At 46.3% G+C, this 144,179-nt stretch overlaps 1 protein-coding gene and 2 long non-coding RNA genes across 9 annotated transcripts; all 3 read right to left on the bottom strand.

Annotated features, from left to right (window-relative positions):
* Positions 1 to 6,014: 6,014 nt before the first annotated feature.
* LOC144119213 (uncharacterized) lies at positions 6,015 to 13,855 on the bottom strand. The gene is made up of 3 exons (XR_013312296.1): positions 13,668 to 13,855; positions 12,966 to 13,014; positions 6,015 to 6,230 (listed from the first exon to the last, which is right to left on the bottom strand). It is a non-coding gene; the product is annotated as an uncharacterized LOC144119213 (long non-coding RNA).
* Positions 13,856 to 37,432: 23,577 nt separating this feature from the next.
* Positions 37,433 to 111,679, bottom strand: LOC144121929 (arylsulfatase B-like). Of its 7 annotated transcripts, XM_077655369.1 has the most exons (11): positions 111,263 to 111,679; positions 73,216 to 73,324; positions 69,563 to 69,722; positions 61,257 to 61,369; positions 56,787 to 56,897; positions 48,213 to 48,338; positions 47,156 to 47,282; positions 45,486 to 45,779; positions 43,601 to 44,034; positions 39,248 to 39,431; positions 37,433 to 37,562 (listed from the first exon to the last, which is right to left on the bottom strand). In XM_077655369.1, the coding sequence occupies exons 2-11, from the start codon at positions 73,312 to 73,314 to the stop codon at positions 37,477 to 37,479; spliced, it is 1,734 nt and encodes a 577-aa protein (XP_077511495.1). In that variant the 5' UTR covers positions 73,315 to 73,324; positions 111,263 to 111,679; the 3' UTR covers positions 37,433 to 37,476. The 7 variants fall into 7 exon arrangements, with proteins under 7 accessions (XP_077511495.1, XP_077511502.1, XP_077511497.1 ...); XM_077655376.1 differs by lacking the exon at positions 45,486 to 45,779; XM_077655371.1 differs by lacking the exon at positions 48,213 to 48,338.
* A 14,817-nt stretch (positions 111,680 to 126,496) lies between these two features.
* LOC144121928 (uncharacterized) lies at positions 126,497 to 128,975 on the bottom strand. Its single transcript, XR_013312741.1, has 3 exons — positions 128,817 to 128,975; positions 128,050 to 128,098; positions 126,497 to 126,714 (listed from the first exon to the last, which is right to left on the bottom strand). It is a non-coding gene; the product is annotated as an uncharacterized LOC144121928 (long non-coding RNA).
* Positions 128,976 to 144,179: the final 15,204 nt, after the last annotated feature.

The following is a 144,179-nucleotide window of genomic DNA, read 5'->3' as shown; positions in this document are numbered from 1 at the left end:
AATGGCTGCAGTTTGCGGACCACGTCGTAAGCGCTGAGGGTGTAAGACGGCCGCCGTAGACTCGTTCCCGAGCACCGCAGGTAAGTGAGCTGTGAGACGTTTTTGTGCCTCTGCGCGTGCTACCGCTATTTTGCGCAATCCTTTTCCCGACCAGCCGAGACTAACTCGTTCGACAAAAAAACTAACCACGTTTTATCTGCCCCCAAGAGCAACAAGAAGCCTTCGAGCAGCTCAGAAATCACATCGAAACTACGCCCATATTTGGCCCCTTTGACGCAGCGGGAGACGCAGCAGCATCGGGCTCAATGCAGTCCTTCAGTGGCAAGATAGTGCTGAGCGCGTGATTGCTTACTCAAGGCGCACCCTGTAGTCTTCGTTTCGCTCATAGAAATGGCGCATAGACACAAGGAAGTTGGCCGCGAACAGGCGGTGACTACCAATTGTAAGGATTGGATGCGGCAGAATTGAGATATCAGAAAATTCGACAAATTAAAATGGGTAACAGAGATGGTTGATACTGGTAAAGGGACCGAATAAGCTTGAATTTGTGAGAGCTAAGAACAAAAGAAAGAAAACAAAATAGGAACAGCAAAGAGAGAAAACCGAGACCATGATAAAAGGGGAATAACCAAAAAAATATGATGAGAGACGCTTCGATTGTAGAAGAAATTTTGAATGACTGAGCAAACAGTTCTACGGATATGCCAAAGCATAGAAGCGCCAAGGGATACAACAACCGCAGAAGACAGACGCAAACTGAGTGTTTGGAATAAAGCTTCGAACAGACGCCTCCTTCGGGAAGTAGAACGACGACAAAAGAGGGGAAAATGATCGATTGTTTCTTGCTGAGCAGAATAAGGACCCAAAGCAGAGATCGCGTGACCAGTCTGTCGAGGTAAAAATTTAGCTACCGCACACCACAACCTAGTCGTGTGGAGAAAACTTCTAGTTTGCGAGGTTGTCAAGCTTTACTGGTCCAAGGGAACATATGGTGCTGAAAATCATCCTAGGAAGTAAGCGCTGATGTGGCAAATTCTCGCATTGCAGTCTACGTAAAAAACTGTGCCGCCGTAAGGAACGCACAGGTTGGAAGGCGATCAACGATTGCACCAGTCAGTGCTGCCGTCGCTAAAGCATTGGCTGATTTATTCAAATGGACCCCCTGTGTCCAGAACCTAAAGAAATCGAATGTGCAAGAAACCAAAGAAACCCTGTCCTATTCCGAGGTGAATTATTCTACCACGAAAAGGGAGTGCCTTGCTGTCGTTTTGGTGGTGCCGAAATTTCGGCCAAACCTCTACGGTCGCCCGTTTTGGGTCGTGAATGATCACCTCTCAGTCTCTCTGCTAGCGAACCGTAAAGATCCCTCTGTACGGCTGGTTCATTGAAACCTTCGATTACAACAATTCGATGACGCCCTCGCTTACATCTCAGGCAAGAAACACACCGATGCTCAGTCCCTGTCCCGTGCTCCTCTGCGCACGTGTGAAGATGATCCCGCTTTTTTAGGCGCTCTCACCTCGACCATCCTCGCTCAGCAACACGGAGACGACACAGTGCTACGGCCATCATATATAGTAGTTCGAAGGTCCTGCCTCATCGCCGCCACATCCCTGAGCGCGCGGAATGTCTTCGTTTTCTTTGCACAATGGCATTCTCTACAAGCGCAACTACGTTCCCGCTGGCACCCTGTATTTGCTTTTGGTCCCGACTGTGCAACCGCCACGGTGGCTCAGTGGTTAGGGCACTCGACTACTGATCCGGAGTTCCCGGGTTCGAACCCGACCGCGGCGGCTGCGTTTTTATGGAGGAAAAGCGCTAAGGCGCCCGTGTGCTGGGCGATGTCAGTGCACGTTAAAGACCGCCAAGTAGTCGAAATTTTTCCGGAGCCCTCCACTACGGCACCTCTTCCTTTCTTCTTTCACTTCTCCCTTTATCCCTTCCCTTACGGCGCGGTTCAGGTGTCGAACGATATTTGAGACAGATAGTGCGCCATTTCCTTTCTCCCAAAACGAATTATTATTAATATTATCCCTACTGTGCTTCTCGACGAAGTTCTGCACGCGTGCCACGGCGATCTTTCTTCAGGATACCACGGCTTTTCTCGAACGCTGGCTCGGGTGCGTCTGAAGTACTACTGACCCAGGCTTGATGCAGTTGTCCAGCGCTATGTTAAGACTTGCCGCGAGTGTCAACGCTTTAAAACACCGCCTGTAAAGCCGACCAAACTGCTGAAGCCCTCCGACCCGCCTCGAGTCCCATAACATCAGATCGGCATGGACTTTCTCGGCCCATTTCTGACCTCACCAATAGGTGGAACGTACACTGTAGTCGCCGCCGGCTACCTCCTCTAATATTCTGAGACGAAAGCCCTTTCGCGTGGCACCGCTGCTGAAATTGTTCACTTCCACAGCTTTAGTTACGCCACTGTGGTGGCTGAGAGGTTATGACGATCGGTTGAGGACACGAAAGAAGGAAGTTCGATCCCTGCAGCGGCAATCGAATTTCAATGAAGACGAAATTCTAGAGGTCCGTGTACTGTGCGATGTAATTGCATGTTAAAGAACCCCACGTGGTCGAAACTGCCGGAGCCCTTCACTTCGGAGTCGCTCATATTGTGAGCCGCTTTGGGACGTTAAACCCCTATAAACCATAAACAATACATCTTTAGCATAGTATTCAGTCACGGTGCCACTGCAGTCGTTTTACCGGACAGATGAACGGCATTTAAGTCTGTACTTACCCGGGGTGTCGAGCGGCTCAGTGGCACCACAGCGTATCATCCTCATACAAATGGATTTAATGAGAGGCTCAACAAGATCATCGCCGGTATGAATTCTGAATTCTATATACGTCGACGTCGATCATAAGGTCTGGCACCAGGTGCTGCCTTATGTAGCGTTTGCTTACAACACTGCACTCCAAGAGACAACCCGCTTCACGCCATTCCGTTTGGTTCAAGCTGCCAAGCCGTGGCAACGTTGGACGCACATTACTGCCAGATACTGCCCACCCTTCCTTCGCTCCCTTGTTCCAAATCTACTCCACCTTGGGGATTTCCGCTAAAACGTTTGGCCAACACTGTTCCCACTTCGAGCTATTGGTGAATTCACTCTCGCCCTGCCATATGCTTACCGCCCCGGCCAGCTCAGCTGGTTACTGTCGTGGCGATAAAATGTGGTTATCAACTCCGATGCACCGGCTTGGTGGCTCCGAGACCCTTCTGCTTCGCTATTGAGGCCCATATCAGGCACTGCGCAAATTCAGTGACGTGAACAACGAGGCGCTCCCGCAAGCGACGGTGCCCTCCTCCAGGCGGCATTCGAAATCGTCCACGTCGCTGCAATTAAGCGCCACTACGCCGGCCAGCACTTCTTCGGCCAATCCGCTGCCAAGGACTCTGTTAAAGCCCACCGTGAATACGCCTCTCCTTGTCTCGCTCTGCGGCATAGGTCGATGCTTTTTCAAGCGGGAGTGGTAATGCCATAGTGCTGGCCACTTACTGGCGTCGCCATGCGGTTTGACTATGTTCACTGGGGCCGGCCTGTCTTCCTCGTTTTCCCCGCCCGCACGCGCTTGGGTTGCCTGGTCTGTGGCCGTCCTGCTAGTGCTGGTCTGTCCACTAAAGCTCTTCCTGCAACGCTCTACCGGTTCTCGGTGACAATATGGTAGGGCACTGTCTTAGTGGGAATAGTTTTGGTCCACTGTTTAGGGAATTTCCCAAGGTGGAGTAGATTTATAAAAATGGAGTATTTACTCATTGGCATTGCTTCAAGCGCAACCATACCTCGTTTCGAGTTCATGAGTTCACTTTCGCCCTACCATGTGCTAATTCGCGGTTAGCTCAGTTAGTAGAGCGACTGTGGCATTGAAGCGGTGACCACAGTTCGCGCCCTGGAACTGAACAAATGACAGTTTCACAATCCACACAAACTTTCATTTTTGTGACTAATTGCTAACTGACTATGGTTTAAACTATATTAGGTCTACGGATAAGCCCAATTGTCGTATAGTCCTGGTTTTAAAATAAGTATCGAGCTTAGTTAGTCAGCGAGCTTTACCTCAATGGTGACAAGTATCATTGTTTTAGAGTTAGAGCACACCCACAAGAATCTCTTTACGGTTTATAACTTTATTATTCTGAACAAAAGCCAGGCCGCCGCTCTCTAGTTTGCGCCGCTTTGAATGCCATAATGAAAACCGGGAACATCACTCACGCGACTTTTAAAAGAAGATAACCAAGGCATTTGATATTACATGAGCCCTTCTGTGAAATATGCTCTTTCCATTAGAGCTGAAGACTTAGTGCAAACAAAATTCCCTTCAGATTTACTTGGTAAGCGAAATGTGACTTAGAAACGCTTGCACTTATGCCCTTCTCTGTTTTTTTATTTTTCTCTAGCCACTTCCGCTCTCACTTCGCTTTGGTTGTACCTACATGCCCAAGTATTCGAAATTGGTCATTGTCTACATTACGTTTACATGTCGTTCGGAGTCCTCATACTACTACTGGCGCAGTGGTACAGCGGTTAAGGAATACGCCAATGCCCCGGCAGGTGGCTGTTTAAAAAACGGCAACCGGTGGGGCTTGTGAGACACAGGTTTTTTCCCGAGCAAAGTCTCGCGATCAATCATTATTTTAGCTGCCACTTGCCACAGCGGCACTTTTCTCAAAATCCGGTGGGCAGGCGGCCACCTCTCATGGTGGCCAGGTTGTGATAACCTCACAAGTTCGCGTGACCTAGGTGCCAGGTGAGCCACCTGATTCCTCCTCAAGCTTCATCCCATAGAGGTAGGCTTTATCGACAGCACTAAAAGTACGGTAGAGTCTGTAATCAGTCTATGTCAGCCACTGCGAGCGTAAGTCATAGCAATGACATCCCAAATCCTTCTGACCGCCATGCTGGCCGCATCGCCTATAAAAGTGGAGTGACAGTTTCATCACTGGTTAGGATGATCACCGCTGCACTAAATTACGCAGAGCTTTATCCTTCCTAGAAGCACACAGAGCTGCGCAGCGGTGATAACTCAGATTCCGGCTGTGTGCCACAGGGGGGTGCCTTGCGAACCGGGAGGCAACTTAAATACTTTAAACTTCAAGATTTTTTCCTGCAGTTTTCTAATAATCAGCACTGTGCTGCGTGTATTCAAGCTTAACGAAGGCTTTGCTACCAGATTATGGGCAGAATAATATATTTAGCGTCACTAAATATACGAAGCACACTCTCAAAACTTATGGATCAAAATACTTACGCATTCCTCATTTCTTCATTGTATAAACGTCGCAAATTTTAAATTTTATTTCCGCGTGCCTATCGTACAAACCTTTCAGGACAACGGGCGAGAAAGCATTAATCAACGTGAAAATCTGTCGTCCTCTGCAACCTTGCTGACCATCGAACCCCTCGGTGGTCAACAAATACGAGCTAACAATAATATAAATGGAATTGTTATCGGTCAAATACGGTTTGAAATTCGCGACAGGAGCTCGGCAGTGTTGAATGCAAAGATTTAAAATGTCCTAACGGCGCAGCGTGAATATGAAAATTCATAACTCCTGTTATTTGCGGCAACAAGCGAAGAACTAAAGTTAAAAAAACTTTCAGAAGCTCCCATAGTTGCTGCTGCTGAATACAACGCGTGTATATGGGACTTCCGAGTGCAATATTTCCCATCTGTCGATGTCATGAATACTTAAATAGAGAACAGAATTGGCAGCATGACAGCCCTTGAAAACTGCACGGAATAGTGCAAAACGGTACAAAACAAGTTTTCAAGGAACTTAAGGTAACACTGAACGCTACAACTGCCTCCGCTGAGGTCTGCTTATAAGAAGATGAAATCATTGGTTCGTGCGTCACTTATTTTAGGAAAGGAGCGCAGACAGATCTACGCTCGGAAAAAGGCCGTTTTAAACTATAAAACCGAATCAATTTTATTAGCTACCAGATGCTAAATAAGCCGGCGAGATATCAAATCATGCGAGCACTGAAGCAATGAAGGTTGCGGAAATGAATTTGCACTGCCCGAGAAGCACTTTTATTGGTAATGAATGACTAAAAGTACATCAGCAGCACTGAAGCCGATTAGTTGTTAGCTCCCAAGCGCCGGAAGTGCTCAGGTATTGGTTTGGATGGATCCAGGCAATACCCGTGGTTGTTAGGGTGGTCGAATCTGCGATAGCAGAGGCAGTCGGTTTTGCAGCCACTTGGGCATTCATCGGGCCGGCACTGCAAAAGAATTTACACTTCGTTATGAGCTGCGCAAATACATGAGTGTGTACAGCTTCAGAGTTATAACCTATCGGGGTGCCGAAATCAGTAATTCCTGACAAAAAACAGATATGAGTGCTTTTCTACTTCTACTAATCAATGTTGTAGCAGGATCGCAATTAGGCCTAGTTGGGTTATGTTCATTTTAAAAGAAAAGTACAGCGCGAACAGAGACGACAGACGAAGAAGAGGTGCACAACACAAGAGCTGTGGAAGAAGAAGAGGAAGAAGAAGAGAGGAACTCTGTGCTGACGCGTTCTTGCTGGTGCTTGGCTTCGAGCTCAACTGTGGTGTCGTGGTGGTGCCTACGTGGTCATCTCTGGTGAGGCCGTTCTGCGTGGGGGATTTGGCCAGGTCTCAGGTTAGGTCTGTAGGCCAGGTTAATTTGCATTTGAGGGTGCGTTTGGCTCAGGTATGTCACTGACCTCCCCGGGTGGAGGGTCGGCAACCTGGTTTGCCAGCTTGCCCACCCAAACCTTGCCGCTAGAAAATTTTCGTAAAAATGGAATTGACATCATCCCTGTGGCTCTCGTGCCGATCGGTGAGGGAACGATCAAGATGAAAAGCTCCAAGGTCCTTCAGCAGGAGCTAAGATCTCTCACTACCCACTACCTCCAGATCTCTGAGGTGCGACCGTTCGGCCGCAGAGGCATTGTTTGCAGGTCCGCTGACATTGATTGTGTCACAGACCTGCTCCTGTGCAAAATGTTTCAGTCATTAGCGGTTAAAGCCTTCATCCCGGAACAGCTCGCATGTTCCAAAGGTATTGTTCGTGGCGTGGACCCAGCATCTTCCCCGCAGGATATACTGGAGGAGTTTCAGGATGCAGATGTGGGGGTGCTTTCTGTCTACCGGTGCAGTAGAGAATTCAATGGTGTGCGTGTTGCGACAGAGTCAGTTATCACTACGTTTGCTGGTTCCTCCTGTTCTTCTGAACTCAAGGTTTGGCCGATAAGGTATCGTGTGGACCCTCTGCAGCCCCGCCCTCTTCAGTGCAACAACTGTTGGCGTTTAGGTCACAGTGGTAAAGCGTGTAAGTCGGCGACCCGCTGCCGTGTTTGTGGAGAAGGGCATTCAGATGACAGCTGCGCCTCTGATCAGCCCCAATGTTGCCTATGCAAGGGCAACCACTCAGCTGATGATGTCAACTGCTCGAAACGAGCCGACGAACAAAGTCTGCTCGATATCATTCAAGCGAAACGATGTTCGAGAGCAGATGCTTATGCACTTCTGGATCGGAGGGATACTACATATGCCAGCCGTGCGCGAAGCTCTGTTGCTGATAGACCGTCAAGTTTGACTACTTCAATAGTGTCCTGAGTAGAACAGGCTCTTTCTGTGGTGGTCGAGCGAATGCTGGGCAGTTTCACCGAGGCTCTATCTCAACTTGTTGCTGGCCAATCTCTGCCTACTGAATCACATGTTTCGGCGGCTACGCCGGCATCACTCCCAAGTGCTGCTAGTAAGAGTCATTCCATGTCGCCTCCTACCGTGCCCCAAGTACCGCCTGCCAACAGCGCTCCTGACAGTGTCGCTCACGTAGATACTTGTAGCGTGGACGTTGAAATGCTCACCACTTCCCAGAAGCGTCGAGCTTCTTCCTCACCCTCGAAGTCAGCTGTTCCACAAGTAAAAGCAAAGAAAGGACGCCCCAAATTAATTCCCCAGACTGATGTGCTGAAGGAGGTTGTTGATGCCTCTTTAACCAGTCGATAATCATGGCGGGTCTAAAAGTTATGCAGTGCAATTGTCGCTCCGTACTTTCTTCTTTACCGGATCTTGAATTACTTCTTCATAAACATAATCCAGATATTGTGATTTTACAAGAAACGTGGCTCTCTCCACTTAAATCATTCACATTAAAAAAATTTCGTGTTTTCAGGGTAGATCGCGTTAATGGCAGGGGTGGTGGGTTAATAACTATGATCTCTACGAAAATATGTCACCGGGCATCAATCTCGCAGACAGTTATGCGCCCTGACTGTGAGTTGTTGGCGGTTGAAATCTCCCTTCCACAGTGCGCCAATGTCACTATTGCTAACGTCTACTTCCCAATCGGTGTTCACAGGACAGACTGTTTGGATACCTTACTGAGCGGCGCAAACAGCACAGTCATCGCAGGAGATTTTAATTCGCACCACAATGTCTGGGATAGTCGCTCTGACTCCTGCGGCCAGCTTCTGTGGTCCTGGATGTCAATGAATGCAGTGCGCTGCTGTAATTCCGGAGCAGTAACCTTTATGCGAGTAGGATCCCGTTCAATCATAGATTTAACATTAGCATCTCGTGGAGTTGGCGTATCTGCATGGTCAACTGAAGACTCAGGTACATCTAGTGACCACTTTCCAATAACCTTTTCTATTACATCCTCGCCTATCAGAAAAGGTGGTGCAACCATGAAATTTGTAAACCACATTATGTATAAAAAATTGATATCTGCCTCACTCCCCTCCATAGTTAGCTCAGGTCGAGCACAAAGAGCTCAGCGGACAATTACCTTTCTGCAAGATGCTGCTGAGAGCTCTGTATTCTCGGTGTGCACTACTGCTCCTGCCAGACAGCCGTCTCCTTGGTGGACGGAGGAGTGTGAGAAAGCTTATCGTCGTAGAAAAGCAGCCTGGAAAAGCCTTTCCTATAATGTGAGCCCAGCTAATTGGATAAATTATAAGTTCTCCTCTGCATGTTTCAAAAGAACTGTTAAAAAGGCAAAGGAGGATTATAATCAAAATTTAAACACGTATATCTCAAAACCCCAGAATAAGAAGGCTCTCTATAGATTCATGGCGCAGAATAACAGCTCTCCGGCCTCCAATCGCATAAGGTCAATGGTAATGTCTCCGCAGGAGGCTAAGCAAAACCTTGAACGCATCGCGCAGGGGCTGGCCTTACGTTTCCAGGTACAGAAAGCAGAACCTTTGCACACTCTCACCCCCAGCTCTGACTATCCTGAGGTCGACGTGTAGGAGCTCCTGCAAATTGTTTCCTCGATGCATTCTGCTGCTCCGGGATGTGACGGGATTACTGTGGGCATGTTAAAGATTTTAGCGCACGACTTTACAACTCACCTTCTAGATATTGTAAATGCGTCATTGTAAACCTCTTGGATTCGTCACAGTTGGAAAATTGAGAAAATAATTTTACTTTTAAAAAATGCAGACAGTGGATTTCAATTAGACAATATTCGCCCGATTGCTTTAACCTCAAATTTAGTAAAGCTAATAGAAAAAGTAGTACACAGTCGCCTCACAAAGCATGTTCATCATAATAACGGCCTCAGCCCCGCACAGATTGGCTTTCGTCGCGGTTGTTCCATATGGTCCGCGCAAGTGGATCTCGAGAGCCGAATACGACTCTCAATGCGCCAGAGAGAAGTTTCGGCCTTGGTGACGCTTGACGTTGCGAAGGCCTATGACATCGTGGAGCTCACAGTCCTCATTAACAATCTTGCTCAACTACAACCACCGCATTACCTCTACGCCTGGATTTGTGAATTTCTAAAAGATAGATTTTTCTTCTGTACAGACGGATCTTTTTGTTCTAATACCTATGGTCAATCAAGAGGTGTGCCGCAAGGCTCTGTTCTTTCGCCGCTGCTTTTCAACATATTAGTTCGGGACATCCCCATTCATCCTAACGTTACAGTTTATGTATAGGCAGATGATATAGCTTTTTTTCGCATCAGCAAAGGATATTCATGTGCTCTACGGGTATTTGCAGGCATATCTGAATGCTCTTGAAGTCTGGTTGGACCAAATCAATTTATCACTTAATGTCAGCAAATGTGGCGTGCTGGTATTTCCACCCGACACTCCTATGTACAACTCGCTAGCCTACCGCTCCACTCCAATTCCGCAGGTGGAGTCGGTTAAATACCTAGGCGTTACTTATGACCAAAATTTGGACTGGCGACACCATATTAAGAATAATGTTAATAAAGGGGAACGTGCACTGGTCCGTTTGACCCGAGTTGGCAATAAAAAGTTTGGCATGCGTCGTGACACGCCACTGTTGCTCTATAAGGCTTATATGAGACCAATTCTGGAATTTGGTTGCCCCTTGTTCTCTGGTAGCGCGAACTACAAGCTGCAGCCATTAGCCTTACTGGAAAAGCGTGCCCTACGGCTATGCCTCGGGCTCCCAAAATCAGCTTCCAACGCTGTCCTTTATCTGGAAGCCCGTATCCCCAACCTCTATCCCGCTTCCAACTTCTAACAGTGCGTACTTTCCTCGAGTCTTTTGACCCGGCCCCAGGCGTTAGTATTCCAATTTTTGTATCCCAACCACACCTTTTTTTGACTAATCGCTGGCCACGTTATCAGCTTCCGCAAGTTAGGTTCACGCAGAATCTGTTAGCTCCGCTTCAGGTTTATCTGATCTCCTTGCAACGAGTTGCTGACACACAGGCTGATCCCGTCTTCTATTACGACTTTATTTTCCCGTCCCATGCGAAGCATATGCCCGCACATACCCTAAATGGTCTTCTTTCTGAACACCTACAGAATTTTCCACATCATACTGTTCTCTCCACTGATGCCTTCGGCAGCTGTGAGAAGGCGGCGATTGGCATATATTCGCAGGATCTAGCTTGGAGCTACTCCGTTCGTATCCCTGATTATACTCCTATATTCTTCGCAGAGTTTTTGGCCATTGGTTTGGCTCTTCTCAAAATTCCCAGACATGTCGCACGGGTTCTTATTCTTACAGACTGTCTTTCAGTTATTGTCTCTCTCCAAAATTCGGAAAAATCTTTCTTGACTCGTTCACTTAGGTTTTTTGTTCCGAGCACAGTGCACGAGATCCGTTTGATCTGGGTGCCTGGGCATTCAGGCGTCTAATTTAACGAGGTGGCTGATTTATTGGCAAGGTCAGCTCTCAGCGCACCTGTAATATATCCCGTCCCTCACCTCATTCTGTTAGCAGCTTCACGTTTCCAGCGGTTCCAACATACTTCAGCCACTTTGAGTGATCCGTTGCTCAATACCGTGGACTTTCAACACCTAAAGTACCCATGGAATATCCGGTGGTGTAAGTCAAGGCTTTGTGAAGTGTCCATGACGCTCCTGCGATGTAGAATCCCTCACTTAAACTTGTACTTATGCAGGTGCGGGTTCGCTGCGACAAACCTTTGTGTATCATGTGGGCAAGTTGAATCAATCGATCATTTTCTCCTCTCTTGCCGGCGGTTCGCGGTTCAGAGGAAGCAATATCTGGAGGTTCCTCTTTCGAGACTAGGACTGCCTCTGTCTCTTACAGTTCTTCTATCGTTCGGTGCGAGAGCCAAGGGATTCCCGTTAAGCAGTGTATGCGGCTACCTTCACGATTACGTAAGTGCAACTAATCGATTATCTTGTTAGCTATATACAAAATTCTTTCGCATATCCAAAAAGGCTAGATTGATTCTATTCCGGATGACTCATACCTCTTGAATTCATTTTATTTTTCCAATTTTTTTATCTTGATTCAGTCTTCTGACGTTTCCTTCCCCGCTCAAATGCTTCATTGGCATTCTACTCTATACCTTGGCCAATCCCCCCCAGGTGGGTATGTGCCATATTACTTGAGGAGAAGAAGAAGAAGAGCTGTGTGTATTTCTTTTAAAATAATTAATGCTATCGGTCGCAAGAAAACCACAATTATAAAAAATAGAGCTATTAAAGCGTTGCTAATAGAAGTCTTCATATACTCCAAAGAAATAAATAAAATGTCATGAAGTCATTCTTATTTTCTCACTGAAATGTTTCTTACATATATCAGTATATATCAGTAATGTATTTATTACTTTCTTGCGAGCGCTTTTCTTGGCCGACTTCTACGGAGGATTATACTACATATGAATCGAACATATTGCTGCCCCCATGACGTTCCTTGAAACATGGCTTGCGGTCACTCATAATAAGCGATGCAGAATTTTCAGGGGTGTGATATTACCAGGGCACTTTCCCATGTTTTGCTCCCGCTTGCTTTATGAATGAAGGAATTTCACTTCGGTGTTGATACTTTGGCACAAATTCTATTCGCTATTATTGAGCGGTGGCATTTTTTATTGCTTTACTATACAGAAAGATGTCTCTTGCATGCCACTGTTATAGGAATTTCGATTATTTTCACCCCTTCCTGAAATACAAGGCCTTGAGAGTTACAGTTATATGCTGAGACATGGGGAAGGGGATAGGTATGTTGTTCTTTTTGTGTAGAATACAAACTGCGCGCCTTCCGTATATAATACGTATAAGTGTTCATCTTTACTCTAGAAGAAGAGATACTGTTGGACCGCCAGTATTAAGCCAGAACTGTAGCATGAGAATAGCGGTGATGAATATTAGAGGTAATATAGAAACATTCTTCTAGTTCATTATCCCTTGTTTAATATTTGAACAGACGTTTGGAGACTGGACGGAAAGTTCCTCTAAGTCGTGGGCTAGTGATTATTGAGCCTATATTTAGGTCATGCTGACACCTACCAGATTTACACTGTAGAACGTTGCCGTGTTCAAAGCATGGGGCAGTCGTTAAACCGGGTAATTCAGACAAAAGTGGCTTGCCGCTCCAGCACGTGATTTCACAAGTGTGGCACCAAATTAGCAATGAACCTCGGTACCAAGCTATAAGTTCATTGCAAATAAGTTTTTAATGGTAATTTCATCATTCAAAGGCCTATATTGAAGTCATCTCGTGCTATGAAAACATACTCACTGTAGCAACACATTGGGAGTGTTCGCTGTATTCCGGGCTCCAGATTTCGCTGAAAGTAAACAGATGTTCGTGTAAGACACCACTGGATATGCTGTACTGCAGCTGGTCGTCGACACGGTATCCCGTTCGGTTTAAAAGACCTTCGTGACCATCGCGCTAGTTTGTTATAAAGGTGAGTTTTTTTTTTTAGAAAACTGTACATCATTCACTCATTAGTGTTGGGAAGAAGCCGTCGGTTAAGTGCATCTTTATTCTTTGCACAAACCCGAACTGCATTCTCTGCCTTGTGCTGACGACGTTCAATTCATTTATCAGTTTCTTTTTGCTTTTATTCCTAGTGTTTCCCCTAAAATAATTACTCTTTAACTTAAATGTGTCTGAGTTACACCTGTTCTGGAATATTGCGATGAGGAACTTATGGGAGTCCCATATAATAAACCCGTGTTTCGGCAAAACATGGCACGAGAAATTTGTATTTTCATATTTTCTTACCCAATATTGGTTATGAGCACTTCAGTATACAATAAAGAACTCCTTTTGGTAGCTGTGAAGTTCTCCGCTCCTCTTTCGCAACGTACGTGAGAGAAAATATATTTTTAGAATTGCCCTACCCTCAGTGCCGCACAACATACAGTAAAATTCCTCAGAAAATGCGAAACGCAAATTCACCGTATGTTGCGATGTATATAAATGAATACGCACTTGGCAAAAGTCACCGCCACGCCAACAAGCAAAAGGAGCACCATAGTCCTCATGTTTGCCTTCCAAGTGAAGGAGTGCTTTCAATAATGGCTGCTATGAAAGAGGCTCAGTGCCTAGGCTGCCAAGCGGGCGCTTTTATATACGAAACCGCAGCGCAGGAGACGCGAAACTTGTCACGTGACGACCAATTGGCTGCCAGCCCTAAAACTTTTTAACAATATCCGGCGAGTGTCGACCGCCGGCCGTGGATGCTTCAGATGGAAACTAAGTCGGAAGAGGGTGAGGTTATACTGCACGCGAGGAAATCCTGCTTCCTCAATTAGGCTCGCCTGACAGGCTTTTCTCCTCAGCCCTTTACAACCGACGCCGCTAATTGGCTTCAGCGCGGAAAAAAACATCGGGCAGTTCGTGGCACTTGATTTTGCCCGCAGCGTATGGCGTGGGTCTTCATGCTACTCGCCTTTCCAAATGAGATCGGAGTGATATTTGGGGTGTGCATATTAGAGCGGTAATAACATACTTTAAGAAGTAAATGGACTTATGTGTGACGTTAACTGGTCCCCTTGAAACACACATGAGTAGAAAAACAAAAGAAGTTGTGCATAAGACTGAAAATGCGCACTCTATGTGAGCAACATAAAAATATCAAAAAAATGCGCCCAAAGCACGTGAGCAAGAGCTCCACTCTTGCTGCTATGCGCAAACGGAACACAAGAACAACGTTGAAAAATCGTTACGCGTGTGTTATCTGCAATACTTGTCTATACAGAAAACTTCCCTTTGACTTTTCTGCGAACACTGTGCTGAAAGCCCAAGAAAACTAAAAAGTTCGCGCATGTAGCAAGATGTACGTAAAGAAAAAACCAGACATCTAGAGAGTATTTTAAGCGCCCGCTAGCGCTATGCATGGCATGAGAAAAAAACGTTGAAAGTAGCCTGGAAAAATGCGCCTTGTGAATACTGAAGAACTGTATAACTTTAGCTCAGCTAGCGTCGACATCGTGCCTTGTGCGTCGTTTCTCTCGTGTTAGGTTTATTTTAAATTACGTCGAGTTTTTCGGCTAACAACATCTCCAGACATAAAAACTGCGTCCATACAGAAGTGAAAATTGGACAGCCTCTGGCATAAATATGCAAAAATTGGAACTGACATCATACCCGTGTTGACATTCTGGCTCGGACCTTCTTTTTATAATTACGGACCAAAATACTAGCCCAGCTACGACCAAAAGTAAGCTAACCTAAAATAGCAACAATCTTCTAAGTACATTTCAGGTTAGGCAGTCGTTCTGCGAGTGTCATAACAAATCATTGGCCATGTTTCAGTCAATATACCAACGGGTTTCCCTTAATCTACGTCATTTGTTGCATCATCGGGAGATATCACATTAGGATGGGCTCGTCACCTCGCCGTAAAAAAAAAGTAAGTGTTCTGCAGACCTTTAGATAATGTGAAAAAAATTCGAACATATCTAACAGTGAACGCTAAGTTACATTTAATTTTATTAATGGCGCAATGTGCCAGATAAAAAATAATCCTCATACCGCTCCTGGAACTTGTATGCCCCACAATCTCTGAATTTAGACGACTGTTTAGCCGCTCATCTGAACTAAACTAAAATCATCACCATAATCACCTAGGTGAGGTGCCACATAAAGGCGGACCTGAACTCATTAAAGTGCAATGCAGTACTTCGGGAGAATAACAATAAAGACATAGGTGAACGATATTTCATATAAGCTATTGAAATGCGCCACGACAAAGAGGACAACTATTAATAAATAGGGACGAGGCTGGAGAGTGAAGATGCATCGCCGGACTATTGGCATTCGGGCGTTATTCTTCTTTTCATTAAGCCTTCCCCTGATGATATTTCATGAGGCTCATCGAGTAGGGCAGTATCATCAAACAGAGCGTAGTGAACTTTTGTGAACTTAGCTCCAGCTTTGTTCTACCACAAGCAGGGCGCTTCGTTCATATTAAATGATGATGATGATAATTTTAGTCAATCCAAATGAGCGCTAAATACTTGTTGAATGTCAGAGATGGCGGGACATAAGAATTCCAGGAACGATATGAGGTACAGCATTGTGTAAACTCTTAATACCGCAGCGTTCAGCTGATGCGAAATGAATGATTTTATGCTGAAGGGCATATTTGCGCAATTTAAAAAAGGGATATTCCTAGAATGCTCTGTGTAGCAGATAATTGAAAACACAAGTCAAGCAGGAAGTTTTTCTTCCGCCAGAAGAAACCTTCTGCTAGAATTTGAAGGTCATTCAGTCTTTGATAGGTGCTCTGTTATAATCCTGAAGTGAAAAGCTTTTGTACTTAACACTTATGCCAAAAACTGTACATGCAATATCTCAGGTAAAGAAGCACCCGGACCTTGTTAATAAGGCAGACTGCTATGGGGTGGAATGGTTGGAGCCGCAATTGGCTCTACAGAACTTCCACTTGTAATGAGGTGGTCTCCATAAACGCAAAAGGTACGCTAATGAACAGTCTTAAAAACGCCAATTAAACAGTGAGCTAAACGGCTTACACAACACAAAGCCTAATCAGTGGCGAGTGTGGTTTAGACAGCAACAAGAAAAGCAAGATACAATGAAAACGAAAAACACTGGAACACAGACACAAAATTAGCTAACATAACGGCACGAAAAAAGGCAATGCAAAGGCGAAGCACAACAACGCAAACAACCGGCAACGATCACAGGAATAGCTAACGTCAAGCAAGGGTGAGAGTAAAACACAACCACAAGGTAAGTGCCAACTGGAAGCTACGAAATGTGGAACTGAGTGCTTTACATTTCGTTTAGCTGTAAAAGGCGCAAGACGCACACAAGGATAGGTGCCATTTGTGACGCAGTAGAAGTAAATATTAGAATCCAGAAAAGTTGGAATACTGGGATTTTGTATGTAGAGAAGCACTAGCGGAAACGCGCAGTAAATAGGCGAATAAAAATCTCGGACAACCTATAAGGCATTATTCAACCTGAAAATAATTGCACGTACATAGAAATACACTACCCGAAAGAAACAACAAGGAAAAAATAACGAAACCATTGCTAAAGTTTCTAACACGCTTGGAATATTATACCGTGAAGCGCTAGTGAGATAGTACTCAAGAACTTGCAATACCTGTAGACGGGAGATGTGAATAACGCAAGTTGATAAAATTGAATAAAGTACTACAAATAATACTCGGTACCTTTTGCCGTAGTTCGTGTAGAGTACAAAAGAAAGCGCTTAGAGTGGTACTCTCCAGAGGACCCTATGTTTGGTATCAGCTACTTTTGAATACAAGGTAAAAAAGGTTCTCACTGAAATCCCGAATTACCCCGCCGCGGTGGCTCAGTGGTTAGGGCGCTCGACTACTGATCCGAATTTCCCGGGCTCGAACCCGACCGCGGCGGCTGCGTTTTTATGGAGGAAAAACGCTAAGGCGCGCGTCTGCTGTGCGATGTCAGTGCACGTTAAAGATCCCCAGGTGGTCGAAATTATGCCGGAGCCCTCCACTGCGGCACCTATTCTTCCTTTCTTCTTTCACTCCCTCCTTTATCCCTTCCCTTACGGCGCGGTTCAGGGGTCCAAAAATATATGAGACAGATACTGCGCCATTTCCTTTCCCCAAAAAACCAAATTATTATTATTATTATTATTATTATTATTATTATTATTATTATTATTGAAATCCCGAAGACAACTATACTATGAGCAGAGCGGAATGTGGTGGTTCAGAACTTTGTCTTATTTCTCAATGTTGGCGTTCTCTTATACGTGATCGAACGATCTGACAGCTGGAAAGATATCTGTTTGCCTTTTGACGACATCGTGTATGTGTTCTTATCAGGTTATGTGCTCACTGAAGAAGCCCAGATAATAAACAATGGGATAGAGCATAGAGCACAACGTCTCACGCCGCGCACGGCCACACCTCACGCAGTCATGTCCCAGTCGATCAAAACAGTTCGACGCTGCACATTCCATCGAAGCAGTTGGTCACTGAAACATATACGTATACGCACATCTTGCGTTGTTTAGCATTCCAAACACTGGGAAACATTCCACAAAATCTGGACAAAAAAAAAATGATCGACGTCGTAGGGCAAAAGGGCGTTCGTAACTTGTGATCGTCAAGGTACCGGCAAAGATAATAAGTACCGGCCCCGTGTCTTCCTTCACTACGTCATCGAGGCGGATTTTACCATACCTCTTGCTGCGGAATCTTCGGCACAAAACTTCCTCCCTCCTACCTCCATACTAAGGCCGTAGGCGCGAGAATCTGTTCCAGCTTCGGACCAACGTGTGAACTCAGCTCGAAAGCCGGCCTTGGCGTCTGGCCTTTTCACTAGTTAAGTAGGACTCACGCTAATCGGCTGATGGCTACTGAGAAGCTCCGCGGTTGTTTCTCACTCTCCTCGACGCGCAGCGACGCAAGACGTGTAGTCCCTGACAGGGCTTGGCTGCTCGGTTGCTTTTGTCGAGCTGCACACAGGCTCCCTGCTGTTACCTGGCTGCTCGTGGAAATAATCCACTTGGCAGGTACCTTACAACTGTGCGCCATTACCTGTTGTGCTGTTGGCTGTGCGGAAACGGCAGCCTCGCAGCAACCGCCTCGCTCTTCCACCACGCATGCTGTCACCCCCACCGGTACTGCTCGCTCCTCGCAAAACAGTTCCTCCGTAAAAGCGACCGACTCTGCCTCAGCTGCTCGCAGTGGTCCTAGCCGCACGGGAACTGCAGCATCACCATGATCTGCCAGTTCCCCTAGGGGGCACATCCGTGCTCCGTTCGCCCGGTCAGGCTCTACAGCAGACGCGTCTGAGCAACGCTTCACAACCCTACTGACATAGCTGTTCAGCCTCTTTACCCGAGCCGTCCCCGGGCTGTCGTCTTCTACCGCACCGTCGAGCTCGGCCCATCTTGGACATCCTGAGGATCGGGACATCCCACAGCTCGTTGCTCGGTCAGGCACTCGAGACCCGCGATATCGCCGAGATCTTTTCGTTTCCCGAATCTCTGCCGCAGTGTCCCATCTTCCAGGTCGGGCAGCCCTGTAGCCGCCATTGTGACGTCTGAGAGTGGCACCTGCACTCGGCTGAACCGGTAAACACTCTCAAGGTTCGCGTACACCAAATAAACATAAATACCCACGAGAGCAGCAGATTGGACAGCCGTCGCCGTAGCTCAGTTGGTAAGAGCACCGGACGCGATATTCGGAGTTCGTGGGTTCGGATCCCACCGGCGGCATGGTTGTTTTTTCTGCTGCTTTATAAGTAATTTTCTTTAAGCAATTTATTAATCTAAGTATTATTATCCCACTCATAAGCATAACACATTTAAAAAAAATAAAAAAAATAACGTTCCCCTATACACCTTGGTTTCGGTGACTGTTGGCCCCCTTAATAAATTTGTCAAACGGGCCCCTCATTTCCTTTAACTTGTCTGCTAATAGCTTAACGAGGGTCTCGGTTCTGGCAGACTTGATGCCATAGGTAGCATAAGAGGGCTCTCGCACAGTTTCCGCCCGCACCGTTAGATGACGTTCTACGTCACGCTCGCGGTATTACAGGACGTGCTACGTCCGCCGCTATGGTCGAGGGTGGCGCTGGTGAACACTCTCAAGGCTCGCTTACACCCAGTAAACATAAATACCCACGAGAGCAGCAGATTGGACAGCCGTCGCCGTAGCTCAGTTGGTAAGAACACCGGACGCGATATTCGGAGGTCGTGGGTTCGGATCCCACCGGCGGCATGGTTGTTTTTCTGCTGCTTTATAAGAAAATTTTCTTTAAGAGATTTATTAATGTAAGTAATATTATCCGACTGATAAGCACAACACATTAAAATAATAATAATAATAACGTTTCCCTACGCACCTTGGTTTCGGTGACTGTTGGCTCCCTTCATAAGTTTCTCAAACGGGCCCCTCATTTAATTTACCTTGTTTGCTAATAACTTAACGAGGGTCTCGGTTCTGGCAGTCTCAGTCTTGATGCCACAGGTTGCTTAAGAGGGCTCTCGCACAGTTTCCGCCCTCGCCGTTAGATGACGTTCCACGTCACGCTCGCGGTATTACAGGACGTGCTACGTCCGCCGCTATGGTCGAGGGTGGCGCTGGTGAACACTATCCACTCTGGATTCGTCACCTGACACGATTGGCTTCATAAATCTGTGCACTGACCAATTTTTCTCAGCTCATTACCCAGCCAACCCGTATCACCACTACTAGCGCTAACATTCTTGGTCTTGTTCTAACTACGCTTCCTGAGCTAGTCCATTCATTGGCATTTCTACCAGACCTCAGTGACCACTCCTTCATCCAGTTTGACCTTAAAGATACTAGCACACGTGTGCGACCCAATCCCAAATATATCAGAGTTTATTCAAAGGCAAATTTTCCGTCGATTAACGCTGAACTCGAAATCTTCTTAGGAGAGTGCATGCGAAACTTTTATAACCGTACTGTGGAAACGAACTGGCGCCTTTTAAATAAAGTTCATTTTCTCGTCCAAAAACACATACCTTTACGCGTCATATCAGGCAAGCAACGTTCCCCGTGGTTCACTGCGGCATTAAGACGCCTTTTAAGTAAAAAAAACGAGTTTATCGTAGAGCGAAAACCACCGGTTGCCCTGATCACTGGGATGTGTATCGTGCCATAACATCTGAGTATCGAAAAGCCTTAAGAAACGCCAAGCAGGTTTTCTTCCAGAGTACGCTTCCGTTTTTGTTGATTGATAATGCCAAAAAATTTTGGAACATCATTTCTGGTCCCAAGCATAAAGCAATAGCTCTGAACGATAGAAGCGGCGCAGCCATTCCTTCATCACAATGCCCTCAAGTGCTAAACGACGCCTTCTCAAATACTTTCTTACAGCAATCATCTGTTTCTCTTGTGTGTTTGACAGTCTTGGTACAGAAATTCTAATTAATAATCTCAAAATTTCTTCGTCTTCGGGAATCGACGACATAAATTCTAAATTTTTAAAGAATACAAGTGTTTATTATTCCATTTACTTGTGTGCACTGTTTTCGCAATATTCGAATTCAGGAAAGCTACCCGGGGACTGGAAGGTGGGTAAGGTGGTACCAATATTCAACTCTGGTGATGCTCATTGTGCTCTTAATTACAGACCCATATCATTAACGAGTGTCCCGTGTAAACTGTTTCAACATGTCATTTATTCTAATCTGGTTAAATTTCTAGAAAATCATTCGTTTTTTTTTCCTCATCAGCATGGCTTTCGTCAATCATTTTCTTGTGAAACGCGACTCATTTCCTTCACCCATGATTTATTTGATGCATTAGACAGGAATTTTTCATTGACTGTGTAATTTTAGATTTTCAGAAAGCATTCGATCTTGTTAATCACCCGCTACTTTGTTTTAAGCTCGGAAAACTAAACATCGACCCCATCATTCTTTCATGGATCGAGAGTTTTTTACGTAACAGAACTCAATTCGTCACTGCAAATAACGCTGATTCCTCACCATGCTCTGTTACCTCCGGCGTGCCTCAAGGTTCCGTGCTTGGGCCGCTATTGTTTCTAATATACATTAACGATATACCAATTTCTATTAACTCCACAATTAGGCTTTTCGCAGATGATTGCGTTATTTATCGAGTAATCAAATCCGCTTCAGACTCATCCTTACTTCAAAGTGACCTAAATAAGGTATCTAGTTGGTGTAATATTTGGCTCATGAGACTGAATACTAACAAGTGTAAGGTCATGCGTGTTTCACACCGGTCTGCTAACGAAAATCTTATTCCCTACAATATTTCAGGTTCTCTCCATGAGCAAGTTACCTCATATAAATATTTAGGGGTTCATATAACTGCTAACCTTTCATGGCAGGCACATGTTGATTATATTGTTAACAATGCTTACCGCATGCTTGGCTACTTGCGTCGTAATTTTTCCATGGCTCCATCTTCTTTAAAACTGCTACTCTATAAAACCTTAGTTAGATCGAAATTAGAATATGCGTGCTCTGTGTGGGACCCGGGACTTGAAACTCTTACTAATCAGTTAGAGTCGGTACAGAATCGTAGCGCCCGATTTATTTTGTCTAATTTTTCCCGCACTGCTAGTGTAACTACAATGAAAAATACTTTGAACCTTCCTATCCTACCCCTTCGTAGAAAACTCGCGCGAATACTAACTTTTCACAAGATTTACTACCACAATCATCAGCTAAAACGGGATCCTCTATTTGAACCATCGTTCATATCACCTCGCACGGATCATCGCCACAAGGTACGCATTCCATACTGCCGAAGCAATGCCTACTTTAACTCGTTTATACCCAAGACGGCGAGCGATTGAAACCACCTGCCCACCTTGGTTGCCGACATTTCTGACACCTGTTTATTCAAAAATGCCGCGGAAAACTATGTGTTTGACTAGGCTGTTTTCTTACGTAATCTGATTTGTATTTTGTTCAAGCTTACGTTTTTTCATTCCTTGCTGTATTACATTACATTTTCCATTTACTTTTTGTTTTCATTTTACTGCATTGTTTTTACTTTTTTATCCACTCCCTTCTGTAACGCCCCACTGGGGCCCTGAAGGTATTGTAATAAATAAACAAATAAAAGGTTCGTGTACACGAAATAAACATAAATACCCACGACAGCAGCAGATTGGACAGCCGTCGCCGTAGCTCAGTTGGTAAGAGCACCCGACGCGATATTTGGAGGTCGTGGGTTCGGATCCCACCGGCGGCATGGTTGGTTTTTCTGGTGCTTTATAAGAAAATTTTCTTTAAGAGATTTAATAATGTAAATAATATTATCCGGCTGATAAGCAAAACACATTAAAATAATAATAATAATAACGTTTCCCTATGCAACTTGGTTTCGGTGACTTTAGGCTCCCTTCATAAGTTTCTCAAACGGGCCCCTCATTTAATTTACTTTGTCTGCTAATAGCTTAACGAGGGTCTCGGTTCTGGCAGTCTTGATGCCACAGGTTGCTTAAGAGGGCTCTCGCACAGTTTCCGCCCTCGCCGTTAGATGACGTTCCACGTCACGCTCGCGGTATTACAGGACGTGCTACGTCCGCCGCTATGGTCGAGGGTGGCGCTGGTGAACACTCTCAAGGTTCGCGTACACCAAATAAACATAAATACTTACGAGAGCAGCAGATTGGACAGCCGTCGCCGTAGCTCAGTTGGTAAGAGCACCGGACGCGATATTCGGAGGTCGTGGGTTCAGATCCCACAAGCGGCATGGTTGTTTTTTCTGCTGCTTTATAAGAAAATTTTCTTTAAGAGATTTATTAATTTAAGTAATATTCTCCGACTGATAAGCACAACACATTAAAATAATAATAATAATAATAATAATAATAATAATAATAATAATAATAATAATAATAATAATAATAATAATAATAATAATAATAATAATAATAATAATAATATTAATAATAATAACGTTTCCCTGTGCACCTTGGTTTCGGTGACTGTTGGCTCCCTTCATAAGTTTCTCAAACGGGCCCCTCATTTAATTTACCTTGTCTGCTATATATATATATACTTAAGAAAGGAGCCAACAGTCACCGACACCAAGGTGCATAAGGGAATGTTTAATTTTTTTAATGTGTAGTGCTGATCAGTGGGATAATAATACTTCAATTATATCAATCGCTTAAAGATAATTACTTCTAAAGCAGCAGAAAAAACAACCCTGCCGCTGGTGGGATCTGAGCCCACGACCTCCGAATATCGCGTCCGGTGCTCTACCAACTGAGGTACGGCGCTGTGGTGGCGCTGGTGAATATCTCAGCTATTTCAGGCTGGAGCCTGAGATAATACTCGTGGTAGAGCATCCGCCTCGGCTACGGGAGGTGGTGGGTTCGACTTCCGCTGCCGGCCGGTTACCCACCAGTTTCCTCAAAATGATTACAAGCCATTCCCCGGCCTAGTGCTCGGCTTCTCAGGGTGCATGGCTTGGAAAAGGAGCCCGCGCCTTCAAATCCCAACACTGTGTGAGGCCGAGTTCAAGGCACTCCTGCGTAAAGGGCAACAAATGGGCTTCTACCGCACGAGGCGGATTTAAAGTTGTTGACGGCGGAACTTATCGCTGATCCATCAGAGCAACTGTGGTCAAGACCCTTTCCCAAGCATCTCACCCAGAAGAGCCGAGCACCAGGCCGAGGGAAATATTGTACCCATTAAAAACCGGTGGGTACCCGGCGGCACTGGGGATCGAACCCAGCACCACCCGAATACGAGGCGGATGCTCTACCACAAGGTCACCGCTTCGGTATAAAGAAGTTTTCGGTCTGCCACAAGAGCTTCCCCAGAGCCATACACGGAGTAGGCCGGGGCCAGACCACTTCCCAAGAAGCAAGTCTCATAAGTTGGAGCAAGCTCGACAACTGGTGGACCCCCACACCAGAGACTGCTCTTGTACCAATTTAGGTTTGATCATCCTCGGGCCCGTAAGCCCTCCCATCGAGCGTGGCCGGCTGGTCCACTACTGCCACATCGTTGGTCGTGTCTGGGTCCAACGCAGGAGCGTCGGATAGGCGGGGTTGCTAATCCCCGTGGTGCGCTTCCGTGCTGCGCACCGGGTAATCTCTACGTGCCGCACTCCAAGCGAGAGCCCGATTCTACCAAATTTTATTAAGCGCCTTGGCTTTCACGCCGGCCCTTGTGTACTAAGTCAGGACCTACCGCCTACGTACCGGGAAGTGCGAGTGTGGGCGTCATCCCACAAACCTATGGTCTCACAGCAGTACTACTCACAGGCTCTCAAGGGACGCAAGCGCCAGTCCTGCTTTCGCTTCGCCCTCGGTCTCTTCGCCTACTGAGACGGCCGCAGGCCTCAGCGTTTCCCAGAGATGGCTCGGGTTGCCCGGAGGGGGACCGAGGACAGACCCAAGCAGCACTCCCATGTGATGGTAGGGCTCTGGTTACACAGGGACGCCCATACCCCTGATGACTTTATTCAGCGGGGTTTTTTTTTAATTGGTTTTTTTGGGGAAAGGAAATGGCGCAGTATCTGTCTCATATATCGTTGGACACCTGAACCGCGCCGTTAGGGAAGGGATAAGGGAGAGAGTGAAAGAAGAAAGGAAGAAGGAGGTGCCGTAGTGGAGGGCTCCGGAATAATTTCGACCACCTGGGGATCTTTAACGTGCACTGACATCGCACAGCACACGGGCGCCTTAGCGTTTTTCCTCCATAAAAACGGGGATTTCCCTGCAGCGTATTCGCTTGGGACTTAGCCACAGCAGCCTGTCGCTAAGCTGCCGTGGCGTATGAACTCACTCGCTTTCGGTTAGAGGGAGAGGAACACCACAGCCCTTCCCAGGTTCACCAATGACAGTCTAACCTAATAGACTGGGTTACAGGAGCACGCAACTGCTCCCGGCGTTACGCCAAGGGCCTTCGTCTCCGAGGCCCGCCGCCCGCTGCGTTACAGGAGGACGCTACCCCTCCCACGGTTATTCTGCCTGGGAGCATCTCATGTACTCCACAGCCCCGGTCGCGGACTTAGACTACGTCCAGGGAGCCAAACCCTCTGGTTCGGCCACCGAAAACAGACGGCGCAGTCAATCCAGCCCAATCATCAGCGAAACTGCCAATGATCTGGTTGGGGCCGCGGATCACCACCTTCCAACAACCGTCGGCCCCGTGGCGCCGTACCCCCTTTAGGGAGCACGAATTAGCCCTATTTTCAGTAGGGCCGCATCGGGTGTGAGCTCACCCATGTTACTGAGAACCCAACCTCAGCCAGCCTTCGGCTTGCTTTACAGGCTCACGCTAACCAAGCCCGGATAATGAGACGGAGAACTTATGCAACACAATCTCCATCTCTCTTGGACTACTCTTAGAGTTACCCAGGGCTCACCACGAGGAGGTGGTAGTCCGTCGAGCCCCCTAGGAAAAAAAGGGAAAAAAAGGGCCACAAATGGGCTTCTACCGCACGAGGCGGATTTAACGTTGTTGACGGCGGAACTTATCGCTGATCCGTCAGTGCAACTGTGGTCAAGACCCCTTTCCCAAGCATTTCACCCAGAAGAGCAGAGCACCAGGCCGGGGGAAATCTTGTACCCTTTAAAGACCGGCGGGTACCCGGCGGCACTAGGGATCGAACCCATATATATATATATATATATATATATATATATATATATATATATATATATATATATATATATATATATATATATATAAGTCACCAGAAATTGAAGAAACATAACAGGATTTATTTAATTCACGACATTTCGGCTGGAGGACCAGCCTTTTTCGAGGCTGGTCCTCCAGCCGAAACGTCGTGAATTAAATCCTGTTATGTTTCTTCAATTTTTGGTGATTTTATATTACATTGACCAAATCAGCTGCCAGAAATCACTTTTGGTATTATATATATATATATATATATATATATATATATATATATATATATATATATATATATATATATATATATATATATATATATAAACTAGTACGAAGGTAGAGAACATATAGTTTGGTATAAGACAGCGCGAACCAGACTGCAACACTGGCAAAGGAGTGGGTTAGTTGGAGAGACATGAGAGAGGCCTTTGCCCTTCAGTGAGTTCAGTTAAGCTGATGATGATCATGACCGGTTTTCTATCAGCGATCTGGAATTTCGGATTTGCTATTGATTTATCCTACTGAGCCCATCACCTTGAACTATTTGCTTCGCTCAAAACCAAATACAATTCTTCTACAGTGCCTGTCGGATGAATGCCCAAGTGGGTGCAAAGCCAACTGCACCCGCTTTCGCAGAGTGGTCTACCTGGCACACGGTTATTGTCTGGATCGAACTAAAGGGATAGAGGATTTCCTCCTTAACTCACCCCCAAGAAAGGATTGTGAAACAAAGTATTGAGCTTCACTCTTGCTCATGCTCTTCGAGTCATTGTTGATGAATAAGAAACCCTTGCAGGTATTCGAGATTCCCGAAGCTCTTGAAGCCTCTGAAGACTGTCAGAGCTCCAATGTTCCCATGATATGATAAAGCGCACGTATATGTTGTGCTGTTTCTCGTCTGCTGACGTGGCCGGTGGTATAGCCGAGCAAGTACGGTAGTCTCCGAACTGATAAGAGCTTTTGCGACATATTACACCAACTGCTTCAGGTTGTCCTCTTTAATAGCACCAGCCCACGACACAATACTGTCATCAGGGTATGGAGAGACCTCAAAGGAAGGGGGATTGTATTTGCACTAACCCCTCAATCTTATATTGAAGGAATTTGGACTTGAAACTACTCCCTAAGGAACTTTACCTGGCATGCGGCGCGTTCTTATGGCGCAGCGGTTTTCATACGCGCCGATCGAGTTTTCGTGCATTTAAATATGCAGTTGTGGATACAATCCCCAATAACAATGTACTTTAAGACCGAACGAATCGCGTTCTGTGCACCGTCATCAGACACTCTCTGGACATTTAAGAGAAAGGAATAGCAATGCGCCGCTTCACTTTGCGTACTTTTTCCTACTGTGCGCATTTCGCAAAGACAATTACGTTGCTAATGCCGTAGTGGCAATTTTAGAATCATAAAAAGTGGCAGGGGTCCAATATTCCTGATCTCCAAGGCCCACTATACATTTATTTCACTGGGTATCAGCAACTCAGTAAGCTTAGGAAGTTTCTGACGCTCTTCCTTGCAGTTGTTGCGTGAAAAAAATGAGATATCAATTTTTTTATAGTTTCTACGAGCTGAGCGCAAGTTTTCAACTGGTGTATGCACCGTTTCCCACTTCCTGTACCGAGCTACAAATTCATTGGGCAGTGAGAAATGCCACCGTTCTGAATTTAAGCTCGTAAGTGTTCACTATACCATGAAAATGATGATCTTACGAGGCTGTACGATAAATTTGAAAACATCATAGCGACGTTGGGGAGAGTGGAGGTTCTGCTTTATATCATGGTTCAAGGCCAGTTTCGGGATAGGTAAGTAAATTTGACATAAAAAAGATAAAATTTCAAATTAGCGCAATTTTTCATTAAATAAATGAAGAATGCTATCACAGTCACATCTTTTATTTTTGACGGTTGCTTTCAGACAATATCACACGGTAAATACACAAATTGGAGCAATGATAATCTAATACCGACATTATTATGCAAGAAAACGACCAGAACAAAGCTTTTGAAGGAGAAAGCTCCAGGTAAAAAATATGAACTTGAAAGCAGTTTAGGTCGCACACTGTTTTCAAGACATACCACTTCGGTTTGCAACCGTAAGTGAGTGCGGCGCATCGTGCTGCTCGGCAACCGCGGCAGCGCAGCTATGCATGCCTTTAGAAGGGACGTCATTCTACAAATATTAGTGGTACAGGTTGCGCGTGCATACCGATGGCTTCGCAGCAGATCGGTGGCGCGCAGAAAGCAGGAACCGAGCCAGGAGACACCATCTCTAGATGAACGGCATGCGGTCACCGATTTAAAAAAATCTGCTTGAGAATAAGGTTTGAAGAAGGGATCAGACGGGTCTAAGAGAGACTCCTGGCCAATTTCACTTGGTACCACGAAGGGCATGAGAGTGGAACAGCGAACTTGAGCTTTTGTCTCGTGGACATGACCGCAGGATTATATTTGCAAGCATTTAGCGAGTGCTCAGAAGAGACTAGCATTTTTCAGTATGGCACCTCAAACAGTTAATTTAGCCAATCCTTTACGAGTTCTTTGGCGTTCTTATCCGTTACAAACTTGTCAAGAGTACGACGTATCGTTTGAGGTTGATGTTGATCATATTTTCGCAGTCCTTCAGTTAGAACTGAACGTAAAAACAAGGAAATAACTGAATAAAATTGTTCGGGATTCGCAGCATAGACGATTCACGGCTCAGCAGACTTACACATCTGAAATGAGTAGTCCTGGAGTAACGGAGATTAAACCACACATTTTAAAAGTGTTGAAGTTGAGTTTGTTAGCTTAAAGCTCGGTCTGATGTTTTCCCAAATTGGGGCATTAGTCTGCCCATTACATCCAGAACGATCTGCGCAATTTTTTTGCGCGAGTTTGAAACTCATGGGTTCGCTATTTTTTTTCTCTTTGCGAGTGATCGTGTGCTAAGCACGAGAACAAATTCGATCAATGACAAAGATAAGAAAACTACTTTAAGATGTTCTCTCGGTCATAGAAGAGTGTATCTGCGATTTTCTTTCGACACTTATCATCGAGGCCAGCGATTCAGGGGGCATTCATTTTTTTTTTGTGAAATGCATTCAACAAGGCTGGCGGGATTTACGATGCCAAAAACCAGGAATAATTCTTCGCTCCGACTTTGAGGCTGCTATGACTTATTTTTAAAGAGGCTCACTTAAAATATAATACAGGTCATAGCCCTAAATTATTTGCCTCAATTTTTATGCTCTAACGAATGGAATACATTTTACTAAAGGGCATGTACTATATCAGAGACCACGATTATTGTCCAGGTTAGGCTTGTAGGCAACATTTCACATTTTAGTTAGGGCATTCAAAGCGGTAGAAATACCGACAGCGACCTACCGCAAGAGTGCGTGTGGTGTCCAGCCAATCGCGGGCGGTAAAAAGTAAGTGGTCTTAACACAAACGCACCATTCAGCCTCTCTTACGCGAAGCCACTGTTACCAACGGCTGTACGAAGGCATCCGTCCCGCTTTAATCCTAGGGGAAAGTACCTTTTTATTTTAGGACAGTCCAAGTGGAGATTAGCGATGATTACGTTTATGACACCATCGAACAGAGCCTTGCTTGTTTTCTTGTCGGCCTCTGCAGTACAGCAAGAACGGTTTTCCAGCATATTGATCCTTTAAGCAAGTCAACAAACATAGCAGTGAACTTAATTTACTTGCATTTTGTCAATAATTCAGTCCTTTTCTGACCTTACTGATTTCGTCTAAACAGCAAGCACTCGGGATTCAAGTGCACGCTTCAAAAGGTATGTTCACTGTCTACCCAAACCGTCTATATTTGCGATATCCTCAGCTATATATTTCGGATGCACAAGCATTTCAGCATATAGTTATTACCAGCCTCATTAGGGGCGGTACAAGTGCCGTGAGTGCTTACCGCGGGAAAGGTAGCCGAAGCAGATACCCATTGAGATTGAGGTTTTGTGCAGGAATTGCTTTCAAATGGGCCCGGAAAGGTTTCTAGTTTTTCCACTTCATATAGCCTTCAGGACGCTATAAACCGGCAGTGAATTCAAAACAGCAACAAGAAACAGCAACATAAACCTAAACATAAACCTTTATTGCACACTTAGGACTCTTGACATGTCTTTTACACTTGATTCTCTTGCAGACTTGGTCTCCCTGTGATATCTGCAGATGCGCGTAGGCCAAGTCACGCTGGCGAATAACTGTCCGTTCTCTTCCGTATGAAATATAGAGCAGTCTAAGCTCAAACAAGGCAGGTCATTCACGTGTAGGACAGGTGATGACTACGAAAGTGCCGTTGGCACCAGTAGGCAACAATTGGTCGCAGGAGTGTAGGTGAAGGCACCATCGAGGGAGGCATATAACTGCAGCAAGAATAATGAAACTTTTATGAATTGCAGCTTTATGCAGCCCTTGCGCACACTCGGTTCGCGGTGGTGCTACCCTGCTACAGTTGGCGCTACTGTGCAGCGTTATGATGGACGACGTACTCGCGCATCCCGCACAGCGTCCGCTAGCGTAGCGTCAGAGCGGAGAATTCTCAGAATTGCAATCCACTTTAAAGCATTTCACAAGGCCGCACATGATATCCTGGAGAGGAGAAAAAATTCCTCTGCTAAAAACATATGCGTTGTGTTTTGCGGTAGTGCTTTTTTACATAATATAGTCGTATTTTTTTGGATAAAAGAGATGTACCAAAAACAATACAGTTGTTATCAACGCTATTCTTTGATGTTTGTACTGAACGAAAGCACCTAAAGGTTCCATGGCGCATTCCGTGAGAAGATCGTTACAGGCCTTGGGACACTGTGACACCTTTTTTAAGGCGAAACTCTTTTGCGCTACTTTAGGTCACGGAAGGTCAAGGGAGTTCCGAATCGGCCGTATAACAAAGGTATTACTCTCTGCAGCGCAGCCGGTGTGGACAAATATCAGATAAGAAGAAATAAGTTAAGAGAATTGACGTCATATATCCAGTAACAATTCTCAAACATTTGCGAATGCAATTTTCTTGGGGGCTCTCATATAAATATATTTAGAAACTCTGGCTTGTCATGAGAAATTAATCGCAGTTTTAACGTGTTCATCCACCATGAGATTATTTCACGTAAATCTTGATTGCACGCTTGTATGCGCTGTATTGTTCTGAGAAGTTGCTTGAGACCTTAGCTTAGAATGTGACAGGCGTTAAGGGACTCCGCAACCAACTGGGATACAATGATTGCGCTTATTTGACCCAAAGCTTAACAAATTTACTAAGAGTATTTTTTTAACCTTCCGCAAACAAAAAAGTTTTATTACTTGAAGCAGTTCGATCTTTATTAGTGTCCTTAGGTGCAACATGTTATTTAGGTGGTGTTTCTTTGTTTTTCCTCAGAAGGAAATTGTATTTATTTTCTTAAACAAAATTTAAATAATTTCTTTTGAAAGAGGCGCACAGAAAGCTGCGCCTTCTGAAGTGAGCGCCGAGCACGCAAGGAGTTTCTTAATGCTGCTCATTGAAAACTCCTCTGTACTCTTTGGCCCACACCAGAGGAAAACGGCGAATTCGTGGTCATCTTCCCAGCGACGGAGCTATGCGACCGGTGCCGTGCCTTGTTTCCGGGAGCTCGAATGCCACCTCTTAACAGCCGCTGCTTGCGTGGCTGTCGTAAAGAAGCCGGCGCGAAGCAGCCCTTCGATGCTGGGTGGTCTTCACCCTCTCTTTCGCGGTTGCGTCGTGTCACATTCTAATGTAAGGACAGTGCGAGGGGAGCTGCTCCTCAGGTCTTCCAACAGCGACGAAGCACACCAGTCACTCTGTGGAAGAGCATTGGATTCGATTGAGCCGTCAAAGAACACCCGGCTGTCAATGCTACACGTATGAGGGTCGAGCACAGAACGTGAACTCTTTTAATGATGTTAGCGAATGAGCTGCAAGCGGTGCATTCAGTTGCACTCCAATAGTATTCAACCGATCGCAACAATTGGAAAAGAACACTGCAGACTTGCTAGCGCTGATCACTGCAATGATAGCGGATGCAAACAGTCTTCGAAAATTTAGTCTGGCACAAGAGGGAGGGAGAGAAAGATGAACGAAACTTTCGCCCAGATCTCGGCGCCACTGTACCGCCTTACGAAGGATGGCGTCGCCTTTGAGTGGACCGAGTAGCAGCAGTCAGCATTCCGCCAATCAAAACAAGCCCTTGCAGCACCTTCTATATAAAGCCATTTTGATCAAGATGAAAAACTGACCTCCACACGGAATCCAGCAACAAACGACTAACAGCAATGCTTGTGCAATTCCAGAACGGCGCTGAGCCTGTTATTGAGTACGCTAACCGAACTCTTTCGAAGGCGGAGGGCAATAACTCGACAACTGAAAATAAGTGTCTCGCTCTCACCTGGGCCATCTCCAAATTCCGGTCCTATCTGTACGGTTACCCTTTTCGTGTGGTAACCGGCCACCACTCGCTATGCTGGCTCGCCAATCTCAAGTGTTCAGCAGGCCGCATTGCTCGCCGCCTTGCCCTTCGGCTACAGGACTACGAGGTCTCCGTCATAAACAAATCCCGGCGTAAACATCATAATGGTGACTGCTTGTATCGAGCCCCATGGAACTGTCGCCAGGAGGCGAATATGAGGACGAGGACGGCTGTCTTGGGGCATTGGACACGGCAGATATGGCTGCTCGGCAACTCAATCATCCTCAGATTGGTCATCTGATGGCACACCTGCAAGGCCACAAAGCGACGGCGCGCCGCGTTTTCCTGCGTATTCTTACGACGTTCAGGATTATGCACGGTGTAGTGTACAAGCAGAAATTCGACAGCAGCAAGAAGTCGTGGTTCCTTGTTTGACCGGAAGACCTGCGCACCAAGGTCGCCGAAGCTTCTCACGATCATCCTACAGCTGGTTACCTTGGCTACAATTGAACAGTCACATATTCGAGAAAGATACTACTGCCAGAAACTTGCTAAGTACGTTCCTCACTACATAACGATCTGTCGGGAGTGCCAAAGGCGGAAAACACCGCCCACACGACCAGCTGGTCTTCTCCGGCCAGTCGAACACCGCCTGCTCCGTTACACACATTCGGAATGGATTTCTCGGCAGTTTCTAACATCGCAGTCGGATAACAGGAACATTATCGTAGCGACGGACTACCTAACGCGATGCGCGGAGTCCCGAGCACTTCCGTCGGCGACGACTGTTGAGGCAGCCCAATTTTTTATGGAGTGTATTGTACTCTGTCACGGTGCACCTTCTGTTTTGGTCACTGACCGAGGTACCGCGTTTCTGGCACAGCTTACACAGGAGATCCTCCATCTCTGCTGCACCAGCCACCGCCGAACTAGTGCGTACCATCCGCAAATCAACGGGCTGAGGGAGAGGATGAACAGGTAGATGGCGGGCATGATCGCCATGTACGCGGACGTAGCGCATCGCAGTTGGGACGAGGTACTGCAATACGTTGCATTCACGTATAATACCGCTGAGGCAGGGGCTATTATTATTCATTCTTTTGTTTTGCCCCACCCTAATATATGTCCAGGAGAAGACAGGTATGTCCCATTTCCATCTGGTCCATGGCAGACAGGTCACCGTGATCCTTGACGCTATGATGTTGCACGAGTCGCCTGTCGGTGTAGCCGATGATGCCCAACTAGTCTGAGAGGAAGCTCGGCATCTCGCTAGACTCCGCATCCAACACCAATATCATGTCGACGTTCGTCAGCATCATTTCTGTTGACGTGACGTCTATTTGTACCCTGGCGGCAAGGTCTGGGTGTGGACGCCGGTACGCCGTCAAGGTCTCTCCGAGACATTCATGAAGCGCTGTCTCGGCCCGTATACGGGTCTTCGCCGCATCGGTGAACATAACTACGAGGGCCTGCCCGACGGAGCGAGACCGTCATCACTTCGTTCCCCCTGCCTTGAAATTGTGCACGTAGTTCGGCTTAAGCCGTATTACGCGCCTGCTCTTTTCCTGATTTTGCACTGCCTTTTACATCGGCCAGGAGGACGTGCTGGGCCCGTCTGTGGTTTTCAGCCGTCTGTTTTTGCTACTATCTTAGCATCGGGACGATGATTCTTTAGAGTGGGAAGCAGGGTAGCGTCTGAAATAGAAAGACGAGGAGCGATCGCCATGTGCCGGCGAAGGCGTTGCTGCTGGCGGATCTGCCTGATTTTGTGTTCCCTGCTTTCACCTGTTCTCGCAGCCGGCCTTTACGTCAAGCCGTGACAATATTATCATCTAGGAATATTAGAGTCCATAAGCTCTGAATGTAGTTGAGCACTTCATATAAAGAGCACCAGAGAGGACCTCAAAAATATCGCTCTATACATGTGCTATAACAATTAAGGTGAATAAGACCACTTCCCTTCCTTCGTATATTGAGCTTTAGATTTAGGTTGTGGGGGTTTAACGTTCCAAAGCGACTCAGGCGCCCCTCATAGCCTGAGTCGCTTTGGTACGTGGAAACCTCATAAACCTAAACCTTATGATTCGTAGGAAGAGATGTGGCCGTACTGAGTTTTTATAGCGTGTGCATACACAAATTATGACATGGTACAAAAGAAGAAAACGAAAGCATCGAAAACTACGCTCGAAATTGGTAATGCACTTCAATATTGCAAAATTCAAGATGAAGCTCGCACCATCAAGCTTGCAAAAACTCAGACGTGAAGTGACTTATTCAGGATCAAAAGAAGACAACAAAAAAATCGCGCCTGCTGATAAACGGCCATGAATTCTTTTTAGCTTCTTCGGGAAAATTCAAGCCCAAAATATCAGAAAATAGTTCGTGGATATAAAATGGAATACAAAATTCTCGACACCTTTCTCCAAAGCCGGAGTGTAGCATGCAAGCTAATGGCCAGGAAAGGAAAAAAGGTGGGGAATAATGGTCCCCGTTTTAATTAAGAGGACAGATTTATATTGAAGGGGTAAATACTGGCTTGTGGTCTCTAAATTGTTGTTTTATTTCTGTATGCCGGTTGCCTGCAACTTGTGTGCTAACAACCTGCTTAGAATTTCATCCGCGCGATGAATTTCGTATCGCGGAAAGGAACCTTAAACAGATGTGCCATATCTAAGCACAGTCCTCCCAAGAACTCCAACTTTGTTTGACGGATGCTTACGGGCTAAGTAACTTAGTCATATATACATCCGGATAGCGATCTCAGTTTTTTCATGACATGATCTTTTTGTTCTGACCAGAAGAAGCGCTCCCAAGCACACAATCCTGAACAGATACTTAAAAGTCGGAAAGAAGGGTAAAAGGAGCAGGTCGAACTGTAGCAGTGAGTGCAATGAAGCATGCAGATTCTCTAAATTTCCCCGCTTATGAGGATTGTTTTGTTTTACCAAATACAACTTCAGAACTTTGTCCATGTCTTTTATGAAGAGGATCAGCGCCTTGAAATATCAATATTTGGGTTGAGTGAGGGAAATGAGATTACGATAACGGTGCAGACGCGACTAAAGCTGTGTAGGCTCTTTACATAAAAGTTTAAAACTAGTGGCCCTTTCACTGCTCCGTCTGGTACAGCATGTATTGCGTGTTGAAGGTCACCGCGAGAGCTCCTTATTCGAACCTCACAGGCGTGGTTGGAACAGTTTCTGTGCATTTTTCATGCGGCATGGGTAATCCGCACTATAAGTGCTTCTAGAAAAAAGTTCCCTGATTGACGTTATCGAAAGTGATTGCAAAGTCTAAAAAATGGGCCTTATACTATCTCGTTTTCATGAATGTGTTTGTTTACTAGGTCGGAAAACCGCGGCATGGGGTTTATGAAGTTAGGCCTATAGCAGAAATTTTATTGCGTTGGGATCAGTGCTGAAAATTTCTCACAGAACGAGACCATACTCTCATGAAGTATTGTGTCCAATATGGATGCTAGAATGGGGAGTAAGCTTTTGTCTAAGATGTAATTGTGTCCCTGGTTAATGCTCAGCTTATGGATTGGTCGAATAAAAGATATCTTCAGCTCTCGTGGCATTCCAGCATTTTCGTGGCAACCCTTCAAAAAATTTATCAGAATGTTTTCTAGTGAGCTATAGTATATACTAAAATCCGCACTCTGATGTGGTGCACTAGCGGCTTTGCGAAAAGAATTGTTTCTAGTAACCATACTAGTTCGTTTAGCCCCCGGAGCGGAAAACGACCGAAGGGAGTTAAACTGTTCCATTCCAGGCACACAGCACGAGAATAATTCTGCGTTAAGGTCACTTATTGTCGATGAAAAATTAGCTGCAAAGAATTCGTCAAACTAAAGGCGTTTCATGAAAATGTGTTGGCTGTTTAATTAAACTTTTTACCTTCTTTATCTGTTTGCTTGGTTTGTCCAAGATAGTGATGAAAAGAGAGCAAATATTCACCATGTTTTGTTTTGAAACTGGCAGCTCCACTGCGAATAACTGTGTTTTTTCTTGTGCCCTAAGCTGAGCCGTCACCTATTTCAAGCTCTCCAATACCTTCGCTTCAAAATTGGGATTGAACTTAGAACACCTCTAAAACTTCTCCGAGGTTAGCAGCGGGACATGGGCCGCTTTTTATTTCTTACGAGGATTCCTATATTGTGCTGTTACATCATTTTTAGTTTGACTGGAAATGTGTCAGAAGGTATAACAAGCTCACCATAATATCCACCTGAGTTTGCGGTCAGTATTGAGACCCATTGTAGCGGTCGAAATAGCGATCAATCTGCTTATCATCAAACATGATAACAAGGTGCCGTCTGGGCGGAGGGAACCAAGCAGGAAGTAGTAAAATAGTCGTTCGCCCCCTCTGGGCGTATCAGCTCACGGCGGAAACCCGATCTTTCCTAAAAAAACACCAGGCACTCGTGAGCAATTTTTTCCTCTGTGTCACTTTAAACAGGGAGCGAAGCAATCATTCGGAAATTATTCGTGCTCGTTTTCGAGAAGTTTCGAAAGACTAGTGGAAAATATATATGTAATAAGGGAGTAATGGCTCATTGGCATCCACCCAGGCGCAGCCATACGGCTACAAAGGAAAGCTACAAAGGCAAGTAAAGGAACATCCCTTACCAGGACGAATTTTTCTTTAACTACGAAGTTTCTGAGAAAGCTGTTAGCTTTCCTTTGCAGCCGTATGGCTGCCCCTGGGTAGATTCCAATGAGTAATTACTCTCTTATTACAAATCTTCTCCACCTTGGGGGATTCGACGGAACATTTTTCGGAAGATAGATATTTTTAAACCTCTCGTAATTTCACCAGTACATAGGAAGCCGATCAAAATGCTTTGAAAAACGTCTTTTTGTCTTCGTTCTCTTGCCGAAAATATACGCACGCAGCAGAATATTCTTCGATCTCGTTTGTTTTGCCCATCTTTTTTAGCGTTTTTCTCACTGCATTTCTAGCTTTTAATCCACCGCGCTGTTAGAAAGTTTGCTGATGCATTTCCTAGCAAATGTTTTTGTTATTCTGAAGCAACCCTCCTCGTTTATAAATCACGCAACAAAAGACGACTTATGACTGCGGTTCGCGAGATGGAATCCTCCGGAGATGCCGATGTATTTGGCCATATGGAAAATGAAATTGTCAGGCGCAAAAAAAGGTTTAAGTAATCCATGGCGAGTAATAATGAACACACCATTCGACAATACATGATAAACATTCCTAGTTTATTAGCTTATTCAAAATTAGTAATATTCAAGAAAAATTTTTTATTAGCCTATAATGATAAATCCAATAAATCACAAGTTGTAGCCCCAAATTTCCGAGGTAATTTTTTAGTCCTGAAAAAGAAAATGCATATTATACTTATAATAAGTAGCTTCAGATTTCAAAAGTCAGCAACTAGGATAACTAACCAAGCATGCAGGAAACTTCATTTGCCATTTATAAAAATGCCATCAACTTCTTAATATGAGATACGCGTGTAGGTAAATGTAGTTGCGCAATACGATGGCTCCTTTAGTGTGCCACCACTAAGATCTGAAATGGATCGACGGTGCAGAGGATCTTCACAGGGGTGATCAGCCACTAATCACTAATGTAATAAACAAATAGCTTTCAGCTCTGATCGTTCGGTTCAATAATTAGTAGCGAGAAATATTATTCACCAGAAATCACACTGTTCATACGACTGCTCGCGGAGATGAATTTGGCACGCGTCAGATTTTTTTTTGTATAGGTCTATAATAGTACATCTCTGCAAGCAAACATTTTGCCTAGCATGTATCGTTCCAGATACAGGCGGGAACGTTTCATAGTAAATATGCGCAAGCAACATTCTCTTAAGTAAAAAACGCCATTTTTTTAGCCACCATTAGCAGTGCGTAGCAATACCTCTAGTGCTACCTATCTACCCGAATAAATCTTACGACGGCGGGACACAGCTGTGAGGAAGACGTAAGACACAGTCAGGCACTAAATCATGCATTCAGCTAAGCACAGGGGCGCATGCACTCACTATGACAGGTGGAAGAAAATGCTGGGTTAAAAATCTGGGAGCTTTACTTCCGTTATATATCCGTCTACTGCAAGAGCTGGTGCCGATTCCGAATTTGTCGAAGGGCTCAGGAGTCAGTAAAAATGTTAATCTCTTGAGCTCATGCCGACTTCACCTGAAGCCATTTATCCCGCTGCCATCTTTCTAGGCCGCCTGACGTGGTTGCACGCGTGGCCAACGTCCACGACATGAAATCATTCTTTGGATCACGATCATTGAGAATTTATTTGCTGCACAAAATCCAATACTTTGCAAGACCCTTGCAGTGTAGTGAGCAGGCGGCAAGTACTAGGCGCGCTCGAAAAGGTCTGCCTTGTGGTCTGTAGCATATTTCTAAATGCAAGCTTGTTTGCATTTTAACCTTTCACATATATTGGTAGTCTGTAAACAAAAAAAAATAAGTTGAAATACATCCCCGTGCCTAAGATCGCATCACTGATGTTAACTAGTTCTGTTAGTTTACGGGTTTCCGTCAATCCATCGCCTGTGCGTTATGCGCTGGAAGACCTGGTAGAGCAACGAGTGAGGCTGCTGACGACATCAACCACACGTTGCAAGGGTGACCGCTTCTCCTGATAGGAAGCGTGCACCTTACTAGCATTTTGTAATGTTCCGAAGCAAAGAAGGTCGATTTTCGGAGATACGAGCTTCAGTAGGGCTCTGTTGCTCTGGCAACAGCGGCCAAATTCTTCCACCACGGCCTACTGATTCCGCATAGACCGGTGGGAATAGCACTATTTGAGCTGGTGCGCACTAAATCAAAGAGGGTATCCGTTTGGTAAGGAAGATCTTTCAAAGCTTCCTTTGCTCTGTGGCCTCTCTGAATACTACGAAGTAAAAAAAGTTTAAAGCCCAGCCTTTTAGCGTATGCGCTCCCTTGTTCCACTCTTTTTTGTTTTAACCCCCTAGAGCGATGATATTTTTCGACGCCCCTCATTTTGTACTCATTAAGTGAAACACGTATAATACCTGATATCGCTGGTAATGCTGATGACGTGTCATCAATTGAGCCTGGTATCAAGGCTGGAGCAACCCAAGGCGCACAGAGGCCATCTTGAATGTGGAAGGGAATTGAAGTGTGCTTCCGCTCGTTCAACGGCGTTGCCGCAGAGGCGTTGTAGGTGTCCAGGCGTTTCATCATGAATTGGACAACCTGCAGAGCAGAAAAATAAAAAAAGGAAAGGCAATGGCAGCAATCCATGAGAAATGGCTGTGGTTCAGCTCTGGTTAAACCTGCAGTGACGCGATAGCTACATCTGGTCAAGTGGAACTCGCTCAATCGAATTGCAAAGTTAGTCTTTCGCCGCTCTGTTTCGCTGGGCGTTCCTTCTTCGTCTTCGTCCCACTTGACACGAGGCATGCACACACCTGTTGCAGCTGCTCCGCACCACGTGACCAGCCCACGTGACCGACGGCGCCACCACGGAGCTCAGGTGGTGCCACGCTGAAGGGTCGAAGAGGTGGCGTGGTGTAGCTGTCGCTGCAAAACATTTGTTTGGCCACTACCCTCTGCGAGCAAGTGTTCCGCATGGCATGTTTCTTACTGAAGAGTTCATGATGTAGTTAGCGCCAAAGACGAGAGCCAAGGTTGGAGAAAGACGCAACACGACCGCTTACACCTCCGTCCTCCTTTTTGGCGCTAACTACATCACCAGTCAGAATCAACCAGCCCAGCTTTACGCCTTACTCAAGAATATTTCATGAACGAATAAATTTTTGACCCGGATGCCTAAGCCAATAGGGAAGCACGGCATTGGCAGTCTAAAGGAATGTTTTGGAGATATCAATGTACACTTGTGTAATATTACTCTTACTGCTGTATTGCATGAGTACTGCAACTCTTATGGCATATGTGGCGTATTCGTGTGTCATTCTTGCTGGCCACTTTTTTTCGTGTCGTGTTATGCAAAGAAATACGATCTCATGCACATGCTAGCACATGCTAGTGATACACATGACCTTTTGCTCTTTCGTTTGGCGGAATCTCCGCTTCTCGCCTTCGCAACGCCATATAGCATACTCAGGAATTTTGGACAAAAGCATTTTAGACCGGGAAACCATTTATGAACGCAACGTTTCCATATAATGTAAGATCTCACTATGATAATCAATATATCTACAGAACACCCCATGGCAGTCTTTTTTTTTCTAATCACGTTTTTTAAATCGTCAACAGCGTTCCCTATGGCATTTATATGGCAGTGTTAACTCTTCAATTCGATCGGTGGGAACACTTTAAAAGAAAGATTTTCCTACATATCTGAATATTGGATCATTACATTTAATATTTTCATGACAGTGTCGTAAAATTTTTCAATTTTCTAGATTTTTCCCCGAGAAAACTGGACATGCCTTAGAAAAAATACATGTGTTTCTGCTTATTTCCTATTTCGACATGTCAGTGCTATGAAAATGATTACAACGGATTCAATTATTATACTGCATGTCCGTGACAATCTGGCTACGCAAAGCTCTCAAGGCCAGGGTAATCGGCAGCAGCACTTTTTTGCACCTAAGTAAAATTTGGGAGATAAGCAAACGACTGTAGTAAAAAGAACATCTCTCCTCCTGAACATTTAGGCTTAGTATCATCGCTGTCTTTCAGCCGCACAAGTTATAAATTTCTGCGTGAATAAGCGCTCGGTTTTTTATTCATAACGGAGTGCGGAAGAGGAGGATGGTGGGAGAGGAAATGCAGCTTGAAACGCAGCGTTAGAGAGGAATAGGTTATGCAGTGTGCAAAGTTGATGGCAAATAGATCCAACTAGGGTCCTTTATTTAAAGGGAACAGGTAAAATTCAGTACCGAATTGCTTTATAATAATTATGGCGCTAACATCCCATTCTTCGAAGCGAGATCAGGGTGGCTTTGAACGCACAACTATTCGATGAAATATGACCAGGAGCATGACTCTTGTTGTGTGCGTGGTAAGTTTGAAGAAACAAATGAACATACTTTGTTCGAATATCCTAGTACTTGTCTCGATGTCAATGCTGGCCAGATGAGCATCTCTGAGCCAATAGGCGAAGGAGATAACGAAGGTCATGTGAGCGTGTCCGCGGTAAAAGTCAGTAAAAAGTAAAGAAAGACTGGTTTTGTGCTGATAGTGAAAGAAAGGGCGCTTTGGTTTCATTAAAAACCCCAATTACTTGGTCCTTTGAATTTTAGTTACTAACACCATCAGACAAACTGATGAGCTGCAATTTAGAACGGCTGTAAGTAGGCGATCGTGGTTTTGGGGGAGACTTCTGTATGCGCCAGCAGGTTTGGGCTCGGATCACTTAAAAGACGATCCACGTGGACTCCGAAGCATGTTAGATGCGCGTCCCCTTGCACCTTGGAGGCCGCAAGGCGTGATGTGTTGCATTTCCGAATTAAGCTGCGCATTCTTCGGAGACGACTAATTCAACACAATTTTCAGCAAAAGAAAAATCTATTCGCGAGAGCTGCTCTCTATTTCCAAATCATTCTGAAGCGATTTTCAAAATTTGAAGAGAAACATAGCCTCATAGTTGATTGCCAGTATGGCTTCCGAAAGGGAGTTATCGGCGCTTCTTGCCCAAAGAGAGTACATTTTTGACCACATTGAACAAGAAAACATATTATTAGTCATATTTATAGATTTTTCAAGGGCCTTTGACCTCATAAATTATCAACTACTCATCAGGAAGCTAGAAAGATATGGTTTTCGGAGTGTGGCTGCTTCGTTAATCCGATCATATTTAAACAATAGGAAGGAAATTGCAGAAATAGAAGGAATTTGTTCTGACTCGCGGGCAGTTAATCGTGGCGTGCCGCAAGGCAATATTTTGGGGTAATTCCTTTTTAATCTCTACGTGAATGACATTGTCAGTGTAGCTCCAGATACAGACCATACGAGTTTATTCTTCAGCAAACGATACCGATCAAGTAATTCGCTATGCGAATGAAAGCCTAGCTAAGCAAGAGAAATGAACTGAAGAAAACCTTTTAAAAATGAAGACACAAAAACAAAGGCAGTTTTATTTCACGCTAGAGATAAACCAAGAACAACTAGCCAAACTGTCTTGCTCAAATCAACCCCAGTTGAAATGGTACCTTGTATTAAAACATTAGGTGTTATATTTCACCAGTCCTTATTTTGCGATGCACATTTTAACTGCTTAACAAAAAAAAAATTCGCAAGTAGTCGGCCTCATATACCGAAATCCAAGTTCACTACCGCGTAATGTAATAATGCTGCTGTATAATACCTTGTTTTGTTCAAGACTTAATTATTGCCATTTAGTTTGGGCCTCTACGACGCAAAACAATATACACAAAATTCATGTTCTGCAAAAAAGTTTCTACGTGCCGTTGCAAGTGTCCTCATGTGCTATCCTTCGAACGATTATTTCTGATGTATAACGTGATGCCTTTTACGAAGACTTATGATTATCGTCTGTGCAAACAATACAAAGAAGAGATAAAAATGGTACTTGTTTCTCGCGCCAGATAGCCAACCTAAGAAATCATCCCAACATATACAACACGCGAAATTTTGAGATGGGAAGCTGAAACATGTAGGACAACATATGGTTTGCAAATCTTAAAAATCCGGTCACCAAGACTTTTACATACGTTGCATAAGAAGTGCATACCAACCCGAGAATATTACTTTCAGGAAACTTCGTCACTACTTTAGGAACTAAAAAAATATCATCAAAACAACAAAATAGTCTCACAACATTCTATCTCAACCCATCACTTACATTTGCTATGCCATCTTTTATATCTTCGGCGATGAGATTTGTTGAAATTGTGTGCCCTCTTGTTACAGTAAGGTTCTGTGGAAATTTCCTTTTTTCAATATAATAACTTTTGTTTGCTGTCTCAGACTTTGTTGTATATATTTGTTCATGACTGTTGACCGCTACTTGTAGTTGCCAGCGTGTGGACCTACGGCCTTGTAAAGCTGCCTTAATGACAGCTTTTTCTGCAGGCCTCCGGCATCATATGCGTTTTATGCACATAAAGTTATTATTATTATTATTGTAAGTGCCTTTGTCACGCGGCGCACTGAGGCTATTGATGACGTGTTCACGCTGTGCCCTAAAATTTGTCTCCAATAGAACAGGGGTGTGAAATGTGAAATTGAACACGTTATTCGCATTCAGCCACTAATAACACTGTAACCATGAGCAAAAAGATGACTTTTCTTTTGTATTCAAAAGTTTTTCTCTCGACCAATGATGCCTACGAATCGTCTTCAGCTTTAGTGTAGGAGTGAAAATGAAAAAAATTGTTCCATTTCATATAGGCGCGGCAAGTGCATGATCAACCCAAGATCGCGTCTGTACTTACGTCAGGAAGGACGCTGGCTAAATTGTGCAGCTCACATGGATCAGCCTTGATGTCGAAGAGGTACAGCGAGTCATTCAAAGCGAATGTCGTTTGTGTCGATCCACAATGTAGCGTTGCCTTGCTCCGCCAGTCTCTCGAAAGATTCAAGTCGTCCCTTCTGTACAAGCGCTTGAGAACGCTCGCGACCGTCGACTTCCCAACGAGATCGTCCAGCGCTTCGTACGTGACACTGCCACTCGGTGGGCGGTACTGTCCGTTGTAGAAGCCACTGTTGTCCAAAATGAGCTTGTACTTCGAGTAGCGCAGTGCGCGCGCGAACGTTATTGTGTGGTCGATGTCATACACAAACTCCATGCGCGGTGACAACAAGCCGTTAGACAAGTGTGGCCACATATCTTGTCCGTCACTCTTACCCAGCTTGGCTGTGTCACCCCCTGAAAACAGATGTTGAGAATCATAATTAAAAAAAAATGGACTGAGAGGAAAGGAAAGTCACAGTTGATCTTTCACACCCAGTACACACCTCAACTGTGCCGCGAGGGCACGAAGGCAGTGGAAAAGGAACGAAGAATGAGATTCCGCAGGAAACCCCCGGATCGAATACGATCAGCTTGAGTCTCTTACTGAACTTTTTTTGCTCTTTCCTCCATTCTAGAAAGTTTGAATATTCAGAGAGTGCAACAGCAGAGGAGAACAACACTTTGTGCCGGCTAAAGTGGGTATCGTCAAGTGAAAAGTGTTCTTACCGCCTGAATGGTGTGGGCGGCGAAACGAATGCTGATATCACTGCCTGCAAACAGAGCAAGCTGTCTAACTAAAATTTGTACTGCAAGTCTGCTCTGTTCCAATCGCACGACTGAAGGCCCCTCACGAAGACCACCTCTCTCAAGCAAGGGATATAATCTTTCTACAATGCATGCAGATGGACCGACTGCTATGCTGGAACTGATGTTCATGTAGCTCATATCTACAAAATTAAACAAAAACAAGAACCTTCAAAGGAACGGCAGGTCACATATATTTGGTGTGACCTGCCGTTTTGCTCTGTTACCAAGCTCTACAGTACATCAACGGACTGTGAGACATTCTGTGTAATGTGCTGAACTAAACGACAGGAGTCCATCTCAAAACCTGTACATCTAGAAAAGGATTGTGCTTTCCGGATGATGTAGGAAAAGAAAGACCTAGTGGATAGGTGACGAATGAAAAAGAGCGGTCTCCATGAAATGAATCCAAGTTACTGTCACGCCGGAATGATGGAATTTGTTGCATACGTCCCTCAAACGCAATTTTTACGCACCTTGCTGTCAACTTCTCAAGTTAAACTACAGGGGCGCAATCGTAACAATGCGTAGGTATGCTTATTAGGGCATGTTTATCAGGGCATGCAATAATCTGGGAATGGGACAAGTTTTTTAGCAGAATTACGAGCCGAAGAACTCTTCTTTTGTGCTTGTGAAAAACTGTATGAAGAAGACGTTGGGCCGAATGACGTCCTGAAGCGAGACATGGGCCGTGTGAAATGCGATAATGGAGTGCTCAGAAATAATTGAGGCTCCCTGGCGTTCGCTGGCACCGCACAACATGCAGGCGCTTTTGCATTTCACCTCCATCGAAGTGCAGACTCTGCGGTTAAGTTCAAACCCACGGCTTTGGGACCAGTAGGAGAATTAAATAGCCACTGAGCTGCGGCCGCGAATACTCTGCTTGTTGCCTTCGTTTCACAATACGGGTACGTTAACCACCGTTGTTGTTATCAGCCGTCTTCCTCTATTACCTAGCACACGCAGAGCGCGGCGACTTTGAGAATCGTCACAGGTTGTTATAACTGCAACAATTCTGCAGCGCTGGCTTTTAAACAGTGAACAGAAAGCGATGGACTAACCTGCCGCTGCGTATAGAGTTGGCAGCCAATCCGAGATATGCATGAGGTCTTCAGACACTGTGCGGTTTCGTGCGAGCAGTGTACTCCAGATGAAAGCGGCTGATCTAGTGCCGCCTTCCCAGAGCGTGTTCTTTGCCCCGCGCAGTGGCCAGTTGAAGCCGCGGCTTCCGTGTGAGCCCCACGGGATACCACCATTATCGCTGCTGAAGACTATTACTGTGTTGTCCAGCATGCCACTGTCGTGCAACAACTGAAATATTTCGCCCACTGACTGGTCCAATGCATCCACCATCCCTGCGAAAGATAGGTTTATCGCGATTCATGGTAAAGGCTGAATATAAATCCGGTGTACATTTTCGGAAATATATACGCAGAAGTGAGCAGTGCTGACCATTAAAAGAAAAATTTTCACGTCAGCCTGACACAAGGACTTTTGTCTTACTTGCGGAAAATGTACAAAATATTTACCTTTTAGAAAAGCTCTAGCCACCCGCTTTACCTTCTACTTAGCCTCCTCGACTGTCTTCTCCCTTCTCTGCCTGAGATTAGTGATGAGTATTACAGGCGTCATTCACCAGCTTATTTACAAACGTCTTGCTATAGTTTAATTGTACAATGAGAAGATTGAAAATAATAGCTTTTCATGAAAATGGTACGAATGGCAAGAAATGTGGTAATCACTCTATTATTAAAAATTTATTCCCGCTCGGTGGATTACCATAAACATTGGGCCGATGTTAGGAAGTGTCATTAAAAAGGAATGAGCCCAATTTCTTCGTTTAAATGGTTAAAAGGGGGCTCTGCCAGAAATCTGATAGTATAAGCCGCAACTTAACCATAAAGCAAAATATAAAAACGTGCACCGCCGAATTTGTATACAACATTCCTGAAAGACTGGCGCAAGAAAACGAAGCACCAGTCGGTTTCACTCCTGTCTTGCGGCCACGTGTTAGGCAGCGGTGGTAACACGAGCCGTTTATACGGCGTCCTGGTTTGCAACCGCTATGGTGTGCCTGTACTTCAAAAAGCTCGCGCGCCCATTGGGGTTGCGATGACGCAGACAACCTACCTAACGCAGTTACACATTCTATCCGCCCTGAGCCACTGGCAACTGCTCGAATGGTTCCTCTTCAGCAGCCTAAGCCGAGGATTAAATCTTTCAGCTTATAGAAACGTAGTCTAGCAGTCGACAAAAGACAAATTTTCTCTGCTTTTTAGTGCATATTGGCTTTAGGTGATTGCAGAACTCTAGCACCCTACTTCGTTTTGTGTGTAAGTTCACAGTGTCCAGTGGTGTACATGAGGCGCGCACCAGTTAACTTCTTGATAGAGACGAGGCCTCCGCTTGCACCCACGTGTCGCGTTCGCCTCGTGGCATGTTCGGTTTTGTTTGCTACCAGAGGCAATTTTTAAAAGCAGTTTTTTACAGAACGAAAGCGCGCACAGATTTACGAAAGGTTATTTTTTTGTTTGTAACGCAAAACTATCATGCGAGGTGAAAATATTTAAGAAGGGAACAGTTAAGGTTTCATTGAAGACTTGTTTTCCAGTTTTGCCACAGTTCCCTCGCTATTGAGCCACTACCTTGCTGCACTAGGACACTGCGTTACTCGAGCGGACAGCAGAGTTGTCCCAGCCGAGTGTCTTCTAAGCTATGAAGTTCACTTTACCTGCAAAAATTGTTCGGTTTTTCTCTTCGATGTGCGGGAACTTCTCCACGTTCTCCTGAGGCGCTTGAAGTGGTTCAGGACCCGTTGACCCATGAACAGCCTGGTAGCCCACCATCAGGAACAGCGGCTGGACAAGAACAGGGGATTTAAACCTTAACCCTCAGTTAGATTTGCTCATATTGTCACGGAGTGAAAAACGACAAAGTGGGCAGTGGCACGGCATGGAGCGCTCGCGCTAGGCCCACCGCCGTTAAATCATTCCATCGCCATCTGTCACGTAGTCCTGCTTTCAACTGCTTGCCGTCACGTAACATTTGGGTGAGGTGCGGGGTACATCGCCATCCTGGTACCGGAGCTTCAGCGTCCTGCGTGTGTCGAGGTCATCGGTTGTGTGTTCCTGTCAGCACCGCCCGGCAGTGCCCCAGCCCACCAGACCAGAACAAACCAGGCCGTTGAACCCAGCCTCGTCCCAAGCCCCGACCAGAAGACACGACGACATGACGACGACGCCGCAACTCAAAACTATGACACCACCGACCCTAGAAGCCGCCAAAATATTCGAACACAGCCCCTGCCCATGCCGTTCGGCATGTTCATGGGCCTCGGCCGTTGGCTCAAGGTGACCTAGCTAGCTACGGCCCGGCAGCTTCCTGGACCAGCGCTCATTCGATCATGATCTGCTCATCTCTTTCACCGTGACGGCAGGCCCTGCTTCTTCTCTTCTGTGTACACCCCTCCTGTCACGCACAACGTCACGTCCTACGTTTCGTCTTCACGGCTGTTCTTCTAGTTCGCGCGATCGGGACGATCGCTCTACAGCCCCGGGTAGTGTCACGGACTGGAAAACAACAAAGTGGGCAGTGGCGCGGCACGAAGTGGTCGCGCTAGGCCCACCACCATTAAATCATTCCATCGCCATCTGTCATATAGTCCTGCTTTCACCTGCTTGCCGTCACGTAACAATATCAGGAGAACGTCACACTAAGTCAAGTTTGCTTTGTCACAAATAGCTGATATTCCAGGCTTAACATTCTGATATTTGGAATACTGTGATTACCTTTGACTGGTCGCGGTGCCGTATAATATGCTGGGCTCTTTCTGTAAAAAGGGTCGTAGAATATGTCCCATTCTGGGAACGGACAGGATCTCTGTTAAACCAGAAATCCAGGCATGTGTCGTTTTCCTACAGAAAGAGAAGAAAGGCATTTTCATTCGTAACCAAATTGGAAAGCATTAACTTTCACTCAACAGTACACTTTCTAAGTGCGGTGGCACGAAGGGCTTCCAAACCATGCAGATTTTGCGAACAAGTGCACAAGTTCCATGCTGTAATAAGTACAGAGGAATCGAAAAAGAAATGCACGCTCAACGTACGGTTCGCGACAGTTGCTGGAGACATTTGTGGCTTTTGACGTTCTGGCATTTCTTCTCTTCCTCATCCTACATAAATGGTACAGATCTGTAACCGAGCTCATCCTCACAAATGTCTCGTCAGTACAGTATTATGTGTTCTCTTTCTGTTCTTTCGCTACGGCCGTGTACTATCATGTACTACTTGCAGGGCTCTACGACTGCTTTTTAGGCATTTGAACTGCGCGCTCTCTTCTCGTCATCTAAGTGCATGCGGGTGCAGCACAACTGCACGTGGGCGAACTGTCGCTTGCGAGATGTGGCATGCTATCGCTGCGGCTGTGACTTGATAAGGGCGGCGAGCGTAGCGCGCAAGGGGACTGCGGCTGGAGCACTGCGGGAGCGTGGTCATCTTACCAGGATGGATACCGAAGACCGAAATGGCACCTTCGGCGATGGTAACGCTCTTTTGGCGTAAGTGGCCGTTACAAGAGGAGCCTGATTTTGTTGTGCCGCTTCGGGCCCTTACCTGTGCCGCTTCGTCCCATTCGACACTAGGTGTGTTTTTTTTCTCGCCGCACTCAGGTGTTATTGCGCATTTCGTTGTAACCTCCATACGCTCTCGAGAGCCTTGAGCGCGCACTCTGCTCGGCCGCTGCGCCCCATTTTGTGCCCGATGAAAGCGTTTGGTTAGGCCCGGAACAAATTGATGTCGTCTTTTATGCTGCCTGTGGGTGCGTCAATAGTCGGGCGAGACCCTGCCTCGCGGACCCCGTTCCCTGACAGGCGAGGCCTTCATACAATGGGAATACTATATTAATGGCGAACGCTGAGGCAGGAGTTTATGAAATACTTGTGATGGTGTAAGCATACCTAAGCGGTCCATTCAAAAATCTAACAGCCAGAGCTCTAAAGATTAGTTTGCGAAGAGCTTTAGCAGCACCTTCTGGAAAATACTTTTCATTGGGAAGCTTCAGTCGCAAAATGTTACTCAGTACGAAACAAAGCAAAGTGTGATGCGGAAATTATAGCAAGAATATATTTTGCAGGGAGGGGGGGGGGGGGGGCAGGAGTCTTACGTGGTTGGTTTTTCCCAAGCGGTTGGCTTCGGCGCGATTGGCCGGCATGCCGGCCAAGACGCTGCTGTATGTTTTGGTGTAATAGCTCGCTCGAGCCTGCCGCCTACCCTGATGGAGGCTAGCGCTCATATTGCGCGGTAGGGGCTTCTGATATATTTGATCCTGCGTGCGCTGAGAAATCATTTAAGGTGTAGGACTTGGGGTGAGAATGGGTGGACTGAGACGGAGCTGTCGCAGTAGGCACTGTCCTGTTTCCGTGCGACTCAGGCGGACTTTCGAAGAACGATCAGCTTGTCAAGGTTAGCCTTGGCGATAGAGCCCCAGATTAGTAAGCAGTAATTGAAATGTGACTGAAAAGGGCGCAGTATAACAGGCACTTTAGCCAGACAGGAAGCAGGTACCTAATTTTGTACACCATGCCAACAGATCTGCGTACACTCAAATGTATTTCGTGTTACTTGAGGTGTCCGGCTGAAGTGCTCTTCAAAGTAAACGGCTAAAAATTTGAAACTAGAGACTCGGTTTATTACAGTCGTAATATTTAACAATGATATTTTCGTCATCAGGTTTACTTCTTAGTTTTAATATGACGTATTTTGTCTTACTAACATTTACACCCTTAAGGTATGTGCTTTGCAATCTGCCATATAATTACGTGCGAATGAAACTGATCACTGCGCCTCAAATGCCGTAGAACGCGAGTTTTCGGTACCGAATATTATCCTTGTTTAGAATCGTGGTTTTTATCGGTGTGTGTGCTATATCGATAGTTCTCTATGTGGGGAGGCTAAACATTATTTTGCACTTTTCACGCCTTGCATTTTGAAATTATCTGGGCCGCGTGAGAACTGTGTAATATAAACGCAATGCTCATGCGTAATACATTGGAAGTTAATACATTGGTAATACATTGAAAGTTTGTTAGGAATCACAAATAGTCCGGAAATACAATTTTTTTTTTCAGTATAGCAGGCGACCAATCTGTAACGAAACGACACAGTTCCCTGAACAGTTCAATTTCACACCCTCGTTTGAATTACCAAACTAATATTTGCGTTGGTGAAAGGCCCGGACGATCTCATCTCTGGCGGGGTGTTCGGATCATGTGCCGGGCCCTCGTGTTTTCACGAGTAAAGTAAAAACAGTTTCGAAGCAGTTGGTTTATTTCCGAACCTTCAATGGAGATTTAATCCTTCGCAGTCTGACACCGTAAATAAATTTTCTAAGTGCACTGATTACTTGAGGTTATGAAAGATGTGGGAGGCGGAAACTTACCAGTGGTGGTAAACGTAGTAGCTTACAACAAAAAGCTTCTGCCATTCGCGTATCACTCGCCGTTGTTGCTGTTTTCATAATAAGGACATAAATCCCCCCCCCCCCCCCCCCCGGCAGCTTTTGAGATACCCTGGTGTCTGCGGCTTATGATCTAGTTCAGTCTAGTTTGTCGAGAACTAATTCTCAGGCCACTTGGCGAAAGACCGGCAATTTTTGCGTGCTGTCCAAGAAACGGCTTTATTTGGCCGGCTTTCCATAGAATGCGCAGAAAAATCGTTCTGCACAAAAGAATGCTTCCGAATCCTTTGATGCCCCCATTAAGAGACCTAAAAAATTACAGGCGGCTAAGCATTGCTAAGTGCTTTACAAAAATTAGACGAGTTCCTGGTGTCATGTTCATGTATTCTTTGTGACACATTAGAGAGTCAACAGGAAGTCAGTTATTGATGCCTTTCAACAATAAAAACTCAGCAGAGACTCTTTTGAAATGATTCAGAAGACTTCCTTATGTGATTGGAGGTCATCCACTCAAATGAGGTTTCCCGCCGATAACCCCCAAACAGAAATATACAACAAAACATTCACATGCAATTTAACATGACTTTATTTCATGTCATTACACAACAAAATCTCTAATGCTGTTTTCATGCATTGCTTTTTGTACGCACAAAGGAATGCATGAATGAACTGAACCAAGAGTGGAAGGAATTTTGAGGAGAGGGGGGAGGGGCGGGGCAGTCTGAGGTTAAGCTTTGGGGTGGCCTTCTCATGTGCTGCGTTTCGGCAGCAGCGTTGTAAACGCTAACGCGTATTGCTCTAGTGCCGTGTTTCTGCCATAACGCTGGCCACGCCAACGCATGCAGCGCACATTTCTGTCACCACCACCACATATCTCACAGTGCGCATACTAGTTTCATAGTAATAATAGCTGATGGAAAAGACGATGTGCAACGCACAGCGCATGAGTGTGTTGTAGTTTAACACGAGACGTGTTTGGCTGCAGTGATACCGCTATCGCCGGCGACACCGGCGATAACGCGATAGTGCTCACGCGTAGTGGCCTGCGAAGTTTATCTGTTCGCGCTGCTGCGGTTTCTAATCCAGTGGTTGATATTTGTGTCATTTCTTTTTATTTATTACTTTGACTTCACAAACCCAAAAGCAGCGCAACTGTACAAACATCCCAAGATCTTGCTCGGGGTTGAGCTATCGAAGCAGTGCTTTCGCTCTAATGGGTACAACTCCACTACGCTTGTTCCCAACATAACTACAGCATTCTTCCGTTTAAGGGCCGACAACATAAGAGGCTCTGCGCACACAATTACTGTTTTTAGTGGGCCACCGAAAATTCTTCATGGCTGGAAACTTGCGCACAGCGCGGTCGGATCATGCCATCGACACCAAAGCCAATACCTACACAACACGTATTTCTGGCCATAATATAGGCTGCTGCTGTAGAAAAAAAATAAAAAATGAAACTTTACTCATTCGGATTTTTTTTCTCATGCATATAGTGTTTTCTCATTTGTGCTCTAATATTTTTCATTGAGGAAGCGGTATTGTACATGACTCTCCTAACAGCTTGACTGAACGCTAAGAACTGCATCCTCCTGACAAACAAGCTGCATATCATTCCGAACAGGTTCGAAAAACTATTACAACACAAACTGCATATTTCACGTGTTTAGTTGACATTCTAGTGCCTACCCCAGCTAGCCAACGTATATTGCAATTTCCTTTGAGACATACCTGCCACGCGAAAACCACACATATGCTACTTCATCCAAAGCACATCACCAGCGTAACCAATTTCTGAAAACGCGCTCATGTTCTATATGCAGGGGTTTACTGTTGTTGTTTAAGTGATAATATTTTAGGCAATGCGCTTACATACAGGCAGAATTGTTGAAATTTGAAATTGCCTATGACGTGCTATGTTCAATAAATACCCCGGTTACCTATCTATTTTCTTTTTCATTCAAATTTACGCTCTGTCTTTATTTTTTGACATCGCGCAGTTCGCTGGTTACGAATGATTTTTTGTACTAGCAGCTGTCTCCTATCGAGGAAGGTACTACAAACCGAATTCAACTCTCCCTAAAATTCAAAATCAAATTAAAGCACATGCCTAATCATTGAAACATACTTCATAATGCATGCGCGATGTCTTGGTGACATCACATCGTAATGTGCTGCTTTGTCTATCACTTCGGAAGCAGAAATGTTCTGAATATACTGGGGACGTCTGTTGTTCAGGAAGATAATTGGAGGCTTGAAGACAGCAAAAACAAACCTTGTGTTGTAGAAATGATAGACCTTCATTGTTCGTCAGTATTCTGAAACGCCGATCTTGCTAGGAGTCTTGCAACAAAGGAGTCAAAATAGGCGCCTTGATATATGGGAGAACCCCCCAAAAAACACAAAGCTCACTATATGCATCACTAGGGCTTTTGCATTTTACATGTCTTTAAAGAAAGTAAAGCGTTGCATGGGGTAAGTTTTTATGTACTACCACCAGTAATGGAAAAAAATGTCTTCCAAAAAGTACATATTCCGCTTTTAAATGCCAATGTGAAATTACGACGAAGTAAGTAAAATTAAAGACGAAGTAAGGACGAAGGCGATAGGGGTGCTGTCTCGTATGAGGAAGACGTCACCAGACTACTCCCTGCCTCAAGACAAACGCAAGGAAATTCGTAGCCTACAGGCTATTGATGAAAATGCAATCCTTCCTGCGGATAAAGGCAATGTCACGGTAATCCTTGACCGCTCTTCGTACCAAGAAAAAATGGAAGCCTTGTTTCAGGACGAGAATACCTATCGCCGACTACCAAAAGACCCCACGTCAAAGGTGCAGACCTCTCTTCAGAAAATGCTTGGAATAATCTTCGAGGGCCTTCAACCATCCTTGAAACGCCTCTTTTATCAGCTGCTTTGTACGAACGGCTCGGCACCCGCCACATACGGGCTTCCAAAGGTTCATAAAGAAGGCACCCCTCTACGCCCATTAGTAGACTTCAGGAGGTCGCCTGTGCACTCTCTGTCGCAGTACCTTCACGGTGTTTTGGCTCCACTGGTTGGAAAGACAGAACTGAACGTCGAGAACTCGTCCGATTTCATCGACAAGGTAAGAGCCATTGTCCCTGAAGACAACGACATGCTCGTGTCTTTCGACGTCTGCTCACTGTTCACCAGCGTACCTGTCAATCTGGCCATTGAAGTTTGCAGGAAACGTCTCGAAGATGAGGGCTCATGGCAAGATCGGACCCCTTTCGACGCAGCAGAGCTTTGCGAGCTATTGCGCTTCTGTCTCGCTAACACCTATTTTACTTATAATGGCACATTTTACCAGCAGACCTTCGGCACATCAATGGGAACAGCAATTTCGGTGACAGCGGCGAACATCACGATGGAAGTCATCGAAAGCAAAGCCCTAACCACTTTCCAGCCGCGACAAAAAATATTTGTAAGGTATGATGGACGACTGTTTCTGTGTCCTAGAGCGCAAGGACATGGCCCCTTTTCTGGACCACCTGAACTCCATTGAACCCTCAATCAAGTTCACTTTTGAGGAAGAAACCGATGGCTGCCTCCCATTCCTGGACACCATGGTAACACGTACTCTGACTGGCCTTGTATTTAATGTTTACCGCAAACCTACGCACACTGGAAGATATTTACATTTCAATTCTGTGCACCCAGTCGCTCACAAACGGTCTCTGGTTGTTTCCCTGATCAACCGTGCCAGACAGGTCTGCAGTCAAAATGCCATCTAAAGAGCAAAATGAAAAGAATAGAGTCTGATCTTCGAAGAAACGGCTACCCTCTTTCCTTCATCAGGAACACCAAAAGAAGAATGCCAGCGAATCATCCAGCCTCCGTAGAACGCGAGAGCACATAAAATCCAAAAGAAAAACGAGCTGCTGTCCCATACGTAGCGGGAATTAGCGAAGCGCTTGCACGTATTTTCCGCAAGCATGGCGTCAACATCGCGCACGTTCCCGCTGAGAAGGTGCGAACAGAACTGGTGAATGTGAAGGACAAGCTCCCTTGTGAAAGATTTCCAGGTGTTGTGTATGAGATTGACCGCGCCGATTGCTCATCAACATATATCGGTGAAACAAAGGACTTCAGGAGACGCCTGAGAGAGCACCAGAACGACGTCCGAAACCAGAAAGCAGCATCTAACGCCATCGCCGAGCATGTGCAAGAATCCGGCCACGAGATAAACTGGGATCAAGCAAAGATATTGACAACAGAAAAGAACACATCAGCACGGCAGAATCTTGAGTCCCTTATCATACAGACATCGTCTTAACCTTAAACAGGAACGACGGAACTCTACATCCTATCTATGCTAAATCATTAAAAACGCTACTGGGTGCTACAAAAGAATGGATTCGTGCGCCGATTGCTTCATAGTGAACAAGGGAGCCGTAATGCTCCCGAAACGGCTTTTCATCTTTTGACTTTGGCCAGTGACCAGCAATCTGCATCATAAAATTACATTCACGCTCTAAATTGTTCCCATGTGCAGTGTTTTGGAATCTACCTTCGTAGGGAGTAAGATTGCCACCTTGGGAGAGTCAGCATGCGATGTGCAGGCGGTGTGTACAGCACGATAATTACACCACGCTAAAAGGGTGCCACTCATCAGCAAATGTCATAAAACAGCCGGTGCGCATAGCACTGCTTCCTCTGAGCACTACTCTTACGAATAATAGCCCAGCGACCCGACAGCCGGCGGAATCACCAGAAGAAAGATGCGACCAACATTTGCCTGTCAGCGTGAAAAGTCGATCAAGTGATGTGCAAGGGTTCCATTCTGATGGTGTTTCAGGACATAAGGTCCTTGGCGCGAATGCTACCGATATCCACAAAAGAACAGCAAACATGTATTCCCTTACCAGTAGATCCAACGATAGCCCACGGTTACTTAAAAAAGGAGTAACGAGCATTTTGGGAGCAAGAACGCAATCATAATGCAAAAAAAAGTGTTCCTCGTAGTTCGGAGACTGAATCGTGGAGCCTTTAAATAATTCAAATATGATGCTCAGAACTGCGTTTTGCAATATTGTGGCTGCAGGGGCGATAAAAGCAACGCTTAATTATTGTTAAAGGAACGAAATAACCTCTATCTAGCTCCATGTTTCTAGCTATGAAATTACCCTTCCCTAATAATAACAGCTTAAAACACAGTACAACGACAAAACGTTTTCTTTTAGCTTCTCCCAGGGATAGATACAAGTGCCGACGCTTTTTTTGCAAGACCTCTAGGACTTCGCTTTCTAGATGGGCAAAGTCTTCCAAATTATTTTATCGTTTTATTCCCTAACCGTGACGCTCTTAATTAGGACCGGTCCGCACGGGAAGAACGCCGTTTACAACGCGAGCTGTATCTGCGACTTTCCTCGATAAGCTGTCACGACAAAACTGCGTGCTAAAAATGAAAGCGCGGAAGAGAACGCAAGGCAGAAACTCCGAGAAGAGAAGCGTCGGCACTACCGTGGAGCCATGTGCTTGCGCTTGGGTCCAGAGCGCCAGTGCTGCCGCGCAGTGTGCGCGGAGAGGCACGAAGAGCGGCGTGCAGCAGTTGGTTCAGTTGTTTCACCTCACGATATGGAAGAAAGCGGCCTCAACGACGTGCTTCCGTGCGTCCTGTTCGGAGTCGAAAGCGCTAGCACTGGGCTCGTGCGGACACGAATATTTTAGATGCAACAAATGCCCTCCTGCAACACAGTCTCATTGAGCGTAACCGTTCTCAATTTTTGTTCTCCTCCTATGTTCTTACAAACAGTCGTATTAAAGCAGCATAGTTTCACTGAAATCTTCAGAACTTACGCTGTGGATGTCGCAAGGAGACAATGTTCAACAATAAGGCGTCCGGTTATAAAGGAGTTCCGCGAAAGAATACTGTAATAACATACGTAAGGAATGTCGTGGCTATAGTAGTCTTCATCGCCGTTGTAGTATCCGTAAAAGCTGTCGAAGCCCCGGAAGGTTGGAGTGAAGTCTTCCATGTAATATCCTAGGTGCCACTGCAATCACGCAGGTATACAAAAAAATGAGAACAATAAACTCTCGTAAAAAATGGGGCTTGAACATTATCTAACAAAGCACTGAACACATCCGATAGGAAATAGATTCTCCGACCACGGACAAAAATTTAACAATTTTCTCAGTTAACAGGAATTCACTAATATTTTCTTGCAAATAATTGTCTTCAAGGTGCTCACCAGGCGGGCGTTGCTAGCTGGATGGCTATGGCGAAGTTGGAGGAAAATATGTGCAACTACCTCTTCAGACTTCATATACGGTAGTAATAATCCTTGAAAAATGGAAAATGAGTTTTTCTAGGAAAGGAAATGGCGCAGTAATTGTCTCGTACCTCAATGGGCCCCCGATCCGCACCGCCAGGGAAGGGAGGAAGATGGAAGTGAAAGAACAGAGAAAGAAGTGCCGTAGTGGAGGGTTCCGACATCGCACTGATGCGTGCACTAGCACGTGCACTGACATCGCACATCACGTGGGCGCATCATTTCTCTTATAACTGCGCATTGTAAGGGCCTTCGTTTGTTTGCTTGGTTTGTCATTTAACTTCCTAAAGAGGCTCAGCCAATGCAGGACACCTTAGTTGACAGCACCAAATAATTGTGGCCACCTGGGGTTCTTTAACGTGCACGGACATTGCACCGTACATGGGCGTCTAGTATTTCGCCTCCATCGAAATGCTATCGCGGCGATCGTAATCGAACCTGAGACTCGGCTGCAGAGCCGAGGACCATAACCACTGAGCCACCACGGCGTATTATAAGGCATTTGATCTTCACTTAGACACTGCCATTAACTAGCCTGAAATCATTTCCAATTTCACTTTTTGTTGAGCGCAGGAGTGCCCATTCGACGGAATTAGGCGGCAAAGTGCACCAGCCGCGAATTGTTACCTGGCTCCCAGCTGTTCGACGGAATTCATTTCTTCCAACTGCAAATACAAGGGTCCCTGCAAGCTTTTAACTAATTATGTGTACCTATTCTCCCTTCCTGACTGCACTCTTGGCTACGATCTCGTACGCCAGGCGACATGGAGGTGCAATCGGGACTCGACATTGAGGCTTTTTGTTACGCATCTTGAGTAGCCGTCTTCGTACTTGGCAGTGCTAGTTGTAAGTGGCACATGGGCAGGAAGCTCTGTGGCCAAAACCGCATTTTTGATGCGGACAATTGCGCAAGAGCGTCCCGTGTTCAGGCGCCAGCTTCCGCTACCTGAGACGGGCGAAAATACGCGTGCAACTATTCGGACATTTGCTCCGTCGCTGCCACTCCGCCCACCGCGCTTGCTGTCAGTGGACACTCAACAGCTGTGGGATGGCCTGGAGCGTGGGCACCACTCGAAGCAGGGCGGAGTTCTGACACTGTGGGGCTTAGTTGCTATTTAATGAGCATAACGAGAAGCGCCTTTCAGACACGCATTGAAGTTAAAGTGTGATTGAACCGAACCTCGGCATGGAAGGACGTGAGAAAAGTCATCAAGCACAGAAAGGACGCTGTGGACAGCGCCAACACACGCTAGAAGTTCTCGCTCGTCGATCAGTGCAACAGCGCCAGACAAGCAGAGATGTGCGCTAATCATAAAAATATTAATACTATAGCATTAGAAGTCGCATCGGGAAAGAAAGCGTTGTCGGTCTTGAAATTCTCTCTTAGGATGGAGGGAAGCGACGTCACCAACCGCATAATTCTCGTTTGCTCGATGGATGTGACGTCACTAGACCCGAACTGGTTTCACTTATGGTAACGACATCAACAGCTTCTGATGTTACCGCATTGCCAACACAGAACGTGATTAGGTGTCTCTGCGAATTTTTCATAACAATAATCACGTTTTGCGCGTTATTGCTAGGCGCATTCAAAGTCTTAATCAACGCGAAATATATAATTGGTTTTTGGGGACAGGAGATGGCGCAGTATCTGTCTCATATATCGTTGGACACCTGAACCACGCCGTAAGGGAAAGATAAAGGAGGGAGTCAAAGAAGAAAGGAAGGAGAGGTGCCGTAGTGGAGGGCTCAGGAATAATTTCGACCACCTGGGGATCTGTAACGTGCGCTGACATCGCACAGCACACGGGCGCCTTAGCGTTTTTCCTCCATAAAAACGCAGCTGCCGCGGTCGGGTTCGAACCCGGGAACTCCGGATCAGTAGTCGAGCGCCCTAACCACTGAGCCACCGCGGCGGGTAATGCACGTACGCGAAATGCACATACACAGCGAGAACAACGCCCGCCACAGAAAGCAGCGGCACAAAAGCTTGCTTCCTTCTCCAAATCCCTTAGCAAGTTTACTGCTCAGGAAACCCGTGGGATTCATGCTAGTACAAACATCGGTGTAGTACGCATCGCTGAGTGACCAATGGGTGCGCATTACAGTCATTTAGCGCAAGCCTTTATTTTCTTCCTTAATAAGGTGCAAAATAGTGGATTCAACTGCTAAACAAGATTTATTTGCCTTTAAAGGCTTGCTTATCTCAGCAAGAGTGCGTGCTCCAGTGATTTGAAAACTCGTGCTAGTTCAAAGGGACAGTGAAGAGAACTCTACCAATTTTTTTTTGTTACCGAAATCTGGTAGTTCGGCATTTCATGACTTTGTTGCCGCTTGTCCGGGCGCGAAAAATGAATTTATTTCAAAGAAATTTGGATTAGAAATAGAAAAAGATTTTTCTGCCGCTTCGATTCAAACTCGGGGCATTCTTATGACGTCACGGCGTCCTCTTATGATGTCATAGGACAGAGTGACGTGAAACGTGACGTAAACGCAGACTCGGTGATTTCTGGCGGCTAGCGGTGCGGTCTAGCAGCAGCAGAAATGAAAGCCACCGCCGCCGCACGTTGAAGGCATCTATCGGGGGTCGCTACCGTCGCTTCGTTCACGTTTGCACCGGCTACTTACGATGGATCCCGTTCCCAAACCCGACGACGAAATTCTCGCAAAAACTCCGGCCTGCATTTCAGCCACCTCAGCCCCACAGCGCGTGCGATGCTTTTGAGGGAGCACGGTTAGGTTAGACGCCGGCGGGTAGTTTCCCCTTTCCGCCTTGAGCAGCCGTTGCAAATTAAATATCATAACCCCAGTGCGTGGAGTAGCGAGGGGCGAGGACAAGGTCGGCGCGTCGGGCCCATCGGAGGCTGGCCGGGGCTTTGGGGCCAACGGATTGTGATTCCTTGAACGGCGTGGTTGCACGGTGCAGCAGGCGGCGTCGAGGTCTCCCACGGCTGCAAGGACCAGGTTATTTATTTATTTTTTTGTCACAAAAAAACGGATGGGTGCTCAAGGGCGCTCGCGTTTAAAGTTGGCGGCTTGAAAGTAAAGCCGACGCACGACGCTTCAACGGGTTTCGCGCGTTTACATAGGTGCGGGGTCCACTGGATTGAGCTCTCTCGCCCACTTGCATGCACCTTCAGATGTGTACTGTGAATGGATTAAATTTGCCGAGAGCTAGAATATAACAGCTCCGCCCAACTGTCGAAGCTATTGAATGAAGCCGCAAACAAACGAGTTGGATGAGAGCGGAGTCACGGTCTCTGCAGGTTCCAAATCTCTTTTTCTTAACTGCCTTGTATCTTGTCTCCCGTCCCTAATTAACGATTTCCGTTAAGTAGTTTGAAGTTGACTGGTCAGGAACCTTTCGCCAGGCGAGCGTGCGAATGACACAAGAGCTCTTTATAGTGCTAACTGCCTTGTACGATAACCGACCATCGTGCCATCATAGTTTTTCATCGACCGTGGAGATCATCTGACTAGCCTTAAAAGGCGCCTTCAAAGGTTAACTAGCACTTGAAGCGGCACTTGGAGCTCCTCTGCTGTTCGCTTGTGCGCTTGTAAATCGAGGCGCCTCAAAAACAAAACCTCGGGGAACGCAACGCTCATAGATGCGAAACGCCATAACAAATCGGAACTCTTCTGGCCGCCTGTGGTGCCGCCAAGCATCTGTTTTCTTTGCTTCCGACATTCAGGTTGTCTTTAGTCTGTCTTCCTTGTGTGCTAAAAGTGCAATGTCGGTTTCAAAACAAAACTTGCTTCAATATAGAACCACGCAACCTTCCTTTGTCAGCATCAGAGATTCATGGCGTCCAACTGGGAAGGAAAATTCCTCCAAGGTGGCGTCTCTTGTCCCATGACGTCATCACGCTTGTACATGCGAGATTGGCCTGTGGCGGCGATACCTGTATTTTGGTTCTTGCTATTTTCTACTTTACAAGAGCTTTGTTTTCAGTAAGAGTGGCATTTTTGTGATCAGGAGCTGGTATTCTATCGATACAAGCCAACTTCAATTTCTCCTCAGTGTCACTGTGTCTTAAGTTCAAGGCAAGCAGAGAGCATCGGATGCAAAGCGACGCATACCTTTCCGACCAGGTGTGCCTCGTACCCCAGCTCCTTCAGGTACTGAGGCAGTATGCGCACGCTCAGGGGCAAGCCCCAGGGCCCCCCAATTCCAGGTAGGATGCCCTGCATTCCTGTGGAGCAAGGAATGACACCGAGTGGGACAGATTATAAGCGATCTTGCTAGATGAAAACGATGCAAAATAAGGTATCCAAGGTTCAGTACGCAGAAACAGCTCATGGGCTATGCAGAACAACGTATCAAATGTCCCGTGATCATGTCGGAAACATGGGCCTCATTATCCTCCACTGAAAAAGCACAGTACGCAGGTGCTTTTTTTCTTTCACAGTTTGACTGTGTAGAAACCTGGCTCACTCGATCGAGGTTGGATACCGCAGCCTGGGTATCAGCAGCCGAAATGAGTATCCTAGGAGGCAATGCGCGCAAATGCAAGTACGTTTCAAGGAAGGAAAACTTTGATACTACATATTACACTCAAACATTAATTTTTCCTCTTTCTATGCTGTGCCCTTTATTTACTTATTTCATACAGCGGATCATACTAAAGACTTAAGCGGGATGTCTTGAATGCGACACAAAAAATGGGATTACCGCATTTTCATGCAAATTCTGTTCACTCACTATAGCTCAATTTTTTCACGCAAATGTAGCATCATATGCAGCTCACCAGCAAAATTCTGCTAACGGAGGTAAGCAGTAAACTCGATGGTGCGTTTGGTTATTTACAAGAATTTTCCTCGCGCAAACGGATGGATACGCAAACTTCAGAAGACTCTTGAACACATAAGGCCCATCACTGCCAAGAAAGGACCTAGAGCAGTGTGTATTTTTAGCTTTGACATAGAGGATTAAAAAAATCTTCCCAAAGTGATGAAGCCATTGAAAACCCATGTGAATTCAATGGTATGCTTTCCTGCTTTGCATGTCACGAGTTGCAGGGACAATGCATTTGGGAAATTTAAATCATATTTTGGATTTGAATTTAATCTTTCTTAACAAACTAAAACGATCCCCGCCCGAAATTTAGGAGAAAAAAATAGCTTATATTTCAGGCACAAGACCAACACTAGAATACGCATGAGCCATCTGGAATCTTCTATACTATAAAAACCAACATTGAAGAACCTGAAATGATACCACGCAAAGCAATCCGTATTGTGTTTTGAAGGCGTCAGTTGACTGACTCGAAAGCTAATCTCATGAGACCTCATGGGATTCAGGCCTTGCAATTTTGGCGAAAGATACAGAGAAGAGAATACCTTCCTTGCTAGAAAACCATGAGCTGTAGATAAGTCCAGACCACTTGCATACATCTTTTTCAAAGCGTCAAACAAGGAATTGTCAAAGCCATTCACTAGCACTTAGAGGCCTTCAATTAAAGCAATTATATACTACTTTTTTAAATAATCACTTTTTGAATACTCACTGGAGTTCTCATGGACGGCACCATTCAAGAAACCATCTTGTTCTTTACAGGAGACTCTTTTGGAACTCTTTTACGACTCTTTTACAGAAGAATATTAGTGATGTAGCTATCGCGAATAAATGCGAACGAAAATAAAACGGACTAAATTCTGCGTTCATTAATCATTTTTTTCTCTCCCAGAAATAAAGAACGCTAGCTATTGCGCTCCTCTCATAGCGCTCCAAAACTCTAGGCCTACGTATTATCTTCAAATAGTAACCTTGCACAGATTTCCCGTGCACAGTTTACGCTCTCATTTCCTGTTCTACGTTCAGGAGCATGTGTATTTACACCGAATGAACGCATCTTCTTGGCTCTGCAAGGTGAAAACACAACTCACCACGATTGCTTGGAGGGAGCAGCGTATGCCTGCTGAGCACACAGCGGCGTAATCGGATAACGGCCGTAGTGACCTTTTTTCGGTTATTGTAAAATGGGCGCCAAATACTGAGCTCTCTGATCTAACGCAAATTATACAACTCTAAGTGGAAGAAATTATTCTGTTTTTCTTTATGCTGTCTCATACCCTACGCCCAGCTTCAGAATGTTCAATCTAAATTGCCGAGGGTAGCACATTACAGCGAGCCAATATATGAAATCCGTTGGAAAAGCATGGTGTACGCCCAGAGTTCCCAATGAGCATCTGGTATTGGCTAAACCACTGACTAACACATCAAACGATGGCCCTGGTTGTCCATCGCTTTTCCAGTACTGGCTGTGCCGTCATTAAATCATGGCTATCATGGGTCACGTCAGCTAGAATTCTCTCACACTTTGCTATTGCTGGCTATGCCATCTTGGAATCATGGCTATCACAGGCCATGTTAGCCAGAATTCCTCCACTGTTTTCCAGAATTGGCTAAGTCAATCTAAGTAGCTAATTGTATTGGCCTAGCTTTGCCATCACTCATTCAGTGTGAAAAGTATACTGGCAAACACTGGTCAACCTTGTGCCATCTGCTTATACGACATGACAATGTTCAATATTGCCACAACAGAGAGAGACAGTTTATAATTTTCCGAACTCGTAAAAACTCACTAGAGCTCTATATAAATGTTTTGAGACTTGTGTATGTCGGTCTCATCTCAGTTTAACTATAACTGGCATGCATACGTGGCCAAAGTAGGTGTTTTACGTTGATCCTTCAGATCAAAACACACGTTCCTGGAGCACAGTATAGCATTTGAGCAGTATTGAGTAGTAGCGCTGTGCTATTACTCTATTACTATTACTGCGATTCTATCATAATACCCAATCTAAACGGACTTTTAAGTGGCATTTAAGTCAAATGTAATTCGACATTTCGAATGGTATTTGGACCAAACGGAGTTCTAAGGTGCTTCACAACGACTTCCAAACTCATTCGCGAGCAATCCAAACAGATTCGCTCGGTCTATAGCAATGCTGCTTCCGTGGAATTTTGTTCCGTCTGTTCGCTGATTTTAAGCGGTACAACTACGTGACGACGACTTCGGTGGTGGTCAGAGGACTGTGCATATTCCGCAACAGAGGAACCGGCCTGTCGCATAAGAACGACGACGACGCCATCCAGACCAACCACTACACATCGATACAATTCTATCGCTAAAACTGGGCAACTAGAAGCGGCTGCTACCAACAACCTAAATTTCTTTTAAAATGCCCCGTAAATTTAGTAATTAGCGAATGCGTGCTGGCGTGACCCTGTGGTAATGATGTGTGTAATTATTATGACTTATTGAAGCCGCTAATCAAGAAAAATATTGTTCTTTTATAAGTGCACGACAGAGCTCAGGCTTCAGCCGTTGTCCTATTTCTGGGCATAATAACCCTCCTATTTGTGACGTTTTTGAAAGCGTTTTTGCACGCTAATCTTGCGTGAGTATCTCAGAACCAGCCCAAAGGCACTTCATTCTAGAAAACAAATATAATAACTTTCGTTTCATATATTTTTAATTAAAAAGCACTTTTTTACATCATTCCAGAGAATTCACTGCCACACTGCGCAGAGGGTGTCTGCTTAATGCAGATCCTTAATAAAACGTAATAACTTAGTGTGTGTGCATTCACTAAACCGACTTTGTCGCAATTTTAGCGACGTCTAGAAGCGAAGCAGTGGCCTAGTAATATACAATTATAACTTGCGCACACGCGAAATATTAGGCCGCCGGTTCATAAACGCACGCAGTCACGTGCTAAGTGATTCCTATGCTTCTGTACGTCGTCTCCTGTGATCGCGCCATTTCCTGTTTTTTCCGATTTGCTTTTTCCTTCCTTTTCTGCAAATCGAATGTTGCGAATTTTTGTTTTTGTGTATTTTATTGTTCTGTGGCGTGATTTGCATTGAGGGCCATAGATCTTGGTCGCGTCATTGCTCATTTGCTCGCTAATCATTTTTTTTGATTTCGAAGATTAACTTTATTGTTGAAAAGGATCGGAAACAGTTGCGAATCACAATTCAACACTATTTTGTTTGTTTTTGCTTTCCTGCGTGAAACTCCCACTCCAAGAAAATTTGAGAATTCTTCGACGAGCGGAGAATAAATCTAGTTAAAAATTGTGTTTGACGCATATTAACTCAGCGTGTTTGTCACATGTCACGTATATAATACTATGAAAAAGTGTGAATGTGACCGTACAATATTTTATTATTGATTTATATTTTGTTATTTTATGGTAACATTTTAAGCCATATTGAACTAACAAGCTGCCCCACAAAATACGAGTGTGTAAAGTCGTTTGGGCAAAATCCATGTCGAATCTCTACGTTTTTCCCATCAAAGTTTTCGATCACCGAACATGATGCCTTTCCTGTAGCTTTGAAACAATACTTTGACACTTCCTTATTTGCCATACTATTGTTTCTTATAGATATTGCTTTCTGAATTGCGCATGGCTCATTCTCCGAATTCCGAACCCTTTTCACGTGTTTCGGCCCCCGTCCCATCTCTCTTTCAAGTCCCGCTTCTCCCCAACTCTCTTCGCGGACGTGCCCCTTTCCAGATAGTGCTCTAACCACCTACCCCGCGAAGCGCGTTTTTTTTTGTGATTTTACTCACTTCCTCCTGGCTGTTTACACCGTGCGCAGCTACGCGTTTTTATCACATTGAATATCTCTACTGAAAGTGGGACAATGTGCACTAAAATAAAAACCAACCATTTGGTACAAGCCGAACTAAATTTTAGTTTGTGCAAATAATGCGGTGTTAGTTGCTACATACTATCCTGTAATATGTGTAAATAGTGTTTTCATGCCGACTGTGCCTCACAAAATTCAGTGTTATTTAATCATTTATGTTTTTGTCCTGTGACGGCCATATTTAAATTCATCATGACCTCATGCCTCTCTTTGCAGGCTCGACGCATTGTGAGGTCATCGTGCAAGAGCTGGACGAGGAATTTGAGTGCAGTGCAAGAGTCCTCTTGCAAGAGGAGTGCAACGATTACTTCAGATACGATTGATCAGTTCCCTGAAGGACAGCTCCGTTAAGTACCTTATAGATGTCTTAGCCATACTACAGAGGTGCGTTGCCCAACCTGAATCATCGGTACTCAGCAAACTTGAAAATAAATGATTTTCCCAGAGCCTCTGCCAGTATTCTATTTCGGTCCTCGTTTCCTTTAATTACCAGGATAGATGGTAGCAGCTCAAGTCATACTGCATGCGCTAGAAGCGTGCCCCTTGTAACACGATGCAATAAATCGGTATTTTTCCTTAATTGTTTGGCACTCTCATTTCTGAATATTTAGTAGGTTGAATGGTACAACCTCAGTTCCTGTCGTTGTGCCAGTGGGTTGTTATGTTTAATGAACCAATTTTCGAAAGGAGAATACCATTGTTTGAAAGCTGGATATTAATGTTTGAAAGGTGGATACCAATGTTCGAAGGCTGGATGCCAGTGTTCAGAAGCTGGAAAGCCAATCCGAGGACAGTACTGGCCCATGTAGCGGAACGAACGTCAGGCCTGCGTTGGCCGCTCGATCGGCCGAACATTGCCCCGAAAATGGCCTGAAAGTGCGGCCAATATGTCAAAGTGGTAGCATGTTGCCTAAATGCCAATGGAGTACCGCCATTCATGCCAATTCTTGCCAATGATCGACCGGTGTTCGCCCAATGCTGTTGTGCTGCCTGTGACAGCCCCGCACTGTAAAGTGATACACAACGCAATGTCGGCGTCTTTTATTCTCTATGCAAGTTCTCAACTACGATTATTTGTTTGCTCGCCAATTTTCCTATGAACACTAAATGCATCAGATATCCTGTGTGCTGGTGGCGCCATTGTCGCCCCCGCTTCAACTTCTAGCGCAGTGTATGTGGTAGCAACCGTCACAATCTGATTCCACATAGGTAACAGCTAGTGACTAGAATTTAAGTGGAACCATTTTACGTTAAACATACACTAACAGAAATGTGTTCCAGATACATAAATAAGTATAATATGTGGGAAAAAGTCTGCATTTGAATTACGCAAGACTTATGTGGAACACGATTCCACACACGCGTATGTAAAACTCTCTAACTGCAATTCTTTGTGGGCTATTATCCTATTATCATAAACAGCCTCGCTGGTAGGGACGGGTCGCTGTGGTTGACTCTACGAGTTGTCCGTTAAAAAACTAACCTTGCCGTTCTGATCCGCAGGCACGGCCAACCACTCTTGCAGCGTACCATTTTCAAATCGTATTTGCGATGTTCTGAGCAGCAATGATTCAGAAATGTCGGGCAGGGCTCAACTCGATTCCAGTGCAATAGATGAAGCGACGCTTACAAAAGTTAAATATACCTGGGACGAATTAATGCTGGTAAAGTAAGTGCTTTACCTCATTGTAAATTCTTACAAGGAATGTCAGTGCCTACATTGCAATATATATGGTCCTCATTTCATACAGCAATATCATAATACATATCAATAACACTTAGGAGCAATGAAAATGCATTAACCCGCTATCATTAACCCGCTATAACTTATCCCGCTATAATTACCCACACAATAAAGAAGCGCGGTATGACCTTATTGAATCACAATAAAATGGGATGACGAGAGGAAAAATGCTCATAACCAGAAAACACAGGCCTCTTATTGATATTTTGTAAACCGCTTGTAAATTAAGGAACACCTGCTCAAACTTGGGGTTATCACGCTCGGAACCATCTCCAAACCGAGTACAGAGGCACCACTGCTAGATGAGACGACGAAGGAGGGAAGCGCTACTCCGTTGTTGCAGCGTTGTTAATTGTATTCAAAGATGTACCAACTAGCTCAAGTTTCCGTTCCCCTGCAGTTTATTTCTTGTACACTGAGGCCTATTCCATGTCTTAATCCTGCTCCTTTTGACAGCCAGGCAGCCCTCCAGGCTTCACTAATCGCAGTGTATGGTTTAAAGCACGGCTAGCATTCTGGCACGCTACACGTTCACTTTGCCCGGTTGAGGCTCAGGTGATGTACGGTGGTCTGCTTCTGTCTAATGGCCAGAATGATATGACGGATAACATTTTCGTAGTTAAGCGCGCCTCCTTCATTCTTCCAGAAGATATATATGCCATATTACAACTTCGCCATATATATTTCTTTTGCCGCATAACATTTTTCAAGGAGGACTTTTAAAGAAATAAAAAAATAAGCGTCGCGTTATTCACGATGAATATTGCAATAAAAGCTTCTTTTCAACTTGCGATCATAATTCTAGTGCTTGATACAACACACAAACAATTTCAAGCTGCTTCTAAAAGCCAAAAAAAGTTTTATAGACACTTCGAAGCTTATACTGCGATGAGGAGTTGCTACCAGAGAGCGGCAGGGACAGTGTTATAATAAACGTTTCTGATGGTCGGGTAGCAACAACCATTTTTTATCTACATTTCAGGAGAAAAGCACCCTCCTCGGTTTTCATAGCACATACTTAAGAGCAACCCTGGACATAAGCTAAAAGAAAAGTATCGTCTCTCACGTGAAAGCCGCACAAACACTACGTACTTATCCGAACCATCGTTTCGTGGAAGGAATACCAAGTTGTAAACTCAATGAAAGCCTACCGTCTTTTTTGCAAAACCTATCCCCACACAACAACCCACCATACGCTCCTGTAGTTCATCGAAGACTAAGAATACGCAGCGCTGGTAAGCGACAGAAAAAGAAAAAAAAGACCACGGAGACTTCGCGAACGCACACTGTAGCAAGGTCTACCACACGTTAGGAGCCGCCAATCTACTCGTTTAAACCGAGCCGGCTCATGTATTTGGTTCGGCACAGTGTTAGACCTGTTGTTGTCGTCCTTCCGCCCGTAGGTTTACACAAGTTTGTGACCGAAATCTCGAACCCCAGCGCTTGCGAATTCGCACGGAGTAGTCTTTCGTCAAACGCATTTCTCGCTTTCCCGTAACACTCTAATAAAAAGCAAAGAACATTATTTACAAGCAGGGTACATGTCGGAAACCACGCCATGAAATTGCGCCTGCATGCGCTGTCCCCGCTCAAGAGGGGTTCGAAATTGAACACACCATCAGGCCATTGGCTCACAGATGTCACGTACCAGTACCCAAGAAACTGTCTTTGCTCACTGTGTTCGCCTCGCTTTCCTCGCCCGAGCAGTCTCTTAGTTCTATCTAAACACCTCATGAAGCAACTGCAACCTGTTCAAAATAACTAAACCGCGAAAACACAATGAGCTGGCTGTTACACTAATATATACTGTTCAACACAAGGTACAGTTAACAATGCGAGAATGAGGCTGCAAAAGTTTGTTACATATTAAAAAAGCTTAGACGAGCATCGTTTGAGATAAAATATTTCGAACAGAGGTTTTAGCTGAAGGTTGTATAAAACGAAAGAGTCTTTGTGAATTAAAGATTACGAGTGTACCTGTACGTATTGGATAGAGGCCTGTCATGAGCGCCGCCCTGGAAGGCGCACAGGAGGACTGTACATAGTGGCTGTTAAGAATGATGCCATCTGCAGCAAGGGCGTCCAAGTTTGGTGTCGGGATCTGGGAGGACCCATGAAAACTGACGTCGTCCCAGCCCTGCAGGTCACAGTAGCAGTTAGGTAAAGGTGCGGATAAAATACTGAGGAGCATGCTTCGGCGTTTGACATTTTATTCACGTGTTCGGCAGAGCAGATATGCGTGTATCTCTGTTCATATGCGAAAGCACCAATGGCGTTCGCTAAGATGTGTAAGGACTGCCTCCTAATTTGCGTTAGGTCAGGTGGGGTGAGAGTTCGATCACCGAAGCGTGCTCCGAAATGTTAGGGTCAAGACGTACACATCACTCGGAAAGGTAATGATATAAAGTGCACTGCTTTTACCTTAACATCGGCCATTGTGATATAACGAGACAATGAGATCAAATTTGAGTTTATTTGTTTCAATGGAATAGCAAATTCATATGACAATAGTTAAGATCACCGAAAACACTGCTTTTAAAGGCTGGAAGAGTGCCAGGGTTGAAAACAGGTAGAGCCACCACTTGCGGCTTCCGCAGGCTAACTGCGTTTACCTCAAAACATCTGTTTTTACGAGAAGATAACTGGGGCTAAGGTACTCTCCCATTGACTTCTAGACGAGTGATGAAGTGCTTTGTTCCGGCCTTGTCGTCGAACATTCAGTTCCTTGCTGTCGAATAAACATCATCTTAGCCAAAAATAGCTTCATAGTCGATTTCTACTGAGACTAGAAATTCAACAAAGTAGTCGTCTCTATCTCTTTATGGGAAACGCTTCGCGCTGATCATGACCCCTAAGGTAACTTCGCTCGCGATTATTCAAATATGGTTGAGGCGTTCGGACAAATGTTTCTTACTCTGAACCGGCGCTGTTTTATGTCAATGACAAAGTAATACTTAAATGTCTGCTTATATAAACATCTTTACGAAAGGTTTTATGCCTCACTCCGTGTTAGACACTCGGCTGTGGCAGGCAAGGGGCGCTTGAACGAGAGGAGTTAAAGCGGGAGGCCTGCGCTAACAATAGCCGCCCCCTGACAGCCGCCTTCCTGAACAATTTCAAGCAAATCGATGGAAACCCGAGTAATGGACATGTCACACTAAATTCGGCAGCAATATTCTCAAAACTTCCAAATGCCAAACGCCTCCGTGTTAGAATCTGTTACATGATAGTGCAATAACTACTTCTAAGTACACATGTAGGCTGTTTCACCTAAGACTCCGCAATTTTCAAAACTAGGCTTTTTGAGTTACATGGGCACTTTTTTCGGTATAGCACTGGCAACGGCGTAGGCCACCACAATACAGATGGGAGGGGCTAACGAGCAGGCTGGTTAGCTAATGATGAATAATTAACTTTGTAATTTTATTGTTAGGCTCCTTAATTATTGAGAGACGTGTGGCCCATAGTGATTAATATCCATATCAGTTTTAGAATTTCGAAAACGCTGTTACCGTCAGCGCTCTGACCCAAAAATTATGGCTAAATGGCGCCAGAATGCAGGCTCTTTCGAGAAGCATGACGCCATGCAACCTCTCCATTGCGCGTAACTGATCAAAAATTACCTCACCGCTGTGGCTGAGTGGTTAAGGCTCCCAGCTACTGAGCCGGAGTATCCGGGTTCGAACCGGACCGCGGCGGCCGCGTTTCGATGGAGGCGAAATGCAAAAGGCTCCCGTGTGCTGTGCGATATCAGTGCACGTTAAAGATCCCCAGGTGGTCGAAATTATTACGAAGCCCTCCACTACAGCCACCTCTTTTTTCCTTACTTCCTCCTCTCCCTTATTTATCTCTTCCCTACGGAGCGGTTCGGGTGTCCACCGCGATATGGGAGATAGTTAATGCGCCATTTCCTTTCCTGAAAACCAATTTTTATTTAGCCAGAATTTGTTGGGCCACAGCGCGGATGACAACCGCATGTTTGAATTTATAAAAACTGATAAGTAAAATCACATACGGTGGGCTACACGCCTCTGCATAACAAAGAAACCCAAAAGTAATTGCTAAAAAGTCAGCTATCCAATAAAAATTGACCGGACCGCCAGTTAGCATGTCTCAGCTGCATTCTGATGTACTATACCGCTGACAATGCTGTACAGAGAAAAGCGCCCGTCTACCTCAAAAAGCCTAATTTTAAATATTGTGTTAAGTGTTCGGTGAAACACCTCGTATATCAACGTCACTACAGGGGATATGACTTCGCCCGTCGACAAAGAAAGAGCAGCGCCATCAACTGCATAGCACGCAGTTCGCACCGTGCCACTTTTTGTGCGGTTGTCAAAATTAACCCTACTGTCGTAGGAAAATTAATATCAGTTTTTCTTTCTCGTTTAAGAAAGAAGAAAAGAGAAAATTCCGAGGAATGACGAAGAAATAAAGGCAAGGAAACGAATCTTTCTCGGGTTTTTGTTTTTACTTTCGTTTTTATTTAATCTCTGACTCATTACCCAAAGCATTCCCATTAGCTTAGCACCAGTTTACTCTCTTCTCTTGGCTATCCTCGCTGAACTATGGCCGATCCCCCGCCGTGGGTATGTGCCATGTCATAAGGCAACAGCAACAACATCTTCGGTTTACTTCGCTTTTCGCCAGAGGCTAGCAAAAAATAGTTTCGCTACATTATTTGTTCCTTTGCCACCTGACGAAACATCTCCTAGTCAGCGAGTTGTATTTATGAACCTTATAGCTGAACCTTAAACTAACCTGTAAAACCGCAACATGAGACCAAAACAATATATTAAATAGAATGGTAAAACTGTCCAGGTAACTAGCACCTTTATTATCCCTGGATGTTGGATGAAAAACATTTTCACTAAGCAACTGATGGAGCCAATCAGCACCTTAGAAATGATTCCGCTACTACATTGATGAAGCCTAATAAAAAGAAGGGATCCATTATTTATTTCCATTAGCAAAACTAGCTTTTGGGCAGCTTGGTTGCACAAGTCAGCCAAACTAAACTAAGATTTGTAATTAGCTGCGCAACGCAAGCCTCGCTAGAAATGTAGGCTACATTTCGACAGTGCAGATGTTCCAGGTAAAATTAAAGGCCAAACCCCATGTGAGCTGCAGGACGCTTATCACTATAGGAAAGGGGGCAGTGACTGTGTAACCCATAGTTCATTTGCCAAGTACAGATCGGCATACGACCTTTTCTCTGCCACACGATAAGATGTTTCTAACGATATGTGTCGGCTCTTGTTCAACTTTTGGCAAAGTCCACCTTTGTTTGGCTTACTGTGTTCTGTGCGCGCTTGCGCAACGCAGGTCATGCATCCAGCATGCCTTCTTTTAATAAACCAGATGTGGATGCGTTATTAGTCCGCGCGCGTGTGGTTGTGCATGTGGGTGCGTTTGTGTGTCTGTGTGCGCGCGTTTGTGTGCGTGGGTAGGTGGGTTTGTGAGTGCGTGTCTGCGTGCGTCCACCCTTTCCTAATGTAGACGAGGATCTTGCATTTCTGTTATGGCTGTTTAACCTTTCTTCCTTTCTAGTTCTCTCCGAATTAGTTAAATTTCGTTATAATTTGAGCTCCCGACCTCAAAGTTCAAAAGCGATAAGACAGAGCACGTACCAAATCGTCGGCGAGGAGGAATATTATGTGAGGCTGCGCTTTAGCACATATAGCCACGGGCAGAAGCAAATGCACAAGTTCCAGATAAACTCTGGCCATTTTTGGTGTCCTGGAAGAAAAAACAAACAGCGGTACGGTTTTAAAGTAGTCAATCCGAGTGGACATGCGAAAGCATGTGTTTAGTCTGGATGGCTCATGGTTTCGCTTTGCTGGGTTGCCGATACGTCTGGCGACGATATTAGTTCGATAGTTATCGTCATCATCATCGTAAGCCTGACTGCGCCCACTGCAGGGTAAATTTCGACAGTGGTATCAGTTTATGAAGACGACAAGTGCAATGCACAGCGCGAGAGTGTGTTGCATTTTAAGACAACCGCGGGTATGTGCCACAGCTTTTGAGGCAATAACAACAACACGGGCCGTAAACGACTGCAGCGAAAGCTTAGTTCTATCGTGCACAGGCTTGCGGACCTGGTCTGTTCGCGCCGCCGCGGATTCGAAACCCAATCACGGCAATATTTATTAATTCGTTCAAGTTCAGGTTTCGGCCACGAAAGGGCTTTTGCAGCTTTAGTCTTTAAGTAATAAACAATTGTCAGATGCTCATATGGCCCGATGAGATTAACTGCGTATGCAAGGTACGGTTTAAGGACGATGCTTTACAGATTGCTTTACGATGTTTTGCTAGTTTACCGGGTGCTGTATCTAAGATGTTCTGCAATTTATAAAATATGGATTTTGAATTAGAGCAGCGCTTTTCTTGACATGGCATTTTCAGTGATATAGCTCATCACGTTGCAGCTAAGACGTCCTAAGTGGAAAGCTGATTATCTTAATTCAATAGTTAACTCGTTACTACTGCTGTTATAGCGGCGCATGTAGCCCCCATAAGTTACAACCGTATCTGCTTTCAGAATTTTAAAAACGCAGTTACCCACTCGCTGTGGCCCAAAACATTTTGTCTATTGCAACAAGTTACGTGCACTGAAGAGTTCCTTTTCCTGCAAGCTTATCGAAAGAGCAAGTATTTTTACGCGATGTAGCCACAATTTGTTGTTCCACAGCGCTGAGCATAAGTGCGTTTTCAAAATTCTAAAACTGGTCTTGATATTACTTACAGTAGGCTGCACACGTGTCAATAAATAAGGAGACTAACAGTTAAGGTTTTAAACTTAATTACTGAATAGTAGTTAACTGTATTACTAGTTAGCACGTCTTAGCAGTATTCTGGTGCGCGACACCGCTGACAAGGCTGGGCTGAAAAAGGCGCTCTTCACAACTGAACAAGCCTATTTTTAAAAATGCGTAAAGTCTTAGATGAAACACTCTATGTAATGGTAGCTCTGTCTCATCTGCCAGTTTAGTTTGCGCCGTGGTCATTCCTGCGAGACAGGCCAGCACAAACCAAATAATTTCGTATGGGACACCTTCCACCCGGGCACAATTGGCCGCTCTTCGTGAGGCTGTGTAATAAACGTTCAGCAAACACTCCTTAAATGGGATTTGTTCCGCGATTATAAATCTGCTCAACAATGTACAAAATCTTTCTTACGCCACGGGACCACGAGCTGTTAGTAACGGAGATGACAGAATTTGTACGGTGATTGAGATGAATATCGTTCTACTGACTCACCAACCACTCTAATGTTACTACACAACATACAGGCATTTCAAACATGAAGGAAAATTCCAGGACCGAAGTGTCTTTTATTACTCAAAACTAAAATATTCTGCATGAGCACTGATTTATATATTAAGCCAATCACAATGCGACTAAAGAGACATCGTCATACGGAATCAGTGACACCATACAGCGCTAGAATCAACGCTTTAAAAAACTTATTTTTTCCCTGGCACATTAACGCAACAGAATAACCACCTTCGTGAGGTACTGAACAGCATTAGTGTCATTAACAAAAGAGATAATTGAGAGTTGCTGATTTTTTTGTTTCTTGCTCTTTTCTAAGTCCTCTTAACCATATGTTAATTTGTGCGATGTGATTTGTTGTGTTCCTTTCTTTGTATTTTTGTTCCTCCTTCTTGGACCTTTTTAGGGCATGCATTTTTCTGTAAATAAATAAGACATCTACAAAGCCGGGGACTGGAGGTGGCTCACGACAAGATCTTCGAGCGACTACGACGACACAGTGACATTCTGCCCATACATAAAAGTCCTATGGGCGTCTATGGAAAAAGCTATTTCCGTCTATGGCCTTTTATGAACGTCTATAAGCACACATAGAGGTACTTATTGCCAGCTATTGAAAAATCTATGCCACTAAAGCTATAGCTTTGGAACCATACAATTGTCTTAAGCTCTCTATAGACAAATATATCAGCCTGTATAGACAGCTATAGACAGAAATAGGAAAGGTCTATAGCTATTTGGGCCAAAATTCTATAGCCGACCATAGGACATTTTTGTATGGGTGGAAAACGACTAAGCTGACGTTTGACGTCAATTGGCCCACGATAATACCAACATTGTCCTGAAACTGCCAAAAATCGACGCATTACGACATGGGTGAGTGCTTGCCCGAAACGTGAGTTTAGCGTCATAGTGTTCCCTGGGAGGCACAGTTCGCCGTTTGGACAACCTGGACTCTTCACTTGGACTGAATAGACTATCCGGCCTCTCCCGCTGCGTTGTATCGCGTCGCCTATGGCTTGGAGTGGTGTTTACAAATGCTTACTATCATCTAACCACAGTGGTAGACTTTCCATTGTGTAAGAACTGCGAGTGAAGTGAGACTATTGCGCACCTATTTTCTGACTACACTAGGTTGGAGCGTGAGCGTGTCCTCCCGGCTGCAACGCTCCACAGCTTGTACCCTCGTTCCCTTAAGGAAGCCAAGGTTCCGGGGCCTTGGACGATACCTTCGTCTCAGAGGAAAGTTGTCAAGCGACCATTGAACTGCAAAAGGTCTCATGGTTGAGTTAAAAGCTTTAAATCAGTTATAACTTTTCTACATTGGCTGCCTTTTGTGGCTCGCGTATGATTTTGTATTTTACATTTATTCTAGTGTACACTTTTCGTCTTGGCGCAGCGCGTTGGATCAGCTGATGGCGCGTGACAGCTGGCGTGGTCCGCTGAGGCACGGCCGCTTTCAGTGCTGCTTTCTCTCAGCACTTGCCGCTCCTTCGGGGCGCCTCCGCCGAGGCAGATTTTCATTCTCGCCCACAGTGGGGGGGTTCCGGCACTCTACCCGCAGCAAGCGCCTGAAACTTCACTCAGCGGCCACGCAGTGGTACACGCCGGAATGTTCGCCTAGCAGCGCTCATACAGGTTACGCAGTTAAAAAGCACTTGTTAGGCATTTAGCACTGGCCAGAAGATCACGTTTGATTTGTAGCCAAGAAAATGGTGTAGATCATGTCGAGAGACGACGTGGCCTGAACACTTAAGAAACTTCAGGTCCCTGAGTTCAACAGTCCAACCTCAAACTTCAGTCTCTAAGGGTTGTTACAAATATCATTTTAAATGTACACATCGTACCGCACAACGTATACTTTTCAAATAACCCGCATAAGAAGTTCATGGCAAAGAAGCACCAGTTTTTCTTTGCGAGAAAGTGGAGTAAACTCTATGCGCCACTAACCGCCAGTAAGCAAACGTAACGCTTCCTAAAAAGCGCGGCACAGCTGCAACTGGCAGTTTCGGTCCTAACTTCAATTTAAGAGACCAGTTAACTGGTCAAGCTGATGCTACTAAATTATTGTGCATAAATAGAAAGATGACTATTTGTAATTGTTATGAATCGTTTAATGCCCCGTGTCACCAATTAGTTACACCTGATCTGCATGCCGTACACTCATTAGTACTTATATATTGCGTACTAAATTTAGTGTCAACATAGTCGTCTGTTGCCAGGCCTTTACGGCAGATTCTTCGACGTCAGTGTGAGCAAGCTGTGTGAACGAAACAGTATCTGTGTAATCTATGCAACACCTTGACTACCAAACTGCAGGAATGCATGCATGCAGGCCCGTGTCTTCTTCTCATAGGCCATCGTGCTATCGGTCCATTTCCGTGGACCACATACTTGGGAAATGGGTCTCTGACCCCATCTTGAGTTGAAGAAAAGAGAGCCACAAGTGAACTTCTACCGCTTACTGCTAGTTTAGGGTTGCTCAACGGCAGAACGAATCGCTGGCCCCCTCAACGCAACGCAACGCAACGGTTTGGTCTAACACAATTTTCCCAAGCAGTGCATCCCAGAAAAGTAGATCTCCAGACCGGAGGAAAACTTCTCGCGGTAAGAAAACCGGCGCGTATCCGGCGGCACTGAGGATCGAACCAAGCATCTCCCGAATGCGAGGCAGATGCTCTACCACAAGGCCATCGCTTCGGTCAAGAAGTTTTCGGTCTGCCAAAGAGTCCCCCCCCCCCCCCCCCCCCCCCCCCCCCAGCCGTACAGGGAGTAGGCCAAGGCCAGACAACTTCCCAAAAGCGAACCCTATAATGGTGGGCTCCTACACTAGAGACTTCTCTTGTACCAATTTAGGTTTGGTTATCCTCGGGCTTGAAGGCCCTCCCACTCAGCGTGGTGGACTGGTACAGTATAAACTACAACCTCGTTGTTCTTGTGTGGATTCTATAGGCGTCGTTAGGCGGGGTCGCTACTCCCCGTGGTATGATTCCGTGCTGCGCACCCAGGCGCCGAAGCGCCCTCGGCTTGGGCAGTCTCTTCGTGCCGCGCTCCAAGTGAGAGCCCCATTTTTCTACGTTTTCTCAAGCGTCTTGGATTTTACAGCGGCCCTGGCGTACTAAGAGAAGGCTTACCGTCTACGTACCGGAAGCGGGACTGTGGAAGCGTGCCACAGCCGCATAGCGCGCGATGCTTGTGCGCACGCGCTGGAAGCTACTGGTGACAGCCGGTGCCCAGTGTTACAGTAATCACCTTAATGATGTCTTCCGTAACTGTCCTCGCAACGTCGATATTTGAGGCGATAATTTGAAACCTGACAACGCTCAAATCTACGGTATTCGCGACTGGCAGTGAGAAGAAAATAAAAACGAGAATTTTTGATGCTCGCTGAAGTAACAGGTAGTCTACTTATGCTGGTCCTAGACGACGCCCTGGACGGACACGGGGCGGAGAAAATTTGCGTAAACACGGCGTTTAGCCAGCCGTTCGGCGCGCTGTTCTTCTGTTTCCTGTGCGATTCGTTTCCTCTTCATCACGTGCCGATGTCGATTCCAGGCCTCCTTCTGCTTAACAGACTTGTCGCCGTCCATACTGCCCCTCAACTGTGGTTGCGGCGCACGCGAGCTCTCCTTTTCAATCCTCCGTCATGTTATCAGGCATGCGACAGCTGGCGAAGCGAGAGAAAGCGAACGCAACGACGAGGTAAGCAGTGGTACGTCATACGAAACGGCAACGGCGGCGGCGGCGGCAGCGCGATGGGTGGGTGGATAGAAAAAAAAAACTTTATTTGCGACAAATTTAAACTGTTGTTGACCTTTACGGGTCACTGGGCGCCGTGGTCGATCCTTTGTCCAGGATGCCACACTTGACAACTGCCAGCGTAGCTGGGCGTACGAGAAATCGTTGCGCTTCCTCGTCCTGGCTGGCAAGCGATTGCTCCCACTGCGTCACACTCTGGTGGTCTACTGTAGGCTCTAAGTCTGCCTTAGTGCAGGTCCATGTGATATGCTCTAGTGTAGGTTTACCCTGGCACCACGGACATTCATCTACGTATTGTGTAGGGAAAAACTTGTGTAGTTTGTGCAGGTGCGGGTCCGTACCGGTTCGTAGTCTGCGCCAGTCAACCGCCTCCTCTTTGGTTAGCCTTTTGTGCGGCGGCGAGGCGCGTGATGTGACGTCGTGCCAGATGGCGTGGCGAGTGCGCGGCATCCGCCCAGCTGCGGCGGCGGTTGCTAGGAAACGGCTCAAGGCCTGTCTCTGTGCCTCCTGTTAGCACCGCCAAAGCGAAATGCTAAGCACGATTACCATAATCCCTAACGCAAAATTTCAGCGCAACTCGGTCTGCTTACGCGGCGCGAACGGCAGGGTACTCTCGGCGGAGGCGATGAGCGTGTGCTTCAGTGGAGAGAACTGAAGGGTCATCTCAAGGGGTCGCCAAGCCTCTCCATAAACCGCAAACTCCTGGCTTTGCTCGGCTGCAGCGATGAGCTTTTGCTACGGTGGCGTGAACGGCAAGGCCTCTCGGCGGCGGCGCGCGCCTCTGGCTTCTGGCGCGGGCGCCGCTGAGCCTGTGTTCGGGTAGCTTGTTTAGTAGCCGCGGCAGACGAAGCATTACCATTGGTTGCGTCGTTCATTCTTCACAAAAAACTAGGTGAGACTATTTTGTATTGTATGATATAAGCAGGACTTTTATACAAGGTGACGCGGACAATCTATCCCGTGCAGCACATTTCACAGCATCGCCCGCCAACGGAGCGTAACGTGGCGCCACTGCGAGGAGACAGCGCGTGGGTGCGCGTGGGCACGTGCAGCCGCAGGCAGACCTCTGCTTTACTAGCCATCCTGCCTACGCTCATGAAACGGGGATGGACGACGGCACGGACGGCGGGCACTACTCTGCCGCCATCTATGAGTGAGCGGCGGTACGTTCGTTTGCTTAATTACATCGACGCCGACGCGGCTTAGCACACAGACGGGCGTTTAAGAGCTTTAATGTAGCCGTTAAATGCATTTATCTTCATCATTAGCCTGACTAGGCTCACAGCAGGGCAAACGCCGCCTCTTCCATATCTCTCCAATTAACCCTGTATTTTGCCAGCTGAGGGAACCTTATCACCGCGAAATTCTTAATCTCTTTCGCCGGCTTAACTTTCTGCTGCCTCCTGACACGCTTGACTTATCTTGGAATCCACTCCGTTACCCTTAAGGACCAGCGGTTATCTTGCCTTCCCATTACATCTCCTGCCCAAGCCCATTTATTCCTCTTGATGTCGACTAGGATGTCATTAACCCGCCTCTGTTCCCTCACCCACTGTGCCAGCTTTCGGTTTCTTAACTTTACACCAGTCATTTTTCTTTTAATAGCTATCTGCGTTGTCGTTAACATAATCTGAACCCTTTTCATTAAGCTGCTCGTTTCTGCCCTATGGATGAGTACCAATAAGATATAGCTGTCGTTCACATTTCTCTTGAGGGATATGGGTAAGCTGCTATTCATGACCTGAGAGAACGTCTCATATGCGCTCCACCCCATTCTTATCCTTTTAGTTAATTCCCTCCCATGAGCCGGATCAGCGGTCAGTACCTACCGTAAGTATTCCTTTACCACTTCCAGCACATCGCTACAAATTGTGAACTGCTGTATCCTTGCTAGACTGTTCAACTCTATTATGGTTTTCTACATGTTAATTTTTAGACACACCGTTCTCCTCTGCCTGTCTAACTCATTGATCATGCTTTGCAGTTCATCTTCTGATTGACTAAGCAAGACAACGTAATTAGCGAAATGCGAGTTATTCTCCATTAACTGTTACCGCCCACTGTTCCCAATCTATCCCTCGGAACACCTCCTGTAAACAGGCGGTGGATAGCATTGGCGAGATCGTGTTTTGCTGCCTGATACCTTCATTGCTGGAATTTCATTGCTGACTTTATGCAGACCTATGGTAGCTGTGCAGTCGTGATAGCTAGCTCTCAGAATTTGCACATAACGTTCTTCTACACCATGATTCCGCAATGCCTGTATGACTGCCGAGGCTTCCAATGAGTGAAGGGATTTCTCTTAATCAATGAAGGCTATGGTTTGGGGTTGGTTATATACTTAGATTCTGCGCATTTCTCTATCAGCTGATTGACAGCGTGAATATGATCTATTGCCGAGTATCCTTTACAAAAGCCTACCTAATACTTTAGTAGACTGAAGTGTAAGATTGTCCTGATTCTGTTAGTGATTACCTTAGAAAATACCTTGTAGGCAACCGGCAGTAAGCTGTTTTGGTCTGTAATTTTCAAGTTTCTGACTTCTCCTTTTTTATGAACTAAGAAAACGTTAGCGTTCGTCCATACTTCTGGTTCGCTCGAGGTAATAAGTGATTGTGTGTACGGGGTGGCGAGTTTTTCTTGCAACAATCGCCCCTCCTTTATTCACCAGTTGTGCTTTTACCTGATTCTCACCAGCTGCTTCCCCCTTTGCATTCGTCTTAAGGCTTTCTTTACTTCCTCGTTCGTTACTGGTGGGATATCTCATTGCTGTGCACAACTGTATTTCACATTAACGGTCTGATTACATTGGCTACTTTATAGATTTGTAAAGAACCCTTGGGCTACTTCATTTATCTTATCTATATTGCTAATAATTGTCTCCTTTGTCTGAAAATGCATTAGGGGACAAGAATGCGCGACTTGCAGCCAGCCTTCAACAAGCCGCCTCTCAATTTCGGTCAACATTTACCACCAAAATAATAAGATAATTGTTCAATGATATTACACTACGTTGGTTGCCTACGAAGCGAGAGAGAATTCATCATGGCTCACGGTGCGACTCACTATGAACCCAACGGTGCAAACAGAGTATCTGCTTTTGTTTTTGCACACGCGTGAGGCCTAATGTAAACTGCAGTCTATCGCATATGCTGCAAGGCACTTTGTACTCCTCTTGCATCAAGTGTTTCGCAAAGTAGGTATCGATCCCGGCAGTGGGTGGCTGTTTTGGCGCACGACTACGACCCACTTCACGCAACTTCTCGAGCTTCGCCAAGTGCTTCTAGGCGGTTTCGCGGGCACGCCTTTGTTGGGCGGTTTTCTGTGCGTACTGTAGGCGCGATGAGCTCTCAGCCTTCACTGCGCATCGGCGGCTGTCGACCTCTTGCATCTGGCAATAACAGATCAGTAGTGTTATTTTGTAAACTCACGCTGTTGCTTCAAATGACGGCTGTACATCCCATCACGAATACGCGTGGCCGCCTGGCATTTAACAGCATCGCTATCAGCTTTTTTTTGCGCGGGAATAGAATTTAGATTGTCACCTTACTTCCGAGTACTCGACCTTGACCTGAATGATTTCGACTCCGCAAGTCCCTGGCTTCTTACAGCACGCCAGAAGGCGTCGCAAACGCTACATCTCATCCGCCGTATTTCTCAGAAGTCAGGTGGTTCCATGTCCGCCATCGTCCGCCTCCTCATACGTTCTGTACTACAGCCAAGGTTGATTTACCAAGCCCAATCCCACCACATGACACGCACAGAATGTGATCGCTTGGAATTTATCATTCAAGCAGTAATACGTATTATTACAGGCTCCCCACAACTGGCCCCAAGGCACGCCCTCCATGCCGAGAGGCAAATGACTACACTTGATAAATTGATTCACCAGCGTCGCCAAGTGCGGTGCATAAAATGACGCACTATGCCTCAAACTCGTAGCTTTCGCCAAGTACATGGTAGGCGGTTCTGTGTTGCCTATCGTTTCCTACACGTCATGACCACCGTGCCTTTATCAGCAAATCACGGACATTCGGCCTACGACCCGAATACATGAACGATCTGTTGGCCGCCTGAGTGAGTGCAGTGTGGAGGCTGATTGCGTCTCGTCTGCGATCGAAAACTATAGTTCCGGCGACATGGGGCGTATACGAATGCTAGTGTTCATACGCTTGCTCCTATGCATGGTCATCGACACAGGCGGACTGTTGGTCATTCTGGGCGTATTAAGCATCCTCTGTCCAGACTCTTCCTCCATGCCCACCAATTCATGACAAAAGCGTTTTTGAGCGAGAAACTGTTTATTAACGCGATTTATTCATATAATGTAAGGTTTCACTATAACAATCAATATATCTGAAGATGACCCGCCGGCTGTCTAATTTTTTTCTATTAACGTTATAGCCATCGTCAAAAGCGTTCCCCATAATTTTGTATGAGTCTCAACTGTTCGATGCTATCGCTAAAAACACTTTAAAAGAAAGGTTTTGCTACATATCAAAATAAAGAACCATCTTCTTCAATATTTCTATAGCTGTGTCTTACAATATCCTATTTCGTATTTCAAATTTTTGCCCGAGAAAGCTGGACTTGAGAAGCCACCTTGACATCCTCACAGAATCCTCAGGCGCTATCCTCAGTTTGCGGCGTGTTTTGACCTCCAACTTATTGGCACACGAAATTCAGGACACACCTGAAAAATTCTCCCTCCCAGTACCGGTACAATGGATCTATCGAAATGCACATCATACACAAAACTTGTTGGATGGAGCAAGTCACGACTCAACACGGCCACGTCCCGTTCAATCAGCCTTATCCTATAAGGAGACAATACCCTTTCGAAAAAAAAGAACACCTACAGTGCGCCACGCGAGCATATCTACCATGTGGTACCGACCTCCCTGGCGGCATTTCGTGCTGGGAAGAGGTCTTGCTTCGGAGCTTACGCCTCCATGTCACCGTCACTTCAGCGGTATACATGGTCGTGGCCGCGGATCATGCCGCTTTCGGCGACTACTGCCACTTCTGTCCTGCTCCTGTCTTTGAGTCGTACACTAGACTATGCTTTTGACCTGCCCCCCTTTGCACGTTATCTTAATAAGGATAATTGGTTTTTGGGGAAAGGAATTGGCGCATTATCTGTCTTGTATATTGACGGACACCTGAAATGCGCCGTAGGGGAAGGGATAAAGGAGGAATTGAAAGAAGAAGGTAAGAAAGAAAGGTGCCGTAGTGGAGGGCTCCGGAATAATTTCGACCACCTAGGGATGTTTAACATGCACTGACATCGCACAGCACACGGGCGCCTTAGCGTTTTTCCTCCATAAAAGCGCAGCCGCCGCGGTCGGGTTCGAACCCGGAGACTCTGAATCAGTAGCCGAGCGCCCTATCCACTGAGCCACAGCGGCGGGTCACGCCCGTTATCTTGCAGAAGCGCCTTCTGCGGTGCGGATAGCCCACAGGTAGACCGCTGGATGTATAAGACTGGATCTTTGGGCCGCACCACCGGACGTTACTGGACTTCCTTGGAGAGTCTGGCGTGTATCTCTGGCGTGTATTATGTGGAAATATTATTTGCGCTATCTAGCACGCAGTCGCAATAAAAAAAAAGAAAAGACGCTCTTTCTCCGCAACCTCCTGCTTCGCTATTTATCAGCGGCGTTCAGCGTCTGCACGTCATTGCTTTATGACCCCAGCTTCTGTGGGGCGGTGGTTGTTGGCGGAGCCGCATCTCGTGTAACCCAACGAGTGCTTCGATTTCGTTCCGACAGCGGCGCACCATTCTGGTCTCCCGCTCGGCGAGTGGCCCCCGACAATCCGACCGGCAACTTGTGCACATGCCCTGCGCGTTGCTCCGATTGCCGGCTGCTGTCTTGGAGAGCGAGCGCCGTCGCCGGGCAGAACACATTGCGAAATCTGAATTAGGCAGCTAAAGACTGCTTGGCATTAAAGATTATTCATTGTCCTTGTGCCTTCGAGTTGTTCTTTTACAGAGCTGGGACTAACTGCACAAGATGGACTAAATGCTAATTGCTGCTGATTGGTGACATACCTATTTCTCAAATTTTAACAGCGTTAACAATTTTTTGACGCTGTTTTCTGAAAATTCGTATATTGGCGAGCGCAATGTAAAGTTATATTTTATATTCTTTGATCAATTTATCAACAAAAGCTAAAGACTGGTTTAAAAATCCAGCATATAGCAGAGATGAAATAGTGCATGCTTGTTTTTCAAATACTAAATTATATATACAGCTGAACAGCTACACACACATAAGAGGCAAGCTGTGCATCTCAAAATATTGTTTAGCAATGTACGTACCCGTTATTCGCTCCTCAGTTGGACGGTGGTAATCTGTGCGCCCGTACGCAGTAGGTCTTCTAAAGACCTACGTTTCCTCTCAAAAAGCTCAAGAAGATAAAGGAGTGGCATTCTTTCCTATGTCTTGCTAGCATATTCTTGGGACGCTTAAGGTTGATTACAAAAGACATTCAGTACTCTACAGGTCGATGACATGGCACCAATATTGCGTTCTTGCGTCAGCCAGAACTAGGTCCAAATAGGCAAGAGAACAAACAGAGTTCGTGGCGAGCGTACTGATGTAAACTCGGGCTCACGATGAATTGTCAGATCGCGCTTCGTCCAAATTCGCAAGAATTCTTCTAAAGCCGGGCTGATAACGCGTTAAAGATGAGTTGTCTCAAATGAATAGAAAGGTGATGTATTTTATTAACACGTGCCAAGCATTTAGTACGTAAATGGCTAGAGACCATAGGTACAGTTCGTCGTTTCGTTGAGCCGACGCTAGCGATGCACTCCAGGCTGGGGGAGTTGGATTTGCGAGAAGTGATGGGGGTAGCAGCTTTGAGTACTGTCAACGTGCGAGCGACATTAGTTAGCGGCAGTAGAACTAAAGCCCCAGAAATAGTGACGGGGACAAATATTGTAACGAAAGAAATCATTTCACGAATTATATCTGTTCCCCGATTACTTCTATTTAAAAGCTTTTTAATTATTTGCTCTTCTTCGGAAAGGACAATGTTTTTTCTCACCACAAGACATTTTCTTAGACCCCCCCTCATAGCGGCTCTAGTAATTCTGCTCGCTGCGGCCTCAGCCGACTGATGTAGGTCTCATTTCGTGACTTCACTGCAAGGGGCTGCTCCCCTTTATCCGCTCAAATCTCAAGCGCTTGATTGCTTTTTGAATCGTTCTACATTCACGCCGGAGACGTGTCCTCGCATGTTTTCAGCCATCCAGCCACTATCCCAGTCGTAGATTATTTTCCTGCAGTCTTTAGAAAGACGACGTGATTCGAGACTAAGCTTATAAGACGAGCCGATGCTCCCTACAAAAGTATCAAAGTACAAACTGCTCCGCTGCATCAAGCTGCGACGGTAGGGTATTAATGTTGTTATGATATGGAGCTGTCACTGGGTGCCTGTAGTAACCAGAAAAGTGCCGTATAACGTTTGTGTGAAATGTTCTAGAGGGGACCTTCGGACGACTTCTCCGTAGAGTACAAGGAAAGACATGTTCCATATTGAGTTCTTTTCATTTCCATGCACCTGCGACAGTACTGAATGAGAATGGGTTGTGTTGACTATACAAAGTTAAATTACGCGTAAGCTAAATAAAATAATATTAAAATTAAATAATAAATAAGTTAAATAACGCCGACATCAGGAGAGGTCGGCCTCCCAGTCTCGTCTGTCAGTCTGTTGTCTATTACAGCTGCAGCGTGACGTCATTCGAGCTTTGTTGACTCCCCATTGCCGTTACGTCAAGCGTTTCAGCCATTCAAACGAGTCCGCACAGCTGTACAGATATCCTACGGCCCGTCGGCAATGCAGTTTTAAAGCTCAAGCGGCTATGAAGCTCATCGTCGCAGGCAAGTCATAACGTGACGCATGTTGTCCTGTGGGTTTTAAGCTGAAGTAAAAACACGCGATATATAGCAGGCAAACAGTGATTACAAAATAAGAACTCGTTTACTTATCCAGCACCGACTTACGGGAATAGCGATAACGACGTAGCGTGCTCATCATTAAGTCACTTGCCATTGCACCTGATTCCTTTCGGAAATAGAAAGAGCGCAGATCGCAGTAAAGGAACACTGCTCGCCCTAAATTGAGAGCGCTGACGTCAGTAAAATGGATGTTTATTCCGGTTCTCTGAACAACTCGTTTGGTTGCTTGTATAAGGTTCCTGCTCGCAACGTTTCTTTATATTTGCGTTGTGAGGAGCGCTGAATGTTTCCTTATTTTTAAATTTCAAGTATTCACGTCGTTATTTTGGTCTCCAGCAGAGAGTGGAGGCATCAAGATAAACCAACCCATTCACTGGACGCCATCTACCATACATACATAAATGTTCCCGTGCAGGCTGCATAGATTACCGCTGTACTGCTGCAGTCTCTCTGTGTGTCGACCCGTCTCTCTGCAAAAGACCCTGTGAAGCCTGAATAATGTGCAGTATGTTTTGCTTTCGTGGAAAATGTAAAAATGTGTGTGCATATAATTGGCACTCCCTATATCACAAAAACAATATGGACGCACGCCGCACATAGCCACTCACAGAATTGCAGCCAAATTTTTCTATCAAGCACATTTATTCCAAATAATTATTGTCCTTATCAACTGAAGTCGTTTCAGTAATTAGAACTCAGCTAAAACTAAGCTAAAGTGTCCCTTAGTAAAAAATTCCGCCACGTCAGAGAAGATGTGAAAGCCCCAGGCAGCTATTCCTTGGCTCACTTTTGAACGCTGCGACGTCAGTTTTTACTTCTTGCTTTGAAAAAGCGATTCTTTCTTCTAAACATAAAAAAGCCCTGCTATTCACTCTATTATAGACTTAAAATGTAGCCCGCCGCAGTGACATTGCGAAAACAACCGTAAACTCTTAAAAATTGAAAAACAATTTTTTAAATGTCGCGTGCACAACAGTAGACGTCGTGTCACAAAGGGCGAAGATTCTATAAACTGGGCTGTGGAACTCCCGACTGAGCCGTTATCACACTGTAAGAATTTTGTTTTCAACACTCTCGAGCTACCGAAGGTTTTGTATCATCTTAGCATCAGGCTTACAGTGCGTAAAAAAAGAGAGCACCCAAAGATTTCAAACAGTGAATCAGCTGGTACGTACAGGCGCGGGCACAAGTAAACGGAGCACGCGATTTCGTTCTAAGTGCAAACACGTCTTCCCTATAGGGACTGAAAAAAAACATTGTTCATTCATGAGAAAGCGCACTGGCGTCCCCCACCAGAATGTACACACCATTGATGGCAGTTTCAATTAGGCAACACGTGAAAAATGTTGGGAGCCAATAGCGTGCTCTGTTTACTTTTATCGGCGTCTGTGCGTACCAGCTGAATCATTGAACGTTGCCTGACATTAAATGTTCAATGGCAGGCACAATACCCTCCTGGTCATGTCGGAGCAATAACTTGGCAGCAGAGCCTAAAGTGATAACACAGCCTACTCCTAAACCAAAACTCAGGAGATGGAGTTCATATCCTGCAAGTGACACTTCCTTTCATAAACCAAAACTCAAGAAATAGAGTTCATACCCCGCAAGCGACACTACCTTTGATGAAGCACAGCATTAAATATAGCCCAATTTGTGTTCCTGTAATAAACCCCGGGAAAACCTGTACTGGCATCCGCGCTCAACTCGATAGTCACGAATGTGTCCACTAAACCGTGTAACGTGTGTCTTTGTATAAATATATCAGTACTTAAAAACTCGCAGCATTCACTCACGGATGTTGTACCTTGCGATAAATGGTACCGTATGGTACCTTTTTATAGTATGGTACCTTATGCCGTGAGATGAGTGCTGCCCATGGGGTGTTCGAGTACTGATATTATTAGCTGCCAGAAGATACTGCGGAGCGTGGTGTCACAATGACTCGTTGCTAAATGCGTCGAGGTGTCACATATCTTGGGAGCCGCCCTTCAGTAAAATAATTTCGCTGAGATGACACTGTTCAGCACGTTATAAAAACTACATTTTTCGGCAGCCTGGTCAAGTAAAAGGGCCACTGAGGAGATATTGAAGTTGGCTTCAATCGATAGAATCCCAGCTCCTAAACACAAAACGCCACTGTTTCTGAAAACAATGCTTTTGGAACGTAGAAAAAAGTAAGAAGTAAAATACAGGTATCGCCGCCACAGGCCAGCCTCGCAACTACAAGCGTGATGATGAAAAAGGAGAAAAGACACACAGAGCTCTGAGGCTGACAAATGTGCTTGAAGGCTACGTGTTTGATCGATATTAAAGTATATAAGTTTTGTTTTGGAACCACCAGTGCACTTTTATCACACGAGGAAGACTGAGAATAGATAACCTGAATGTTAGAAGTCGAAGAAAGTCTGCAATTGGTGGCGCAACAGGCGGCTAGTTGAGCTTCGGTAAGTTTTGGCGTGCTTCGTGGCTATGCGTTCTGCGTGCCTTCATGGTTTCGTTAGGCGTCTCGATTTACAGTGCGGAGCAGCAGAGGACCTCCAGGTTCCTCTTTAAGTTCTCCTCGGACGAAGTTCGTTCAACGGCACGCAACTGCGACAAGGAAATAGAGCTTGTATAGCCAGTATTCAACGCGCCTCCACGTTAGCAAACGCAGGGCTCGGCGTGTTCGCTTTGTTAAAGTACCAAAACACTGGGCTAGAAAACAAGCCATACGTAATTTATTATAACATAATTTAAATATGCCGGCACGTACAAGTCGCTACACTTCAGACGTAACGTTGGCTCGGCGGTGACAGCGAAGCTGCCGACTCCTCGGCGCTAAGGGTTTCTTTGCCGGACCCGCAGCCTCAGCCCTCAAAATCATCACAGGCTGTGTGGGGTTGAGGTCGCTGAACGCAGGACGCAGTTCTTTGCGAGAACTTCATTGTCGGAATCGGAAACGGGATCCATTATAACGTTCCAGCAAGCGCAAACGAAGGCACGACGGCTGACAGAAGCCTTCCACGTTCTGCCGGCAGTAGTTTTCATTGCGGCTGCTGCTGGGCGGAAGCGCAGCGCTCGGTGCCAGCAGTCACGGAGTCCACTTTTCCGTTTCCGCCGTCTTACGTCACGTCGCCCTTGTCCTACGACGTCATCAGGGAGTCCCGAGTGTGAATTGTAGCTGCGGGAAAAAGTTTTTCAACTTCGAATCCAAATCTCTCAGAAATAAATAGACCTTTCGCTACCGGACAAGCGGCAACAAAGCCACAAAATGCCGAACTATCGGATTTTACTAACAAGCAAAGTTTGGTAGCGTTGTTCTCAGTGTCCCGTTAAGAGCCGTGCAGAGAGAAGAAAGACTGTTCAGCAAAGTCCCAAAGCCCGTCGGAGTGTCATCCATCACAAGGAAGACAACGCGCTTGCAAAGGCGCATGAGGGAGCCATCCACAATGGAGAGGACAAGAGACCTTGCGCCCAAGGACAGACCTCGGATGGCCCAAAATATCACCAATATAGCGGAAGAAATCGGTACCTCGTGGTATCAGGCTATGGCGGCCACCAAGCTCCAGGCAGACTGCCCGGCGAGCACCCGCTGTACCTTATTCGGCACTGGGACGCAAAAAAAATGCAAGAACACTGCGTAATGTTTAGTGTGACGCTGTTCGTGATAAAAAATTAAACATGAACCAATTTACACAATAAAAAGCGCACGTTACCATCCTTTTTTCTGTTTCATACGTGTGAGCGATTTGTGGCTATATCTAACATTCTTACCGGCACGTTAGCTTATAGTTATATGAACGACAGCGACAAAGTGCGTTGCCACAGAGACAGAATGATAGCTTCAAAGCCATGCAGGCATGGAACGCGGAATTACTTTTCCGCGCGACAGAACTGCATTCTTTTGCGGTGAGCTTGGCATTCCATTTGCAGGCCACCAAGCAATCAGTTAGTATTACACAAGAGGCACTTAATTACGTTTAAGCACCGTCGGAGATTCCTGGGATTCCCCAGTCAGCGTTTCCCATGTTACATGTCTGGCTCAGAACGAATGCCAGACGAAGGACGTCAGGCGCCACTTGTTCCGGCAGTCCGGAGTCAACTGCGCGGCAACGTTTCGAAAGCTCACCACCTGCTTTCGCGGTATTCCAGTTGAATTGAATTCATGTTTATTTCCATGATATCGGACGACACTGGAAGCGCGAAAAAAAAGATGTCTTAAGGACAACTTGACGAAGCCCCACACTCCCATAGTGCAATCACGCAACAACGCCGAAACAGCGCAGTTGCAAAAAACAACAATCAAAAGAGCAACGACAGTTAAAATGCATTCGCAAATGATATAGTTCGGCATACGGCGCAACAGGGTGCAATGTAAACAAAGAGGTAAGACTGGCCACACAACAGAAAACAAAAGATACACAAACAATTTAAAGACAATGTACACAACATATCTCAAAAATAAACCGAACAAAGCAGAATACGTTCTTTGAATTTCACTTTTTGCAGGAGTTGCTCATAACGGCACATATTGTTTTGAAGCGTACTGCATTAGGTTAAATATTCTATCACGTCAATTAAGCAAACTTGGCAGTCTGTTTTCTACCATTTGTTGTCCATGTGTAGATTTGTATGTTTTCGGGTTGTGTAGATATCGGCAGTTAATTGTTGATTCTCTAATGTTGTTAAAAATCCAGATTAGAAATTTCAACATTTTATGTGTCCTACAGAGCAGGTATTTATCTAGCCTTTGCGGCTAGTCTTACTTCATATTTGATGAACAGTTCTGGGGGGGGGGGGGGGGGGGTGAAAGGAAAAATACACATTCTCCACAATTCCTAAACCCCTTTTTTTCAGCAAAATGTTTTTGATGATTTCCTGTCTTCTCAGTAAAAAATCGCAAACTTCGCTTCCGGAGCTGTGCGGTGTCAAAAAGGCACATTTCAGGGCAGCCTTAGGGCAAGATGCGTAAACATCTCCCGACTGAATCTTTTTCTATGTATTTTTCAGCTACTTTTAATCACTTACGGCAAGTTTTGTAGCTGTACACTTGACATATATGGCCTCAAAATTGGCAGAAGTTCAAAAACGTCAAAATAGTGACAACTTTGACTTGAATTTACAAAAAACATCATCGAATTTTATTAAAATTTGTCCTAATAATACTCAATACTTCATAATTTTAAGGCACCAAAAAGGTATTGCATTATAATGTTTTTAAAGTATGAAAATAAATACAAAACGGACTTCACGATTTCAATCCCTTCGACTGCTCAGTATTCCCTCTTAGGATGCGCAATCATCAGAAGCTGGTTTTAGTATTGGTTTTTCGTAAGTAGATTTTAAACGCTACAGTTGCTGAGTTCATAAGTGTAATTTGCAAGCGTTTCTTTCTATTACAATCAAGGTCTAAAGCTCCTATTCGCTTTCGTTCTGTTCTAACGATGGAACCTAAATTACTGTAAGCATATTTCAGCACGTTATTTTGGAGTGACGTGTGTGTAGGGTTAGTTTATGCAAACAATTAATGCACCCGTCGCACTCTGAAGGTGACTTTAACTGCTACCGCCGCTCCAGGGATGAACCGCGCTTGGCAGCCGCTCCTATAGCTATATAACGCCCGGCGCGACCCTGAATTCCATCGCAACGCACCGAACGCCTGGCAGTTATGCCTCAGCCTTCGACCTTCGACCGAGATAACCCTTGTGAGCGGATGTGGTTCGGATCTCGAGTTTTGTGCGGATCGTTTTCCAGGCCTGGTAGACCCGACGTGGTCGTTTTCTGTACTCACGTGTTTTCTCTGCGCTGGAACGCTCCCTCGACAAGCATACTTCGTATCTCAGTCTCAGCTCGTACGCCAGACCGAAACAACATCAGTGTCGACGGTGGGCAGCCTGTGTTAAAAATCCATTCATCTGTCCATCTCCTTTTTTTTTTTGGAAAAGCAGCTCTGGGCCCGGCATCCGTCACCTGCTCTTCTGTCTCGCGATAATCTTCGGAAGCGGTGAGCTTTTGCATTCATGAAGAGATTTCCGCGGCTAACGTTTTGTGCCAACTACTCAAAAAGACACAAAGAGAGAATTGAAAAAGGACGTAATTTTCGCAGTGTAAAGACACTCAATGTCGGTGCTCTCAAAAAAGTCCTACTTCCCGAAGAAGCTCTCCGAGTACGAGAAAGTGACTTCATCTGTCAGAACTGTTACCGTCGGTTCAAGGAAGACATAGATAATATGCAGGCAGAGTCAACCGAAACATTCGAAGAATTCCGCCCTGGGGAAGAAATCGTAGAAAATTTAAACTCCAGTGTCAGCCTTACCTCCGAAATCTCGCCCCTAAAGCCACCGAGCGCTCTAAAAAAATGCCTCAGACTTTCCTATGCAAAGCGAAAGCAGGAAGAGGTGGCAAGAGCTATGGTGACGAAAATACGATCGGGGATACAGGCAGCATATAATGTCCCAGAGACTTCGCGTGCGTCAGAAGAAAAGTGTGCGCAATGCAGCAGTTGGGAGGACAACCTACATGCTGCCTACAATAGGTGTACGTCCTTTCAAGAGCGTTGCCAGCTGCTGACACTGCGACCACGAAACCTAACCGTGATATATGTGCAGGAAGTTATTCCAGAGGCAACGAGGTATGTTATCCAAAAATCGAAGAAGATGGTGGATGAGGAAGGCGTATGGTCAACACAGGAGAGATATACAAGATGTAAACTACAACAGGAAGACATTACCACCGTTTTAGAATATTACACCATGGATGAACTCCATTGCTCTAGACAGACTCCGAACAAAAAGGATGTTGTGAGAATCGAAAAGGAGGGAGAGAAAGAATGGATACCTAAACGCTTCATGACCCAGTCCTTGCGAGAAGCATTCCGCCTCTACAAGCAAGCTCACCCTGCCTCCCAGGTTGGCCTCACAAAATTCATACCCTTGCAACCAGAGTGGGTGAAATGCTCGCCACAGTGGCAAGTGTGTGTTTGCGTATGCTGTGCAAACTTTCAGTTGTGCCTCGTGGGACTGCAGAAAGCGTACGGAAGGTCGCTTTCTCCCGAAGATATGCAGAGTCTCTGCGTATGCCAGGAACCTACTGCGTCGTGTTTCCTTAGGAATTGTGAGCACTGTCCACAAGATGGCATTTTCACTTCGGAAAATTTTGAAATGAGCAGCGAGGACGAGGTGTTGATTGCTTCATGGGAATAGGTGAGCTCGTTAAAAAGAAACACTCTGACCGCTTCATCATTTATGAGAGAATTGCTAAGAATGACCATGAAATGGATTCCCCACAACTATATTAGATCTGTGCAAGCAAGAGCAATACATGAAGAAAAACACGGCTGCAAGAGAGGTGCAATTGTTTTGCATTTTGATTTCGCCGAAACCTGGACATCTCTGCTTCCAGACGCAGTACAAGCGTACCATTGGCAGAACAGAAAAAGCAGGTGACCGTGTTTACCTGCGTTGTCACGTCAAGAAAATCGACTCGGAACTACGCCGTTATATCCGACGATATGTCTCATGATTCAGCGCATGCATGCTAGGCTCTATCGAAAATCAAAGCACACCTCGAAGACAACGCGCCAATTGACACCAAGATAACATATGTGAGCGACGGGGCTCCCGCTCACTTCAAGAATAAATATCAGCTTCATGAGCTACAACGCAGTGAATGCCAAGAGACGAAATGGATGTTTTCGCCCATTGGACACGGCAAAAATGCTTGCGACGGCGTTGGTGAGCTTGCGAAACATCGAGCTTCACACCACAACTTGCGGAAGCCTGCAAGTGAGCCGTACAAACAGCCAGCGGCTTCGTAGACGCAATTCAAGGAGCGCTAAAGAACATCACCATTTTGGAGCTCCCAAAGAGGGAGCATGCAGTCTTTCGCGAAACGAAGAAGGAAGAATGGAAGATGGCAAAGAAAGTGCCTGGAGTTCAAACGCTCTATATGTGGAAGTACGTTCATACAAATGAAGGCAGTGCATCCTACGTGGCCTCCACCGCTGCTTCGGAATGGTAGAGACTGTGATCTGGTTTGTGCTTCGTGCTGGACAATATACTGTGCGCATACCGACTTCAACTGCTGCCGTTTATTTCTTGTTACGATTTTCTGAATTGCAATCTGTACATAAAGCGGCATCCCATTTGTAAATTGCGTCCCTATTAAAACTCCTCCTGATTAAAAATCTTGCAGATAAATTGTTCCTCTCAGAAGACGACGTTTGTCTCCTGACATTGCCCTGTAGAACCTTTGAATATACAGGTAAACAGATGCAGGTACGGAAACGTCGGCTTCAGACACACTTTAATATAAATTTTTATATATAAAAATTTTTCTAAGAACAGACAAATGATCTAATATTTTTAAAGAATCGATTATATACCAATGTACCTTACGATGATAAATTAGAGAATAAAAAAATAAACGTTTGACCGCCAGCAACTAGTTCATCAGGTGAAATAGCGAATTTATTCCCATTTTGACGCGTTAAGAACGCCGCTAACAAGCGAGTAGAAGCTGTACAAACATTCAGGATGGCTCGCATATTGTGGTAAATGAAACGTAACCACGTTCAGTGAGTGCTAAATCAAATTTCTGAAAGTTACTATTTCTAAGAGGCAGTAATAAGCAATTCTAGGTAACAAAAACATGAACTCAGTTTTGTATTTATTTTTATACTTTAAAACAAAATAATGCAACTTTTTTGGTGCCTTTAAATTATGAAGTAATGAGTATTATTAGGGCAAATGTTAATAAAATTCGATGATGTTTTTTTTAAATTCAAGTCAAAGTTGTCACTTTTTTGACGTTTTCGAACTTCTGCCAATTTTGAGGCCATATTGAAAAATATAGGTCAAGTGTAGAGCTACAAAACTTGCCTGAAGTGATTAAAAGCAGCTGAAAAATACAGAGAAAAAGATTCAGTCGGGAGATCTTTACGCATCTTGCCCAAAGGCTGCCCTGAAAAGTGCCTTTCTGGCACCGCACAGCTCCGGAAGCGAAGTTCGAGATTTATTACTCAGAAGATTGACACAGCAAGAAAACGTTATTTTATTTTCTCGCGTAATACAAGTTGTAATGAAGTATTGAAAAATACTTATGCGCGGAAACAATTTATTGTGCATGCAGTGATGCTCCAAACTTGCAACTTTGCGAAGTGGCAAAAACGACATTGTCCACCTCTCGTGACATACGATCTTTTTCCGAGAAAACTACGAAGTTCCTTGCAAAACTAAGGTTCATTCCTTTCTGTGGACACATTTACCCATCACATATAAAAATTTAATTGAAAACAAAAAATGGTCATGGGACCTCGATTACCGTTCTTATCTGAACATGCCCATATATATATATATATATATATATATATATATATATATATATATATATATATATATATATATATATATATATATATATGCATGTGAAGGGAAGCGGTCAGTCACCGAAACCAAGGTGTGCATAGGGGAATGTTTCTATATGGTTTAATTTGTAGTACCGAAATTAGACAATAATACTTCGATTAATCTGTCGCTTAAAGGAAAATGTTAATAAAGCAGCAGAAAAAACAACCATGCCGCCAGTGCGATCCGAACCCATCACCTCCGAATTTGGCGTCCGGTGCTCTACCAACTGAGCTACGGCGACGGCTGTCCAACCTGCTGCTCTCGTAGGTATGTTTATTGCACCGGACGCGAAATTCGGAGGTCGTGGGTTCGGGTCCCGCCGGCGGCATGGTTGTCTTTTCTGCTGCATTAAAATTAACTTTCTTTAAGCTACAGATTAATCAAGTATTATTGTCCCATTTCAGCACCACAAATTAAACATAATATAAACTTTCCCCTATGAACGTTGGTTTCGGTGACTGTTGCCTTCGTTCATATGTTTGTCGAACGAGCCCTCATTTCCTTTGCATTGTTTGCTAATAGCTTAACGAGGGTCTCGGTTCTGGCAGTCTTGATGCCATAGGTAGTATAAGATGGCTCTCGCACAGTTTCCGCCCTCGCCGTTATATGGCATTCCACGTCACACTCGCGGTATTAGAGGACGTGCTACGTCCGCCGCTATGGGCGAGTGTGGCGTTGGTGAACACTCTCAAGGTGCGCTTACACGCAATAAACATAAATACCCACGGCAGCAGATTGGACAGCCATCGCCATAGCTCAGTGAATTGAGAGGTCGTGGGTTCGGATCCCACAGGTGGCATGGTTGCTTGTTCTGCTGCTTTATAAATAATTTCCTTTTCGCGAAAGATTAGTCGTAGTATTATTTTCCCATTTCAGCACTGCAAATTAAACAATATAGAAACATTTCCCGTATGCACCTTCGTTTCGGTGACTGTTGGCTTCCTTCGATATTGATATGTGAGGACTTTACTTCCAAAACGGCTCAGCCTATGAGGGTTACTGTAGTGAAGGGCTCCATAAATTTCGACCACCTGGTGTTCTTTAACGTGCACTGACATTGCACAGTACACGGGCCTCAAGAATTTCGGCTCCATCGAAATTCGACCGCCGCGGCCGGGATCGAATCTACGTCTTTCGGTTCAGCCGCAGAGCGCCATAACCACTGAGCCACCACCACGGCGGCTCTTGGCTTCTTTTGTGTTATGATTGTCGAAAAAAGCCTCATTCCTCTTGTCTTGTTTGCTTATATATATATATATATATATATATATATATATATATATATATATATATATATATATATATCACATGTCAAAAAGGAATGAAATGCTACCCCACTAGACACTCGCAATGAATCGGAAAGGTAATAATCTATAGTTAATATTCGGACTCCGTGTTGCAGGTATGAAGTGACAAGATGAACTGCCTTATTTCGATAGCCGTAACGTTCAAGTTTCTTTATCAACAGTTTCAGCAGTTAAAGATTTTGATAGTAAAATGCCTTTGAGAAATCTACAAATACACTCAATACTATCTATCCCTCTTTTATTGCTGCTCGGATGAGTTCCTTTTGCGCCAGCAAATCAAATTTTGTTCCATATATTTCATGGAAGCCAAATTGGGATGGAGGTAGTCTGCTGAGAACGACATATTTAAAACTATTATTACATTTCATTTTTATCTCCTTGTTAATTACAGTAACGCGAGCAACTTACATTTAGCCTGAAAAAATTGCCTGGCTTCGACGAAGGTAAGAAATGTAGGCTACGCATGGTGGAAACAGATCTGAGCCTAAATTAATTGGCGTTTTTGCATGCCTTTGATATTGCCGCGAATATTTGCAATGTTTGTTCGTTTTTCAAATCTGCGCCACACCACCTTATCGCTTTCGTTGCGACGCAAGACGCGACCAGATTTATCTCGATTGATCGCCGCCAGGCAGAGCTGATTCTACGTTGTTCCGGAATGTTCTAGTAACTTTGCACGCTTTATCTCGAAAGTTCGCTATCAGCTTTAAATTGAGCACGGCCAACAGCGGCGGGCATTCTGTTCGATGACCGCTGTGCACGCTTGTCGCTTCGCCGCCGCCGAGTGATTCAGTCCATTTTGGGTGCAAGTCAGCCCAATAAACAGTTTTCTTTTAGAAAACCCTTTCGTCCGTCTTCATCGCTGCTTCGACTGCCGTCACCACTACATGACATCTGGTGGAGGTGCTGGGTGCCTTCCATGTTCCGGACGCCCCCTTCAAGTCGTGAAGCCAGCCCTCAGCGATTCGCACACGAGGACGAGTTAGCAGCTCAGCGAGCCAGCCGAAGTCTCCAGGGAGAGAAGCCTGACTTCGGGGAATGCCGGACCACACCAGACAGCGAAAAGACGCTGCTACGAGCATCGCAACCTCGCCGAAGATGTCGACACCGATCATACCACAGCAGCCGCGGGTGCCGCCAACTTTCAATGGATCCCTAGGCGAAGACCCTGAAGAATGGTTGGATCAATTTGAGCGCGTGGCGTCATTCAACAGGTGGGATGATGCGACAAAAAGTGGACACGTGTTCTTCTCATTAGATGGCTCCGCACGCACATGGTACAAAAACTCCGAGTCCCTTACGACATGGGAGCTATTCAAGAGAGAACTATTGAAGGTATTCACCAGTGTCGTGAGGAAAGAAAGAGCCGAACGACTCCTCGAGTCCAGGATCCAGCTTCCGAATGAGCCCGTCCGCGGTTACGACGAGATGAAGTGCCTATTTCGCCGCGCCGACCACGGGATGACCGAGGAAAAGAGAGTTCAGTTTTTAATGCGTGGCGTAAAAGAACAACTCTTTGGCAGCCTCGTCCGCCAGCCGCCGACAACAGTTGAGGAATACATGGAAGAAGCCTGCACGATTGAGAAGACACTCGACGTCCGAGCTCGGCAGTACAACCGCCCTTCCTCTGCCTGTGCAATCCATTCGGACACGCCAGCCACCACCAGCGACAACTTGCGGGAAGTTATCCGCGAAATCGTCCGAGAGGAGCTACGCCGATTACTGCCATCCTCCACACAGCCACAAGCAGCGACTCTGATGGACGTGGTACGGGAAGAAGTGCAACAGGCACTTGGCACCCCGACGGCCACAGAACCCCAGGCCAGGACTGCCCAGCCCCAACGACAACCCCCCCCCCCCGTCCTCCCCGAGATGAGCCACTCGTTCCACAACGCCGCCTCCCAGCCCCCGCCCGCCCAGCCTATGACCGACGCTCAAGCCCCAAGAAATGCGACGCCTGGAGGACTTCCGACAACCGGCCGTTGTGTTTCCATTGCGGTGAGACCGCCCATATTCTTCGTCACTGCCCGTACCGACGTATCGGTCTTCGAGGATTTTCCGTTAACGCCCCACGACCACGCTTCAAACAACGTCCGCAGGAAATCGACGAGTACCTGCGTCGAGAAGAGTACACGCCGAACCGCTTTTCGCGCTCACCATCGTCGTCAATCTCGCGCTTTGCGTCGCCACGCCGCAGCTACGCAGCAGCGGTACGAGGAGGGTCTCCCCAGCCCCCGTAGGGGAAACTAAAGGCAGCAACCTCTGGAGGTGAGGTTGCTCAAGAGGGAAACGCCGAAGATCCTCCACCGACCACGCCCCATGAAGACGCTGCACCCGCGACTCCGCATGAAGAACCGGCACTCGCTGCACCGACGCCGCACACAATGAGAACCCCGACCACGACGCAGAATGCCTTGAAAACGACGCCGCCACCCAGAAGAGCTTCGACCACACGCCCCACCCGCGACTAGCGTACTCGACGAATCCGTGACCCGACGCCGAGAGCGACATGCAATGCAAGAGCCAGGACCTCCGACTTAGAAGTGACTATCGACGGCCGGAAAGTTACCGCTCTAGTCGACACAGCAGCCGATTACTCGATGATGAATGGAACATTCGCTGCGCAGCCGAGAAAAGTTACAACGGCTTGGGACGGCCCACAAATTCGCGCCGCAGGGGGCCACCTCATAACGCCATCTGGATGATGCACAGCGCGAGGGACTGTTAAAGGACGTACCTATCCTGCAACCTTTGTTGTGCTACCGCAATGCTCCCGCGAAGTGATCTTGGGTATGGATTCCTTAATGAGCATCAGGCGATCATCGACCTCCGATCCAAGCAGATCACGCTTTCGACGGACAAAGCCATCGCTTCGACGAAAACTGGGAAAAATTACGTTGCCCTGAGTGTCCTGGAAGAAGAAGTAAGCGTCCCACACCGATGAAGCGTTATCGTGACCGTAGGCGTCACGAAAGCCATTAACGCTGAAGCCATCACCGAGGGGAACATGCGGTTGCTTCTAGACCGAGGAATCAGCATCGAAAGAGGCATCGCACATTTCCGCAACGGCCATGCTGAAGCACTGCTGACTAACTTCAGCGAAGAATACCGGCACATTAACAGAGGAACGACGATTGCTTTTTTTCGACGAAATATCTGACGTACGAGACTCCTTCGCCCTCTCCGACCCCCTCCGCAGAAGATTCGCCTGACCAAGAGAACTCACCCACTTTCGACATCAACACAGCCCTGCACCGGAACAGACAAGATCAGATCCGCAATCTGCTTCAAAGCTACAGTGAGTGTTTTTTGACATCGCCGAAGGTGCGACAGATGCCAATTGCCACACATCGCATTATAACGGATCAACACGTTCGGCCTCTCGTCAAAGACCCTACCATGTGTCACCGCGAGAACTACAAGCCATCCGGACCAAGTCGAAGAAATGCTTCGCGACGACGTCATCCAGCCTTCAAACAGCCCATGGGTGACACAGGTTGTTCTAGTGAGAAAGAAAGACGGCGCACTTCTATTCTGCGTGGATTACCGCCGCTTGAACAACATAACAAAGAAGGACGTCTACCCCCTCCCCCGCATCGACGACATACTGGACCCCCTCTGCAATGAAAAATATTTCTCATCGATGGACATCAAGAGCGGCTACTGGCAAATTGAGGTCGACGAAAAAGATCGCGAGAAGACAGCATTCATCACTCCGGATGGGCTGTTTTAGTTCAAGGTGATAACATTTGTCTCTGTTCCGCACCAGCGACGTCTCAGCGAGTAATGGATACTGTGTTGGCAGGCCTGAAGAGGCAAATTTGTCTGGTATATTTAGATGACGTCGTTGCCTTCGCCTCGAACATTGAAGAGCACCTCAAAAAGACTTCGATGAGTACTAGACGCAAACAAGTCGTCTGGCCTAACCTTGAAAGCAGAGAAATGCCACTTTGCCAACGAAGAGCTGCTGTTTCTAGGCCACATCGTTAGCAAGGAAGGAGTATGCCCAGACCTGCAGAAAACAGCTGCTATTGAACAGTTTTCACCGCCGGCCGATAAGAAAGCAGTGCGCATTTTTCTCGGACTATGCGCATATTACCAACGATTTGTGAAAAACGTTTCGAGCATCGCCGAGCCCCTGACCCAACGACGAAGGCAAACGTGCCGTTTAAATGGGAAGCGCCGCGAGCAGAAGCCTTCAGGAACTTCAGCGCGTTTACAGTCCCCATCGATCCTTGCGCATTTTGATGAAAACACCGATACTGAAGTTAACACCGACGCAAGCAGCTTGGGACTAGGCGCCGTCCTCGTTCAAAAAAGTGACGGGCTGGAGAATGTCATCGCATACGCTAGCCGTTCCCTTTCCAAGCCGAGGCTAACTATTCGACAACTGAAAAGGAGTGCCTCGCCATCATATGGGCTAAGTCGAAATTCCGCCCCTACCTTTACGGACGACCGTTCAAGGTGGTCTGCGACCACCAAGCGCTCTGCTGGCTTGCCAATTTGAAGGACCCCTCTGGCCGAATCTCTCGATGGAGTCTGCGTCTCCAGGAGTTTGACGTCACCGTCGTTTAGAAGTCCGGACGCAAGCACTCTGACGCCGATTGCCTCTCACGAGCCCCTGTAGATGCACCGCCCCCGGAAGACGATGAGGACGCCTTCCTGGGACCAATCAGACCCAGTTCTTTTGCTCAGCAGCAACGCTCGGACCCCGACCTAAAAGGCCTCATCGAGTACCTGGAAGGCAAGGTTTCTTCACCCCCACTTCTTTCAAGCGAGGACTCTCTTCCTTCTGTGTGCAGAATGAGGTCCTTGTGAAGAACTTTACAGCGAACAAAACAGCCTACCTCCTTGTTGTACCTACTTGTCTCCGCGAAGAAGTTCTACAGGCTTATCACGACGAGCCGACAGCTGGACATCTCGGGTTTACTGGCACCCTCTGCCGCATTCAAGACAAGTATTACTGGCCCCGACTGTCTTCCGACGTCGCACACTATGTGAAAACCTGCCGAGATTGTCAGCGACGAAAGACTCCTCCCACACGACCAGCAGGATTGCTGAACCCCATTGAACCTCCTCAAGGCCCTTTCAGCAGATGGCATGGACTTGCTTGGCACTTTTCCAACGTCAACATCTGGAAATAAGTGGATCATCATAGGGACCGACTACCTGACCCGCTACGCCGAGGCGAAAGCCCCTACCGAACGGAACAGCAGCAGAAGTCGCCAAATTTTTCGTGGAGTGCACTCTTCGACACGGCGCCCCCGATATGCACATCACGGACAGAGGAACAGCATTCACGGCGGAACTAACGTAAGCAATCCTGCACTACAGGCAAACCAGCCACCGGAGGACAACTGCATACCATCCGCAGACCAACGGACTGACCGAGCGCCTGAACAAAACCATCGCCGACATGCTCGCCATGTATGTCGATGCCGAACACAAAACCTGGGATGTCATCCTGCCTTACGTCGTCTTCGCCTACAACACCGCAGTGCAGGAGACCACCCAGACGACGCCTTTTATTAGACTCGTCTATGGCAGGGAGGCCACGACCACGCTCGACGCCATGCTGCCCAACGTTACAGAGGAAGGGAACGTCGACGTTGCCGCCTACCTTCAACGCGCAGAAGAAGCTCGAAGGCTTGCCCGATTATGGATCAAAGATCAGCAGTGGTCCGACGCCAGACGCTACAACCTACGAAGACGCAACGCGGAATACAAGCCAGGAGACCAAGTCTGGGTGTGGACGACCATTCGCCGCCGTGGATTGAGTGAAAAGCTTTTGCGCCGCTTTTTCGGCCCGTACAAGGTTCTTCGTCGGCTAGGTGAACAGGATTATGAAGTAATCTCTGACGCAATGACTGCATCCCAGCGACGCCGCGTACGACCAGAAGTTGTCCATGTAGTCCGTCTGAAGCCGTATTATGCGCGATAAAGGCCGCTGCATTTCCGAGCTCTATTTTCGCAAGATCCGTTTTTTTTCTCTTACTAGTCGCATTATTTGTTTTAATGCATCGGGTCGATTCTCCTTTTGAGAGGGGAGTAATGCCGCGAATATTTGCAATGTTTTTTGGTTTTTCAATCTGCCGCCACACCACCTTATCGCTTTCTTTGCGACGCAAGACGTGACTATCTCGATTGATCACAGCCAGGCACAGCTGATTTTACGTTGTTTCGGAATGTTCCAAGTAACTTTGCACGCTTTATCTCGAAAGTTCGCTATCAGCTTTAAATTTGAGCACGGCCGACAGCGGCGGGCATTCTGTTCGACGACCGCCGAGCACGCTTGTCGCTTCTCCGCCGCCGAGTGATTCAGTCCATTTTGGATGCAAGTCAGCCCAATAAACAGTTTTCTTTAGGAAGACCCTTTCGTCCGTCTTCATCGCTGCTTCGACTGCCGTCACCACTATATGACAATATTCTCAGCGGTACTATTGCTGGCAATTTACACAATGCAGTTTACTTTGTGTTCATCGACAGGTTGCGGAAGGAAGTTGCTCTGATTGTTACACAACACTGTAAATCAATAACGCCGTATGCGTTTTCAGCAAAGGTAGTGAAGTGATTATTGAAAGCATCAGCAAGTTTTTTTTTTCCCTGATGGTTCGGACGTTTCTGTTTTCAGATTATTGTTTTTTTTTTCTGGGAAGAACACGTTTCAATATAGAGTATAACTCACTCCAGAGGACGTCAGAATGCCGAGCAGCTCAGGTAAATATCTTTACAAATAGTCACGTCTCGCCTTTTTAAGGACTTTATCTAAACGACTACGAAACTTTATGCGTTCGCGAAAAATTTCCCCGTCCTTTGCAGATGTGAATTATTCCTACAGTTTATTCTCTTTTCGCTGTCCTCTTCAGAAGCTTGGAGTTGACCCATGGTTGCAGTTTATTTTTTTACTAGCTGCTTAATTGCTCAAATCCCGGCCCCAAGGCAGAAGAAGAAAGCCGAACAACAGGCGCGGATAAGACAGACTGTATAGAGTAATGAAACGTTGACGCCGAAGCAGCAGCTTCTTGACAACGAACCGCTTTTTATAGCAACAAAGGCCGATAACACTGGACTGCGCGACACCGGCTCGTGACGTCCACAGTAGGAAACAATCGCCTTCGGACGACGCATTAGGCCTACTTCTTTGAAGGATATCTGTGTGGTCACTTCACAACAATACTGGAATGAAGAGGCAAGAAAGTCTGCTCTGTACACAGCTTGGTAAAACACGGCTTTCTACTAAAGATAGTATTGACTCTGCTGGCAACCAGTATTCCCACCAGCGGCGCTCAGTTAACCTAAGAAAACTACGTACACGGATTTGAGAGGTCACTCATGCCGACATCGATAGAATTATCAATCGTGAACTTCAAGACAGCTCTAAATATAGAACAGCCATCGAACGAATAAGACCAGTATGGTAGTCACGCTGTGTTTCTTGAAGTTCATGAAGTCGCAAGTAACTCGTTCCACTAGCGGTGGTGGCGGCTCCTGAGACGTTGCTACTGCTACAGTCCAACATTGTGATAACGAAGCTGATACGAACTTGAGATTTCTTCCCAGCCGTCGCATCGTTAATGCCGCAGATGACCTTTGCCGCACGTGTCACTTGTCAACAGTGTTCCTGACGCCGTATAGAGAGACAACAAAGCTGGAGTTTAGTCTCCCGCGCATATGGGCTCAGGGAGCCATCAACAGACACAGCGACGAGGCCGAATATAAGTTCACCAACCAAACATATCAGCCTCGCCAATCCACACACGTTTATTCTCGCGGCGCATAGAAAAGGAGCCTTCAGGTTATGGTGTAGTAGCAGACAGGGTAAGAATAAGATTTATCAAGAATATTCATCACTGTTTTCTGGCCGCTGAAGCCCATATGCTACACGTTGAAAGAGAGCGCATGGCGGCGATTCCTTTTGGAGTACTCTTTTGCGATTTGTTTCCCTGCGTGATGTATAAACACTTCACTGCATGAGAGAAGTGAAGAATGTCTACGACAGACCGAAACCTTCCGTGTTGCCTTCTCATAATTTGAAAAATGCTCCCTTAGCTCTCTTTCAAGGCAAACGATCTCCGCATTTTTCTTGCTCGTTTCACATCGCTGGTGACGGCGCTATTCGTTGCTTTTTTTTGCAGATTATTAATTTTATACAGGTTTGATTTGATTTGTGAGGGTTTAATGTCCCAAAGCGACTCAGGCGATAAGGGACGCCGAAGTGAAAGGCTCCGGAAATTTCGACCACCTCGGGTTCTTTAACGTGCACTGACATCGCACAGTAGACGGGCTTCGAGAACTTCGCCTCCATCGAAATTCGACTTGCCGCGGCCGGGATCGAACCCGCGTCTTTCGACTGAGCTGCTGAGCACCATAATCAATGAGCCATCGCGGTGGCTAAATTCAGAAAGTATGCTTGGAGCTACATCAAAGCCGTTCTCTTCCGGCACTTCATTGTGCCCAAATGCAACCGCTAGGGTCGTGCGCAGGTTCTAGTTAAACAATTCGTTTTGTATTTTCGTTTGCCACTGCTGTCACTAACCGCGACTCTGAGACTAGCGGCGTATCGACATCGTAAGGCACAAGAACGAGGGTCACATGACGCCGAGAAAACCTAAGCTGAACTGCACACGGCCAAACACACGCCACCAGAGAAGCACAGCCCTTTCGCGACGTGAAATTAGAGCAACGCGGAGGGTAGACGTTGAGAGGAGCCCCAATGACTTTGGCAATTCAGTCGAGGCGCAGCGGGCAGCGAGCGCTCCAGGCTGCGCGACAGCGTTCAGAGGAGACCGCAGTCGAGGTTCGGTGATAATGCGCGCGCTGTAGGCGACAAATTGTCGCGCCGAAGCAGACTAATCATTTGGAGAAACGCTATATGCGGGCGGCACTTGAGGCGGGAGAAGTATCTTGCATGTTTTATGCGGTGTTCGACACACGCGATTACGTGACGTAATTCCTTCCTTTTACGCATAGATGGCAACGCAACTGTCGCCCACCGTTACACGTTGGCGCACTTAACGCGAAATGGCCACTGAAGTTCACGTAGGATTTGTTATATCCGGTCCCAGGAAAACTTCATGAAAATGATGTGCCAGGTGCATGGTATTCTATGGGGACATGCAATGGGAATCGCTATTGATTCGTTGCATCTGCTATGTTGTAGGAAAATGTTTGTAATACCCATGTTCGACTGTAGTTGCAGTTTTTACATAATCTATTTATAGGCTGCATATATTAGGTTGTTAGCAGGCGGTGCGTGCTGCATTCAATGATTATTACATAAAGGATTTTCAAATTTTTGACAGCCCACCTTAGTGGGTGCAGGATAGTAAAAGATGTTCGTCGAATCCACGCAGCTAAAAATCGCGACGATATAGCTGGCGAACTGACATGCATTTCACCGGCGAAACAGTCTACTCCGCCACCACTTGGAATGAAAGTTGGAAAGCTCCCTTCACACGTCTTGAAGCGATTTATGATACTATTGTGCATCTGCACACTGGAATCACAGAAGCACGCACTTACGTATGAGGGGGGAAGAATAGTAATACAGTGTCTAAACTTCATTAACATGGTCGGTTTGGTTCCTTTCCAAACACTGGTATTACCGCTACTGGTATTGCCGAAGGGACCCACAAACGCACACAGGATCGCTTTGCATTTAATTCTCTCTCGACATGCGGTGAGAGCTTTTCCGACAGTTACCAGCTGTGTTTGTAAAAAGGCAAACTACCTACCTTTTCGCCCTGTGCCTGCACGATGAAATGGCAGTGATTTATATAAGCTGCCTGCTTTTGCCGACCATATTATGCCTGTTTTCTGTTGCTCGCCTACGGCAACAGCGACGACACTGCAGTTAGCGATAGGCGTCACAGAGTAGGCGCGTGATTCACTCGCCTCTTAGAGATCCAACCTGTCACTTTAAATCCTGGAAATCTTTAAAGGCAGGTGTAGGACACCAATGCATGTGCCTAGCCATTTCTCTCATTAGCAAATGAGAAAAGTGCAGCCACAAAACTCATCACTGCAGTAGAAGTACAGAACTATTCACAAACCTTGTCGTCACAGGCGCTCCCTCCTCCCAAAGCTCCGTTCAGGAGCATCCGGTGGGACGAAATACTGGACGTGCCTTTGTGCAGCAGCACAGGAGACAGCAGGAGCTTTCAATTCAGTACAAAAACAGCTGTACGCGCGAAAAAAACAGCTGACAGCTGTCGGCGCGAACGCCGTATAAAAGAATGCGGCTCTACCAGCTGGCAACTCCATTGCCGCGACGGTCGCTCATGTGGAGCTTCCTGATTCGTCTGATAACTCCACGGTGACAGAGATTAATCTGACAGCAGCAGCTTCGCGCTTGTTGAGTCGCGCCGCCTGACAAGGAAGTTGCGCCGTACATTAAAAGCGGGTGAGTCACCTACGAGGACAGTTGACAAGCCAGGAGTTTTCGCAGTGGCCTTCGTTCCTACAACGCAGACGGCTAATCTGAACACCATTATCAGACAGCGGCTAACCCAGTTTTTCGACCGGATGGTTCTGGGACAAGTCTGTGAAATAAGAATTAATGCAGGGAAGAATGTCCTGACAGTAGATGTTAAATCTCAGGCATCAGTAGACAAGCTGAAAGAAACTAGTGTCCTCGGTGGCATGGCGGTTCGCTCCTACGTTGCTCACGGGAAGCGGACTACCACTGGAGTTATCATTGATGTTGACCCGGAGACAGATGAAAAGGACCCCCGGGCGCTGGTTAAATCTAAAGCCCGGATAGTTGACATTCATCGTTTCGGCCACTCCAAGTGTGTCAAGTTAGTTTTTGAAACTGACGCTCTCCCATCCACGTCAACGTGGGATATGTGAGGCATCCGGTCTGCCTGTATGTTCTAAAGCCTGTTCAATTCCACAAGTGCAACAAGATAGGTAATTTGAGTGCTCTTTGCAAGAAGAGGTATCCTGCCGTCGATGCAGCGGGATGAACCAGCATGACACCTGCACGAAGGAGACTATAAAGTGCGCCAAATGCTCGTGTACCCATGAAGCCACAGCTAAGGTCGGCCCTAAGATGAAAAAACGAGACTCATCCTGATAAATATGATGGGCAATTCGACCCACCAAAAAGCGGCTGCGTGTATTCGTCGCCGCAAACATCGTTCCCGGCGGCGTCGTCTGGATCCACACAATACTAGTCCAGCTGCACCAAAGTCGCAGGAAGTATCAGCTCAGCCGGCACAGCAGCATGAGCCTAAAACGATAACAAGACGATTGCAGCAGTGTCCCATGTTACCGCAGTGGCTCAGTCTGATGCGTTTGTGTTATCAACTTCCCCTGATCCTGAATGCCCTGCTCTGCCATCCAAGGACATCGCCACGGCAAGACCAAGACTGGTTGCCACTCCAGCTGACACTGCTGGCAAGCCCCAAGGTCAGGATGTGAGCATTATGTTAAAAAGGTTTGTGTGTTCACTGCACGTGCTGCTTTCGAGCATTCACAAGCCAACAGCAAAGATTTTTGTGCAGTTTTTGGATGAACCTGAGTCGCTCTTGGCGGCCTTGCAGTAATTCATTATGGCACAACCAAAACCCGCCTCCTCTGTGGCAATGCACGTGCGCCGTAGTGTAGTGGTGCAATGGAATGCCCGAGGCCTACTCGGTTGTCTGAGTGACATCCGGCAACGCGTCCACAAGGACGGCTTCCCTGTGCTTGTTATATGTGAGCCCCACATGCCGTCTCCTTTCCGCCTTTCTGGGTATGTGCTGCTGTGGTCTCGCAAAGAAGATGAATCAAGCAAGTGTTAGTTTGCATACGCCAAGACATTGCGCACGTCCGCCAAGTCCTACAGCCACACAACACAAACCGTTACATCTGTTTGACAGTCAAGCTAAAAGGACGGGTATCTTCAATAATCGGTGCCTACATTCCACATAGAGATGCCATTGACACTTCGTACCTATATTCAGCTATCCAGATTTGCACAGGTTCTCATATAATAGTGGGTATTCGAAAGGTACAGCTACACACGAAAGCTACCACTCTTGCTTTATCCGTGACATTTGATACATATGGCGACTACAGGAATTTTTGCTGAGCATCGAAGAAGCAAATGTTCTCTAGGGAATAACATTTTGAGCACCTATAACAGCCCGGGAAGCAACAATCAGTACTCCCCATGAATCATATTTGCGTGTGTATAGTGCAGACCTAAAAATACAAAACTGGTATGGTGTTGTTAAAAGTGTATATCGCCATTATATACAGCTTGTAATGTAGCACTCCACAATGATTGGATGCCATCGAAGACTACAACACAAAACACTCATATCCAACTGAAAATAAAAAATAGCTGCACCGTATTCAGACCTCATTACCATTTGTCAATAAAATGACCGCAGTCGCAAAAGCAAATAATGGTGACCCTCTCCATAGTTTCGTGCAAGTGTTAAGAAACCACAAACGTCTCAACATTGGATTATTGGTTATTTAAAAAGAGTGGTAGTGAACACGCATGAAAATGAGACTAGCAATGCAAATCCCAAAATAGCATCCTGTCAGTACGCTGTATCTGGTTTAGTCATGAAAGTACTCTATTTTTATAACTGAGCATAGTTTCAGCAGTTACACTGTCCTACTTCCAGTCAGCAGTTACAGTCCTTATTCCTACTAATGTCTTTTTTTTATTTGCACAAGAAACTACGCCTGAATTTTAAGGAAAATCCCTTGGGAGTCAGCAGCTCCTTACTGTCACTGTTTGCATCCCGCCTCTTTGCAAGATAACGAAACACCAGGGCTTTGTGCCAGCCCCATTCTAAAAAAATCACGAACTCCAAGCTTTGCTGAGGCTCATGATTTCAATGCCTAAATTTGAGTAAATTCTGTGCCTAAAAGGTAGTCATCAGATGTTCAGATAAATACTGAGCTGCTATTTTCGTACAAAAATTTCAGCTCCTGCCTATGTCCATCAATAATTTACACAAAAATACCCACAAGTGTTGCAGGGGGCATCTTTCTTTGCGACTTAACTCTGAACTGCTTGGTACTGCTCGTAGAATAAACTGATGCAACCTTGGAGTTCTTCATAGATTAGAACCTGTATAGAACAATGTCCAGTCAGGTTTGACACCAAACGAATCATTATGACTAAAATGTATGTCGTTCGAATTACTGACCTCAATAATGATAGGTGAGCAAGGCAATGAAGTATGTGATGCTTTGAAATTAAAGCAGCTGTTAAATTTTCACAAACAGTGACAGCACGTTTATACTGCACCCATCGAAGTTATGCCGCAACGAACCGCAGAACATAAGGCAAGAACTGACAGCCGTTGCTTTCTCGCTTTCACTCGTGTTCCAGTGACAAAGAGATTGCGCCATTGACTGAAAGCAACAAATAATCAGATTGGAATTCTAAATCTGGCGTCCGAATCTATGACGGCAGAATACAAGTATGCACTTCAAAAGCTTTGATCACATTAATTTGCTGCGACGTGCACGATAAGCAAAATTATGTTTTTTGTGGGGAACCATGACATTTTAGAAAAAGCAACCTGATATTTTTTTATGTTAATAGCGATGCCGAATACCTCGTTCTCCGAAAATGCATGAAATTAAGAGTGGCCAAAAATGCTGCCCATATCCAAACTTAAATTACACAAATGCTTCGAAGGGAACTAAAATAAAAATGCCGAAAACATACAGCCGCTTGCAAGGTGTACTTCAGTGCTGACGCAAGCAGACTTGTACTACAGAGCGCTCGTGCGGTGCTTTGCGGAATGAAGGCGAACTTATAACGCAGGCAGTGGGATTGACTGACAATGCAGGTGCTCAAGCGCTGGCGCATAGTCATATAAAACAACCCATACACTGGCAGCGCGTCGTTAAGAAAAGTGCGCTAATGTTTTGCTCCATTCCGCAGCACAGTGCTTCAGCGCTCCTCACAAGCCTGTTCACGTCTTTATCGTACAACGATATTTGAGACGCAAAATCACTTACCGTGACGGCGAGACGGATGTGAGACGGCAGCGATTCAAAAATATCCTTCCGGGCAGCAGTGTCGAGGCAGAAATTTCTCTCCCGCTGGCCAAGGGCGCGGCAAAGCCAGCGCTTGTCTCAATTCGCTCACAACGGCGTCATAGCGCCATTCGCAAACCAGAGCGAGGGGCAAGCTCAGCCGTCGTTTACGATATCCACTTCAGTGAACTCGGTTAAGCATCCATCTTTCCTTTCCCCGTCGCGCATCGAAAAGCAGCAGTGTCAAGCGTGAAGTCGCCGCTCACGATATCCGTTCCAAGAGAGGCTGCAGACAACGCGCCGTGCTCAATTCTGCGACGCAATCCGAGACGGCCCCGCTGGCGCTGCTAGGAATAGCGCTTACGTCGCTCACAGTCTCAGCGTCCGCACTCACGACTCTCTCGCCGTCTTCTGATCCTTTGCGCCGCCTGTTGTCGATTGCATCTCGACCGAAACCAAAACTTGCTGCTTCGTTCCGAACTAAGCTAAACAGATAAAAGTACACAGTTCCACTGGCGCGTTCTTTCGAACAGCAGCAGGAATTCGACCTCGCTCCGTATCAGTTGCCGTACGGTGTTTTTTTCTACACCGTTCGGAAGGTTCCGAATGGTGACAACCACTCCGTTAGAGACAGCTGGTGAACGATTGAGGACCTCGTTAGCACACCGTCAGTTCTAGCTGGTGTTGCTTCGGTGTTTATGATATCATGTGCACCGTTTTACCGGTGTTCTCGTCTGGCGATGCGGTGTTTTAAAGCGGACGAACACGGATAAACCTCCCATCTCGTGTCATTCGTGTTTAGTGTACATGGTATAGCCGAAGGCAACCTTTTGCTGCTGAGCCAACAGCTCGGCGTCGCTCGGGGAGTACTTGCACTACACAACAAGTAAATCGACCTCCTGGCAGCTGCCTTCAGGAGTGAATACCGCCATTTTCTTGAAGCAATAGCCATCGCCTATTTTGATAAAGCTCGCGAGCTCATCGCCCACTGCGCGATATGAGCGTTCGACGGCACGTCTCGAGAGGTCCCCGGTGGGACAGTTAAAACTGCCTTTAGCTGTGACTTAACAACTGATCAGAAACGACGCCTGCGAGCCATCCTTGACTCCTTCCGAGACTGTTCTGCGACCCCATCCAATGGTGAGGTTGACTTCTGTGACGAAACACTGTATTCTGTTTAATTTGTCGTAGTAAAATTCCTCTCCGTGAACACCTCTATCCTGTGTCGGCGAAAGAACGTGAGGCGATTGGGATTCGGGTTTACGAACTTCTCCGGGATGAAGCAATTCAGCGGTCAACAAGCTCATGCGCTTCGCTAGTTGTGCTGGTCACCAAGAAGCAAGGGACACTTGGATTTTGCGGCGACTATAGGCGTCTCAACAAGATTACAGAAAAGGATGTTTGCTCGCAGTCCCGAATCGGTGACTGTTTCGACCGACATGCTCATGCACGCTCCACTGGCCTCCGCATTGGGTACTGGCAGACTGAGGTGGATGAGCATGACCGCATGTTCATTGCTCCCGACGGAATATATGCATTGAAGGTCCTTCGGCTTGTGTTCCGCCCCTGCCACCTTTCAAAGGATGAATGACACTGTCCTTAACCAGTGCAGAAGCTTGGGCAAGTTTGTGGCAATCCATTCTTTTTTTTCAAAACTGCGCGAAAAGACACGGACTCAGGGAAGAGATGGCACACGAGCGCTGCCTTGTCTTTGTTGGCCTCACATGGCAGTGGTGCTTCGTCTACCTTGACTACGTCATTTTTTGTTGCTTCTACGAAGAGCATTTCAAGCGCTTGAGTGCTGTGCTGGAGGCCATCTGTTCGAGCCCACCTCTCTCTCAAACCAGAATAGTGCCACTTTGATTACCAATGGCTGCAGTTTGCGGACCACGTCGTAAGCGCTGAGGGTGTAAGACGGCCGCCGTAGACTCGTTCCCGAGCACCGCAGGTAAGTGAGCTGTGAGCGTTTTTTGTGCCTCTGCGCGTGCTACCGCTATTTTGCGCAATACTTTTCTCGACCAGCCGAGACTAACTCGTTCGACAAAAAAACTAACCACGTTTTATCTGCCCCCAAGAGCAGCAAGCAAGTCTTCGAGCAGCTCAGAAATCACATCGAAACTACGTCCATATTTGGCCCCTTTGAAGCAGCGGGAGACGCAGCAGCATAGGGCTCAATGCAGTCCTTCAGTGGCAAGATTGTGTTGAGCGCGTGATTGCTTACACAAGGCGCACCCTGTTGTCTTCGTTTCGCTCATAGAAATGGCGCATAGACACGACGAAGTTGGCCGCGAACAGGCGGTGACTACCAATTGTAAGGATTGGATGCGGCAGAATTGAGATATCAGAAAATTCGACAAGTTTAAATGGGTAACAGAGATGGTTGATACTGGTAAAGGGACCGAATAAGCTTGAATTTGTGAGAGCTAAAGAACAAAAGAAAGAAAACAAAATAGAAACGGCAAAGAGAGAAAACCGTGACCATGATAAAAGGGGAATAACGAAAAAATATGATGAGAGACGCTTTGATTGTAGAAGAAATTTTGAATGGCTGAGCAAACAGTTCTACTGATATGCCAAAGCATAGAATCGCCAAGGGATACAACAACCGCAGAAGACAGGCGCAAACTGAGTGTTTGGAATAAAGCTTCGAACAGACGCCTCCTTCGGGAAGTATAACGACGACAAAAGAGGGGAAAATGATCGATTGTTTCTTGCTGAGCAGAATAAGGACCAAAAACAGAGATCGCCTGACCAGTCTGTCGTGGTAAAAATTTAACTGCCGCACAATACAACCTAGTCGCGTGGAGAAAACTTCCAGTTTGCGAGGTTGCCAAGCTTTACTGGTACAAGGGAACATACGGTGCTCAAAATCATCCTACGAAGTAAGCGCTGATGTGGCAGATTCTCGCATTGCAGTCTACGTACGAAACTGCGCCGCCGTAACAATCGCATAGGTTGGAAGGAGGTCAACGATTGAACCAGTCAGGGCTGCCGCCACTATGGCATTGGCTGATTTATTCAAATGGACCCCCTGTGTCCAGAACTTAAAGAAATCGAATGTGCAGGAAACAAAAGAAACCCTGTCCTAATCCGAGGTGAATTTTTGTACCACGAAAAGGGAGGAGTGCCTTGCTGTCGTTTGGGTGGTACCGAAAATTCGGCCAAACCTCTACGGTCGCCCGTTTCGGGTCGTGAATGATCACCTCTCAGCCTCTCTGCTAGCGAACCGTAAATATCCCTCGGTACGGCTGGTTCATTGATACCTTCGATTACAAAAATTCGATGACGCCGTCGTTTACATCTCAGGCAAGATACACACCGATGCTCAGTCCCTGTCCCGTGCTCCTATGTGCACGTGTGAAGATGATCCCGCTTTTTTAGGCGCTCTCACCTCGACCATCTTCACTCACAACACAGAGACGACACAGTGCTACGGCCATCATATATAGTACTTCGAAGGTCGTGCCTCATCGCCGCCCCATCTTTGAACGCGCGGAATGTCTTCGTTTTCTTAGCACGATGGCTTTCTCCTCAAGCGTAACTACGTTCCCGCTGGCACCCCGTATCTGCTTTTGGCCCCGACTGTGCAATCCGCCACGGTGGCTCAGTGGTTAGAGCGCTCGACTACAGTTCCCTGGTTCGAACCCGACCGCGGCTGCTGCGTTTTTGTGGAGGAAAAACGCTAAGATGGCCATGTGCTGTGCGATGTCAATGCATGTTAAAGATACCCAGGTGGTGGAAATTATTACCGGAGCACTCCACTACGGCACCTATTTCTTCCTTTCTTCTTTCACTCCCTCCTTTATCCCTTCCCTTACGGCGCGGTTCAGGTGTCCAAAGATATATGAGACATACTGCGCCATTTCCTTTCCCCCAAAACCAATTTTTATTATTATTATTATTATCATCCCGACTGCGCTTCTCGACGAAGTTCTGCACGCGTGCCACGGCGATCTTCCTTCAGGATACCACGGCTTTTCTCGAACGTTGGCTCGAGTACGTCAGAAGCAGTACTGACCCAGGCTTGCTGCAGTTGTCCAGCGCTATGTTAAGACTTGCCGCGAGTGTCACCGCTTTAAAACGCCGCCTGTAAAGCCGACCCAACTACTGAAGCCTTCCAAACCGCCTCGAGTCCCTTAACATCAGATCGGCATGGACTTTCTCGGCCCATTTCCGACCTCATCAATAGGTTGAACGTACACTGTAGTCGCCGCCGGCTACCTCCTATAATATTCTGAGACGAAAGCCCTTTCGTGTGGCACGCCTGCTGAAATTGTTCGCTTCCACAGCTTTAGTTACGCCACTGCGGTGGCTTGGAGGTTATGGCGATCGGTTGAGGACACGAAAGAAGGTAGTTCTATCCCTGCCGGGGCGATCGAATTTCAATGTAGGCGAAATTCTAGTGGTCCGTGTACTGTGCGATGTAAGTGCATGTTAAAGAAACCCACTTGGTCGAAATTTCCGGAGCCCTTCACTACGGAGTCGCTCATATTATGAGCCGCTTTGGGACTGTTACGTCTCGCCTACCTACGACGCGCGGTATAGCCGGCGCGGATGCAACGGACGCCGCGGCTTCGTTCATCGCTGCCGCTACGCCTCCCGCCAAGCGCGTCCAGGCATGTTTCAGTGCCACGTGTCGTCGTGCGTGCGTGTGTGTGTGTGCTTGTTTTGCCCACGCTTGTCAAAGCGCGGCAGCCGGGGAGAGGAGCTCCTCAACTGGGAGGCGAGGAGGTCTGACCGGCGCCGGCCTGGCGGACGCGCCCGTCACGCCTGGACATGTTCAAGCGTCGCCGTATCGGATGACTCTTCCCAAGCCGTTCCCTCTTGCCCTCGACTCCGAGGGTATATAAAGAGCTGCCCCGGACGCCAACGAGAGCCTTCGATTCCTTCCTTCGAGTAACGTGGTCGCCCTGACCGGCTGCTCTTTTGCGATGCCAGAATAAACTAGTTGTTCTGTTGCCAGTCGACTCATCCTTTGCCGGGACCTTCGGATGTTTCCTGCTTTGCCCCAGGCCGCCAGGCCAACGCTACCCTTGGGGCTTGCAACCCAGATGCAACAACTGGTTGCCAGCGGTGAGATCCCGACAACGGAGGCCAGCAGCGAAGATATGCGGTCAACTGTATGCTGAGCAGCACAACGACCATCCGGGAGCAGTGCAACGAGCCCTGTGTGATGACTGGTTGCCTGCAGCGGAACGACTGCGCTGAATTCGTGGCTGCGAGGTTTGGTGAGTGCGGGACTTTCTTCTTCTGAGTTTTGCCAGGCTTTTGTTAGTGTCAGAAACAGAGCTGGTAATTGTGGTTGTCGTTGCTGCCGGGTTAGTTTGCGGCAAGACAATAGTAGGCAGTAGAGAAAGCAGCATTCGGAGCAGCCATGGATTTGAAGTCGTTGCGCAAACCGAAATTGCTGGAGCTTGCAAGAGAGTTGGGTCTTGATGTCTCAGACAAACTCAGAAAACCGGAACTGCTAAGGGCGATTCTTGAGTTGGAGGCTGAGGATGACGAGCTGTCGGAATGCCTTGAGACCATTGAGGAGAGGGAACAAAAAGATAAAGAGGAGCGCGAACGTAAAGAACAAAAAGAAAAAGACGAGCGCGAACGTAAAGAACAAAAAGAGAAAGAGGAGCGCGAACGTAAAGAACAAAAAGAGAAAGACGAGCGCGAACGTAAAGAACAAAAAGAGAAAGAGGAGCGAGAACGTAAAGAACAAAAAGAGAAAGAGAAAGAAGAGCGCGACCGTCAACACGCTTTGGAAATGAAGCGTCTCGAGGTAGAGATGGAACGCGCTCGTAATGGAAGTCAGGCACACGGTGCAGGAGAACGGGTATCGTTCAAAATGACTGACCTGATGCGGCCGTTTAAGCTTGGAGAGGACATTGGTTTGTTCCTGGTTAACTTTGAGCGAACGTGCGAGAAGCAGGGGTTCTCTCGGGAAACGTGGCCACAGCGCTTGCTCACTTTGTTACCCGGCGAGGCGGCCGACGTAGTCGCTCGCTTGAAGAGAGAGGAGGCAGAGGATTTCGACCAAGTGAAATCGAGTCTGCTAAAAAAGTACAGGCTGTCAGCGGAGGCGTTCCGTCGGAAGTTTCGGGAAAATGAAAAAGGCAGAAATGAGTCATATACAGAGTTTGCCTACAGGCTTATGTCAAACATGCAGGAGTGGCTCAAAGAAGAGAAAGCGTTTGGTGACCACGAGAAAATTCTGCAGTGTTTCGGGCTGGAACAGTTTTATAGTCGGTTACCTGAGAACGTGCGGTACTGGGTCTTGGATAGGCCAGACGTTAGTACAGTGGCTAAAGCCGCCGAGCTAGCCGAGGAGTTTGTGACGCGTCGGGCTCGCGGAGCTAAGGACGGTCAAAAGGGTGAATTTGGCTCCAAGTCTGAGAGGCCGAAGTTCACACCCATGAGAGCAAGGGGGGACACACGTAGTGCGGATGCGAGTGAAAGCAGTCCGACCGAACGTAAGGAGACGGCGGCAGCCGAAGCCGAACGCAGAAAGCGGTTCGAGGCGAGGCAAGCGCGCGTGTGTTATACGTGCCAGAAGCCGGGTCACTTTTCGGCGCAGTGTCCAGAAACAAAAACAAAAGTCGTTTTTTTGTCATTATGCAGCACTGACGAGAACATGAAGCTTCTCGAGCCTTACATGCGAGACTTCCTCGTGAACGGGAAAGAGTGCCGAGTGCTTCGTGATTCCGCAGCTACAATGGATGTAGTTCACCCCTCTTACGTAGAACCCGATATGTTCACGGGCGAGTGCGCATGGATCAAGCAAGCCGTGGAAGCTCACAGCGTGTGTCTGCCCGTAGCAAAAGTGCTCATTGAAGGACCTTTCGGAGCAATTGAGACGGAGGCAGCAGTGTCATCTATGCTGCCCCCCCAGTACCCGTACCTATTTTCGAACCGGTCCGATCACCTCCTGCGCGAGAAGGGTCTTTTGTTTGGTGAGGCTAGCGTTCAGGCCTTAACCAGATCGAGAGTTCGGGAGCTCGCTGCAAAGGCGGTAGTTGCGGGGCCGACGTTGTCGAGCAATGAGAAAGGGTCGGAGGCGCAGCAAGCTGATATTCAGAGCACGTCCGAACTGAATAAAATTGAGCCTGTAGCGCTGAAGGCACCAGGTACTGGAGAGGAAACGCCCGACACGGGAAAATTAGAAGAGCTATCTACAGATTTGCTCATCGCGCCTACGTCCGATGGACTTAATAGGTTGCTAAAAGTCAGCCGGTCGGCTTTGATAGCAGAGCAAAAAAAGGATGGCAGCCTAGAAAACATGCGCTGCAATGTCAAAGAAGGTATCGCCAAGAAAAATGTTCGTTTTGTGGAAAGAGGTGGGGTCCTGTACCGGAAGTATCTAGACCGCAGAGGAGTCGAGTTCGATCAGCTGATCGTGCCTCAGTGCTACCGTCAGGATCTGTTGCGCTTGTCGCATGGCGGTTCGTGGTCCGGACACCTAGGAGTTAAGAAGACTAAGGACCGTCTCTTGCAAGAGTACTATTGGCCAGGGTGTTTTCGTGACGTAGAAACCTTTGTGAGGACATGTGACACCTGTCAGCGGGTTGGCAAACCAGGGGACAAATCGAGGGCGCCGTTGAAGTTGGTACCTATCATTACGGAGCCTTTTAGACGGCTCGTTATTGATACAGTGGGACCTCTGCCGGTAACAGCCACGGGGTACAGACACATTTTGACTGTGATCTGCCCAGCGACAAAGTTCCCTGAAGCAGTGCCGCTTAAAGATCTCAGCTCAGTTGAGATAGTCAATGCACTACTGTCCATATTTGCGCGAGTTGGTTTTCCTGCGGAAATCCAGTCAGATCAGGGCACAGTGTTTACCAGCGCTTTGACGACAGCCTTTCTCGAAAGGTGTGGGGTAAAGCTGTTACACAGCTCAGTGTACCACCCACAGTCGAATTCCGTTGAGAAGCTCCACTCCGTCATGAAGCGCGTGTTGAGAGCATTGTGTTTTGAGCAACAAAGTGATTGGGAGCTGTGTCTGCCTGGGGTGATGTTTGCATTAAGGACCGCGCCGCATGCGGCTACGGGGTTTTCGCCAGCTGAGCTGGTGTACGGTCGCTCGCTGCGGTCTCCGCTTCGCATGCTTCGAGACTCGTGGGAAGGCAGGGGCGACGACCCAGTCGTGGTCGAGTACGTGCTTAGTCTCCTCGAACGCTTAAGAAGGGCACAGGAGTTGTCAGGTGAAGCAATGGCAAAGGCCCAGCAGAGGGCCAAGGTTTATTATGATCGGACAGCCAGGGCCCGTCGTTTTGAGGTGGGCGATGAGGTGATGATATTGCGCACATCGCTAAAAAACAAACTCGACGTGCAGTGGGAGGGCCCAGCACGGATTGTTCAAAAACTGTCGGATGTTAACTACGTGGTGAGTCTGCCAGGAAAACGGAAAGCACAGCAAGTTTACCACTGTAATCTGCTCAAACCCTATAGACAACGGGAAGCAGTGGTGTGTATGATGGTAAACGTTCCCGAAGAGCTTCCGGTCGAGCTTCCGGGACTAGGCTCAGTGACGAACAGGGAAGACACTGATCAGGTCATTAGTGACTTAATCATTAAAGCACCGCTGTCAGCTGAGCAGAGAACCGAACTACACCAACTCTTACAAGAGTTTCAAGGTCAGTTCTCTGAGAGGCCTGGTAGGACTTCTGTCCTTACTCATGATATAGAACTTACCTCGCCAGAGCCAGTACGATCCAAGGCGTACCGGGTGTCACCCCGCCAGCGCGATATTATGGAGGCTGAGGTAAAGAAAATGCTACAGCTCGGTGTTATTGAGGCGGGTGAGAGTGATTATACCTCCCCTTTGATTTTAGTTGAGGTACCGGGCAAGGAACCTCGTCCTTGCGTCGACTACCGCAGGCTTAATTCTATCACTAAGGATCAAATTTATCCGATCCCTAACATCGAGGAGCGCCTTGAGAAAGTTAGTAGCGCTCAGTTTATTTCCACCCTAGATCTTGTCAGGGGTTATTGGCAGGTTCCACTTACAGAAGAGGCTAGTAGGTATGCGGCGTTCATTTCACCAATGGGAACATTCCGTCCTAAAGTTTTGAGTTTTGGTTTGAAGAACGCGCCATACTGCTTTTCAAGCCTCATGGACAAAGTGTTGCGAGGACAGGAAGAATTCGCTTTACCGTATTTAGACGACGTAGCGATATTCTCCGCCTCCTGGTCTGAGCATATGGCACACTTGCGGGCAGTGCTAACCCGCCTGCGCGAAGCGGGCTTGACAGTCAAGGCTCCCAAGTGCCAATTAGCACAGGCCGAGGTTGTCTACCTCGGTCACGTGATTGGACAGGGTCGTCGCCGCCCCTCTGAAATAAAGGTGGCCGCTGTGCGAGACTTCCCGCAACCGCGCACGAAGACCGATATTCGGTCGTTCTTGGGTGTCGCCGGCTACTATCAGAGGTACATCCCCAGGTACTCCGATATCGCGGCTCCCCTGACGGATGCTCTAAGAAAAACAGAGCCCCAAACAGTCGTCTGGAGCGAGACAAAGGAGAGAGCTTTTAGCGCCCTAAAGAGCGCCCTAACAAGCCAGCCTGTGCTACGATCGCCAGACTATACCAAAGGGTTCGTTGTTCAGTGCGATGCTAGTGAGCGAGGCATGGGCGTTGTACTGTGCCAAAGGGACAATGGAGAAGTGGAACACCCCGTCCTGTATGCTAGTCGTAAGCTGACCTGTCGTGAGCAGGCGTACAGCGCCACCGAGAAAGAGTGTGCGTGTCTCGTGTGGGCCGTTCAGAAATTGTCATGCTACCTAGCCGGCTCGAGGTTTATCATTGAGACGGATCACTGCCCTCTCCAATGGCTGCAGACCATATCTCCCAAAAATGGCCGCCTCCTGCGCTGGAGCCTCGCTTTGCAACAATATTCCTTTGAGGTGCGTTACAAAAAGGGGAGTCTCAACGGTAACGCCGATGGCTTAAGTCGAAGCCCCTAACGTAGGAATCCGCCTCAAAGTTGTTGGTTACTGATGTTTTCTTCCTGAGGCAGGATTTTTAACATATTGCTTTTGTTTAGTGTTTCAAAGTGATTATGTGCTTTCTAGTGCAATTTTCCAATTTGTGGACGCGTTCTGAGTGCTGCTTGACTACTGTAAGGAACTAGGCAGTAGTATAAAAGGGGAAAGAGCCTGGCAGAGCTTAGTGAGGGTTGTCTCGTGCTTGCTGACTGAGCGGTTGCGTTTCGGCGTAGTTCTAACGCTTGCTGGGAACGAGCACAAAAATGGCAACTCTCCCGAAGTGACTTTGCAGTGCCCTGTGTGATCCTGAACCTGAGAACGAGGCCTTCTCTGTGCGCTGCGCTCAAGCAACGTCGAGGGACGACCGGTTTCGTTTACGAGCATCATCGAGCGACATCCCTCTGGACAGCGGATGCAGTCCCCTGACCATCGGGATCTCCTTCTCCCGGCGGGGCGGTCTGTTACGTCTCGCCTACCTACGACGCGCGGTATAGCCGGCGCGGATGCAACGGACGCCGCGGCTTCGTTCATCGCTGCCGCTACGCCTCCCGCCAAGCGCGTCCAGGCATGTTTCAGTGCCACGTGTCGTCGTGCGTGCGTGTGTGTGTGTGCTTGTTTTGCCCACGCTTGTCAAAGCGCGGCAGCCGGGGAGAGGAGCTCCTCAACTGGGAGGCGAGGAGGTCTGACCGGCGCCGGCCTGGCGGACGCGCCCGTCACGCCTGGACATGTTCAAGCGTCGCCGTATCGGATGACTCTTCCCAAGCCGTTCCCTCTTGCCCTCGACTCCGAGGGTATATAAAGAGCTGCCCCGGACGCCAACGAGAGCCTTCGATTCCTTCCTTCGAGTAACGTGGTCGCCCTGACCGGCTGCTCTTTTGCGATGCCAGAATAAACTAGTTGTTCTGTTGCCAGTCGACTCATCCTTTGCCGGGACCTTCGGATGTTTCCTGCTTTGCCCCAGGCCGCCAGGCCAACGCTACCCTTGGGGCTTGCAACCCAGATGCAACAGGACGTTAAACCCCTATAAACCATAAACAAAACATCTTTAGCACAGTATTTAGTCACGGTGCCACTGCAGTCGTTTTGCCTGACAGATGAACGGCATTTAAGTCTGTACTTACCCAGGCTGTCGAGCGGCTCAGTGGCACTACAGCGTATCATTTTCATACAAATGGATTCAATGAGAGGCTCAATAACACCATCGCCGGTATGAATTCTATATATGTCGACGTCGATCATAAGGTCTGGCACCAGGTGCTGCCTTATGTAGCGTTTGCTTACAACACTGCACTCCAAGAGACAACCCGCTTCACGCCATTCCGTTTGGTTCAAGCTGCCAAGCCGTGGCAACGTTGGACGCACATTACTGCCAGATACTGCCCACCCTTCCTTCGCTCCCTTGTTCCAAATCTACTCCACCTTGGGGATTTCCGCTAAAACGTTTGGCCAACACTGTTCCCACTTATAGCTATTGATGAATTCACTCTCGCCCTGCCATATGCTTACCGCCCCGGCCAGCTCAGTTGGTTACCGGCGTGGCGATAAAATGTGGGTATCAACTCCGATCCACCGGCATGGTGGCTCCGAGACCCTTCTGCTTCGCTATTGCGGCCCATATCACGCACTGCGCAAAATCAGTGACGTGAACAACGAGGAACTCCCGAAAGCGACGGTGCCCTCCTCCAGGCGGCATCCGAAATCGTCCACGTCTCTGCAATTAAGCGCTGCTACGCCAGCCAGCACTTCTCGGCCAATCCGCTGTCAAGGACTCTGTTAAAGCCCACCGGGAATACGCCTTTCCTTGTCTCGCTCTGCGGCATAGGTCGATGCTTTTTCAAGCGGGAGTGGCAATGCCATAGTGCTGGCCACTTACTGGTGTCGCCATGCGGTTTGACTGTGTTCACGGGGCCGGCCTGTCTTCCTCGTTTTCCCCGCCCGCACGCGCTTGGGTTGGCTGGTCTGTGCCGGTCCCGCTAGTGCTGGTCTGCCTACTAAACCACTTCCTGCCACGCTCTACCGGTTCTCGGTGACAATATGGTAGGGCACTATCTCAGTGGAAATGGCTTTGATCCACTGTTTAGGGAATTCACCAGGGTGGAGTAGATTGATAAAAACGGAGTATTTACTCATTGGCATCCCTCCAAGCGCCACCATGCCCCGTTTCGAGTTATTGAGATCAATTTCGCCCTACCACGTGCTAATTCCTGGTTAGCTCAGTTAGTAGAGTGACTGTTGCATTGAAATTGTGATCAGAGTTTGCGGCCTATAAGTGAACAAATTTCTCTTTACGTACAGAGTTTCTGTGGAAGCTGTGTAGGTTTCTTTCGCATCCGTATAGCTGGCTTGGGTAGATGCCAATCAGTATTTACTCTCTTATTACAAATCTACTTCACTTTGGGGAATTCCGCTAAAACATTTGGCCGACACTATTACTACTTTCAGTTACTACTTTCAGTAACTTTCAGTTACTTTCAGTTACTAACTGCCCCGGAATGCTCAGCTGGTGTGGCTGCTGCTCGAGTGCAGCGGCGGTGCCAGGTTTGAACCCCGGACAAGAAAGAATTTTTCTTTAACTACCAAGTTTGTGTAGAAGATGCACAGCTTTGGTTTGTAGCCGTATGGCTAACCTTGGGTGGCTGCCAATATCTAATTATACCATTATTACAAATCTACTCCACCTTGGGGGAATCCCCTTAGTTTTACCTATACAAATTAATCACCGTGCTGTTTGCGTCGATGTTTACTGCCCACAGGCTGACATCGCCCGAGCACAAAAGTCTAATATTATGCTGTAAAATGCTTTGGCAGGCCCCTTGTTCTTTATACACGGTGAGAGGTTACGCTAATATGCGGTTCAGCATGTATAATTTTTGTTTCTTGGTGCACTAATTCTGTGAAGGGCTATAACAGGACGAAGAACGCATGTAATAACTACATGAATATAGTAGTTGTACTCACCGACCATACGCTGCAAAAATTCAAGAACTGGTGTCCTAGTTTACGCCTTCTGGCATAAGCTTATTTAGAAAAAAAGCGCAGGTTATCTGATGACAATATTTGAGCGTCTTTGTATTTTAAAATCCGATTGTAACTTTGCTTGACTGAGAAAAGACGTGCATAATGTGAGATTCAAGGAGATATGCTAGTGGCCATTCGCTCAATCAGCATTCTCGATTCTAAAAGCGATATTCATGACAGTTTCACAATCCAAACAAACTTTCCTTTGTGTAACTAATTACTAACTGATTATGGTTTAAACTATATTAGGTCTACGGATAAGTCGATCTGTCTTATAGCCCTGGTTTCAAAATATGTAATGAGCTTAGTTAGTCAGCGAGCTTTACCTCAATGGTGACAAATACCATTGTTTTAGAGTTAGAGCACACACACAAGAATCTCTTTACGGTTTATAACTTTAATATTCTGAACAAAAGCCAGGCCGCCGCTCTGCAGTCTGCGGCGCTTTTACTGCTATAATGAAAACCGGGAACAACACTCACGCGGCCTTTTAAGAGAACATAACCAAGGCCTTCGATCTTACATGGCCCCTTCTGTGAAATATGCTCTTTCAATTAGAGCTGAGGACTGAGTGCAAAAAAAATTTATTTCAGATTTACTTGGTAAGCTAAATGCGAGTTAGAAAGGCTTGCATTTGTGCCCTTCTCTAGATTTTTTGTTGTTTCTCTAGCCACTTCCGTTCTCACATCGCTTTGGTTGTGTCTGCATGCCCAAGTATGCGAAATTTGTCATCGTCTACATTACATTTACATGTCGCTCGGAGTCCTCATACTACTACTGGCGCAGTGGTACAGCGGTTAAGCAATGCGCCAATGCCCCGGCAGGTGGCTGTTTAAAAAAACAGCAACCGGTGGGGCTTGTGAGACACAGGTTTTTTCCCGAGCAAAGTCTCCCGATCAATCATTATTTCAGCTGCCACTTGCCACAGCGGCACTTTGCTCAAAATCCGGTGGGCAGGCGGCCACCTCTCATGGTGGGCAGGTTGTGATAACCTCACAAGTTCGCGTGACCTAGGTGCCAGGTGAGCCACCTGTTTCCTCCTCAAGCTTCATCCCATAGAGGAAGGCTTTATCGATAGCACTAAAAGTACGGTAGAGTCTGTAATCAATCTAGTTTACGCACATTTCCTAACTGCCATGAAACCTTGAGACCTAAACCCTCAAAGTTGGCCCCTACTTTATGCACGCAGAGCTCGATCCTTCCTAGAAGCGCATAGGGCTGCGCAGCGATGATAACTGATATTCCGGCTGCGCGCCACAGGGGGGTGCCTTGCGAACCGGGAGGCAACTTGAATACTTTCCAGTTCAAGCTTTCTTCCTGCAGCTTTCTAATCATCAGCTCTGTGCTGCGTGTATTCCAGCTTAACGAAGGCTTTGCTATCAGATTATGCGCAGAATAATATATATTTAGAGTCAGTAAACATACGAAGCACCCTCTCAAAACTTATGCATCAAAATACTTATGCATTCCTCATTTCTTCATTGTATAAACGTCGCAAATTTTAAATTTTATTTCCCTGTGCCTATTGTACAAACCTTTCAGGACAACGGGCGAGCAAGCATTAATCAACGTGAAACCCTAAAGTCCTCTGCAACCTTGCTGATCGTCGAAACCCTCTGCGGTCAACAAATACGAGCTAACATTAATATAAATGGAATTATTACCGGTCAAACACGGTTTGAAATTCGCGACAGGAGCTCGGCAGTGTTGAATGCAAAGATTTAAAATGTCCTAACGGCGCAGCTTGAATATGAATATTCATAACTCCTGTTATTTGCGGCAAAACGTTGAGAACGAAAGTTAAAAAAAGTTTTTAGAGGCTCCCTTACTTGTTGCTGCTGAATATAAAGCGTGTATATGGGACTTACGAGTGCGATATTTCCCTTCTGTCGATGTCATGATTCCTTAAATAGAGAACAGAATAGGCAGCATTACAGCCCTTGCAAACTGCACGGAAAAGTGCAATACGTTGCAAAAAAAGATTTGCAAGGAATTTCAGGCTACACTGAACGCTACAACTGCCTCCGCTGAGGTCTGCTTATACGAAGATGACCTCATTGGTTCATGCATCACTGATTTTAGGAAAGGAGCGCAGGACAGACCTACGCTCGGAAAAAGGCCGTTTTCAGCTATAAAACCGAATCAATTCTATTGGCTACCAGGGGCTACATAAGCTGGCGCGACATCAAAGCATGCGAGCACTGAAGCAATGAAGGTTGCGGAAATAAATTTAGACTGACCGAGAAGCACGTTTATTGGTCATGAATGACTAAAAGTACATCAGCAGCAGTGAAGCCGGTTAGTTGTTTGCTCCCAAGCGCCGGAAATGCTCAGGTATTGGTTTGGATGGATCCAGGCAATACCCGTGGTTGTTAGGGTGGTCGAATCTGCGATAGCAGAGGCAATCGGTTTTGCAGCCACTTGGGCATTCATCGGGGCGGCACTGCAAAAGAATTTACACTTCGTTATGAGCTGCGCAATTACATCAGTGTGTTCCGCTTCAGAGTTATAACCTATCGGGGTGCCGAAATCGCTAATTCCTGGCAGAAAACAGATATCAGTGCGTTTCTACTTCTACTAATCAATGTTGTAGCAGGATCGCAATTTGGCCTAGTTGGGTTATGTTCATTTTAAAAGAAATGTACAGCGCGAACAGAGACGACAGACGAAGAAGAAGGGGCGCAACACAAGAGCTGTGTGTACTTCTTTTAAAATAATTCATGCTATCGGTCGCAAGAAAACCACAATTATAAAAAATAGAGCTATTATAGCGCTGCTGATAGAAGTCTTCATATACTGCAAACGAAATACATAAAATGTCATGAAATAATTCAGATTTTCTCACTGAAATGTTTCTTACATATATCAGTAATGTCTAAAACTTTCTTGGCCGACTTCTACGGAGGATTATTCTACATATGAATCGGACATATTGCTGCCGCCATGATGTTTCTTGAAACACGTCTTGCGGTCACTCATAATAAGCGATGCAGAATTTTCAGGGGTGTGATGTTAACAGGGCACTTTCCCATTTTTTGCTCACGCTTGTTTTATGAATGAAGGAACTTCACTTCGGTATTGATACTTTGGCACAAATTCTATTCGCTATTTTTGCGGGGTGACATTTTTATTGTTTTACTGTGCAGAAAGATGTCTTGCATGTCACTGTTAGAGGAATTTCGATTATTCTCACCCCTTCCTGAAAAACAAGCCCTTGAAAGTTACAGGTATATGCTGAGACATGGGGAAGGGGATAGGTATGTTGTTCTTTTTGTGTAGAATACAAACTGTGCGCCTTCCGTATATAATATGTACACGTGTTCATCTTTACCCTAGAAGAAGAGATGCTGTTGGACTGCCAGTGTTAAGACAGAACTGTAGCATGAAAATAGCGGTGATGAATATTAGATGTAATATAGAAAGATTCTTCTAGTTCATTATCCCTTGCTTAATATTTGAGCAGACGTTTGGAGGCTGGACGGAAAGTTCCTCTATGTTGTGGGCTAGTGATTATTGAGTCCATATTTAAGTTATGCTGACGCCTACCGGATTTACACTGTAGAACGTTGCCGTGTTCAAAGCATGGCGCAGTCGGTGAAACCAGGTAATTCAGACAAAAGCGGCTTGCCGCAACTGCACGTGGCTTCACAAGTGTGACACCAAATTTGTAATGAGCCTCGGTCCTATGCCCAAAGTTCATTGCAAATAAGTTTTAATGGTATTTTAATCATTCAAAGGCCTATATTGAAGTCATCTCGTGCTATGAAAGCATACTCACTGTAGCAATGCATTGGGAGTGTTCGCTATATTCCGGGCTCCAGATTTCGCTGAAAGTAAACAGATTTTCATGTAAGACACCCCTGAATATGCTATACTGCAGCTGGTCCTCGACACAGTATCCCGTTCGGTTTAAAAGACCTTCATGACCATCGCGCTAGTTTGTTATAAAGGTGAGTTTTTTTTAGAAAACTGTACATCATTCACTCATTAGCGTTGGGAAGAAGCCGTCTGTTAAGTGCATCTTTATTCTTTGTACAAACCCGGACTGCATTTCCTGCCTTGTGCTGACGACGTGCATTTCATTTATCAGTTTCTTTTTGCTTTTATTCCTTGTGTTTCCCCAAAGATAATTTCTCTTTAACTTAAATGTATGTCTGAGTGACACCAGTTCTCGAATATTGCGATGAGAAACTTATTGGGGTCCCATATAATATACCCATGTTTCGGCAAAACATGGCACGATATATTTGTATTATAATATTTTCTTGCCTAATATTGGTTATGAACACTTCAGTATACAATACAGAACTCCTTTTGGTAGCTGTGAAGTTCTCCGCTTCTCTTTCGCAACGTATGTGAGAGAAAATATATTTTTACTCAAGTATTCCCTACCTTCAGTGCTGCACAACATACAGAATATAGATTGAGGTTGCTGAGACCAACCTCGCCCGCTCCACTATTGTACCGTGGGTGATAGTAAAATTCATCAGAAAATGCGAAACGCAATGTCACCGTATGTTGCGATGTATATAAATGAATACTCACTTGGCAAAAGTCACCGCCACGCCAACAAGCAAAAGGAGCACCATAGTCCTCATGTTTGCCTTCCAAGTGAAGGAGTGCTTTCAATAATGGCTGCTATGAAAGAGGCTCAGCGCCTAGGCTGCCAAGCGGGCGCTTTTATATACGAAACCGCAGCGCAGGAGACGCGAAACTTGTCACGTGACGACCAATTGGCTGCCAGCCCTAAAACTTTTTAACAATATCCGGCGAGTGTCGACCGCCGGCCGCGGATGCTTCAGATGGAAACTAAGTCGGAAGAGGGTGAGGTGATACTGCACGCGAGGAAATCCTGCTTCCTCAATTAGGTTCGCCTGACAGGCTTTTCTCCTCAGCCCTTTACAACCCACGCCGCTAATTGGCTTCAGCGCGGAAAAAACATCGGGCAGTTCGTGGCACTTGATTTTGCCCGCAGCGTATGGCGTGGGTCTTCATGTTACTCGCCTTTCCAAATGAGATCGGAGTGATATTTGGTGTGTGCATATTAGAGCGGTAACAACATACTTTAAGAAGTAAATGGACTGACGTGTGACGTTAACTGGTCTCTTTGAAACACACATGAGTAGAAAAACAAAAGAAGTTGTGCATAAGACTGAAAATGCGCACTCTATGTGAGCAACATAAAAATATCAAGAATATTCGCCCAAAGCACGTGAGCAAGAGCTCCACTCTTGCTGCTTTGCGCAAACTGAACACAAGAACAACGCTGAAAAATCGATACGCGTGTGTTGTCTGCATTCCTTGTCTATACAGAAAACTGCCCTTTGACTTTTCTGCGAACACTGTGCTGAAAGCGCAAGAAAACTAAAAAGTTAGCGCGTGTAGCAAGATGTACGTAAAGCAAAAAAACAGATATCTAGAGAGTATTTTAAGCGCCCGCTAGCGCTATGCATGACATGATAAAAAAACGTTGAAAATACCCTGGAAAAATGCGCCTTGTGAATACTGAAGAACTGTATAACTTTAGCTCAGCTAGCTCGACATCGTGCCTTGTGCGTCATTTCTCTCCTGTTAGGTTTATTTTAAATTACGTCGAGTTTTTCGGCTAACAACATCTCCAGACATAAAAACTGCGTCCATACAGAAGTGAAAATTGGACAGCCTCTAACATAAATATGCAAAATATTGGAACTGACATCTTACCCGTGTTGACATTCGAGCTTGGACCTTCTTTTTGTAATAACGGACCAAAATACTAGCCCAACTACGACCAAAAGTAAGCTAACCTAAAATAGCAACAATCTTCTAAGTACATTTAAGGTTAGGCAGTCGTTCTGCGAGTGTCATAACAAATCATTGGCCATGTTTCAGTCAATATTCCAACAGGTTACCCTTAATCTACGACACTTGTTGCATCATCGGGTGATATCACATTAGGATGGGCTCGTCACCTCGCCGTAAAAAAAAGTAAGTGTTCTGCAGACCTTTAAATAATGTGGAAAAAAATTATAACATATCTAACAGTGAACGCTGAGTTACATTTAATTTTAATAATGTCGCAATGTGCCAGACAAAAAATAATCCTCATACCTCTCCTGGAACTTGGATGCCCACTATCTCTGAATTTCGAGGACTGTTTTGCCGCTCATCTGAACTAAAATAAAATCACCATAATCACCTAGGTGAGGTGCCACATAAAGGCGGACCTAAACTCATTAAAGTGCAATGCAGTACTTCGGGAGAACAACAATAAAGACATAGGTGAACGATATTTCATATAAGCTACTGAAATACGCCATGACAAAGAGGACAACTATTAATAAATAGGGTCGAGGCTCTAGAGTAAAGATGCATCGCCGGACTATTGGCATTCGGGCGTTATTCTTCTTTTCATTAAGCCCTCCCCTGATGATATTCCATGAGGCTTATCGAGTAGGGCAGTATCATCAAATAAAGCGTAATGAACTTTTATGAACTTAGCTCCAGCTTTGTTCTACCACAGTAGGGCGCTTCGGTCATAATAAATGATGATGATGATGATGATACTTTTATTCAATCCAAATGAGCCCTAAACGCTTGTTGAATATCAGAGATGGCGGGGCATAAGAATTTCAGGAACGATATGAGGTACAGTATTGTGTAAACTCTTAATACCGCAGCGTTCAGCTCATGCGAAATGAATGTTTTTATGCTGAAGGGCATATTTGCGCAATTTAAAAAAAGGAATATTCCTAGAATGCTCCGTGTAGCAGATCATTCAAAACACATGTCCAGCAGGAAGTTTTTCTACCGCAAGAAGAAACCTTCTGCTAGAATTTGAAGGTCATTCAGTCATTGATAGGTGCTCTGTTATGATGCTGAAGTGAAAAGCTTTTGTACTTAAGAGTTTTGCCAAAAACTGTACATATGCTATCTCAGGTAAAGAAGCGCCCGGACCTTGTTAATAAGGCAGACTGTTATGGGGTGGAATGGTTGGAACCGCAACTGGCACTACAGAACTGCGACTTGTAAGGAGGTGGTCTCATAAACGCAAAAGGTACACTAAAGAACAGTCTTAAAGAAGCCAATTAAACAGTGAGCTAAACGGCTTTCATAACCCAATGCCTAATCAGTGGCGAGTGTGGTTTAGACAGCAACAAGAAAAGCAAGATACAATGAAAACGAAAAACACTGGAACACAGACACAAAATTAGCTAACATAACGGCACTAAAAAAGGCAATGCAAATACGAAGCACAACAACGCAAACAAACGGCAACGATCACAGGAATAGCTAACATAGAGCAAGGGTGAGAGTAAAACACAACCACAAGGTAAGTGCCAACTGGAAGCTACGAAATGCGGAACTGAGCGCTTTAACTTTCGTTTAGCTGTAAAAGGCGCAAGACGCACACTAGGATGGGTGCCATTTGTGACGCAGTAGAAGAAAATATTAGAATCCAGAAAAGTTGGAATACTGGGATTTTGTATTTAGAGAAGCACTAGCGGAAACGCGCAGTAAATAGGCGAATAAAAATCTCGGAGAACCTATAAGGCATTATTCAACATGAAAATAATTGCACGTACATAGAAATACACTACACGAAATAAACAATAAGGAAAAAATAACGAAACCATTGCTAAAGTTTCTAACACGCTTGGAATATTATACCGTGAAGCGCTAGTGAGATAGTACTCAAGAACTTGCAATACCTGTAGACGGGAGAAGATGTGAATAACGCAAGTTGATAAAATTGAATAAAGTACTACAAATAATACTCGGTACCTTTTGCCGTAGTTCGTGTAGAGAACAGAAGAAAGCGCTTAGAGTGGTACTCTCCAGAGGACCCTATGTTTGGTATCAGCTACTTTTGAATACAAGGTAAAAAAGGTTCTCACTGAAATCCCGAAGACAACTATACTATGAGCAGAGCGGAATGTGGTGGTTCAGAACTTTGTCTTATTTCTCAATGTTGGCGTTCTCTTATACGTGATCGAACGATCTGACAGCTGGAAAGATATCTGTTTGCCTTTTGACGACATCGTGTATGTGTTCTTATCAGGTTATGTGCTCACTGAAGAAGCCCAGATAATAAACAATGGGATAGAGCATAGAGCACAACGTCTCACGCCGCGCTCGGCCACACCTCACGCAGTCATGTCCCAGTCGATCAAAACAGTTCGACGCGGCACATTCCATCGAAGCAGTTGGTCACTGAAACATATACGTATACGCACATCTTGTTTTGCTTAGCATTCAAAACACAGGGAAACATTCCACAAAATCTGGACAAAAAAAAAGGATCGACGTCGTAGGGCAGAAGAGCGTTCGTAACTTGTGATCTTCAAGGTACCGGCAAAGATAATCAGTACCGGCCCCGTGACTTCCTTCACTACGTCATCGAGGCGGATTTTACCGTACCTCTTGCTGCGGAACCTTCCGCACAAAAACTTCCTCCCTCCTGCCTCCATACTAAGGCCGTAGGCGCGAGAATCTGTTCCAGCTTCGGACCAACGTGTGAACTCAGCTCGAAAGCCGGCCTTGGTGTCTGGCCTTTTCACTAGTTAAGTAGGACTCACGCTAATCGGCTGATGGCTACTGAGAAGCTCCGCGGTTGTTTCTCACTCTCCTCGATGCGCAGCGACGGTAGACGTGTAGTTCCTGACAGCGCTTGGCTGCTCGGTTGCTTTTGTCGAGCTGCACATAGGCTCGCTGCTGTTACCTGGCTGCTCGTGGAAATAACCCACTTGGCAGGTACCTTACAACTGTGCGTCATTACTTGTTGTGCTGTTGGCTGTGCGGAAACGGCAGCCTCGCAGCAACCGCCTCGCTCTTCCACCACGCATGCTGTCACCCCCACCGGTACTGCTGGCTCCTCGCAAAACAGTTCCTCCGTAAAAGAGACCGACTCTGTCTCGGCTGCTCGCAGTGGTCCTAGCCGCACGGGAACTGCAGCATCACCATGATCTGCCGGTTCCCATAGGGGGCACATCCGTGCTCCGTTCGCCCGGTCAGGCTCTACAGCAGACGCGTCTGAGCAACGCTCCACAACCCCAGTGACATAACTGTTCAGCCTCTTTACCCGAGCCGTCCCCGGGCTGTCGTCTTCTTCCGCACTGTCGAGCTCGGCCCATCTTACTTGGACATCCTGGGGATCGGGACATCCCACAGCTCGTTGCTCGGTCAGGCACTCGAGACCCGCGACATCGCCGAGATCTGTAGCCGCTATTGTGACGTCTGAGAGTGGCACCTTCACTCGGCTGAACCGCTCTTCCAGCGTATTCGCTTCAGGCGTTTCCGACCTCACCTCTACACCGATTGCATAGTCCAGCTCACCATCTCGTCCCTTGACGATATAATGTTCATTCCTTTTGAACGCAGGCTCACTATACTCAAGAGGTGTCGGAAAAACCACCTTGTCTGCTGCCGGCGCCACTTCTGCTTCCGCCCTGCGGTCGCATTGCCGGTAATCCCGTTCGCAGGCCTCAAGCGGCTTCCTTACCGTCTGGCATGTCAGTTGGCTTTCGTTTGAAGCAGCCTCGGCACCTCCGTTCCTGCTAGGCTGGCTTCGCGCTCGCAGAGCCCAAAGTTCTTTTTGCATCTCGAGCACCCTAAGTGCTGAGCGCGCTCTGTCTAGTTCGTCCTCCTCACGACGGCGCTCATCCTCCACGCGACGGCGTTCGCGTTACTGCTCATCTTGCGCTTTACGCTCATTTTGATAAAATTCGCCAAGGCTAGGTCTCCCGAGGCCCAGACCCTTGCCTCGCCGAATGAAGCTCTCTAAGTCCTCCCTCGCATAGACACTCTGCGGCCCTCATTTGGGCCAGCACATCAGGTATAGCTGTAACCCTACGCCTCCCTGTCCGGGATAATCGTGGTCAGCAAATCCTGCCGCGGACGCCAGTTTTTCAGGATATCGTGGGCGGTTTCATGTTTGGTTGGCTCAGAAGTTATAATTAATTGGGTCAACCTGCCCACCACTGCACTCTCCGTAGTTTCAGAGGAGGAGGAGCGAGAAACATTTCCACCCGCGTGCGAAAATTGAGATTCGAATGATGACCGGCGATAGGGGCCACGCGTGATTAGCCGTTGACCGGAGGCATGAAGCGTCGGCAAGTTTCTTAGCAAATCAATTTACTTGGGCAGAGAACAATAACAGTAGATTTTTCTAGAAAACCAAGCACAACAATGTAGCGCCCTACACTGACGCGACGCGGATGACAAGCACAACATGAAGACGCCAACACAACAATTATCACAAGGAAGGAAACATCAGGACGATTATTATAACATAATGCGCGAGATGGAAACACAATACAACATATTAGGACTAGAAACAGCAAGCAAGACAAAAATGAAATGAGTTCAACTGAGTGGGAGGAAACGATGGCTTGGCTGCGGCGTGTCAAGGTCCGGTCGCAGAGAGCGTCGACTTGAGGTTCCTCATCGCGGGGCTGATGGGTAGTTGTGGATACGGGCGAACTTGGGCCTCGCGTATTCGGGGCCGCCGTCGCCGTACTCTACGCGTCACACCACCGCCTAGGCTTGCTTGCCGGCCACTTCCCTGGCTGACCTCACTCACGACCGCACGCACCGGAATCTAAAGACCAACTATCCAGCTCGCGGCGTTCCCGCCGCAGTGTTCTCGTGGGAAAGAAACAAACGAACGCAAAAAAGACTCCTCAGGCTCCGCTTGCAGAGAAGATGGAGATCTTGAAGGGAAAAAAAACACGAAGGCATGGTGAAAGAACTCGGCAGAAGACCTCGATCCTAACGAGGGGTGTATGCGAAGGTCCCGAAGGGTGCCGAGCATTTAACACGCATCTCCCCGCCCCCATCACGTGCCGGCGCTTGCAACCTACACAGCGACAATACCAGGAAGGGGCGAAAAGGACCTCCATCGTCGCGATGAGTAAATCGTCCCCACGAAGGGGAGGGGGGCAAATTTTCCGCCGCCGCGACGCGACATGTTTCTGAAAAACAGCGGTGCCCCGGCTACCACTGCCGCAAAAGTAAAAGAAGCACAGGGCAGCACGATTTTTGTGACACTGGAATGTTTACGGTTTCACGGTATGGAGACCGAGGAACTTGGAGTAGTCCCTGCATTCATTTTCCAAATCGCCACAACGCACAACAATATGGCAAGCCGTGGAAGGCAAGATAAAAATCTAGACGGGAATACGAAACCCTTCAAATGTGGTTTAGGAAGGGAAATAAGCTGCAACCTATCAATGGCATCACTTAATGAGATCTCCTAATGGGGTCACTCAACCTACACACTAAGGGCACTATCCGATTGCCCTATTAGATTATATCTTTTATGTGCACAATTGCTTATTCTTTAGTTTACATTCACCGATCGCTGGGTGTCCTCGTATCACTCCTCGGGCAGAGATGTTAGGGTAATACGAAGTGCCAGTTTCCCGGCAGGTCGGATTTTAAAAGCAGCGACTTGTGGGGCTTGAGAGACCCGGGTTGCTCTTCTTGAGCAACCTATAGCGACCAATAATTAATTTTAAAGGCATCTGCCGATGTGGACAATTAACTCACAATCCGGAGGGCAGGCTATGGTGACGTCACAGGTCACGCGAACTAGGTGGCTAACCTACATCCTAGGTTGCGACCCTCGGATTTTTTTTCAGCCACGCCAGCGGTACCCACAGCAATGTAGCAATGCTGATTTGCTGCCGAATGCGAACCTTAACAGTTTAGCGCTAAAAGTATGTATTTTGATTCTCAGACAGTTTTGTCATGGTTTGACGTCTGGCGCTCAAGCCATGCTCAAAATATATTATGTACACACACATACACACACACACACACACACACACACACACACACACACACACACACACACACACACACACACACACACACACACACACACACACACACACACACACACACACACACACACACACACACACACACACACACACACACACACACACACACACACACACACACACACACACACACACACACATATATATATATATATAGTACAGAAAGATAAACGTATTTGGTTGCTAGAGGCAAAAATTCAAAGTTGAAAACAATTCATTTAGCCATAGATTTATTTTGAATCGACGTTTCGGACAGAGCCTGTCCTTTCTCAAGACTATATATGTATATATATATATATATATATATATATATATATATATATATATATATATATATATATATATATATATATATATATATATATATATATATATATATATATATATATATAGAGAGAGAGAGAGAGAGAGAGGGAGATACTCTCAAGGTTCGCTTACACGCAAAACATAAATACCCACAACAGCAGCAGATTGGACAGCCGTCGCCGTAGCTCAGTTAGTAAGAGCACCGGACGCGATATTCGGAGGTCGTGGGTTCGGATCCCACCGGCGGCATGGTTGTTTTTTCTGCTGCTTCATAAGTAATTTTCTTTAAAAGAACTAATTGTTTGGCACTAGATATTAAAGAAGAGAAACATGCCCCTAAGCACCTTGATTTCGGTGACTGTTGGCTTTCTTAATATGTTTGTCAAACGAGCTCCTCACTTCATTTGCCTTGTCTGCTAATAGATTAACGGTGGTCTCGGTTCTGGCAGTCTTGATGCCATAGGTAGCATAAGAGGGCTCTCGCACAGTTTCCGCCCTCGCTGTTAGATGACGTTCTACGTCACACTTGCGGTATTACAGGACGTGCTACGTCCACCGCTATGGACGAAGGTGGCGCTGGTGAACACTCTCAAGGTTCGCTTACACGCAAAACGTAAATACCCACGAAAGCAGCAGATTGGCCAGCCGTCGCCGTAGCTCAGTTGGTAAGAGCAGCGGACGCGATATTAAAAAAAGAAACATTCCCTTATGCACCTTGACTTCGGTGACTGTTGGCTTCCATAATATATATATATATATATATATATATATATATATATATATATATATATATATATATATATATATATATATATATATATATATATATATATATATATATAGTCGAAACGTTGATAAATAAATGTGTCTGTAGAAGTGCCCACTTCTCTTAAATCTTTACTCTGCGGAGCCAACGCAAGCTACGTTCGTAACACACAAACACACACACACACACACACACACACACACACACACACACACACACACACACACACACACACACACACACACACACACACACACACACACACACACACACACACACACACACACACACACACACACACATGAGTGTATATATATATATATATATATATATATATATATATATATATATTTATATGTATATAAACTGGTACGAAGGTAGAGAACATCTAGTTCGGTATAAGACAGCGTGAACCACACTGCAACACTGGGAAAGGAGAGGGTTAATTGGAGAAACATGAAAGAGGCCTTTGCCCTTCAGTGAGTTCAGTCAAGCCGATGATGATCATGACCGGTTTTCTATCAGCGATCTGGAATTTCGGATTTGCTATAGATTTATCCTACTGAGCCCATCACCCTGAACTATTTGCTTCGCTCAAAACCAAATGCAATTCTTCTACAGTGCCTGCCGGATGAATGCTCAAGTGGGTGCAAAACCAACTGTACCCGCTTTCGCAGAGTGGACTACCCGGCACACCGTTATTGCCTGGATCCAACTAAACGGATAGAGGATTGCTTACATAACTCACACCCAAGCAAGGATTGTTAAACAAAGTAATGAGCTTCACTCTTGCTCATGCTCTTAGAGTCATTGTTGATGAATAAGAAAGTCTTGCGGGTATTCTAGATTCCCGAAGCTGTTGAAGTCTCCGAAGACTGTCAGAGCGCCAATGTTCCCATGATGTGATGAAGAAGTGCACGTATATGTTGTGCCGTTTCTTATCTGCTGACGTGGCCGGTGGTATAGTCGAGCAAGTACGGTAGTCTCCGAACTGATATGAGCTTTTCTGACATATTACACCAACTGCTTCTGGATGTCCTCTTTAATAGCACTAACCCACGACACAATACTGCCATCAGGGTATGGAGAGACCTCAAAGGAAGGTGGATTGCATTTGCACTAACCCCTCAATCTTATATTGAAGGAATTTGGACTTGAAACTACTCCCTAGGGAACTTTACCTGGCATGCAGCGCGCTCTTATGGCGCAGGGGTTTTCATACGTGGCGATCGAGTTCTCGTGCATTTAAATATGCAGTTGTGAATACAATAACCAATAACAATGTACTTTAAGACTGAACGAATCGCGTTCTGTGCACCGTCATCAGACCCTCTCTGGACATTTAAGAGAAAGGAATAGCAATGCGCCGCTTCACTTTGCGTACTTTTTCCTAATGTGCGCATTTCGCAAGGACAATTACGTTGCTAATGCCATAGCGGCAATTTTCGAATCACAAAAGTGGCAGGGGTCCAATATTCCTGATCTCCAAGGCCCACTCTACATTTATTTCACTGGGTATCAGCAACTCAGTAAGCTTAGGAAGTTTCTGAGGCTCTTCCTTGCAGTTGTTGCATTAAAAACATGAGATATCAATTTTTTTATAGTTTCTACGAGCTGAGCGCAAGTTTTCAACTGGTGTATGCACCGTTTCCCACTTCCTGTACGGAACTACAAATTCATTGGGCAGGGAGAAATGCCACCATTCTGAATCGTAAGTTCGTAAGTGTTCCCTATATCATGAAAATGATTATCATACGAGGCTGTACGATACATTTGAAAACATCATAGCGACGTTGAGGAGAGTGGAGGTTCTGCTTTATATCATGGATCCAGGCCAGTTTCGGGATAGGTAAGTAAATTTGACATACAAAGATGAAATTTCAAATTAGCGCAATTTTTCAATAAATAAATGAAGAATGCCGTCACAGTCACATCTTTTATTTTTGACGGTTGCTTTCAGACAATATCACACGGTAAATACAGCTATTGGAGCAATGATCACCTAATAACGACAATATTATGCAAGAAAACGACCTCAACAAAGCCTTTGAAGGAGAAAGCTCCAGGTAAAAAATATGAACTTGAAAGCAGTTTAGGTCGCACACTGTTTTCAGGACATACCACTTCGGTTCACAACCGTAAGTGCGGCGCATTGCGCTGCTTGGCAACCGCGGCAGGGCAGCTGTGCATGCCTTTAGAAGGGTCTTCACCCTACAAACATTAGTGGTGCAGGTTGCGCGTTCGTACCGACGGCTTCACAGCAGATTAGTGGAGCGCAAAAAGCAGCAACCGAGCCAGGAGACACCATCTCCGGATGAACGGTACGTGATCTCCGATTTAAAAAAAATCTACCTGAGAATAAGGTTTGAAGAAGGGATCAGACGGGTCTAAAAGAGACTCTTGGCCAATTTTACTTGGTGCCACGAAGGGAACGAGAGTGGAACAGCGAACTTGAGCTTTTCTTTCGTGAATATGACGGCAGGATTATATTTCCAACCATTTGGCGAGTGCTCAGAAGGAACTAGCATTTTACAGTATGGCACCTTAAACAATTATTTCAGCCAATCTTTTACTACTTCCTTGGCATTCTTATGCGTTACAAAATTGACAAAAGTACGACGTGTCGTTTGAGGCTGACGTTGATCATATTTTGGCAGTCCTTGAGTCAGCACTGAACGTGAATGCAACGAAATAACTGAATAAAATTGTCCGTGATTCGCAGCCTAAACGATACAGGGCTCAGCATACTTGCACCTCAAATGAGTAGTCCTCGTGATACGGGGATTAAACCGCGCATTTTAAAAGTGTTGCACTTAAGTCTGCTAGTTTAAACCTCGGTCTGATGTTTGCCCAAATTGGGGCATTACTCGGTTCATTACTCGGTTCGGTTCATAGCAGTGAACTCAATTGTAGTTGCATTTTGTCAATAATTCAGTCCTTTCTGATCTTTCTGATTTCGTCTAAACAGCAAGCACTCAGGATTCAAGTGCCTGAAAAGGTATGTTCACTATCTATTCAAACTGTCTATTTTTGCGATATCCTCAGCTATAGATTTCGGATGCACAAGCATTTCAGTATGTAGTTATAATGAGCCTTATTATGTGCGGTACAAGTGCCGTGAGTGCTTACCGCGGGAAAGGTAGCCGAAGCAGATACGTATTGAATTTAAGGTTTTGTGCAGGAATTGCTTTCAAATGGGCCTGGAAAAGTTTCCAGTTTTCCCACTTCATATAACTTTAAGGACGCAATAAACCAGCAGTGAATTAAAAAATACAGAAAAAAAGACAAAAGCGATTTTGTGTGAGACGAAACGGCAACAAAAATCTAACATCAAACGGCAGGAAATGCATGTTTTAGAAATAACTGACAGGTGAAAGGTTGAAAAATCCGACGAAAATGCAAATCATTAGACTTTCAGTTCCTTTCCATGACACGGCACATCGCACATTCTTCTACATAGACCTTTATTGCACACTTAGGATTCTTGGCATGTCTTTTACACTTGATTCTCTTGCTCACTTGGTCTCCCTGTCCATCTCTGCAGATGCGCGTAGGCCAGGTCACGCTGGTGAACAACTGTCCTTTGTCTTCCGTACGAAAGATAGAGCAGTCTAAGCTCGAATATGGCAGGTCATTCACGTGTAGGACAGGTGATGACTGCGAAAGGGCTGTCGGTGCCAGTAGGCAACAATGGGTCGCAGGAGTGTAGGTGAAGGCACCATCGGGGGAGGCATATAACAGCAGCAACAATAATGAAACTGATTCATGAATTGCAGCTTTGTGCTGCCCTTGCGCACACTGACTAGTTCGGGGCGGTGCCATTTTGCTATAGTTGGCGCTACTGTGCAGCGCTATGATGGACGAGGCTCTCGCGCATTCCGCACAGCGTCCGCTAGCGAAGTGTCAGAGCGGAGAATTCGCAGAATTGCAATCCACTTTACAAGTATTTAACAGGTCCCACATGGTATCCAGCAGAGCAGAAAAAAAGCCTTCTGCTAAAAACATATGCATTGTTTTTTTTTTGCGGTAGTGCTTTTTACATAATATAATCGTCTTTTTTTCGACAAAAGAGGTGTACCAAGAACAAGGCAATTGTTATCAACGCTATATTCTCATGCCTGTACTGAACGAAAGCACCTAAAGGGTCCCTGGCGCATTCCGCGAGAAACTCGTTACAGGCCTTGTGACATTGTGACATCTGTTTTAAGGCGAAACTCTCTTGCGCTACTTCAGGTCGAGGAAGTTCAAGGGAGCTCCGAATAGGCCGTATAACAATGGTATTACTCTCTGCAGCGCAGCCGGCGTGGACAAATATCAGGGAAGCAGAAATCAGTTAAGAGAATTGACGTCATATATCCATTAACAACTCTGAAACATTTCCGGATGCAATTTTTTTAAGGCTCTCATATAAATATATTTAGAAATTCTGGCTTGTCATGAGAAATTAATCGCAGTTTTAACGTGTTCATCCACCATGAGATTATTCCACGTGAAACTTCGTTGCCCGCTTGTATGCGCTGTTTTGTTCTTAGAAGTTGCTTGAGACCTTAGCTTAGAATGTGACAGGCGTTTAGGGACTCCGCAACCAACTGGGATAAAATGATTGCGCTTATTTGACCCAAAGCTTAACAAATTTTCTGAGAGCATTTTTTAACCTTCCGCAAGCAAAGAAGTTTTATTACTTGAAGCAGTTCGATCTTTATAAGTGTCCTTAGGTGCAACACGCTGTTTGGGTGGTGTTTGTTTTTCCTCAGAAGGAAATTGTATTTAATTTTCTTAAACAAAATTTAAATAATTTCTTTTGAAAGAGGTGCACAGAAAGCTGCGCCTTCTGCAGTGAGCGCCGTGCACGCAAGGACTTTCTTAATGCTGCTCATTGGAACTCCTCTGTACTCTTTGGCCCACACCAGACGAAAACGGCGAATTCGTGGTCATCTTCCCAGCGACGAAGCTATGCGACCGGTGCCGTGGCTTGTTTCCGGGAGCTCGAATGCCACCTCTTAACAGCCGCTGCTTGCGTGGCTGTCGTAAAGAAGCCGGCGCGAAGCAGCCCTTCGATGCTGGGTGGTCTTCACCCTCTCGCGCGGTTTCGTCGTGTCACATTCTAATGTAAGGACAGTGCGAGGGGAGCTGCTCCTCAGGTCTTCAAACAGCGTCGAAGCACCCCTGTCGCGCTGTGGAAGAGCATTGGATTCGATTGTGGCGTCACAGAACACCCGTCTGTCAATGCTACACGTATGAGGGTCGAGCACAGAACGTGAACGCTTTTAATGATGCTAGCGAATGAGCTGCAATCGGAGCATTAAGCTGCACTCCAATAGCATTCAACCGATCGCAACAATTGGAAAAGAACACTGCAGGCTTGCAAGCGCTTATCACTGCAATGATAGCGGATGCAAACAGTCTTCGAAAACTTAGTCTGGCACTAGAGGGAGGGAGAGAAAGATGAACGAAACTTTCGCCCAGATCGCGGCGCCACTGTACGGCCTTACGAAGGATGGCGTCGCCTTTGAGTGGACCGAGTAGCAGCAGTCAGCATTCCGCCAATTAAAACAAGCGTTTGCAACACCCTCTATATAAGGCCATTTTGATCAAGATGTAAAAACTGACATCCACACGGAATCCAGCAACAAACGACTAACAGCAGTGCTTGTGCAATTCCAGAACGGCGCTGAGCGTGTTATTGAGTACGCTAACCGAACTCTTTCGAAGGCAGAGGGCAATAACTCGACAACTGAAAATATGTGTCTCGCTCTCACCTGGGCCATCTCCAAATTCCGGTCCTATCTGTACGGTTTCCATTTCTGTGTGGTAACCGGCTGCCATTCGTTATGCTGGCTCGCCAATCTCAAGGGTTCCGCAGGCCTCATTGCTCGCCGCCTTGCCCTTCGGCTACAGGACTACGACGTCACCGTCATAAACAAATCCGGCCGTAAACATCATTATGGTGACTGCTTGTATCGAGCCCCCATGGAACTGGCGCCAGGAGGCGAGTATGAGGACGAGAAAAGCTGTCTTGGGGCATTGGACACGGCAGATATGGCTGGTCGGCAACGCAATCATCCTCAGATTGGTCATCTGATGGCACGCCTCCAAGGCCACAAAGAGACGGCGCGCCGCGTTTTCCTGCGTATTCTTACGACGTTCAGGATTATGCACGGTGTAGTGTACAAGCAGAAATTCGACAGCAGCAAGAAGTCGTGGTTCCTTGTTTGACCGGAAGACCTGCGCACCGAGGTCGCCGAAGCTTCTCACGATCATCCTACAGCTGGTTACCTTGGCTACAATCGAACAGTCACATATTCGAGAAAGATACTACTGGCAGAAACTTGCTAAGTACGTTCCTCACTACATAAGGATCTGTCGGGAGTGCCAAAGGCGGAAAACACCGCCCACACCACCAGCTGGTCTTCTCCAGCCAGTCGAACAACCGCCTGCTCCGTTACACACATTCGGAATGGATTTCTCGGCAGTTTTTAACATCGCAGTCGGATAACAGGAACATTATCGTAGCGACGGACTACCTAACGCGATGCGCGGAGTCCCGAGCACTTCCGTCGGCGACGACTGTTGAGGCAGCCAAATTTTTTATGGAGTCTATTGTACTCTGTCACGGTGCACCTGCTGTTTTGGTCACTGACCGAGGTACCGCGTTTCTGGCACAGCTTACACAGGAGATCCTCCATCTCAGCCTCACCAGCCACCGCCGAACTAGAGCGTACCATCCGAAAATCAACGGGCTGAGGGAGAGGCTGAACAGGTAGATGGCGGGCATGATCGGCATGTACGCGGACGTTGCGCATCGTAGGTGGGACGAGGTACTGCAATACGTTGCATTCACGTATAATACCGCTGAGGCAGGGGCTATTATTATTCATTCTTTTGTTTTGCCCCACCCTAATATATGTCCAGGAGAAAACAGGTATGTCCCATTTCCAGCTGGTCCATGGCAGACAGGTCACCATGATCCTTGACGCTATGATGTCGCACGAGTTGCCTGTCGGTGTAGCC

The sequence above is a fragment of the Amblyomma americanum genome, chromosome 2, assembly GCF_052857255.1.
Source record: "Amblyomma americanum isolate KBUSLIRL-KWMA chromosome 2, ASM5285725v1, whole genome shotgun sequence".
Lineage (NCBI taxonomy): Eukaryota > Metazoa > Arthropoda > Arachnida > Ixodida > Ixodidae > Amblyomma > Amblyomma americanum.
This window is presented reverse-complemented; position numbering and strand designations above follow the sequence as displayed.

Bases quoted from the DNA above. Each gene is read 5' to 3' on its own strand.
- LOC144121929 (XM_077655369.1), bottom strand. From the start codon at position 73,314: ATGGCCAGAGTTTATCTGGAACTTGTGCATTTGCTTCTGCCCGTGGCT. The intron at 69,723-73,215 runs GTACGTGCTCTG...TGTGACCTGCAG, and splicing joins TCCTCCTCGCCGACGATTTG to GGCTGGGACGACGTCAGTTT. The intron at 61,370-69,562 runs GTACACTCGTAA...CTTGCTCCACAG, and splicing joins CCTCTATCCAATACGTACAG to GAATGCAGGGCATCCTACCT.